This window comes from Haemaphysalis longicornis, unplaced genomic scaffold, assembly GCF_048455015.1.
Source record: "Haemaphysalis longicornis isolate Haplotype H1 unplaced genomic scaffold, Haemaphysalis longicornis Haplotype H1 scaffold_1, whole genome shotgun sequence".
Taxonomy (NCBI): Eukaryota; Metazoa; Arthropoda; class Arachnida; order Ixodida; family Ixodidae; genus Haemaphysalis; species Haemaphysalis longicornis.
In genome coordinates, this window is record NW_027526203.1 from 477,761,548 (window position 1) to 477,905,726 (window position 144,179).

The 144,179-nt window shown below is 49.9% G+C and overlaps 1 protein-coding gene across 4 annotated transcripts; it reads left to right on the top strand.

Annotated features, from left to right (window-relative positions):
• The first annotated feature begins 3,877 nt into the window (after positions 1-3,877).
• Positions 3,878-92,157, top strand: LOC144156303 (N-acetylneuraminate (7)9-O-acetyltransferase). Of its 4 annotated transcripts, XM_077688270.1 has the most exons (9): positions 3,881-4,190; positions 4,251-4,347; positions 11,934-12,129; positions 47,584-48,018; positions 51,201-52,028; positions 75,205-75,450; positions 91,585-91,662; positions 91,724-91,816; positions 91,875-92,157. In XM_077688270.1, exons 1-9 carry the CDS (start codon positions 4,055-4,057, stop codon positions 92,124-92,126), a joined length of 2,361 nt encoding a protein of 786 aa, XP_077544396.1. In that variant the 5' UTR covers positions 3,881-4,054; the 3' UTR covers positions 92,127-92,157. The 4 variants fall into 4 exon arrangements, with proteins under 4 accessions (XP_077544397.1, XP_077544396.1, XP_077544398.1 ...); XM_077688271.1 differs by lacking the exon at positions 75,205-75,450 and having other exon boundaries at positions 3,878-4,190; XM_077688272.1 differs by lacking the exon at positions 47,584-48,018.
• Positions 92,158-144,179: the final 52,022 nt, after the last annotated feature.

Here is a 144,179-nt window from a genome sequence, read left to right on the forward strand (position 1 = left end):
GGAATTAAGTCAACTTAATGCATATAGATGAGACTAAATCTTTGTCACTTGAAAAATCTTGCATATTCTTCACATTTGGCCTCATGTTAGCTCCTTCTGCACAGGCAGGCTTAGTGAAACTATGTATGAATTCACTGCACATTGGCTCCAGAGTACCATTTTCGATCGAATAGCCTGCTGAAAAATACCGAACACTTTCCAATATCAACTTCAGGTTAGTTGTAGTGCAGTGGGAAAGTTTGTCGTGCACTCAGAAGCCATAATGTTTTTCATGGCTAAAGCTATGGCTACGTGATAAATCCAACATGTGTAACGTGAGTTGTTAGACCAGCGACCGTCCTTATGTTTCTTCCCCTCTCTTCATTTCTGTTGCACCAATTCCATCCAAAAAACACCGTCTAAATGTCTGCACAGTTTCACCTAAAAACTAGACCATAAGCTACAGTTGAGGCTAACATCAACCACCCGGAGTTATCGTTTGTGGGTGAAAAGGTGAGGAGCATGATCCAGAAAAAAAATGAAAACAATATGATGCTGTTTGGGCAAAAGCTTTATTGTACTCAATTTCTTTCGGAAAAAAGTTACTAGCGAGTGAAAGGGGATTTCAGATTAGTTTATCTTCAGCATTTCTTTCAGTAAAGTTTTACTAAGGCTGCTCTCATTTCAGAAGCTGACATCACAAGCACGGTGAGTTAGGCAACAGCACTGCCTCGACATTAAAATTGTATCATGTAAGGTGTTTCCACTGTGGTGATTCCGGCACTCAATAAAATGCAACAATGTGTTTAACAATCCCGCATATGACTCCACATTACTACCCCTCCCTTTGCATAATACCACCAGAAGCTACTGCATTTTACCTGCACTTGACATGAATGAAAACAATTTCCGGGCACCTTTTTCTGGCACTGGTGTCACCTATTTCCCTTTTCATTACAAAATTATGAACAAGGTAATGGTCCTTTTATAGCAACCTGAAACGAAATTTTGTTTACTTTTTCCTTTGTGTTGAGTGAAGAGTGGTGTTACTAAGGCACCTATGCCGAAAGCAGCCCTGTTCTCATCTCCCTTGCCCCTGTGAAGAATAAAGGCGATTTAAAGGACTACTGACATGAAATTTTCAATTTGAGCAACTATGCAAATAGCTTCTTGTGTATGTAATCTTTCAGAAGTATAAAACAATTTCAAGCTTCGCACGTATTCAAAAGGCAAAACGGTCTGAAGAAAGGCAGAACACCAACCCAAGAAAAAGGAATTGATAAACACCTCAACACGAGCGAGTACATATCTTGAAACACTTGCACTGCCTATGGTCTAAAACGATTTGCCCAGTTCAGTCTCATAGGAAGAACTGAACATGAGTAACTACTCTTTTAATATGTGTGCCGCCTCATGCACTCATAATACAAAAGATTAACGGATACATCCTCTCTGGAAAGAACTTTCAAAGGCACACAGTGTGATGACTGTGATATAATTCCCCTTTTCAAGAGTGAATGTATACACTGGTGGCACAGGTTGGAATTATCAGCTTTTGAAGTGTTTGCTTTTGGCTCTAGCTCCTCTATTACCATATAGAGTATATTGAACAGAAAAATTTTGACCGACACATGATGTACGCACACAGAATTTTTGGCTAGGGGTCAACACATATCGCATCATGTGATAAAATATACAACAGTGGCAGTGTGTTGGTTCTGCACAACAGGAAAAAACAGCATGGCTGGAACAATGACAAAGGAAAGACGCGACACATCCAGAACTCGTGTGATGAAATGCTTGCCAGTGCCCTCTTTGGCATCATAGCAGACCTTGAGTTGTGTACAGTTTTGCTGAGAAGCTTTGTATATCCAAGCCCACATATTGCACATGTGCTAGAACCAGTAGGCAGTCTTTCCTGGTCCCCCACCTCACCCTGTCTCGTGAAGCTGCATCTATGGTCCGAAATGCACAAACCCCTTCCCTTCTTGCCCAGCCTCGTGTCCACTATACAAATGGAATCCTCCTGCCCCACTTGCCCGACAACCAACTGCCCTTCACACCCCACCAGTACTACCCCTCTGCTGGGGGTGCCATCCACTATACCTGCCGCCACATGCTTCCTGGGAAGACTGGCTGAGCGCGGATTATGGTGTGGACGTGAAGTCGATGCAAGAACTTCTGGTGGTCATGGCATTCGGGCTAGTGAGGAACTCTGGGAGATTTGCAGACTAGCCGTCTTCTAATGAAGATTAGGAGACGGCCAGGCAACCTGGACTATGGCTGCCTATATAATACAATAGTACAGATTTCTCTCTCTCTCTCTCTCTCGAGGCATGAATACCACATTTATAATGCTTTAACGCGCTCATAATAGCAGTGCATACAATGTGCCGCTACCTAGCAAGAATGTGGCAGTGATGTGTGTTTTTAAATGCATCAGACTCGCTTCCCACAACAGCAGTTTCCACGAAAGCGAGTACTTTAAAATGGAGCGCTTGTAATTTTGAACTCTATTTTTATAGGCAAGAAGTCGACTGATGTTTCTTACGCAGCGTTTTCAAAGGGTCTTTGACGCCTCATCACATCTAGCACAGCTAGGACATGAGGGGGCCAGCTAGTGGGTAAACCATAATGCTCACAATAAAAAAAAACGGGCAGATTAAAGGACAGCAAACAGCGCCAGTTTTTTTTCCCATTAGTTGTTTTTATTTTGTGCTGTGAGCGTTATTGTACGTACCCTCGTGTTGTTTTCAAAACCAATGCATGCACACTTGATTCAGTATCGCTTTGGCACTGTGCCTGTTCCCCTAGCCCGAAAACTAATACGAGCAGTAGCAAGCAAGCACCCGCAGAACAATACTAAGAACCCAAGGTCCGCACAGAATATACCACACACGCATGCTCAGTGTATCAGTTCCGTGCAATAATCGCGTTTTTTTTCCTTCAATGTTACGCGGGTAGCAGCTACGTTAAAAGAAAGAACCTCGGGCGCTAAACAAACGCCAAGGCGACCGTAGCTGACTACTGCAACCGCGCATTGCTAGCAACGGCTGCCTGCAACAATCGCTGCCCGTGCAAGCATCGCACTCAGCCGCCGAATGCGCCGACATGAAGGGCGATAGCGCAGAAAACACACCCTGCACTCGGCCCCACCTCATTCGCGCATTTACCATGTGCTACGCCGTCACCGCAATCACAAGCCGAATGTGGTAGTACGTCGAGCTCTACGCCCCGATGCACACAATCATCTTCACCTCACAGTATTCGCCACATCGCAGCACGGCATTTGTTCATGTGGTGATCTCTGGCACATTGTTGCAACGTGGCTTGTAGGATAGGAAGTGCAGAACTAGCGATGGCAAACTTCGTCCTCGATTCTTCAGGAGATGGGTCGGTGTCGTCGTGGTCGCCGTTTCTCCGAAGAGGGCTTAGCACGCCGGCCCGCCGGCTTCACCCGTGAGCTGGCTGGCTCAGGACAGCACACAACGCGAAGCCGAGCGTTAGCAGACCGACGCTACACTTGGTTTAAGTAAGGAAATCATCGTACTAGCGAACGCTAAAGTAACCAGCCACGACAACGTAAACGCGGATAGCATCCAAGTTGAGAGCGGAGGAATCTGGTACGTCCATAATAACACCCGGAAAAAGAAACTCGGCACACGGCGCTGCATCGGCTGCATTCGGGCTCGAGGCGTGCGGACTATTTTAAAAGTTATCCGCGCGAGGCGTGCGGACAGTTTTAAAACTTATCCGCCCGAGGCGTGCGGACAGTTTTGAAAGTTATCCGCGCGAGGCGTGCGGACAGTTTTAAAAATTATCCGCGCGAGGCGTGCGGATAGGGACAGCCAACTCTACCGTGGACACGACAGCAGCGCCGCCACCGTGCGCCGCTTTTGCGCGCCAGCAGCGGCTTCACGCCGACCCGACCGAGCATTGAGCAACTGATTCACTGAGCACACTGAAACACCGCCGTAGAAAGAGCTGCACCTCGCCCATGTGTTTTGTTTGCATGGGCGTGCGCCTCGCATGAGGCTGCTCTCGCAGCCTCAGTCGGTTGAAGTGTGTTCTCGATATGGTCGAAGAAGCCCGGCACATCAACGCCAGCTCAGAATTCATTCACCATATCAACGCGAAGAACTGTAAAATAGTTGCGTGTTTCGTAGTCGCCGGTTTTGTCGCCTACCACGGCGTTGTTCACCTCACCTACGGTAAGGATGGCCGAACGTTGTCGTGCTCGTGTGTTCACTTGCAGTTTTTCTTTTCGACAGGAATTGACACTTGCAAGTGGCTGCTGAGTGATGGACGGTTCCAAGGTTATCACGTGTGGCAGCCGTACGGCTGCATGCTGCACACCTACACCAATGCGTAAGCCACCATTCCGCTGCCTTTGCGAGGGGCCCACTGGCGAGCGCGATTAGGCAGTCCGGAAGCGCACGTTTTCATTTACAGACGTTTGAGGCGCATTGTTTGGGCCTGGCAACCGCCGCTTTTCTCGCCAAGGTGCTGCCTGCGACCCCTGCGTGGTGCCTGCGGGTGTCTCGGCCTGGGAGAACAGAATGTGAACCACTTCCGAACGAACACAGTAGCTGTGCCGTGCAGGGGCCCTTCGCGCTCGGAGAGAGAGGAAACTTTATTTGAGCCGCGCTCACTGCGGCGGCTGGGCGAAGGCCAACCACGACTTCGGTAGCTCTGTGTACCAGGACCTCCTGAACTGGAGCTGGAGCTACCCAATGCCTCTCCCAATGGCTCGCTGCTGGAGATTGGAGGGAAGGGGTGCTAAGGGCAAGCCCTCGTGGAGTGTTCCAGAGGGGCACGTTGGCCGCATCGGGGCAGCTGGGAGACTGCAATGAGCAGACGAGCTCTGTTTAGGAAAGAGTCCGTTTGTAATGGGTTCCGTGAGGTGTGAGGGAAGAATGGGCGGGGGGGGGGCGGCAGTGCTCCACGAGGCCGTTGAACATGACTAGGCGAGGGGCACGTGTTGGCTGGGGCACGCACCAGCCCAAAGTGCGAGATCGCGGGCAATGGCACGGGCAAGTTCGTTTCCTGGCAGGCCAGTGCGAGCGGGGGCCCACACCATCTTTCAAGGTGGGTTACTCCGGATGGTACAGTGGGCTTCAGACGGGATGGACCCCCGTGCAGTATGCATCAGGGCCTGCTTGGAATCGGTGATGATCTTGGGCGGGGGCCAGTGCAATGGCCACTGGTAGGGAAGATGGTGAGCATGCTAGTGGAGTTGCACGTGGGCATTGTGAGGGTGGTGTTTGGCCACATCGCAGTGCACTGCACCTGGCCGTTTTGCCAGTTTCCAGTCCAAGTAGACGGGGTGCATGTGTCAGGGGAGGGGTCTTGTGACGATGTTTTCCCCAGTTTCAAGGGGAACAGGTATGGCATAGACTTGCCTGCTACCGTTAGCTCTAGGTATTTCTCTGTGATGGTGAATGCGCTCTAACTAATTTGGGGTGGTGTTGAAGACTCTGAGCGGGAGCAGACGATGCGCTAAAGAGAAGCCACAGGGCTGCGCGGTAGACCTGGCAGACGTGGCCATCGATCTTGTTCAATATGACACTTGTATATATGGCACGGCATGGAGGAGGCGGCTGACGAAAACTTGCTGGGTAAGAGGAAAACCCCCTACTGTTGACCGTGCGCTGCCCTTTCCCTGCTTATTTTACATAATCTTAATCAGCCTGTCTATGCAGGGTAAATGCCTCTCCCATAGATCTACAACTCCTTGATCTCATCTCGCACCCAACTTCTCCTGCCCCGCTTGCCTTCTCTAGGGAGGCACTCTGCTGTGCATGCTGTATTTTCCATGTGGCAGGGCAAATGAAAAAACATGATTGGCCCCTGAGAAGGGACTCGTTTCCTCTACTCCCAGCTGTTGGCTTTCCTAAGTTGAACAATTACTCTTGTTCTCCTGTGATTCAATCTCTTGACACAGCACACCCGCTGCCCCGCTATCGGTATTTCTGATTTGAGACTTACTGGAAGGCATTATTGGGAGTTGCCTGATGAAAAGAAAGATCTCCTCGGGGTCCGGTTATGTGCTTTGAAGGCGAAAACCTAGATGACCACTTGTTTTGGCGCTGCATTGTAAATGCTTCCCTTTCGTTCCTTTGTCTTTTCGTGTGAATTACTTTGATGAGCTTCTTTCCTGCAGTACCATGTACACATCTTTTTCTTCGGTTTCCTTGTCTTCCGGCGCGCATTACATCGGCAAGTGGGCGGGAACATGCCCCAGCTTCCCTCTAATCGGGGCTGCGCGGCTGGTGTTCTGCTCGCGGGCCGTCGTGCTCAGGGGTCGTGGGGCATGCACTTTTCTACACCTTTCACGTTTCCCATTCGTAGTTTTGTTGTGAAGTGGGCACATCTCTGAGCCAGACTGGCCAAAAGAAATGAATGCCGACCTTCCTGAAGGCCTGAGCGATGAGGGCACCGCTCGCAGAGGCAATAAGGAAATGTCATCCTGACTGTCGACTGCTCCACATTCCCAGACTACATAAGTGCAGGCTTGATCCAATGTTACATCTGACCTTGCATCCCAAACCCACAGTGCTGCTTAGCGGTTCAGGCACAGCACCAGCTCTTGTCATGGCCAACTACGTGTGCAAAATGCGCCCCACAGTGTCGTCAACGAGAAGTTCGCCATTCATCAGCACCAGGGATGCCCCGTGCCAAGTTTCGTCTGGAGATCCCTCCCGGAGGCCTTCCCCTAGCGTCACTAAATAGAGGCTTTTAGAGTATCGGCACTCTTTTCTCTCATTGTTATGTGCCGCCAGTATTTTCATTGGTCGGTCGGCACCACCTGATATTTGCTTATGCATGGGCGCAGCCATTTTATTTCTGGGCACCTCTCCTCTCTCTCTCTCTGCTGCGCGGACACTGGAGCGGTCGGTCACACTTTGCCCGTCACAACCAGCGGCAGTTTCGTTGGGAGAGATGGCAACACTGCAAGTTAGAAACAAAATGGCCCCCAGACGCTTCCGGGTGCACAAAGTGGCGGTACTCTTCAGTGTAGCTTATTTAGTGACGCTACCTTCCCCGGGGGAGAGGCACGGGGGCCGTCCTGTGGCGCTCCAGGCAGGGTGTGACGACACTTCAAGGGGGGGGGGGGGGGAAGTGTCCCTGAAATCGACACAAATATTGTATGACTAGTGACTGTGGTTTTTATCAGAAAAAGTGATCGCAAATGTCTGTTTGTGCAGCTGACTGCTGTGCTAGTTCACCCTGCGCAAAAAGTGCTTCCCACACCTTGATTTTATGATTTACAATAACAGTTTCAGTTGATTTTAATTCCTTTCTAAGCTTCGCTGACTCTTCTCCTGCCTTTAATAGGCCCTAGATATTCTACTAGCGTACCAGTCGCACAGGCATATGCAGCTTACAGATTTGGGGAAGCACGTGCACTTGTGGGGAGCTACTTTGACTTCGCAGACTTTACTAAGCTTGATGCAGTCTACAAACTAACAAACCAAAGCCACATTCTTCTGGCCACAAATCTTGTTGGGGCGTAGTTTTCACTGACAAACAAATTGCGATGACCCGCTGGCTGCTGGCGAGGCGCGCAGTCAGGCCAAGCCTGCTTGAGTAAGCGTCGCACGAAACGTCATAGGCGGTCGGCAAGGAGGATGCAGCGAGGAGGACAGCACTTTCGAATTGATTTTTCTACTAAATAAAGTCTCGTAAACATGGCGTAGGGACTCCATACTTCAGTTTACGCGAGGGATCTCACAATGTTTACAAATCACTTCAGTGTCCCTTTAACGTGGGGCTTCGTAAAAAATCTAGATGTGTATGATTGATAAATTTGTGTGCAACTAGCTTTGTGTGCTGTGGGGTACCAATCAAACAGGTTTTGTGTGTCTCCTGGAAACAAGCAAACTTCAGTTTGTTACTTGGCGTTCAGAAAGGGCAGGGATGGGTGCACGTGCTCTTCGGGTCGCCTGGCGGTGGTTGCACAAAGTTTGTTAGCATGCCACCTCGTCAGCCTAAACACTGTCCTTGAAGCTGTTGCAATTTTTACGATAATTTTTAATAGGTTAATAATAGTATGCTCCAGCTATATATTCCACCTGGTTATTGGCTATCGAGCTCTGATTGCAAGGATCTCGTAGATCAATTGCCTGAACCTTTTGTTTTAGTAGACGACCTGAGGGCACATAATTCACTCCGGGGCTCCTCCTACACCAGTGCCTGGGTGTGCCTTATTTAAAGGTTCTTCACATCACTGGGAGCGTGTCTGTTTGAAACACTATTTGCATACCATGGTGTGGGACACAGCGACTGGCTCTACAGTTCTCACTATCTTTTGAGAGGGATATTAGAAGGTGGTCTCGTAGCCCAACCCAGCGTCCGGGCTAATTGTGGTACTAGCGCCATATTCCCCCCTGGTGAGCCTGGGGAAACATTACTGCGTTGTTATTGCCCTAGCAACGCCGTTGCCATGTTGGCCTTGAAGGCGTTATAATTGTCATGGCAACAATGCGAGGGGGTGCAGCTTGCATGGGGGAGAGGTGATGCTCTCTCCTCTCATACGAGGTGGATTCTGCCACCCCCCTTCCCCGCTCCCCGATTGCCACCCGGCAACCGCCGCTTCGCTGCCTCCGCCGGGCCAGCTTTGCTGCGACCGGCGCGCGGCCAGCGCAACTACGCTGCCCGGCGTACGCCACTTGGGTGGCTTGGGCAGTGACGATGCCAGCTCGAATGTCACCTGGGCACTTTATTCGCGTTACGTGCGCGAACGCAACGTGCGGCGAGAAACACTGATGCCCAATACAGCACAGACCAGGTTGTCTGTCATCAAGCATAGCACTCGCACGACACGAGGGCTATCCTTAAGCTCAGCTTCGCGTACGGCATACGAACGAGATTCTCACCTTTTGCTAACAGCACTCAGAGAGACCTCGCATTACGATTCATCCTGGTGTTCGTGGCGTCCCTTTTGCAGCAACGCAATGTCCGAGGGAGCACACACGAGAAATCGCCCACCATATGAGACGCGCGTCGGCCTCGCCGCTTCACCGTGCGGAAGCAGCGGCTGCGGTGACTGCTTTCGCGCATGCGCCCCCAGCCGCACCGGAGAGAAGCTGAAAGAAAAAAAATGAGAGGAGTGTTTCCCCAGCGACACTAGCTCTAGGTGAGCTATAATGGAACCGAAACTAGAAAAAGTAACATCGGCCTGGGGATAGACACAAAGCTGTACGGTAGTGGCCATTTCCTTACCACATTAGCATATATGGCGAAAGGTCCAACCAAAATACTCTTGCAGAAGTATCTAAACTTCCCTACGCGTTCACGACAAATCAGTGCATGGGGGAGGCAGTCCAACTCTTCATGACCCACATCCTCGACACTGCAAAGGCCTCCGGAGCCGCGAAAGGCGGAACGAGGGCTGTACGGGGCCCGGAACAAGGCTGGGGGTCGCCTCCGCCGATAGCCCACACAGGCAACCTCGTATCCTTGAGGAGGCCAAGAGGGAGGCAAAAAGAGGGACTTGGCGCGCCTCTCTGATGCCGGTAAATTTGTACACGGACACTCGCAAGGTATTGGGGCACGAACATGGGAGCTGAAAAGGACAACAGACACATGGCCTGCTGCTGGTCAGCACAGCAGGGGACACACTTGAAGACCAGGCTAACGCGCTGGCGCAACATTTTGATTACTTAGCCAGTTTTTCACACTACGTGCACACATTCGTGCAATACAAAAGGTCTACCGGAAAGAATCGTTATGCGACAGCAAGTCAACCACATCTGGTAACTCTGAATGTTCATTTCATGAGCTGAGGGATGCCTTCAGCCCCTGTACAGTGCAGACAACATTGCATGCACTGCTATACAACGTTTGCACGCGGACACTCTTGAGACACTCCGTCATTTGTACACTAAAATACGGTTTTCCTTCCAAGGCCTCGGAACCCGTCTGTGCTAACTTCTCGAGAGGATGATCAATCAGCGACTTGCGTAACATTTAGAGTACAATGGTCTTCTTGGGAGCTGCCAGGTGGGCTTCAGGATCCGCAAGTTATCAACGTGCGGCTTTTGAAACGTACGTAAAGGACGCCACAAACAGGGTGGCCTGGCAATACCTCGAAAAGGCCCCTGACCTGGCTCGGCGCTACAGCATCCTTAGCGGCCTGAAGTCTTTCGGGCAACATGCCAAACACGCTGGGCAGTTGCCTGCCTGAAAGAACCTTTCGTATGGGTTCATGCGCAGGAGGGGGGGCGAGCCTCAAGGCAGGGTGTTGGGCTGCGCATTGTATATAGTTGGTATGGACTTGGTTGATCCTCCATCAGTCTCTTTCTTCATGTACGTGGGCGACGTCCAAGGGTCTTCTAAATTGTGTAGCCTGTCAATTTGTGAATGTCAAGCCCAGCTGCCCAAACTTGCTGGCTGGGCAGACAAAAACTTCTCCAGGAGGCACGAGATCTGGCCAGAGCCTGACACTGCTCTTAAGGGCGCATCATGCCTGCAAGAAAGGAGCACAATTTTTTGGGTGTGGTGTTGGACAGAAAAGCGGAAAACTTGTATTCATTCCACACATTAAGCAACGCAAGTGTTTAAATACCGTGAACATTCTGAAGGTCACGTCACACCGGTCCTGCGGTGGAGATCACTCCTCCTGCGTGTCTTTGCGATCAGTGCAAACATTGCACACAGCTCCGCTGCATTCATTGGTCGTGGGAGGGGCAGGAGCGGCAGAAGGCTTGTCACCTTCCCGAGACGTCCAGCAGAGGGACCACCTGTCGGCTACGCGAATCCCGACACCAGTGATGTTGGTCTGTACAAGTCGGTACTGGCGTTGTTGCCTTTTCCTTTACAGAACAACAATATCTTGAGCGCTGCAAAGGCTATACACACCGCCAGTGTGAGTGTGTCAATCTATGTTGACAAGAACTGACCTAAGTTCATGTGTGTATGCTGAGCTTTAAAAAGCCTAATTCCAGCAAAGTGGCGTGAAACAGAATGTGCTGGATTCGATTTTGAATTGATGTGAATGGCTTTGGCTGGTTTATTGACTTGCATGCTCGGCACTTTGTTAAATACTGCATCGTGCATTGGGTTTCGCACCATGTTGAGTGGTGCCAGGTCGCCATATACAGTCGACGGCCGATAATTCGGACTTCGCAGGGAAGGTAACTAAGTCCAAACTATGGAATGTCCGGTAAAACCGATGAACGAAAAAATTGTATTTACGCCTTTGGGTCCTGGGGATGAAAGAAGTTGTCGATGCATTTCTGTGTGCTGATGGAAGAACCGCATAGGCCTAAGTTAGATCTGCATGTGATGGCTCCAGAGCACATGGCGCACGGTCATCTTAGTCTGAGTCGCGGTTTAGTGGTTGCAAAACCTGCTCTATTATGTCCTCGTCCAATTTGGCGCACGACGACACCGCACTGTCAATGTCTGTGAAGTCTTCAAACGGGACTGTTTCCAAGCATTGCAGTTGAGATCGGTGTTTGCAGTTGTAAACCTCTGAGGTCTCGCAAAACCAGGCCTCGTAAATCACCAAATACCTTTTTTTTTTCTTCTGAGGCTGAACCTCGTATCGTCAAGGTGCCAGAGAATAATGGCAGCCGAGGGAGGAATGGGGTCTGGATTATCGAATGTAGAGCTGGTGGCTGTCCGAAATATCGGTCATCTTTATACATTACCTCTATGGGGCTATCGGCGGCGCCACGGAGCAGTCTGATTTTTATCGATCGAGCCTGTCCGATTTATCGATCGTCGACTGTACAATGTCCCAAGTGATTGCAGCACGCACCGAGGTGCTAGCCGTTTGCGTTTGCAGCTGGAAAATGGTAATGCAACAGCTAAAATGCCTTTCTGAAACTCTCTAATGGCCTTAGCGGAACGATGGTTGTAGCCCTGGGGCCCGTGGCCGTCTGTAGCAGAGCGCTGAAGGGCCAAAGCCGGGTGCATTGTCCAGAGTGTGTGCCTGTCCGTTGCAGGGAGTCCCGCATGTGCCTGCGGTACATTGCCTACTGGGGCGGCCAGAACCACATTGTGTTCATGGGCGACTCGCGCATCCGCCAGCTGTACTGGGCCCTTGTGCACCAGGTGCAGCAGCCCGGAGGGGCCGCCGCAGAGGGGCAGCAGGCCCACCGGGACCTGCGCTTCGAGGAGAAGGACCTGCGCCTCACGGTGGTCAGTGCCTCTGCCTCCTTCGGCCTGGTGGGTGGGGTGCAGGGACGGGGGGCCGTTTGAGGACGCACTGGAGACGACGAGCAGGTTGATTTCAAACAAGAGCCATTTTAGCGTTGATAATCGGTGCTGAAATGGTTATGCGAAGATTGCTTATCTGCACAACATTCCCATGGAAACAACTTACCGCGTGCAGGGGGCTATCTTTTGAGGTGCCTCAAGCTGCAGCCCCTGGCCTCAAGCAAGGGTAGTTGTGGTTGTCGTGTGGGTACAAACGGAAGGCGCTAACTAAAGGGTGCCTGCTTTTTTTACTGTGTGTGATAAAGTTAGAGAGAAGAGCAAGGAGCGTGCTGCATCCGATGGCTGATTCCGTATTTTAAATGCAGAGCATTTCTTTAACTCACGATGTCACCCGTTCTTGGCGTCCGTAGTTGTCCGCATCGCTCGCTTCGACATGCCCGGCTCAGACGTTTCGCTATCAGCGCGATCAACATTCTATAGCGTGCCCAGGCACGTTTCAAGGACACTCTCTCCCCTCTCTCGGACTCAACGTGCGCCGAGGCTGCCAATTTTACTGCTGACGAGCGCTCTCTCGTCAGCAGTTGCCACAAGTGCAACAACATTAACGTAACGCAAACTACTTAACGTCGTGCGCCCCTGGAAATGCTCTGCATTTGATCGTGCCCCTCGCGAGGGGGATGTTTCACTGCGTCGCCATGCGAACAGTTTGCCACGCTTTAGTTTCAGTTCCGTATCTCCCCGCCGCGGCCGTGGAGAGAAGGCGGCCGGCCGCGACTCTCGCCACCGCGGCGCTGCGGTTGCGAGTTGCGCTAGGAAAGCGAGCGTCGTCTGCTAGCGGGGAGCGGAACACGTTCCGCTCGGCATCTCCGGTCTTCGCCACTTCTGGCTGCGCACTGCAAAAGTTTCACCCACCGCTCATTGCCCTCCTCGTTTCGGGGAACGACCACCTGAAATCGACGCCTATCTCGCGGCGAGGCAAGAGCAGTCTGTGAGACAGCGACCACGCTTGCCCTCTCCTGCTCGCTTGAACACTTCGTTCAATCGTCGAAGCTCTCAGGATGCGTCAAGGGGGAGGTCTCTAAGTCCCCACCGGGGAAACTAGAACCGGCAACCTCTGGAGGCAAAGTTGCTGCCGATGGAAGCTGCGAAGTCCCTCCCATGTCGCCGGCGGTCGTTCGGCGTACGACGGAAGAATGCGCCGATGAAGTGGTGAGCGCCGATCTTTCTTTTTTTTTTCTCTTTCTCACGCCCGTAAAACGATGCCCCAGCTGCGCCAGTCGATCAGTGAGCCCGCCAGAAAACTGCACTGTAAGCGGTACTGTGCTCCTGGCTACCGCGTATTCAGCAGCATGACTTCAGTTCTGTGGGAGGGAGGCCGACCAGTGGCCAGGCAGACGCGCGTTATGTCGGGTCCCACCCTATGGATGAATGAATGAATTTATTGTTAAGATGGAAAGGAAGGACCGCCAGCAGGCATAGTTTGTCTCGCGTGAGGATGGACACCGGACCGCCTGCTGGTGTGGGGGATGGGGAACACAGGCGGACAGGAGAGGGAGGAGAGGATAAATATGTACATATATACAACAAGACTAATAAGTGCATGTATGTACAGGTACCGTCAGAAGTTATTCAACACAGTCTTGTAGGTTTACAGTAATTGCTTCGTATGGAAACTCCCTGGCTGCATTGGTGTGTGTTTAGAGGAGTCCTCCCTAATAGAAAAAAGCTTCCTGTAAAGTGATAATGGCTGTCATAAAGCCAGTAAGACAAATATTTCACCAATCCTTGTTCCAATTAGTTGGGCACCTGTACAATATACACAAGACTGATGACAGTAAAAGCTTGTTAATTCGAACTCCAAGGGGACCATAAAATTGTTCAAATTAAGCAGAGTTCGAATTAGCGGGCGGCCAGCACTAGAATGAAGGGACATTGCGCCACACGGCGTGGGCAGAAAACAAAGAAGCCACCTCTGGATTTGTTATCGCAAATTAGGCACTTTTTTTGCTTCGCCGAGTATTTTTCCCAACACGCCATTACTGGCACAGTCAATGAGGCATCACTGACTGAGTGCCGAGGCAACGAATGAGATGACGAAAGAAACTGGCTATTCGCCGCAGCACAAACAAAAGCAGGACTACGACGGCTAACGCACGCCACGCAGGCTATGGCTGAGCTTGATGGGCACGCCACATGATCGCAAGTCCAGATCAGCCAGTAAATTTAGTTTGGTTTGGATTTGCAACACATTGTAATCACTCTGGACTGACTTCTGCGAGGAGCAATGGCAACCAGGGGATCCCACTTCGAAATAATCGTTTTGGATATCAAAGCATTCGAATTATCGGGAGTTCGCCCCCCATTGAAATGTACAGGGCTGTGCCAGGACCAGGGTCTCAGTTCGAATTAACCGAGTTCGAATTAACGAGCTCTTACTGTATATACAAGACTAAAGACTGAGAACACTAAGAAGAAGAAAATGCACACACACACAAAGAAAAACCACGGCCACAGTTTGGTTTAAGGGGGCACACTGGTCTTTTTTTTTTTTGCTTTACAACCGATTTTTATGAAACTTTATGGGCTTGTTCAGTTTTTTAGCTGAGGTCAGATATCTAATTTATTTTTATGTGAGGTAATTAGTTTCCAAGTTAATTAAAAATCTTCCTTGATTGTTCTTGAGAACAATAGGAGAAAACTATTAAAAAAATTACGAGCAAGGCATGAATAGATACCAGAAGTTCTGGACAATGAAATGTGGGTAGCAGTTTCTTTGTTTTGCAATCGCAAACAAGTTTACATTTATTCTAACTTCTAGGCTTGAAGTACACCTGCTAACCAATTAAAAATAATGCTAATTGAAAAACAAAATGCAAAACTTGCTTCCCTTATTGCATGGTTTAAACACTCAGCTTCACAGTGCAAAAGAAATGATCTTCCTAGCTGCACTGCATGCTGGGATGTGCCTCTCGAGAATTTCCCATCACTGCGATGCCCCTCGTGGCGAAGAAGTGGAGAATTGTAGGAAAAATGTGATTTTTTTTTTTGTTGTTGTTGAAATGAGGCCTCTATGGCTTTTATAAGTACCTGATACTGTCACAGCCAAGTACAAAATTTTCAGAGGAAAAACTGCGCACATCAAGAAAGAAGTGCTACCTTAAAAAATGCTTTTTTTGTGCAATTTTCCGGTCCCTTAACTGGGGAGAAAGCGGAGCAGCGGGAGGAGTCCCGAGGCATCCAGGCACTCCGCCCCGCACTGGCCGGCAGCCATGGGATTTCTTTGAGTGGCCCCGGGGGGCGGCCAACAGGGCAGCCCTCCCTGCCGCAAATGTCTGGTGAGGTACGAGCGAGCCAGTTTCAAGCAGAAAAAGAACAAGATGGTTTATTCCGTGGCAGTGTTTAAAGATGTGAAGGGACAGGGTAAACAGACGAGATGTTCACAGAGCATGCCCGATGATAAGTTCAGACATCGCACATGTCGGGATCGGTCAAGATTAGGCTGCCGATCCTTTATTTGCGGGAATAACGCAACACTCAGTTCGACAATGCACGGCATGAACAAAGTTGTTGCCGTAGGTTAGCTGCTCTTCTGTTGCGGGTCGACCTCCCCAACCCTTGGATGGAGGTAGTCGTACCACGGCTAGGTCAGCTGGTATACCCGCCAGGTAACCGATAATTGCGCCACTAGCACCAATTTGTCCCCTGGTGCTTGGTAGGCCAAACGGTCAAACAAAAAAAACAACAAAAAAAAATCCCTGATGCTTCTATGGCAACGCTTTCGTTGATGCGTGAGGAGGAAACGCCGTGCCGCTTGTCGCTTGCTATGGGCTGAACGAGCGCGACTGTCTTTGTGTGCCGCAAGCTTGAACAAACACCGCTTGAATTTTGCTTTTCAGGTTGTGTTGCTGCTGTACGTTTTGTTTCCGACAGCCTTCGTTTGCTGATTTGCTCGGACTCTCAGCACGTGCACAAAACATTTGTTTGGATATCCTTCTTAGCTGAATACGCGCGAGCCAGCATGCCCTGAAGCGTGCCAATTTTGTTTGGGGCAGAAAAAGTAGTAGGCGGGAAATGTGGTTTATTCACTGATTTTATTAGCAACGTATCGCAAGCGAAGTTCAATGCATGCCACAAAAGCACAGAGCTGTGTATCTCGTATAGTAAGTAGAAATGTCTGCATTCTGTGTCGGTTACACAAACATAAGAGACATCTTCGTACAATTTATCGTATACAGAAAATTGCTGCAGAGGTCACCACGTTCATTTGCTGTACACGATACAATTCTACAGAAACGATGTTTCGTAAAAACACGCGTTTGTGAATAATAAAATGAGTACGAAGTGAGATGACCAGCTCATTCCGCCACCATTAACAACCGTTCCATATTCTTATTCTCGTAAACTTGCTAGCCCAAAAACCTTTTATAGCTAGCGAATTTTCGGCGTAATTTTGCCATACGTCACACCTAGTAAATTGAAGAAATGCCACCATAAATATCAATAAACAACACGTAAAAGCCAAACAAATGTTGACAGTGCAAACAAGGTACAAAAAATATTTCCTAGCACAGGTTGAAAAGCGAAGAGCAGCTCGGTCGTCGCGCAGGTAACTCGAACTTCTTGTAACACGGAATGCAAGCGGTCAGCTGCCACGTAAATAATTTTGGGGGCTTTTTTCGTGTTAATAAGCATTCAAACGTGGTAAGGTCACTATAAGAAACTGATCGTCAGAACGCCCTAAAGCCTAACCAGTTCGTCGAAGAAGCATTTAAGCACACTAGGCGAACATAATTTCCAAGCTTTTCTCTGGTGGAAAGAAAATGAAGAGCAACCGTTCACCAAACCGATACCAAAGCGAAATTTCCGTCTGCGTGTCCACTGGCATCAATCGGTTCATGAGAAACTGTCGACAAGCAGCTTCAGAAGCTTACGACATTACTGACAAAGGCGTTGTACCACACAAAAAGAAATTCACTGTAAAGCAACAGCAGAAGATTTTTCCGTTCACCCTGCAGCTTTTTTGATACGGATAGTGCTTGCTTCTTCACGACTTTGACTGAATAAAAAGTGTGCTGACCTGCCGTCCGCTGGGAAGCGGAAAAATTTCGCTGTGCTATTCCTTCCCGAGTTGTCGCACCCCACAGCGTCGAAGCACGTGTTGTGTCCTTTTCCCAGTTTGTCTGACATTTTGAGCCCTTTCGCACTCGCAGACACCAAAAGTTTCACCTTCAAGACATACTACAAAACTTCCACACGTGCACACAGTGAAAGCGGCAGGAGCAGACGGACAGGATGGCAGCAGAAGCGATGAGAGCGAAAGCGCCGCCCGTCGGCGCAACGAATGAAAGGACTAAATAAAGAAATATGGTGCCAAAAAAGGAAACAGCCAAGAACACATTTTACTTCTACACATAATGGAATCACTTTTCTTTATTGCTGCGTATGTTGAAAAGATAAAGCCACATATGCAAAAGGTGCGGACTTTTCGCTTGGCTACCAGCGTCATGGCGGCACTTTATTTTGCGATACCGAAACTAGCCGAAGTGTCCGACCCCTGGTTGTACTGCTTGTGGGTGGTTGACCTTGAACTTCTGCCGCACCATCCGATTCTTCGTCTGACACGCCGTCTTCAGGGCTGTTGAAGGATTTTCTGGTGGCAAGCAGGCGTTGGCGGTTACGTCGTACAACTTTGCCCTTTTCTGTGGCAACCAAGTATGACCTGGGCCACATCCTGTGGCCTTCATTGCCCACGTGTCCCCTTGAATGTCCTTCATGCCAGGGCGGAAGTTGTCTTGTTGGCAAACTGGCGTGCCGTTTCGTTCCAGTTTGCCGTTGGAGTCCGCAGTCGTCGCCCTTGGAGCAGCTCGCGGGTGACTGGCCCTCTTCCAGAGGGCTAGCTCTGTAAATGAGCAAGCCGAGCCAAAAATTATGCTTTCCTTTCGGCGTTTTTTTTAGGATCCTTTCAACGACTTGTACACCTTTTTCTGCCAACCCGTTCGAGCGGGGAAATCCAGGGCTGGAAATCGTGTGCTTGAAGTCATAATTTTTTGCAAAGTTCGCAAATTCTCGGCTGCTGAATTGGGGCCCCTCCATCTGTACACACCTCGATGGGAATGCCATAGCTCGCGAACATCGCGCTTATTTCTCCTTCTGGGAAATTGGACAACACGTCGTGTGCGCAAAGGTACGAGCTGCCGGCACACTCAAACGTGTCAACCCCGAGTCTGTACCATGCGTGCTCGAGAACAGATCGCATCCGGACGGGCTCACTTGGTTGTTTGTAGGCATACTTTCTGCAAACTGCGCACTTGTTCACAAGAGCATCAATGTCTGCGTTCATTCCTGGCCAAAAGAGGACCAGTCGAGCTCGTGATTTGCACTTGTTAAGCCCCATGTGCCCAACATGTATTCTCCGCAGTATCTCCAGCCGCATAGTTGTTGGTATGATGACCTTGCAACCTTGGGACACTACTTCGTTTATCTCAATCAGTTCATCTGAGAAGGGCTTAAGCAGTCCTTCTAACGGCCTGTTATTCCTCAGGGCTTCGATGACAAACTTGAGACTGCTCGTTTCCTGCGTCAACTGCGCCAGATTTGCCTCGCTGACGAGTGGGGCAACGACTCTTATGGCATGGGCTTTGACGTCCTCGTTGTCTTCGTCCTTGTGAGGTCTGCTGACTGGAGCCTGTGACAGCATACCCGCCAGCACCAGCTGTTTTCCTGGGATAAACTGGAGGTGAAAATCGTATTTCAACAGCCGAAGGAAGAAACGGTGCAGCCTGGGCGGACAATGGCTTTTTTGCGATATTGCTATCAGTGGTCGGTGATCGGTTTCCAGGATAATCTTGCACCCGTACGCAAAATGATGGAACTTTTCGCAACCAAATACTACCGCCATCGCTTCCTTTTCAATCTGAGAGTACCTTTTCTGGGCATCCGTTAGTGCTCGCGAGACATAGGCAACCGGTTTCCCCGTACCGCTGCAGGAGAGCCGACCTTATGCCGTTTTGGGAAGCGTCCGATGCAATCTTAGTCTTTTTTCTGGGATTGAAAATGGCTAACACAGGCTGCCTGCTTAGATTCTGGCGCAGATCATCCCATTGCCTTGCATGATTCTCACTCCATTCGATCGACGCGTCCTTCTTGATCAGCTGCCGCATCAGTTGCGTTTTCTCGGCCAGCCCTGGCAAAAACTTCCCGAAGGAATGAGCGACGCCCAACATTCGCTGAACCCCGAGTTTGTCTGTGGTTGATGGAATGTCAAGTACAGAGCGCACAGCAGCAGGGCTTGGCTGTATGCCCTGGTCCGAGATTACGTCGCCTAAAAAGGATATCTCTGTCACTCCTATTTCGCACTTCGCTGCGTTGAACATGAGTCCCGCATCGCGTGCTGCCCTCAGGACAGCTCTCAGCCTCTCATCATGTTCTGCTCTTGTGGTGCCTATATGAGAATATCATCTACATACACGTACTCCAGGTATCGTGTCTTGGCAGAAGCGTCGAGGATGTCAAAATCTTCCTCACTGCCTTTGATTTCTGCAACTTGCGTGTTGCTGTTGCAGCGAATCGCGAAATGATTTCTACCACCTACCACTGCATCACCGGCAGGTGCGTCCAAAAGCTGGGCAGCTCCGTGCTGCATGCCTCCGCCCACACCTACGACACTTGAACCGTCTGAACGCCTCAGAGCCTCTTGACGTCGCGACGTCGACGTGGCTTTCTTGCATTTCGTCATGTGTCACGCCAGGTTCAGAATTGGTGTCATTTTCACTGTGCTGACTTGACGTTCTCGTTCCCAGAGCTCGTTTTGGGCGCCCGACAGCCCAGCTGCCTTGCGCACATGTTCCGCTTTCACCAGAGTCACGTTATTATCGCGTAGAAGCTTTTCCCGAACTTTTCCGCTGTTTGTTCAGAAAACAATTTGCTCACATGTCAGCGAGTCCATCAATGTGCTAAAATTGCATGAATTTGCGAGCTTCCGTAAATCCCTTATGAATTGTTCCGATGGCTCACCTGGTGCCTGCGCTCGTTGGCGAAACAGGTAGCGCTCGTGCACCTCGTTCGGCTGAGATCCCAGTACTCATTGAATTTCTTGATGACGGTGTCATAATCCTGCCGGTCTTCACCTGCGTTGAAGACAAAATTGTTGTAGACTTCTAGGCCGTCATCACCGGCCACGCTTAGCAGCAGAGCGGTCTTCGTGTGTCCTGGGAGCAACTTCTCTTGTGGCGCTGGTGGGAGTAGAAACAGTTCGAACTTGCGTTTGAAGAGGCGCCAGTTTTTTCCAATGTTGCCGGCCAGCTGCAAGTGCTCCGGAGGCTTCAGGAATTCCATGCCGATTCTTCTGATGCGTAGGCTGTCGGTATGGTATAACATGAGCACTCCTGATACCATGTTTTGTTGCTGTCTGGCGAGATACGAGCGAGCCAGTTTCAAGCAGAAAAAGAACAAGATGTTTTATTCCGAGGCAGTACTTTAAAGATATGAAGGGAAAGGGCAAACAGATGAGATGCTCATAGAGCATGCGCGATGATAAGTTCAGGCATCGCATGTGTCGGGATCGGTCCAGATTAGGCTGCCGACACAGGGGCAGGGAGGGCCCAATGCGGCACGGTCGGGACGGCCGCCCGGCAGTGTTCACTCGGCCGTCCACCCGCAGCCCACGCAGGGGTGCAGGACGGCCGGGCGTTGCTGTCGGGGCAGCCGAGTGGCCCACACGGGTGCCACTGGATCAGCGGGCATCCGCAGCCGCCTGGGGCCAGCCGGCCCGCCCCATTCAGCCAGCTGTGCCACCTTGTCTCGCACGGGAGCGTGGGTCGCCCTCCTGTATCCGCACCAGGGCCACCTGGGAAGCGCTCAGGGGGACACTGTACGAGGTCTACGCTGTATTCAGTTGCTTCTGTACCGCAGTGCGCCGCTGCTGGTGGTATTGCGATGGAATCACTGCGAGGGAAATGAGGAAGCCAAGTGCGTTGTTTGAGTAGCAGTTTCTCCCCCGCAGGGGCACCTTGCGTTTCAAGGTGGCGGTAGTGGCGACACCCCGAGCCCACGTGGGCTGGACCCACCCGGGGAAAAGGGCGTCCTGGTGGCTGAGCCGAAGCCGGGTCTGACCCGCCCGGGGGGAGCCAGCCAGTCGCCTTTTCCTGCCTCCCTCTCAGCTCTTTCACCTTCTTTGCTACCCCTGTCCGGTCTTTTCCTCATTTCCACACATTTCCAGGCGGCGAGGGTTAGCCCTGGGCAAGGAATCAACCTTGAGGACTTAAACAGGGTTATAGCAGCTATGCATGGCTAGCGCGCATCTAGCGCGTTCCCAGGTTGGGCTCAGTGGTGAGCGGCCAGCGTAGCTGCTCAACTGATTTCACTTGTTATGGCAACAAGATTTTCTGCATCCCATGATCATCCTCCAAAACGGGGGCGCAGCAAAGCAGTACAGCAGTTTTTCACTCCGAAAAAGTCAGAAAATTTCCTAAAGTTCCACGTCATGCACTGTGAAAAAGAAGACATGTCAATGAGACGTCTGTCACCATTCTTGGTAGCCAAAGTTCTAATGAATGAGCTAGGCGGCGGCTATAAAGTAAGCAAGTTGGGAAGCGGTGACCTTCTCTTAGAAGTACAAGACGCAGCTCAGTGTGCCAAGTTGACGAAGTAACCACTGTTGGTGACAATCCTGTGAGCATCACTCCCCACCGATCCATGAACACTACCAGAGGTTTTATCTCTGATGAAGAACTTGTCTGAGCAAGAACTCCTGGAAGGGTTCGAGGGCCAGAATGTTGTGAATGTTCAACGAATCAAAATACGTAGAGATGGGAAGGAAATTTCGACCAAGCATGTAATCCTCACATTCTCGACCAGTGTACTGCCCGAGTCTGTCGAGGCAGGCTACGTTAAAGGAGCCACAAGGACAGAATACAAGTTTGTTGTATTCGAAAGATTTTGCGTTTTATAGCGCCCCCAGCGCTTGCCCGGCAGCAAATGATGCCATATCAGCACGCAATGACCATCGATACAAGGTTGGCGTTCCCTTCTGCCGTACGAACCAGCACTTCAACTCTTTCATCCCTAAAACATGTACTGACTGGAACCACCTTCCCGCATCGATCGTTTCAATCACAGACGCCAACGCGTTCAAATCAATCATTTCTGAGAGTGCATTGTAATTTGTTCTAATCCTGCTGTTTTGTTTTACTTTGTTTGGTATTTGTTGTCACACTCCTCTCTGTAATGCCCAGTGCCTTGAGAGTAAATAAATGAAATTCACTGAGAAATTGATCAATTTAGGTTAAAATTTTGATTCTCCCGCCAAATCGTAGGTTTTCATAGTCACAAATGACGTCAGAAGCGCGTGTATTCAGGCGAACTTCCACTGCGTCATTCGGGTTTGCGGCCTTGCTGTCCGTCAGCCCTCCCAGATGGCGCTGCTATAGTCATCCACGGACCGTTGTCCGCCGTTGCTTTGTTTTTGAGCGTATTTGCACCTGGCTTGTTTTTGTTACTGTAAAAAGTGATCGTCTCATGAAACCTGGGGTATCCTCGACAAACAGGGTCACGTAAGACAACGCCGCTTACGCCAATTGGCTAGTGTCCTGTAAACCAACTTCAAAGCGGCAGACTGCTGTGCAGCTAAAACAAGCATAGTGCGCCCAGTACCAACAGCAGTGCGCATCGGTACTTCTACGCTTACGTGCGTTTTTGTAACTTTCATTGTTTACCGCACCATTCTTACTGCTGTAAAATGAATATGCATTACACTTTAGCGCAAATAGTTCGTTCGGAAAGCCTATAAGCCGTGCCTAATTTGCGTTTACTTTTTCCGTCCTCAGCCAATCGCACAGCTGAGCTCATGTGACATCATAGGTTCTGTTGCGGGAAATGAGCTAGTGGGTCGCATGGCCATTCCGTTTTTTCCTAGTTATGTAGCTTATTTGAGTGAAGTGTGCGTTAACGGTGCTATCAGTATGATTCTATCGAGGCAATCTTTTGAATGAACCGAACTTGTGTTTCGTCCTCATGCCTCCTTTAATATCCCTGTCCGTTGGTATATTCCAAACCCCCGACGGTGCTATAAATGCCAAAGATTTGGCCATGGTTCATTGAGCTGCCGAGCCAAGGCAGCATGTCCAAAGTGTAGCCTTCCCGATGACTCGTCTGACACCTCTGAAGCTCCACTTCACTGTGTAAACTGCAAGGGAGAGCATGCCGCGTACTCGCGCTTGTGCCCGCAATGGAAAAAAGAAAAAAAGAAATAATTGCTCTGAAGTATAAGAAAAACATTACCTTTAGGGAAGCACGGCAGAGACTGTTCCTGACACACACTAGCTTTGCCGATGTGGTGCGACGGGGGGCGGCGCTACACTCGGTTCGAGTTCCCCTTGGAACCCTCCCAGCGAGGCCCCAAGGGACACCCCAAGCCCCCTCAGTGCCGGTGGCCAAGGCCACTGCACATGCCACAAAGGAAGCGTCAAGGGCTGCCCCAGCACCTCTTGATGCCAACGCTAGGCCCCTTGCTGGCACTGCAGTGCCAGTCCCCGCTGAGATGCAGGCTGCCGCAACCAGCCAGCCTACCCCTGCTGTCGAGGCTTCGCAAGAAGCCATGGACACAACGCCGACCTCTCCGTTGCGCGGTACGCCAAGAGGGCGCGGCACGTCGCTTGACCGTTCAGAGCAAAAGCCACCTAGGGTCATGGCTCCTGGGAAGGTGTCTTGAGCCTGGGAGGGTGACAGCATGGCACTCCCTAATTCTTGTTCAGCATAAGCTGATAATGTAGTCCAATGGAACTGCAGAGGCCTCCTGAAAAACTTGGACGATATCTATGAATTGCTGTCACAACACACAAATAAGTATTATGTGTCTACAGGAGACACACTTGAGGACGAACCAAACAAACTTCTTAAAGAACTACTCTGTATTTAGGAAAGACAGGGATGGCTGCATGCACCCCTCTGGAGGAGTTGCGATTATCGTGCAAAAATCGGTGCAATGCCAGCAGTTCTTACCGCTACAGACCAGTTTAGAGGCTGTAGCCATACAAGCCATTATCTTTAATAAACTGGTAACAGTATGCTCATTGTACATACCTCCAGACCACGGGCTCTCCAGTATGGAGTTTGAAACATTATTGACCAGCTGCCAGAGCCGTATCTGCTAGTTGGGGATTGTAATGCTCACCACCCACTCTGAGGTTCTGCATGCACTGATGTTAGAGGATGCCTCTTTGAAAAGTTTCCTGCTATCATCTGGAGTGTGCATACTTAACAAGAAAGACCCAACATATTATAACACAACACATGCCACGTACTCCTGCATAGATCTTGCCATAGCCTCTCCGGTTCTGTTTCCAGCACTCCAGTGGAATGTCATTAATAACCTGTTACCCCTTCAGCTCTGGCAGAAAGAATGGGACGGAGAAGTAAACAACAAGCTTCACTTGGTACAACCTATAATTGGCCGATCAGCTGCCAGGGAAAAAAGCAGGGCCTTTGAGGTCTGGCGATGCAGACTACGAATAGGACACACACATGGCACGCATTCCTACCTCTTGACTGGTGACCAGCCGCCAAACTGTGCCAGATGTGGCGAGGGTCTTTCAGTCCTCCATGTTTTGGTTGAGTGCTCGGCCATGGAACCAGAAAGCAGACGCTATTTCCCGGAAATGTATTGTAAGAATATGCCACGGCACATTGCAATGTTTTTATCAGACTGTCCTGTGTTCGAGTTCAGCAGAGTTTTGAAATACCTTGATGCTATCGGTTTTTTAAAGCAGGTTTGTTTTAGAAAGTAGCATTCTCGTCCATCTTGTTCATCCGTAGGGTTCTATTTACCATGGCCCTATACACCGTTAGCTCATTCCATACCTCATCACACTCCTCACTCATCTTTTGGATCAGGCCCTTTACACCGAAGTAATTTTATGCACTATTTGCACTCATTTCATCAGCACATTTTTACCTCGTCATAGAAATGGCGCTCTTGGCCTTAGATGCCCTTGCGCCAAAAAACCCAACCAAAGAAGAAGACATTAATAACCTGTACGGAAGTGACCAGTTTCCACTGTTTCCAGTAAGCCTCAAGCTTTTAGACAATAAACACGACAACACTCCATGCCCACAAAAGTTCAAGGAGGAGGCCGCAGACTGGAAAAAATTCAAAGAGCTCTCTGAGTGTCACTATACACTTATAGACAACCTTGGTATTGATGAAGCTGCTGAGGCTCTGGCCACCCATACTATTGAAGCTGCGCTGAAGTCCATCCCCCAGACTTCTAGTAGGGTTACTAAGCCAAAACCTTGGTGGAATGATGATTGCAGGCAGGCCCATAAGGAACAGAATAAGGCATGGGGTGTCTTGCGTAGGTGCCCGACGACTGAAAACTTGGTACTTTTCAAGCGGGCTAAGGCCAATGGCAGATGGATACGAAAGAGAAAGAGAAAGCTGGAATCGTTTTGTGTCATCAATCACATCATATACTGACACGCGGAAAGTATGGAGGAGAATCAAAGCACTCCGAGGAAGTAACACTCTTAAGCACCCTTTGGTCAGCACAAGGGGAGACACTTTACAAGACCAAGCGAATGCCCTAGGCAAGCATTTTGAGTATGTATCAAGCTCAGCTCACTATTCAAATAACTTCCTGAAACACAAGAATGCAGAGGAACGGAAGATCGTATGTGACAAATGGCAGTCTGAGGTAGAGTATAATTGCCCCTTCACTATGCAGGAGCTTAAAGTTGCACTCACCACTTGTGGTAAATCATCACCAGGTCGAGACCGAATAACATATACCATGATTAAGCACCTGCACGAGGACATGCTAGAAGCGCTCTTACTGTTGTTTAACTAGATATGGCGTGCAGGGCAGTTTCCAAAAGTGTGGAAAGAAGCTATTGTGGTGCCAATTCCAAAGGAGGGGAAAGATCCATCACTTGCAACTAGTTTTAGACCGGTCGCTCTAACCAGTTGCTTATGCAAGGTCTTAGAAAAAATGATTAACCGTCGCCTTATCTATTTTCTTGAGTACCATGGTATTATAGACAATCGCCAGGTGGGTTTTCGCTCTGGTAGATCCACAGCAGACCACCTAGTGGGTATTGAATCCTACATCAGGGATGTATTTGTTCATAAGCAGCATTGTTTATCAGTTTTCTTTGACCTCCAGAAAGCTTACGACACAGCCTGGCGTTGCGGTATTCTTTGTGATCTGCGCCGCCTTGGAGTTTGTGGAAACATGCTGAACAGTTTGAAAGATTGCCTTTCAGAGCGCACCTTTCAGGTTAGGGCGGGGAATGTCCTCTCGAAGATGTTCATCCAAGAAAATGGAGTGCCGCAGGGTGGTGTGCTTAGCTGCACCCTTTTTATTGTTAAGGTGAATTCTTTAGGAACTGCACTGCCTCGCTCCATTTCCTACTCACTATATGTTGATGTGCACATTGCCTTTAAATCATGTAATATGTCCATTTGTGAGAGGCAAATCCAACTAGCTGCAAACAAACTTACAAAATGGGCAGATGAGAATGGCTTCTGTTTTAACCCAGAAAAAAGCACGTGTGTGGTCTTCTCTAGGCAGCGTGGTATCCGCCCGGATCCCGTTATTAAACTCAATGAAACACCCATAGCAGTAAAAAAGGAGCACAAGTTCCTTGGGGCTGTGCTTGATGACAAACTTTCGTTCATTGCACACCTCAAACGTTAAATGTTTGGATACAGTCAGGATCCTGAAAGTCCTCCCACACCAGTCGTGGGGTACTGACACAAAGTGCCTATTGGCCTTATTCAATAGCCTTGTGAGGTCCCGCATCGACTACGGGTGTCTTGTTTATCAATCTGCCGTGAGAACAGCACTAAAGGTGTTAGACCCTGTCTACCATCTTGGCCTTCGTCTGGCTACAGGCGCTTTCCGAACAAGCCCTGTTTTAAGCCTGTATGTGGAAGCCAATCAGTGGTCTCTTGAGACACAGCGGAAGTACACTGGGTTGAATTGTGCTCTAAAAGTGACACCCTTGACTGGCCACCCGAACAGCGTTCTAGGTAACCAGGCTAACAAGCTTTTTGAAAAGCGACCTGCCATGGCTGAGCCATTTCTTCTGTCGGTGAGGGCACTGGCCACAGGCCTGGGAATATCCTTCACTGACGCTCAGAAAACCAGCTTTGCTGACTTTGTCCTCCATGGGATCTCTGCCCTATCTCTTGTGATCTTTTTTATGAAGATTGACCAAAGAACCGCTCCAAAGGAATTAATTATGCAGCATTTTTTGCTTTTGCAGAACAAGTACAGAGCATCTGAGTTTTACACAGATGCTTCCAAGTCAGCTGGTGCAGTATCATGTGCTGCACGTGGTCCAAACTTTTCCACGTCAAAGACTATGCCTAAAGCCACATCCATATTCACTGCTGAAACACACTGCCTTGTAATGGCTGTAGAATATATTATTGAGAACAATGTCCAAAAGTCAGTGATATTCACTGATTCCCAAAGTGCTGTGCAGGCTTTAGCGTCAGGAAAGTTGTAAAAAAATCCAGTCTTTAATCAATTGCTAAATCTGCTGTGCTCAGCCCACAAACAAAAACTTGAAATCACAGTCTGCTGGGTCCCAGGTCACTGCAGCATAGCCGGAAATGAGCAAGCAAACAGGAATGCTGTAACTGCCGCTCTTCGGAGTGACCTAGATATTCAAAGCGTCCCGTATGAGGATCTTAAAGCGTAGTACGTACGAAACAGTCTGTGCGAGCAATGGCAGGAAGATTGGAATGGGAAAACGTGGTAAAACCCAAGTTAGGTAGATCGATCCCTGAGAAACGGGACAGGATCACAGAGGTTAATCTCTGTAGACTGCGCATAGGCCATACCCATGCTACACATGCGTACCTATTGAAAGGAACAGAACAGCCACGCTGCTCGAGGTGTGGAGGGTCGCTATCGGTAACTCACGTACTAGTAGAATGCAAGCTACTTGAACCGCAAAGAAAGCTTCATTTCTCAGAACTGTACACACGCATGATCCCTCAACACCCACTGCTGCTTTTATCAGACGAGCCATTGTTCTCTATTCACCGTGTTTTTAAGTACCTCTGAGACGTTGATTTTTTAAGGTATGTGTCACGTCGCCCGTGAACCAAGCCACCATTGCACGCTAGAACCCGGCGGGGCCTCTCACTGCTACCGCAAAGACGGTGGCAAGGGGTACGCGTAGAAAATTCCTGTCGTGGTGACAGCTGTTTTTACTTGGCCCTCTACACCAATTCTTTTTTTAACAGAAATTTGAAATACCATTTATAATATATTCCGTACTTCATATTCCCACTTGAATAATCCTCACCACAGTACTGGCGCTCATTGGCCTTGACGCCCTTGCGCCAAGAAAACCTAACAGCATCATCATTAGCAATTTCTCGGCAAGTAAGGCATTTTGCAGCACCGAATTCGGTGCCGAAAAATGTCTTAATGAAAAAAAAAGAAAAAGACGTTCCTGCATTTTTGCAGCTGCCCCATTCCATAGGGGCGATTTCCTGTACAAGCCAGGTGAACTTCCCAAGCGTTGTCCTCCCACACAAGGGCCGAGCGCCAGGCCAGGGAGTTGCTCGTACCTGTTTTACCGGCACCTAGGCGCCACAAAGGCACACAAATGCACAAGGCGACTTTTATAGCCAACTCGGTAATCACCTGTGGCAGGACATGCTGCCAGACTCTCTCACCCTCGGCTATGTGGCAACACGGCATTAAGGCCAGGCGCCCTGCCCCATGGACAAGGGTCAGGGGCCCCTTGCAAGGATAAAGGCAGCTTTCCAGGCGTGGGTCTGCACCTGACCAGGGACACCTGTACCCATTAAAGAAACCGGTGGGTGCCTGGCGGTACTCACAGATTTGAACCCGGTACCTCCCGCATACTAGGCGAGTGCTGTACCTCTCAGCCGTCACTGGTCACTGCGGTAAAGGTTTCTCTTTCTTCTAAATGCAGAGCATTTAACTCACGATGTCACCCGCGTTGACGTCCGTCGTAGTCCGCACCGTCGTAGTCCGCACCCCTCCCCCTACACTATATAAAAAAAAATACTATCCGGCGCCTGGTTTCGATCCCTCGACCCTGCGGGCGGAACGCAATGTACATGGTGCTCTACCCACTGCGCCACTAAGCCGACACAGAATGGGAGGCTACGAACGCGCCTTATATCCTTGACTTCTTCAAACTACGTCAAGAAGCTGCTGATACAACACATTCACTACCACCAACTCCCCAAACACTAAACGTTAACGCAATACACCCACCCCCTATGCGACGCATTGATTCGAGTCCCCCTCGCTGGGAGATGGGCCCAATTTTCTTTTTTCTTTTTTCCCCCGGCACCGAATTCAGTGCCGAAAAATGTTTTACTTGCCGAGAAATGGCTAATGAAACAGCGTTCTTCCCTTCCGCATTTCCCTCACAGCGATTTCACGAGGCAAACACTGTCGCGATAAACCAGAAGCAAGCGAGGCAGCAGTGGTGTATTGCGACAGAGAAGCAACCGAATACAATGTAGACTGCTTATAGTGTGGGACTGGACATAACGCAGGTTTTCCTGGCCACTGGTAGGCCTCCCACAGAACTGAATTCATGCTGCTTAATATGCGGTTGCCAGAAGAACAGTACCGTTTATAGTGCAGTTTTCTGGCGGGCCTGCTGATCGACTGGCGCAGCGGGGGCATCGTTTTACGGTCGCGAGAAGGAGAGAAAAAATGGCAGCATCTCCACTCCGTGGATGATGGCGAGGGTGCGGAGTACGGGGACTCGAAATGACATTCACGTTGCGCTCCGAGTGACATCAGATTTCTGCCCCGACCGGCATTCGATTTGAGCCGTGAGTTGCACCTTGATTATTCCCTAAATGAAACTACAACTCACGGCTCAAATCGAATTTCGCTTGATGGTGGTGTGCGCACGGATGGACGCGGATGGACACTGGGAGGTCCTAAGGTATTCCGCACCGTTACAGGCGAGGGAGTGAGCCGTTTGACTCTCGGGTACTAACTCACGGTCGTAGCCCAATGGGTAAGACAACTGACACTAACTCTGTCTGGTCTGCCAGACACAGGCTCGAATCCTGCCGGTGCCTGTGTGATTTTTTGTGACTGTAAATGCTATGCGCACAGACGCGGACGGACAAATAATGAGATAAAACGCGCTAACAAGACGAGGACGAAGAGAGAATACACAAGCACAAGCGCTTGTGCTTGTGTATTCTCTCTTCGTCCTCGTCTTGTTAGCGCGTTTTATCTCATTATGTGTCACCAACAGGCCCAAACCTCGTCCCTCGCGGACGGACATTGTAAGGTTCTAAGGTGCTCTGCACCAAAAAAAAAAAAAAAAAGCGGAATCAGCCATCTGATGCAGCATGCTCCTTGCTCTTCTCTCTAACTTTATCACACACAGTAAAAAAAGCAGGCACCCTTTAGTTCGCGCCTTCCGTTTGTACCCACACGACAACCACTACTACCCTTGCTTGAGGGCAGTGGACGAGAGCAGTGTGGAGGGGCTGCAGCTGGAGGCACCTTGAAAGATAGCCCCCTGCACGCCGTAAGTTGTTTCCATGGGAACGTTGTGCAGATAAGCAATCGCCTTTTCCCTTTTGGAGCATCAGGAGATAGTGAGCGGCCACGCGGGAGGTTTCCAGTGCCTGTACGATGTGCTGATGAGCAGCCGCCTTTGGCATCGCAAGCACGAGGTAGGGTACAAAAAAAAAGATCCGCTTGCGTTCTTATCACGTTGTTCTTTGGCATTCGCATCCAGACCGTTCATAGATGCTAAGAAAATCAGTTGTGGTCCTTCAGAACACAAACACAAAGGAAGTTAAAGCTGCGCTCGCGGTTTGTACGGCCTTTGCAGCAGCTTGTAAGACCCTGCAGTAGCGGCTGATGTAGAAAAAAAAAAAGATGAATTAAAAGGCCGGGACTCTGTTTTCAAGAGGCCTTTGTTTGAGTGAGGATAAACAAGGAATGATTGAAAAGTACGTTGGGATGTGATGGGATTCGTACGTGTTTTTATTAGTGTGGTATAGCCCCTGTGGCATACGTTATAAGCGGTCTACACGGTACCACACCAGCCAGCTGTTCTGCATTAATTGCGCTCTTCCCAACCGGAGTGCCGAGTGAGACGTCTCTTCGTGGGGCCCGTGACCGGTACGGGTGGTTTGTGGACGAGCAGCAGGGTGTCCCTTCCTGCCGCGGTGGCTCAGTTGCTGAGGCATCGTGTGGCTGAGCCCCAGGAGGCGTAGCGCCATCCCGGCCGCAGTGGCTGCTTTTCTGGTGGAGGCGGCAAGGAGTGAGAGCAAGACCCCCTGGTTGTCCAAGTTGGTCCAGAGCCCTCCGCTGTGGTGCGCCTCGTAGCCCAGGTGCAACTGCAGGCGTTGAACGCCACAGTCCGGCCGGGGGAAGGTTGGCGACCGCTCGCACACAACCCCTTCTCACACGGCGTTGCCCACACACACTGGGACGAGTAGTGCCATCCAGCAGCAGCAGCCAGGGAAGGTGTGCCAGGCGGTGAATAGGCGTCCCAGTGTTTCTCTTCCCTTGTTTTGCACAGCAGAAGCACGCAGAAGGTCATAATAAAAGTGGCTGTGCATACAGTACTGTGCAAAAGGGTCGCACAATTCTCTGGCTGAGTATTGTACCAGGTATTGCACCGAAACTGCAATGAACTTGCTGGCGTTTGAGGTCTCTCTCATCGAGGCTCCCATCGTATTGTCTCCAGCTCTCTATTTGTTCTTCCACACTCAAGCATGGCACTGCAGAAACTTCCAGTTAAGTTCTTATAAACCTGTGCAGACTTGTTGTTAACCCTTTGCAGTTCTGAACTTCTACCGACTTTCTGACCATTCCAGTCCGCCACTATTTTCCCAGTCTTAGGAGCACCCAACAAGCGGGCAAGTTTGTATGGAGACATGCTAAATAAAAGCGCAGAAAAACGTGGGACAAAGAGAACTCATCCTGTGCTCTTCCTGTGTAGTTCTTCTCTTTGTCCCGCGTTTTTCTGCACTTTTATTTAGCATATTTTTCCACTTTCTGGCGCCACAAAGAAAAACACAAACTATGCAAGAAAAACAAGCAGGATATTTATTTTTTTCTCTTGCATGCTGCTTGCAATTCCTTGACCGATATTTGAACACGGTGCTGTCTCCACTGCCATCACTCACTGATGGAGGCGTGCAATTCTCTTCCTCACTGAAGTCATCATCACTTTCGCTAAGTGCACCACCGTAAAACGCACACGACGAGGAAGTGGCCACGCTTCTCGGTGAACAGTGTGCATGTGCAAACGCCCCGGAATCCAGAAGCCCCGTGCTGGACACTGTGCTGCACCCTGGTGCAAAAAGAAGCTCGCCCATCCCTTGTTAAGAGGGGGTGCATCATGTACGCAAAGGATGCGGGCACATCGCAGTGAGGAAAACCACGCAAGTCGGGCCTGCCCCAACAGCGGACTGCTACGGCCAGGTTGCGTTCTCGGGCAGGGCCCAACAACGGACCGCGAAGGGTGAAAATATTTGCCACACAATTTTGACCCCTTCCGGTGTAAGTCGCTTTGGTTGGTTCTCGTTTAGACTACGGCAGTGTGGTATATGGGTCGGTGACTAAAACAGCGTTGCGAATGCTTGACCCAGTGCTGCACTTGGGGCTAGGGCTTGCGTCGGGTGCTTTTCGCACTAGCCCTGTCGAGAGTCTGTATGTCGAATGTAATAAGTGGAGCCTTGAGAACCAACGGACGTACATAGACTTACTTTATGCTTTTAAGATTTCATCGCTGAATAAACATCCTTTTTATCCTGTCTTTAACAACACATCCACATCTGTGCTGTTTGTAAATCTGCCCTTTTCACCTCGAGTGAGAGAGCGAGCCTCGGATCTCAGCGCTTTGTTTTTAGATGTGTACGGGTCACCCTTTTTAAACATTTTACCCTCTTGGCAAGTTCGCCCTGTGTCCTGTGACCTTTCTTTTATAAAACTTGACAAAAATCGGGTACCACGAGCTGCAATACTGCAGCACTTTCTGTCTTTGCAGTTTAAATACACATGTGCAGAATTTTATAGTGACGCTTCTAAAACCTCCACTATGGTGTCGTGCGCTGCTCATGGTCCAAATTTCAATGCAGCCAGAACCATGAGTGTGCACACAATTTTTTCAGCAGAAGTGTATGGAATTTTACTGATTGTACGACACATACTTGAAAATCAAATTCGGAAGTCTATCATCTACACAGATTCCTTGAGTGTTGTTCGCGCACTGTCATCGCATAAGCCCCCCAAAAACCACATTGTTAATCTTGTATTCAACACCATCATGTCTGTGTATGCGCAAAAGCATCAGCTGCTCCTCTGCTGGGTCCCAGGACACGCAGGGATCGCTGGGAACGAGTTGGCAGACGAGAGGGCCGCTGCTGCTGCACTCAGGAACACTGTAGACATAACAACCGTACCATATACAGACCTCAAGCCACACATAAGACAAAACTTCGCAGAACATGGCAAACACACTGGGATGAACAGACAGACAACAAACTACATGTAATAAAGCCACACTTGGGACGGTACACAGCTGACTCGCGCAACAGACACATGGAAGTCGCCTTGGGTAGGCTGCGGATAGGGCACACCCATGCAACGCACTCGTATCTGCTGACGGGATCTTCTAGACCAGTGGTTCTCAACCATTACTGCCCCGGGGACCCCTCTGGGGCTTGCGAAAGTGACGGGGGACCCCACGATGGAGCATATGTTGATCGGTGCCGTAATGTCAAACAATTTGTACTTGCAGCTTACGTCGCCCACTTATCCGATTCCCGCCTTTTCTGCTTGACGTTAATGACGATGCGCGTCATAATGCTGAACAATTTGCTCTTGAATCTAAAAGTCTGCCTTTTCTGTGTCTGTTTCTTTTCTTCTCATAGCTGGCGTGCTGTGCAAAAAGCAGATGTTAAAGTATTTGCTACGCGGAGAAACTAAGCGTACACGTAATGTGGCGGAGCCACCTTTTTGCATTGCAAGAAAGTGCTAGTTAGCAAAATCGAGAAAAATATGGCGGGAGGGGGGGGGGGGGGGGGTGTAGCTTTGAGCGAGGCTTGGCGGACCCCTCAAATGTTCTCGCGGACCCCCTGGAGTCCGCGAACCCCCATTTGAGAACCACAGTTCTAGACCCCAGTGCAGCAGGTGCGGAGAGGCCCTATCCGTAGTGCACATACTAATCACATGCAAGGCACTTCACACAACACGATACAAACACTTCAGAGAACTCTACAGACAACATATTCCCCTACATCCATCGCTGTTTCTGGGTCACGATGCCATGGTTTCCGCGAAACGTGTGTTTGAGTATTTGTCAGAGGTCAAGTTTTCAACCTCATTTCCTATCATGCATAATCAAATCTGGCCCTATACACCAGCCATCACCATGATCTTTAATTGATTTTACTATGTTCGTTTTACACGTTTTTCAGGGTGTCTAGCGACCGGGAAAACCGGGAAAAGTCAGGGAATTTTTAGCCACCGGGAAAAGTCAGGAAATTGTCAGGGAATTTTTGAATCAAGTAGTACCAGTCAGGGAAAACCACTTTGGGGCCTGCCCACACAGTTTTAGAATAGGGGAAACCAGTCGAACGCAACGCGAACGCAAACCGAACGCAACACGTTCGCGCGCGACGAAAGCGTGAACCGCATGAAACGTTTTCTGGTTTTTCTGCAAGGGAAAACGTGGCGCGTACGCCCGAGGCGCGCTGACGCCGCCGCGGAAACCACCCGCACGGTGCGTGCCGAGCGGTAGGCGGCAGCACCGGCCGCGGAATAGTGCGGTAGCCATGGAGGAAGAAAACTTTTTTTCCTCCATGGCGGTAGCTCCAACGGCCGCTTCTAGCCGCTCTTTAAAATGCTACTCAAGGCACAAACGCACTTGCTTGTGCAGGAAAGGAGCCACCGCAGGCACGAAATTGTCGACGCGGCCGTGAAAATACCGCGCACTAATCGCGTGCAGAAACTCGCCGTGCGGTTCACGCACCTTGCTTAGGTTGCTGGGTGCATTTGCGGCAGAGGGACGACTAGGTGGTGCCCAAATCGCACGCAAAATGGGCCTTTTTTTTTCAGCGAATTTTAAAAGGCAGCGTTTTTTGGGGGCTAATCTTGAAATAACTTCCTTATGACATCAGGAGCCAGAATTACATCATCAAAAAGGAACATGGTTTAGCGCGAACCCAGCATTCCTCCATGGAACCCAGTGAACCGCATGGGGTGTTTTCTGCTCGCGAAAACGCGCCGCCCACGTCATAGGCGCGCTGGCGCTGCCGCGGAACTACCCGCACGCTGCGCGTGGTTGGCGTGGTGCTGCCGGCGGAGGCAACATGGCGGTGGCTTCGACCGCGAAGTGGTGACGGGAGCTCGAGCGACCGCTTCTAAGCGCTCTCTAAAATGCCGCACAAGGCACGCTGGAAGTTGCTTGTGAAGTAAACGAGCTTATGATGTGGGCGAAAACGGTACAATAAAACATCATCCGCGCCGCTACTGAAAGGGCCCATGCAATACCTGCCGGGGTGGAGCCAGCCGGCTGCCTCGGGAGCTTCGAAACTGCCGCCATGAGGCGCGCGGCTCCCCATTGGCGCAAGTCGTCAGGCTCCTCCCACTGCAGCGCGCGACGCGCGTCATTTTCTGAGCGAGACAGAAGCTGTCGCGCGCGCGAATCGTGGACGCGGGCGTCAAAAAATCGCACGCGCAACGCGCACGCGCAACGCACCATGCGGTTCACGTTGCATGTCAAACCAGGACAATCAAGAAAAAAAGCAAAAGGTGCTTGCTGAAGCGCAACTTGAAGTTCTATCCCACAAGACGAAATAAACTCTGAAGCCGTAACTGAAGGCAAGCAAACCTCAAACTGAACAAACTGAAACTAATCAAAGTGCATTTTGAGAATTAGGGCACTTGGAAAAATGTGTTTTTGATAGAATGTCTTTTCTCTACGCTTTTTATATGCTTCACGGACCGTTTCCACAAAATGGCGCGTGTTGTACTGGTCAGGGAATTTCAACTAAAATGGTCATGGAAAACCTGGAAAAGTCAGGGAAATTGAATTAGGCAATTTGTTAGACACCCTGTTTTTTATAACTATCCTTGTGTGGTAATCACTTCTCTTCATTAAATAACCTCTTCTCTGGCGCTCTTTGCCCTCGTTGGCCTTGCGCCATTAAACACTAACAACTATCATCATCATCAGTTGTCAGTCTACGAGCTGTTCGTTAGTGTCGCACTTTGTTGCTTATGCGTTTTAGTCGTTCACCTCAGGTGGGCTTGGCTTGTCCTCCCTGCAGCTCTGCGGCTGCATGCGACTTGTTCCGGGTGCGAATCCAAGATGCCGTTTTTCTGCATCTTCGGCAGTTTGTTTATGAATGTCAAAGTTAGCGGTGAGGGCGCCGTCTGGAGACACTGGTGAACACCAAAATGGCCGCCATTGCTCACTTTTTTTTTTTTAATTGCGCCATTTTGCCACAGGGCATAGATAACAGGAAAACAATAGACAAAACAGGACAGGGGAACGACAATGAAGGAAAGCAAAAAAAAAAAGGAAAGAAAGAAAGACACAGTGTGAGGCGGGCGCACTACAGGAAACTATAGAGTCCAGTTTCGGAAATAAATTCCAACAGTTTCTTGTAAAGTGGGCCGTGCGCCCACCGATGAATATCTGGAGGTCGCCCTGGGCGATGTCCTGTGGGCCCCATGTGTCGAGCTCGGGTTGATTGAAACCCTGGACACGTCCCTAGCAAATGTTCCAATGTCGCTTCAGCAACAGGGGCAGGGCAGTAGGGGCAGGTCGGGGAGGGATCTGCAAGACTAGAAGTCCACGTTGCTCGCACAGCAGGCGTCAGTGCGACGCCCAGGCGGATTCTTCGAAGCACGACCTCTTCACGACGGGTTGAGCCGCCAGGAAGGTCAGACCCACGCGGAGGGAGAAGGGCACGCGTGGAGCGCCGAAGAATATCTTTCTTGATGAGTAGGGCGTCTTCCAGTGAGAGCTGTAGAAACGGGAGTGGGTACACCACTTTCTGCGGGTGAGCGGCTGAGTCGGCGAGGGCGTGCGTGGTCGTGCTCCGGCGGGTCCAGAGGACGCGAACAGGGCACGGGAATGATTGGAGTATCTGGTGCACCTCTCATGTAATGCCCAGTGTACTGTTGACGCGCCGGAGCTCTCGAGCAGCCTGAGTGGAATCGGTGTATAACACCAAGCGCGGTGGTGGGGCAGCGCCGAGCTCAGAAGCTAAAGCACACAGGCCATCTCGAATGGCAACCAGCTCCGCCAACAGAGAACTAAGTGGCGCCTCTGTGAAATACGAGCATGTCTGGTTGATGGATGGCATAGTGGGGCAGACAAGGCTTGTGTGGAGGATGCCGTCGGCTACCCCTGCGTCCACATGCTCTTTAAGGCCCTCTGGCGAGTCAAAAGGGAGCGGTGGGCTGGCCTGCTTCTCTTGGGGGTGAATGCTTTTTATGCACCCTAGAGGCCGGTTGTCCGTAGCTTGAGGTCGCTGCCATGGAGGGGGCTCCGCTAAGCGAGGTAGCAGAGGCGAAGCACGATCGTAGTAGTTTGCAAGTGCTGCCGCGGTGGGAATCGATTGAATTTTTAAACGACGAGCCGATCGACGCTGATGTACGATTTCATCCAGCGTGTTCAGTTGCGCTTCGGCTTGAAGTGTCGGTATAGAGGTCATGCGAGGGAGTCCGGTGATAACTCGCATTGCTTCTCTATTTGCAGTTTCTAAGCGATCCCAGTCGCGCAAGGTGAGGTGTTGGAACTGGGCTTGGTAAACTAGTCGAGGCTGGAAGATAGCACGCACTAGCGTACGCATGATTCGAGAGCAGGCACCCCCTGACTTCTGGCCGATTCGGCGGAACAAATGTAACATTCTGGTGGCCTTTTGTCGGGTGGAGCGGACCCATGAGGCTGCCGACCCAGCTGCACTGATGTCCAGTCCCAGTATACGCATATGATCAGTGGCGGCAAGGGGTTCACCATTCAAGAACAGGGATATCGGTGTCTGCAACAGCCGTTCTCGACCACTACGATTTGTGACAGACATGTAAGTGGTTTTTTGCGGAGACAGCTTCAGGCCAATAAGCGAACACCACTGTGACGTAATGTCCACGGCAGCCTGTGGACCTGCTTCTTGACGAGACAACATGTCGTGCACCGACCACACAGTGATATCGTCCGCATAGACGAGAAAAAACGTGTCCGGTATGCTATCCAGCTGCCACGCCAAGGGTAATAGGGCCACGTTGAACAGCACAGGAGACAATACGGAGCCCTGAGGCACGCTTCGCTCCGACACAAAGTGTTCCACGTGTTCCTTGCCTATGCGGATAGAGAACGAGCGGTTGTGAAGGAAGGACTTGACAAAATGGCATACTGCTGGTGGAAGGTGGAGTCTCTGCAGAACACTGATTATAGCTGAGTGGCTCACGTTGTCATACGCCTTTTCAACGTCCATGGCCAAGATCGTACGGATCTTCGTGACCTGCCACCTAAGAGCACCATAGATGACATATGGTCCAGGCCATCTTCTGTTCCCAGGTGAGGACGAAACCCAATCTGAGCTGGGTGATACCATCCGTATCGTTCCAGCCACCAGGAAAGGCGCGTGGCGAGCATCCGTTCCAGTAGCTTGCACAGGGTGGATGTCAGTGCGATAGGACGGAGGTTACTCAACTGGTTTGGGGGCTTCCCAGGTTTCGGGATAGGTACCACTTCGGCATGTTTCAAGGTAAGTGGAATGTCGCCGGACGCCCAGACACTGTTGAGCCAGTCCAGTAACCACTGCAGACCGAGACCGTCCATGTTCTTAAACACTTCATATGTTACACCATCTGGGCCCGGCGCTGTGCGCAGTTTAGCCTTATCAATAGCTGCAAGGAACTCAGCCATGGTAAATGGAGCCTGTATCCCGTCAAGATCTTCCTGGCTTGGGAGCGACCCAGCCTCCGGTGGAAGAGTCGGTAGGCTGACAAATGCTGGTGGAGCTTGGTCGTACTTCGGGAAGAACTGCTTGGCCATATCTGGAGCAAATTGGCTCGGAGTGCGCCCAGAGGCAAGGCAGGCCGTGGCTGCCGGGTCTTGGGGGCGGCCACCACGCTCCATACTACGAAAAGTGCGCCATACAGACGCGCTGGTAGAAGATGGGCCTAGTGAGGCACACCAGTCCAACCACCGTTGACGGGATAGCGATTTTTCATGACGGCGCGCGGCTGCAGTGAGGCGGTGCAACGAATTCCGTAATTCCGGATTTGTGGGCTGTTTATTGGCCGCTAGTTCTGCTCTGCGTCGAGCTGCCCACAGGTTTAGGAGATGGAGGTCTGGTGCAGGCTTGTTCTCCTCTACCCAGGATGTGCGCGTGGCATCCCGAAGGGCACTACATAGCACACGCAGCGGATCCGAGGTTTCTTCACAGACGGACGTGTTCAGGCCCTTCCGAAACAAGTCCCAGTCTGTGACAAAGCACTGGCGTCTGTTTGAGCGCTTTATATCCGGAGCTGAACCGAGGCGAATGGGATAGTGGTCACTTCCCCAGCAGTCCGGTTCCCGGTCCCAAGACACTGCCCGCGCTCCAAGCCACCACGAAAGGTCGGGGGAGTATGGAGGGCTCCGCGGATGCTCCTGTCCACAGGATTGAGGAGAGCGAAATGCGCATCCGTGAACGCGTCCAACGCTATCGCTCCTCGGGCACTAGAGTACGGATGTCCCCACGTGGGATGCGGTGCATTGAAGTCTCCGCCGACCAGCACGGTGCACCCTGGGTGCGCGCGGAGGAGACGCTGAGTCCACCCTAGTGTGCGGGCGCACGTAGCAGGACACTGGCGTTGCCTTTGTGTGAGGAAGGCTCACTAACACGGCCACTACTTCCTGCCAGTCATTGCACCACGGTTCTAGGTTAACCTGAGTCTGCGGGTAACAGTTGGCGACATAGACTGCGGCTTTGCCGGCTGGGTCAGACACAGCACTGCACCGACGATCCAAAATACTCGGTGAAGCATAGGCGTTCAATCCAGGCAAATTAGGAAGTGAATTAGTTTCTTGTAGGAGCAAGGCCCAGGCCGGGAGTCTTCCGATAAGTGTACGGTAGCGAAGCTCCCCCACCTTGCTTGCCAGTCCTCTGCAGTTCCACTGCATCACAAACTTGTAGTCCCTCGGAATCATTGCATCGATGGAAGGTGTGCCAGCAAAACCGATGACAGATGTTGCAGTTGCTGCGCCACGAAATTGAGGAGTTCCATCGGAGATAGCTTGGCAGATGGCGGTGGCGCATGTGAGGCAGGCGTAGCAGCAGCAAAAGAGCGATTATCAGCGGTCGCTGACCGTTCAGACAAGCGGGTGAGCAAAGTTCTCCGCTGGCGAAGACGTCGTACTTCCTCCTGAAGCGTACTGAGACGCTTTTCGACTTCTGCCAGCTCCCCAGAAGCTTGCATTGCTGGCTCATGCAGGTGTTCCTTACGATTCCGGCGTGTCTTGCCCCGCTTGAGTGCTTCCTTATACGTAAGGGTGTCCTCGGGCTCAGTCTCCAGGCTTAACGGAGGGAACGTCTCCTCATCGGTGGGTGTCAAAACCGCGTATCGGTTAGACGTCGCAACCCCACCATCGGACGCGTCTTGCTATCTCGATTTGCGGTCGCGAGTATTCTGGTGACGAGCAGCTTCATTAGCCTTGCGCTTAACGGGGCACTCCTTGCAGGCCCCAGTGGCGGCACTGGGAGCATTTATCTAGTGACTCTATTCGCAAGCACTCGAGTGGTGTGATCAAAGAAAACTAGAGGCCTCACTATAATCGCCCAGTCGCGTTTCTTGAATGTATAATTGTATAGAAATTGCCAGAAAGTGGCTGGTGAGCGGCCGCTGCTTCATGTTCACTTGAATAGTATCTGTCGTGATGAGGCTGGCCACCTTTCCCCGGAGGAAACAAAAACAAAAACACAACGGCCCTTCGGGGGCACGTGGTGTTGTTGACGCCGTGTCTTTTGACGTGCAATTACATTTATTGTGGCATTTTCCTAAATATAAAATAGAAATGAACATAACGTTTGTACTACAAGGGACCGGTTTTGGTTCATTTCTCCGAATGTGCTGTACCGAAAGTACACATCAAAAGGAAAAAAAATAATCGCGGCACGATGGCCAAAAAACCGGACAATAATGGTCAGCTTTAAGTACGGACCGGGCAACCGGCCCGCTGTTGAAAAAAAGCAAACCAGTCAGGCCACTTGAAGACCGGGCAGGTGGCAACTCTAATCTCGATTATTTGTGCAAGTTGGCAGTGGCATCGTTGCTATTGGGACGAGGCGGCCACTTCAATGGCCCAAACTTTATTTTGCCTTCGTGGCCCCTCTGTGGGCAGGGCGTGTCCCACGACTTGCAGGATTTTTTTCTCGCTCCCGCACTGGCAACTTTCCATGGACAAACAACTGTCTTTTGTGGGGTCTCTGGCGCATGTGAAAGGCAGCCCTGCTATTACGAGCAGATTGGCAGAAATTTTTTCAACTGGGCCCCAAACTTTGTGAAAGGTGGCACCACGTGGTGTCTCAACGTGGCACTGCCGTTCATTCACCAACAACTTTCAATCTGCGATCAAAAACACGCAGGGGAAGAGGAAAGACTGCGTCTTGTCATTGTTTCAGCTGAGGGCAGGTTTTTGGTGGGCTCTCTTTGTCGCACGTGCGGGGGTGCAAAGCGCTGCAGGTGTGCTGCCGAACGGCTCGCTGTCCAGGTTGCGCCAGCGCAGGCACGGCTGGCGGGTCTACAAATTCCGCTTCCAGGGCGCTGCCAGGAAAGCCGTTTTTGTGCAGGGTGTTTCAGGCGAGGCCCTTTCATTTGGGACAGGGAGTGCACAGTGCACTGTCCCTCTGGGTGCGACTCTGAGAAAGGTGAGCCCCGGCAGTCTTTTGAAACGCCTTCGGTCTCCCTGGATCGTTGCGCAACACCAGGGGCCTTCTCTTTGCACTACCGCTGGAGCCTGGGGGAGAGCAGGTGCACAGGTGCACAGGTGCAGTCAAAAGTAACCTGGCCGGAGAATTACTTGGCGCACATACGCAGTTTACGCTGACATCCACAGAGGAGGCTGAATTCACGGGCCCATACACCGTTTACTTTTGGCTGCGCCCACACATTACTTATCTGGGCCTTTTTTCGCCTACCTCAAAAATTGAATGCCAATGCAAACACAGGGTTTAGTCACCAACACAGCACAATTGTTCAAGAACCTGTTGCTTTCATCGTTCAATGGGAAAATTGGCGAGGAGTGTTTTGCCGCATTTGCAAGGGGGCGTATTAATTTGCCTTCATGGTTTCGTAACTGAGCATTGTTAGACAGGCTTTGTAAGCGGCACTTTCTGCAGCTTCACACAAATCTCGCTGCTCCAGGCACCTGCAAGATTGGACAAGGAAGCCAAATAACAGCACAGCCGTAACGGAAAATTTGCCCAGAGTAAGGTGACCCTCCAAGGAGCTTGGGTTTCAGCATTGTAGCCCCACTCAAGCTGGGCGGGAGGTGTTAGGTGCGTTAATAATTCAGTTCGCAGCCTCGCATACCATGGAAGCCCTGAATAAGTGATACAGGGGCGGTATGCACCGAACCTGCCCTCCTCAGTGTCGCTAAAATGTCACTTAACTATGGCTGCCTGTAAGAGAATGCTGTTTGAAGAATTGCATTTATATCTGTATGCTCATGGGTCAGTCCATGCCAAACGTCCCAGCTGCTAAGTGGACCATACGTATTTTTTCAGTTAAAATTGTGACTCATCTTTGCATGGCCCACATTGCTCCCTCAAAATGTTCTTGTCTGAAAGCATTTTTCTCTTTTTGTAGATGCCCTTTTATCTAGAGGGTTTAAAGGCGAACTGCACTCAAAATTTTGACCGCGCGAAATCACTGTTCCTGCATAGTATGACTAAAAAGTCCGCGATGTACGAAGTATGACGCCTAAAATGTGGATAATTATGCCACAAGCGACCAGCCAAAATAGACTATTTTGAAAACGAAACTGGGCAAAATGCGGCCATTACGGGCAGGCGGAAGGGGCGTTCAGTCGTCGGCGCGAGCGGCCAGACGGCCTGGCCTGACGGCTGACGGCGCGAGCTGTGCAGACCGGCCGACGCGGCCGGCTCGGCCAGCCAGGAGGAGAGTGTGAGCGCGTGCGTGTGGGGGTGTGGGAGGCTTGTCCCGCAAGCACGACACTATTCGTGCGCTCCGACAGCAGCACACCGCGTAAGCATGATGGCGCGACGACAATCGAAATGGAGAGAAGCGTACGGTTAACGAAGCCTATTCAGAGCCATGAAGGCCAGGCGTACCTGCAGCTCGAAATACGAGTTTTCTGGATTCTCCCGCTGCGAGGCGCGAGGCAGGCCGATCGGCCTTGACGGCTGGCATGTCACTTCCGCTATAGTGAACTAGAATACTACTTCCGCTAAATGGCTGTTTGCGCAACACGCCGGCAGGTGCTTTGTCGTCTGCAAGGGCGTTATTTTGAGTGCCTGAAACTGAATAACCACGCATTGCACAGAGCTACCGGTCGCGTCGCAGTAGTTCTCATGGTACCTACTACACATTTCGAAGGCATTTAGCCAGGGTGAAATTTGAGTGCAGTTGGCCTTTAAAAGCGAAGTTAAGTACGAAAAAAAATCGTAAAAAAATCACTTTTTTTTTTTAAATCTCACCATTTTTCGATGACATCATGTTGAGACCCTGGACTGCCCTATAACGGGTTTTAAAAAGATCTTTTACTTTTTTTTGCTCTCGTTGCGCCATTCAGAACGTACACGCTTTGCACATTTTCGAACATTTTTAGCAAATACAAGCACACTCTCTCGGACGGTGAAACATTTTTTTCTGAATTTCACGAGTTCGGACAATTCATGAAAAATATATTGACACTGAAAAAAGGAGAAATGTACGAGAGAACACCTGTCACATTTGGAAAAATGTCCTTTCGGCCCATTTTCACCCCTGACGGCGCATCGTTGTGCTGGTAGTAAAAACATCAAGTACAAGGCATTCACTAGTGCAAGTGATCGCAGTTTATTTCAGAAAGTTTAATCGGAACAGTTTTTGTTTTAGCAGAGAAAACATTTTTGAATTTGTACATGGACGCTTCACCACGTTGTTCCACAAAGTGTCTCCTCTGCACAGCATGCACCGGCTTTCATTAAATATGTGTGAGCCAGCAGCTTTGCGCTGCAAGATTACCTTTCCCGGCAATGGTGTGTCGTGGCGTCAGTAGTGCGGAAAAAAGGGGCAGTTCGCGTGCTGGTGGGAAAAATACGTGGAGCTAGCGGTGGTGCGCCCTTTCTGCGAGCATGTGTAGACTCCAGGGCTGGCTGGACATCGGAGGTGCATTAAAGCATTGATATATCTGATTCCCGCTAATGCATGGAAATAAATCCGTTAAGCTCGATGACTCAACCGCAGTTCGCTTCCTAATGTTCGGCATACATAAGGGATGCCACACACAACGTGCACTGATGCTTTAAATGCACGTCAAGTGCCCAGCCAGCCGTAGAGTCTACACGTACTCGTAGAATGGGCACAGCACCGCTAGCTCCGCGTTGTATTTTCCCCATCAACACGAGACTATCCTTTTTCCACCCTGAAGAAGAAAGTGTGTGACAGCTGCATCTTACGGATACTCGCCTACGGGGCAGAAACTTGGAGGCTCTCTAAGAGGGTTCACCCTAAATGGAGGGCGACTCAGCGGGCAGTGGATCGGAAGATGATGGGTGTAACATTAAGGGACAAGAAGAGAGCACAGTGGGTCAGGGAACAAACGCGTGTTAAGGACATCTTAGTAGAAATTAAGAAGAAATGGACGTGGGCAGGGCATGTAATGCGAAGGCAAGATAACCTAAGAGAGTGGATCCCTAGAGAAGGCAAGCATGGCAGGAGGCGGCGGAAAGTTAGATGGGAAGATGAGATCAAGAAGTTTGCGGGGATAAATTGGTCGCAGTTAGCACGCAACCGGGATAATTCGACATTAATGGGAAAGACCTTTACCCTTGCTGTGGGCGTAGATAATCTAGGCTGATGATAATGATGATGAGGATGTTACACAAAAAGCGACTAAAACTGATTTCATCAATGGTATTTACAGTCTACGCTCGTTACAGCGGATCCGGCAACAACAGACTTTCGGTTACAACAGACCATTTCTGTTGGTTTGTCTGGTCCCCATGCATTTTAAATGGAGTCCACTCCGCTCATAACGGACCCGGCTAGAGCAGAATATCGGCTACAACAGACTAAATTTTGGGCGAAAATTGTTTCAACTGAATGTTTATAGCAGACTTCCACAGGGCCGGCACCCGATGTGCTTTTTCTTTGTTTATTTCGGAAAGAAAACTGCCAACATTGCTGACAGCCGGGTCATTAGCGCAGCCAAGCCAGTGCCAGTGGCCTCTTTTTTTTTTTTTTTTTTTTTTTTTTTGTTGCGATTAGTGGTATGGTTGGTATGGTGGCTAGCCATACCAGCGGCATGAGCGGCAGGGTAGCTGATTTCACTGTCGGATAAATTAAGCGTAATTAACACTGTTGAACATGGGGAAAAACAGACCGACATCGCCAGAAGTACAGGCCTGTCTAAGCAGACGGTCCGCTCTACCGTCAAGAACAAGGCCGCTGCTGATAAACGCGACTCAGGTGAGATTGAAAACAGAGCTATCGAATACTCGAAGTGGTGCACTCGGAGGCGAGTCTGCCCTCGTCAGTTTTTTTATGTAAGAAAAAACTCGGGTTCAGTGAAGTTCGGCTTTTATTATTCCCACGCATGCATCGTTCCCGTTCTGTTCACTGAAAAAGGTAAAAAATGCCTCAAGTAGGGGAGTGTTCCTCATCCATTGTGTGCAATCTGCCGGTAACCGTGCGCAGTCCAACTGGTCTAACTTTCGATTTTACAGCTGTCCGTCATCAGATTATTTCAATACAGCTGTTTTTATGACCAGACTAAATTCGCTAAAAATGTGGAAGTTGCCTTGAGGGACGTCAGGCAGGGATCCGATTTGTTTGACGTACGGTTTCGGGAAAACCTGCCTCGTGGTGAGGGGATTTAAAAGAGCCTAGCTAATGCTGATGATCGCGACTGATGTTTTATAGCTGGTTATTAATAATTGCACCTAGTTATATTCTTGCTTTATTTGCTCAGCTTATCATGTGTCTTTACACGCTTGACCGCATGCACTAGGCCTTTTCCAAGTGCCGGTGCTATGCAATGTCGGTCAAAGTACCCACTTTGGGGCTCATACTCCCCCCCCCCCCCCCCCCTGTCGGATACTGCATACTTCGGCTACAGCGGACGTTTTTTCCGGATTCAGAGGGTCCATTGTAACGGGCGTAGACTGTATTGGTATAGGGGCTTCTTAATTCTCGGTGTGTCTTCACTTCTTGAAGTTGTCCTTGGGAAAGTGCTTGCTGCAAACCACGAATTCCCATGTTGTTATTTCGGCCGTTCAGTGATTCCTGGTGGGTTGCTGCTTGTCAGCCTTAGGAGTAACGTTCAGAGGCAGGAAATGAGCTTGTTTGAGTGGAAGATTTCAGAGTCCAAATTGAGAAATGGCCATGTTGGGTGAGCCGTGTTGTGAAATGACCGCCGGGGCAACAGAGTGGCAGCCGAGAGACGTGTCTGGGAGGAAGGGAGGGCTCGGTGGAGAGGCAAAATCAATACCAGGGGCCTTCGTCCTGGTCTGGACTTAAAGGGGCTGACGATGATGATGATGAGTGCAAGCTTATTGCTGCTTGTGTGACTACAGCATGCCACTCTTGTCTGCGCACCTGCCACGGGGGCTCAGCAGCTAAGGTGCTGTGCTGCTGAGCCCAAGGACATTTTGGCTTTGATCCCGATGGCAGTGAGAAAGTGAGAACGCCTGTGCGTCAAGGTTTTGGTGCTCGTTCTAAATTGATCGGGAGCCTTCCACTACGGCGCACCTCGTGCCCGGATTAAAATCTAGAATCAATAAATCAATCAGTCAGTCTTGTCGATGCGTGCGCATACGATGCAAAATAAATGTGACGTACGCGGACAGCATGCATTCACACGCTCCTGCTCAGTGGAGCATCCACACTAATGGCGTGATGCTGTCACTACCTACAGGTCGATCTCGTGACAAATAGCCTTATGATTGGTTGTACTAGAGTCGTAGAATTTCTCCATAGAGTGGAAGGCACCGTCAGAACTTTGAGTCACCAATCATCCAGACAACATCCCACACGCTAAACAGTGACGATGGCAGTTGGGATCCCATCTATGCAAAGTCCCAGGGACGTCCAGCCGGTTGCTTCGGTTGTGAACAAGGGAGCTGTGGCACTTCCGAGGCGCCACTGGTGGCCAGTGAATGGCTTGAGGGGGAAAGCACCGTCGGGCCTTGTGGCGCAGTCCGTAGTGGTGACCCCGAGGCTGTACCTGCAGGAGTTCCTGTGGCGGCCCCTGGTGGAGGACGGCTCGATGCGGGTGGCCGCGGCCCGGTGGCTGGGAGCCGGCGGCCCCCGCCTGCTGGTGGTGGGCGGGGGCACCTGGGCCATGAGGCGCAGCAATGGCAGCCGGGCGGCCCTGGCCGAGTACGGGGCGGGCGTGAGCCGGCTGGCGCCCCTGCTGGAGCGGCTGGCGGCCAATGGCTCCACCGTGCTCTGGGCGCTGCAGGGCCCCGTGCAGCCCCAGCGGCTGCGACCCGGCCGCCAGGCGCTCACCAACGAGCTGGTGGACGCCTACAACCGGGCGGCCGCCCGGGCCCTGCGCCACAGCCCGGGGGTCCAGCTGTGGCGCTCGGCCCGCCTCGTGGCCCAGGGCGCGCCCGAGGCCGATTCACCCGACGGCCTGCATGCGGGGCCCTTCGTCCTGGGATACGTGAGTGGCATGTGCTCCGCTCAAGGCTCTCTTCGGCACTGAAAGGGGAAGGGGCGTGGGCCACTGCTGCCCCCCCCAGGGACACAGGACTGGCCGGCCTTTGATCGCACGGCACACGCTTGACTCGACGAATGCAGTGGAACCCCCATAACACAACTGTAAAGGGACCGTGCAAAAGCATCATCTGATTGGGGTACGGGTAAATACCGGCCTAGTAGACAGTCTCGCGCAACAGGGTGGGCTAAGAACCTATTTAGACCACTATATTTAGCGCATTCTCGCATAATTTGCGGACCCCTAGCTTAAATCCCGAGTCTCTGAAAGAGAAGCTATTTTGCGCCCCCCTCCCCTCCGCCAGCCCTGTGCCTCATGCGCACGAGACAAGCTGGGAAAGCGGACGCAGCAGAGTGAATCGAGAGGGGAGGAGGCGGGAGTGCGAAGCTGCCCAGGCCAGGTGAAGGCGGCGATGGGAAATGGCGGGGTAGAAAGGAACGGAGAAGCAGAGACCGGGGGTCAATGTGGAGGTGGGAACAGCAACGAGCAGGGGCGAGGAAAGCAGGTGTTCCCGTGCGGTTGTGGCATCTGTGTCTTCACGTTCGTTGGCTCGATGGGAGCTTCCGCCAGCCACCGGGACTTTGACCTCTGGCGGTTAGCGTGTTGGCATTGTGCTGCCGCGGGGGGCCGTCACAGGTTATCTCCCGCCCGCCAGTGCCCGCTTGCTTGCTTGCTTGCATCTCTTCAGCAAGTAGTTGGGCCCACCTGCGGACCTTTGCGCATCAAGCAGCGTCAAAGGGGGGTTAAGAATAAAGAAAGGTCGTGACGAGGCGGCGGGACCCCGTAAAAGGTGGAAAAAACTGGTTTATCCCTGCCAGCGTCCGTCGTAGTGTTGCATAAGCGAAGTTTTTAATGCATTGTTTCTGTGGGGAGATAGCCGGGACCACGGTGATCCTCCCTAAGAAGCGGGTCATCTTAAAGCCAGGCGACGTATGATTGGGGTTCCACTGTAACTCTACAAAGCACTAAGAACAGAATAGCCAGTGTAACCCTAGCTTACTGCAAAATCTGGAGTCCCTTCACGGGGCTGGCCCTCCTGGTGAAAAAATGTCCCCAGGGGTCCAAACGCAGGGGGCACTTGGCAGGTTCATTCGGCCACCTGCGGGACCCCTCCACTCCCAGTGGCAGTTCTGGAAGCGGCCTCTCCCGGCCGGTCCACTGCTGTGTCCCGGGGGGCCTCGCCAGTGGCTGAGCTAAATGCCGCTGCACGGCACACTGCTCTTTCTGCCCTTTCGCTCTCTTTCTCTCCACATTTTGCTTGTGCCAATGGCCCAGTGCGTCCCGTGCTGGATTATGTCGGCATTGCAGTACCAGTACGGTGAAACCTCAGTGTAGCGAACTTCAGTGCAGTTTAACCCCTTGATAGGGGACACATACGAGGAAGCAGTTTCAGTCTCTTATATGAGAGGTCTCTTATAAACAGGGTGCCATGTTTTCACCTACTGGTCAACCCCTAGTTTAATGTGGGCACCGTATGACTAAAATAAGCTCAAAGGAGCGCTACAGCATGTTGCAAAAGGTTTATTCTAATTTGTTTGGCCCCCAGAATTTATAAAAAAGTTTTCAATCTTTGCTTGCTTCATGACTGTATTCACAGTTTTTTACAACAGCTTCTACAAGTTTTCTCTTCTTCCACTGTCTGCGGAAGACGAAGAATCGTGGATGTCGAGTTTGCAAGCCTGATGAATAGCCAGAGCGCACAGCTTCTCCCGCTGTGTGCTCTGGCTGTCCATCAGGCTTGCAGGCCTCGGCATCTGCGATGCTTCTTAATTGGGAGCTACGCGAGTGGGAGAGCCCACTGCGCACTACTGGTATTCTTAGCTGGCGCAGATGCCCGCATGCACGGTCACGCTCGTACGTATGGCCGTAAGCTTCTGTACGCTGTATTTCCATTGGCAGGGCTTCTTGTTGTCGTTTCATGGCTGACTGAACCACTGTGTGTTTGCTGAAGTTATGATAAATAGCGACTGCAGGTGTCTATCGCCCCCTTTGATTCCACGGCAGATGCACTGCACTGGTGGCACTGCATGTAAAGTTAAAATGTTTTACAAGCGAGCTTGTTGACCAATATTCAAGCATAACATGTCCTTTATAGCCGACTGTCTTCTACATCCGATGTCTGTTATAAGAGAGGCCAATTTAATGGTAAAGGTAGGGCGGCCATCCATGTGGGTGAATAGTGTCTCTTACACCCGATTGTCTCTTGCATGCATGCCTGTTATAACGGGGCTGAACTGTATAATGAGCTTTCCAATGTAAGGGTGCTACACAGAATAAGTAACTTGATGCCCATTGGAAACCATGGGTTTACATTTAATCTCAGTGTACTATAACTGTTGCTGTGATTTCAGTACCTTTTGGTGTGAAGAACATTGACCCAGGACAGTTCCTCTGACTGCGGTGGTCGAGGTGAAAGTGGCGACTCGGGACCCACTGGAATGCAGCTTTCTTTTCTCGCTGCACTCTCGTACTGAAGGGAATGCTGCCGCTCCTCTTCCCGACCGCGATGAGAGGAGGCAAAGGGTTTTTTCCTGCACAAAGCCAGAGAGACTGGTGCTAAGCCTAGAGTTCTTTCTGCGGGCTGGCCAGGCAGGCGCTGGCTTATCTGAAGGCTGTGAACCCCTGTGGGGCCCATTGAGGCTGTTGAAGCGAGCTCGCCTGCAGAAGGGCTCTGCCCATGGCCAGGAGGACGATGGGGCCGCCTGTGAAGAAGCACGGACTCGCACGACGGGCTCCTTCCTGGCACTTCGGCTGTACGCTGACTGTTGCGCCATTGCGACTGAGTTTGGGAACTCACCAGGGGACCCAGGCAATGACACTGGCACCCTGAGCAGCCTCAAAATGCTCGCTGCGCGAGATGGACTGGGCCACAAGACGAGCCTATGAACGCAGCGTGAGGCCATCTTCATTGACGAAACGTGTGCAAAGTAAGGGCAAACGTTACTTTCATACAAAACCAATGGTCGACAGGATAAGTCCTTCCAACATTGGCCATGTTTCTGCTTGCTAGGTGCACAATTTTAAGGCCAGTAATTTCAGCGTATGGTAGCGCATGAACTGCCGTTTTTCACAATGCTGTCACAGTTGCCCAATGGGGGGAGGTAGTGAGCGCGGCTGGGGCCTTGCAGGCTGTCCAGATCCTGACCAACGCATACTGCAACGACCACATGAATTACAACGACGGTACGTGCTGCAGCAGCCCCGAGCCCGTCACGTGGCTGCAGGCGGCGACCTTTGCGGCCTTTGGGGTGGCCTGGGCTCTGTGCGCGGTGCGCTGGCTGCGCCGGCGGTGGCTGGCGGGCGGCGGCGGCGGCAGCGCGGCGGGCCCCGCGGGGCCCTCGGCACTGGCGCTGGTGTCCCGGCTGGGGCTGGTGATGGGCTACTTCTTTGTGTGCGACCGCACGACCTTCTTCCTGAAGGAGAACAAGAGCTACACGCACCTGAGCTTCTTCCTGCCCGTGGGCTACCTGTTCGCCCTGGGTCTGTTCTTCACGGAGGAGGCGGGGGGCGCGGGGGTGCTGCGGCGCGAGCAGACGGACGAGTGGAAGGGCTGGATGCAGCTGGTGCTGCTGGCGTACCACGTGACGGGCGCCAGCCAGGTGCTGCCCGTGTACGTGCACGTGCGGGCGCTCGTGTCGGCCTACCTGTTCCTGGCGGGCTACGGCCACTTCTGCTACTTCTGGCGCGAGGCCGACTGGGGCCTGCTGCGGCTGGCGCGCGTGCTCTTCCGCACCAACCTGCTCGTAGTGCTGCTGTGCCTGTGCATGAACCGGCCGTACCAGTTCTACTACTTCGTGCCCCTCGTCTCCTTCTGGTTCCTGGTGCTGGCCGCCACGCTGGCCAGCCCGCCCCGAGTCGCCCAGGCCTCGGCCGAGGCCAACCCGCTGCACCACCTCTACCTGGTCGCGAAGCTGGTGGCCCTCTTCGCCCTCCTCACCGTGCTCTACTTGTCCGAGGTGGGCCCCGCTCTTTCCGTGCCAAGGTCTGTGGGACCACGGGCCCCTGCGGTCCCCCAGATTGCATGCTGCACAAGATTCCGCGACCGTCTGTGCTGGAGTGGCGCGGCAACAAAGGCGCAGGGGAACCGGGTCGTTCTTTCTGTTCTCGTGCTGTGGTTCTTTCCGGGTGGGCCCTCTGTCGGGGCCAGGATGGGCTTGGTCGGGTGTTGTTTGCTACCACAGTGACCAGAGAGTCGGTAGGAATCTCTGGCAAGCTGGCATGGCCCTTGGGTCCACACAGGTGCTGTGTTGTTTTCTCCTCGAACCAGTTGGAATAAATCCGACATTCCAGGTTTGTTCGACAGAAACCGGGCCGTGTATTTCTTGCACGAGTTGGGCGGATAAAGAGCGCTTTTGACTCTTTCAGATTCAGAACATGGGTGACACCTGTCTGTTCTTGCCATCAAAGAGGACAACAGCCTGTTTTTCTCTGTTGTCGTGGACAGGCAGGTTGTTGGCACTTCCACGCTGACTCCTTTGTTTTTTGCTTGCACGCTACATGTCCAAAAAGAACCTGTCCAGGAAAACGGTGTGCCTCAGGGCGGTGTTCTGAGCTGCACATTATTTATAGCCAAGACGAGCTCACTTGGAGACACATTTCCACCATCAATGTCTTATTAAATTTACTTCTACGGCATTCAAACGTATTGTAAGTCTTGTAACCTGTCAGTTTGTGAATGCCAAATCCACCTAATTACCTCTGCCTCATGGTTGGGATCTGGTATCACTACTTGGCCTAAGTTGATATATTCGCTTACCACTTCCGCTGCCTCGCCACCTGTCTCAAACTGCCAAGCTTTAGTTTTCTGCATATTCATTTTTGGCAGCCCACGGTTCTACTGTTTGTCCAGTGCGGTAAGCATGCTTTGCAATTCGTCCCCCGAGTTACTTAGCCAGGCAACGTCATCAGCAAATATGAGGTTGCTGCGGTATTCTCCATTAACCCTTACTCCCACCTGCTCCCAATCCAACGTTCTGAATACTTCTTGTAAACATGCTGTGAATAACATTGGAGAGATTGTATCTCCTTGTCTGACGCCCTTCCTTATAGGGATTTTACTGCTCTCCTTGTGTAGAATGATGGCAGCTCTGGACCCATCGTAGATATCCTCTAGTATTTTTACATAATGCTCGTCTACACCCAGATTCCGCAATTCCTGCATGACTCATGAGATTTAGGCAGAGTCAAATGCTTTCTCATTATCTATGAAGGCTATATGGGTTGAGTATACTCCGTGCATTTCTCTATCACCTGATTGATCGTGTGAATATGGTCCATTGTTGAATAGCCTGTCAAAACCCTGCTTGTTCCTTAGGTTGACTGAAATCTAAGGTGGCAGAAATTCTTTTAGCCAGTGATTCTCAAATGGGGGTCCGCGGACCCCTGGGGGTCCGCGAGAGCATTTGAGGGGTCCGCGAAGCCTAAGTCAAAGCTTTTACTCCCGCCATTCTTTTCTCGATTTTGCCAGCACTTTCTTGCAATGCAAAAAATGTAGCTTTGTCGCATTACATGTACGTTTAGTTTCTCCGCGTAGCCCTATTTTAACATCTGCTTTTTGCACGACACCCCAGCTATGAGAAGGAAAAAAGCAGACACAGAAGAGGCAACATATAGGTGTTTAGAAGAATTTTAGATTCAAACCAGATTGTTTAACATGGTGCGCATCGTCATTAGCATCAACCATAAAAGGCGGTCATCGAATAAGTGTGTGGGCTACGTAAGCTGCAAATAGAAATTGTTTGGCATTATGACACCAAACAACATATGCTCCATCGTGGGGTCCCCCATCACTTTCGCAAGCCCAAAAGGGGTCCCCGGGGCAGTCACGGCTGAGAACCACTGCTTTTAGCGATTACCTTGGTAAGTGCCTTGTAGATGACTGACAGTAAGCTGATCGGCCTGCAATTTTTAAAGTACTTGATATCGCCTTTCTTATGAATAGGATGATTATTCGCATTCGTCCAAGATTCTGGCACTCTCGCAGCCATTGGGCATTGCGCATTCAGGTTTGCTAGTTTTTCTAGTACAATTTGCCCGCCATCCTTTAAGAGAGCTGCTGTTATTTGATCCTTACCAGGTGCTTAGAAGGATTAGAATGGAATGTAGTGCATTCGGCAGGCATTCTCAACTAATGAATGGCAGCCTACCATTGTCCCTGAAGAGGAAAGTGTATAACAGCTGCTTCTTACCAGTACTCACCAACGGGGCAGAAACTTGGAGGCTCACTAAAAGGGTTCAACTTAAATTGTGGACGACTCAGCGAGCAATGGAACGCAAGATGATAGGTGTAACATAGGACAGTTGCAAGTTGGGCGAGTTGGTAGGTGTTCATGACTAATCACAGCGCGAAAGATGGGACAGACGGAAGAATAACCACAGGACAGGTGCCGACTCTCAACCGAATTTATTGAAAACCTGCCACGAACATTTATACCGAAGGTAAACAACGCCACATGTGTCAAAGTTGCATACAAAAACAGAAAGAACAGAAAAAAATGGGTGGAGAATGGCTTATTTGTCGTTATCCATGAACTGAACCTCTTTATCAGTGAGCACCACTGAAGGGTGGCTCCTGCACGTTTCGCCCCTCTCTCTGATGTGATAGGCTTCGCCATCTCTCGGTGCGACTGCTTCGGGGGCTGGTAACAGTATCAGTTTGCTCAAACAGCGGGTGGCAGCTGCACAACTCCAGAGCACTCCTTGAGGGTAACCTGCCGACTCTAGCCTCTTTAACTGGCCTTGGAAGCTCTCATCCTCGGTATGGTTGCAGGAGTGGGTTGAGGCTGAACGCAGCACAGAAAAACACGCTCCAATCTTCACTAATTGAGAATGCCCTGAGCCAAAACTTAAGAGGGGTTTCTCAGAGCGGGGCGAGTACATCCAAAAGACAGGGCCTGCCTCAAATCTTAAACGGAGGTCCAGGAACTGCAGCTCTTGTTTGTTTTTTTGGGGTGGGGGGGGGGGGGGGCTCGATCGTAAACTTCAAAGCGAAACCACTTTCACGGAACACTTTCAGAAGATCAATGGCCTTGTGGGGTAATTTATCATAGTTCACAAAGGCTAGGTAATCATCCACATATCTAGAAATGCTACTTGCCAGACCCAAATGCTACTTGTCAAATGTTACTGGTTTTTTTCCGCCCCACGTAAACTGGAGGGAATGTGCACTGCCGTACAAAAGAGTTGGAGGGAAGGGCAGCAAAATCGGGGTGTGGCAAGAAAGCACGAGCACGGATGTGTGGACTGCCAAACCGGTGTCGTGTACCAAGTCCCTCTTTCGTGTGGTGCGTCATACAGAGGGCAGACTGGCAGGTGTGCGAATGTTAGGTTGCGAGAGCATGCGCTGTCCTTCGACAAATGTCCGCGACTGCATCTGCCCTCACACTGCCACACGTGTGGCTGCCTCGCTGTGTTTGAGGAAACTGATATTGTTACCAAGCACCCAAAGCAGTTGCACCGAGAGCAGGGGTGAGACAGCTGCGCATATTGCGCAGTTTTGATACAAATTTGTTTTCCTGCGCCAGGCTGCTCCAAAAGCATGAAAATCGCAAAAATTGCGCCAAACTGCTCCAAAACAGTCTGAGAGCCAAGGATTTTAACGCTCCCGTCAGTCTCAGTGGGGAAAAATGCTTACTGACGGCATAATTTTTCAGCACCCCCAAGGTGATGCTGTTTGTAAAGGTTTGGTTGATTGATCATTCAATAAAACACCGCATGAAACTGCCTCAGAGATAGTTTTTTTTTTTTTTTTTTTTTTTCGAAAGTCGCGTCAGGTTGCACATGTTACATTCTGCGAGTTTTAAAGTTTCCCTATCGAAAACCATTCCAAAGTCCTGTAGAAAAAATGCTTATGCGTACTGAGGCGACAAACTACTTGTGCAAGTTGACGAAAAAACGGCAATTTTGGGAGCGCCTTATCTCCGGAACGGCATCAGCGTTCAGCGGGCGCCGCCATCTTGGTGTTGTGAAGACTGGAAAACATGGCCGCCGGGCGAAGCAGTTGCTCAGGCTGAGTGCTCTTCGCCGATTTGTACCGTGGTTTTGGTTATGGGGGTGGCTGGGTTCACATTTAGTCGTTTGATCTGTTGCGGGAAGCTGCGCGACTCGAAAGACGGGAGGTCATCAAAAACAACGTGGTGCCGGCGAATCCGCCGTGTTTCGGCGTTGAGTGTGAGGCGCGGTGCGTGCTTGAAGTGAAATTTCGCACTCGTTGCGGTGTTATAAAACGCTGATTTATTGCTGCCTCTGACAACAAGCTTGCGAGCGGCGGGAATGGGACGATAGACGATGCAGAAGTGGCGGCGCAGGCTACATCGCCGCAAAATATTCAAGCAGTGTCTGAGGACGGGCTATTATTGCACGCTAGTAATAATGGTTCATCTATCTGAAGTGAAATTTGGAGCCAAGGGGTAGGTGGCTGAACATACCAAAGTTATTCGAATTACGATCGTAGTGAACGTGTACCTTGGGGATTGAAATGGGGAGGGGGGAGGGGGGGTGCGACGACTGTCACCTCGCTTTGCGCAACTTTTGCCGTGGCTCTACACTTGTGCGTAAAGGCTCCGGACAGCGAAGTTTGCCGCGCGAGCGCAGCGCCAGGCGCGACAGACACGTGCAACTCTGGGTCGGTCCCGCCGCGCCGACCGCCTTCAGCGCCAGTGAACGCAACTTTGAAAAAAACGTTTGTTATAACGTTATTTGCGCGTATATATACTACATAGTGCAACAAAGTCGTGCAAAATGTTATATAGTCGCGGGAAGCCTCCCAATAAAACGGGGCACTGATAAAATGCTGTCGCCTCGCTGCCGAGCCGCAGGCTAGCACAACTGGGAAGCATGCGTTCAAGGCTTTGCATTCTCCCGCGGATTCTTCTTCTCTGTTTTTTTTTTTTTCTCGCAGATACCGAGCATGGTTACTGAATCTTGAAAGGCCCGCATTAAGCGAGCGGATTACATGCTGCCGTGGAGTACGATCAGCTTGTTAGTAGGCTGGTTAGCAGGTGGTCAATACACTTAAGTGCACTCTAAATTTGGTAACAAAGAGGGCCCCCAAGCACAGTTATAGGATCGTAGTTTTATCACCCAGTGGTTCTACTCTGCTTCATCTAATATTCCACATACTTATACCGCAGAATTATATACATATAACCACATATGGGGCGCGGACACTTATAGGCGTTAATGTTCCCAAATGTATCGCGACCTTTTGGATAGCATAAAATAACCGCCTGTTCGTGCAAAAGAAACAATGAAATTGTTGTCTAAGCCACTGAAAAGCAAAGAAAAATAGAGCTAAGATGTGCCGAAATAAAAGTTGGAACAGTATGTACACAGGAAAAAAAATTTCACCTTCGGGAAGGAGGAGGAGGAGGACAAGCTTTATTTATCCCATCCGTCGTTATTGCAGTCACTCTGGACCAGTGAGGGGTGTACTCAGGGAACTAAATTTTTCTCCCGTGACTTTTGTTGTAAAGGTGTTGACGGAAAAAAAGCGCTACTATTCCTTCCTAACGGAGGTCTCCTGCCGAACCCGTTGGCGTGGAGAGAAAAAAATACCCAAATATGAATATTCCGCAATTTATTCCGATACGCCTATTAGATGTTCTGCTTACATCTCCCCCTTCCCATCCCTGCCCAAAGGAATTTCTTGTGATAGCCTTCTCGTGAAGAATTTCTTTTTTGTGGGCGTGTTTACATGTATGCAACTAGCGTACTGAACTGGAAGCCCAAAAGTTTCTCGGCGAAGCGGGCACTTATTAACGCCCGCAGTTTCGCTATACCCCAACAAACGTGAATTTCATACTGTTACATGTATGGAGCATCACATTCGGATCAAAGACCTATAACTCCCATAGTTCTGCAGTCGCATGCAAGTGCACTCACATGGATGGAATACCCCGCGCGAAAACATCGCGCAGCGTCTAATATATTTGCAGACAAAGCCTCCTCTTTTGTGAATTAAACAATATAAATTACGTTTACTTTCGAAGCGAAACATGCTGATCTTTAGAAAGGTTTGCCCCGCAGGCAGGCTGTACAAGCGTTTCTCTTCTGGGCATCACTCCTATGCGGCCTTTATATGCCTTCCTATACGCGAGTTCAACCGAATAAATCCTTCTCCATTCACATGCAGTATGTGGCAGGATTACTTTACAATCTCTTACTTCGTTTTAAGCCCAAAAGGGGCGACTAATATGCTAAATTCGCGCTGCAAAAAGAAGAGCGCCCCCGAGCTAGCAGCGTACCGGCTTGCGGGGACCGACCCAGTGTTGCGCATATCTGCCGAAGGGGGCGCTGGGTGTCGCGGGTTCCTTGTCGCCCTCTGGGCGCTGTCCGGAGCCTAAAGCCGGGTCTGGGATTGCAAAAATAATAATTTAGGCATTCACATGATAATAAAAATGCCTTGGAGTTGCCTAGTTTTTCAATTCGATATTCTCAACGGCGCTCCACGCTATCTATGCATAGAGCCTAGAAATTTAAAAATGGTTTGTAAAAATGTCATACCAATTGTGATACTCTGATAGAAAACTTTATTGATAGCTGTTTCAGAGTTATGTACGTTCAAAACCAATTAAAAAGTGCACTTCCCTCCCCCCCCCTACCCTGATTTGCCAGAAATTTGTTTTTTTAGGCTCCTAAGGTGACATAATAAATGTCGTTCTTCTGCTCCAAATCAAGGTTCTCCTGCTCCAAAATCGAGATTTTGCTGCTCCGAAAACTGCTCCCAAATCTGGTTCAGCTGTCTCACCCCTGCGAGAGATAGTGAAGCCTATCACATCAGCAAGAGGGGTGAAACGTGCGAGAGCCACCCTTCAGCGGTGCTTACTGATAAAGAGGTTCAGTTCATGGATAACGACAAATAAGCCATTCTCCACCCATTTTTTTAGATGCGACGCTCAGAGCATCTCTTGTTGGCGGCCCTGTCCTTCCTGCGTGCGTCCGTTGTTGTCCGCAGCCACTCTCCCCATCTCCTCTCCGATAGCGAACACTCTCTCGCGAGGGGCATTGGATTGGATTTTTTGTATGCAACTTTGACACGTGTGGCATTGTTTACCTTCGGTATAAATGCTTGTGGCGGGTTTTCAATAAAGTCAGTTGAGAGTCGGCGCCTGTCCTGTGGTTATTCTTCTGTCTGTCCCGTCTTTCGCGCTGTGATTAGTCATGGATAGGTGTAACATTAAGGGACAAAAAGAGAGTGGAGTGGGTCAGGGAACAAATGCGTGTTAAGGACATATTAGTTGACATTAAGAAGTAAATGGGCGTGGGCAGGGCATGTAATGCGAAGGCAAGGTAACCGTTGCTCATTAAGGGTAACAGAGTGGGTCCTTAGAGAAGACAAGTGTGGCAGGGGGTGGCAGAAAGGTAGGTGGGCAGATGAGATCAAGAAGTTTGCGAGGAAAAATGGGTCGCAGTTAGCACAGGACTGGGATAATTGGAGAATAATGGGAGAGGCCTTTGCCCTGCAGTGGGTGTAGACAGACTGGTGATGATCCATGACGCAAGGCAAGAATTCAAGCTCTTTGAACTGCATATGGGAAATGGCCTGACGTTAGGTACGCAGGCGCATCACTATACACCAGTGGATCAGCCCACGCCATCAGCATAGTGAATAATCAGGGACTGGAGCTGGCTTCAGCTTCTATACCTACCAAGGACATCAACACCGCCGAAGAAGCAGCCATTGCCCTGGACGCTACCACTGGCAAAGAACATGTCGCTATCATATCAGACTCCCAGACAGCGTGTCAAAACTTCCAAATTGGACATACTTCATCAAGAGGTCGCGGGTTCGATTCCCGGCTGCGGCGGTCGCTTTTCTGATGGAGGCGAAAAGCAAAAATGTCCGTGTGTTCGAGATTTCGGCGCACGTTAAAGATCCCCAGGGGGTCAAAATTAATCCGGAGCCCTCCACTACGGCACGCCTCATCGCCTGCGTTGCGTCAGCGCGTTAAACCCTACAATCAATCAAGATCAAGAGATAATTACAATCTGCCTAGACGCGCATAGCTATTGCGTCTAGACACGTTGGTGCGTCTAACAGTGCCATACCAACATAATATAAATAGCGATGTGCAAGTTCATATGGATGCACAATAAACATTTAAACGCTCTCATGAAGGCACATTTCACTTTTGTGTTTTACTGATTTCTATGAAAGAGGCATCAACCACTTTTTTTTTTCTTGTTGTATAATTGTCATCATGCTGTCTTTATGTTCTCACGGTTATACTTTTCCCTGATCCTGTGTATGTTCTTGTTCTTCCTTCAATCATGTACAGTTCTTTTTCTTGTTTATTGTTCTTTGCTTGTTTAATGTGTTATTGTGCGGGATCCACACCCTGTCCAAGACCCCCTTATGTAATGCCCTCGGGCCTTTAATGGTCAGTAAATGAAATGAAATGAAAAATAGCATTAAAAACGCGCAACCCAGTGCTGCACTTAGGGCTTGACCTTGCGCATAACGCTTTATGTACTAGACCGGTCCAAAACCTCTGTCGAATGTGACAATTGAACCTAGAGCACCAGCGAACGTATGTTTACCTGTTATACACTTTTAAAATTTCAGCAAGGCTGGTTATCATCATCAACAGCCTGCTTAGGTCCAGTGCTGAACGAAGGCCTCTCCCATTGACATCCAACTGCCCCTGTCCTGCGCTGCCCGAGTCTCTTCTTTTCCTCTGAATTTTCTGATTTCATCTCCATCGAGCTACTAGGCTTCCCCTTCTTGTTGACCTGTCTTTCAGTATCCCTGGCAGTCCACCGGTTGCCATTTCATCTCGCCACATGGCCACACCAAGTCCATTTCGTTTTCTTTATTTGAACTATAACATCGTCTACTCGATTTTGTTCCGTGAACTAGGATTTAATTTCCTGACTGTAAGTGCTGCTCCTATCATTCTTCATTCCATGGCTCGTGAACTCTTTCGTGACGATGGAAAAACGGCCGATTTTGAGTGCTGCCAGAAAATGTTTTTTTTTTTTTTTTGAGCTACTGGACACACGTAGCATTGCTATGCATAAAATTGTAGTGTATAGATTTCTCTTTCAAACACATAACTGCAGTTTTGTAAAAGGTGTAATTTTTGGCAGTTTATTGGGCAACGAAGCAAAAAAAAAAATGCAGAGAAAAAGTATACACAAAACACAAATAGGCAATTTTACTGAGACTAAAAATTATTTTCGAAATTCTAAGGTACACAAAATGTTTCTGCGTTCCCATCCCAAGCTATGATTCAATCTGTGCATGAATGCTGTACACCAGGTTCTGGATTTTTGCGGGCCCACCGAACCTAGTGGCCCTGGCAGTTGCGCCACTCCGCAAAGCCACTCGAGAGTAGGTCAGTCTCTCTAAAATATGCATCCAAGCAGACCTGTTTGTGTTCTGACACCAAATAATTATCACTTCAGTGGTAAAAAGCAAGAAAAAAAAAAGCGCTGTTGAGGAGCAGCTTGCGTCGCTCCGGAGTGTTAATTTTGCACCAGCACCAGGCTGTCTTGAGGGTGATAACGCAATAGGGCGCACTGCATTTGGCAAAATATCCCCACCGCACGTTGTCCAGATGCTACACATGAAAGTAATACCACAGTCGTCAGATATTAAGCACGTTTTGTTTGTAAATACAGCACGAAGTCAAAAACGAACATTTCCTGGCAGCACCTGTCGAAGTGTGAGGCTGTTGAATGCGGAGTCTTCATCAGAACTAAAATCTTAAGAATCCACATCGTTGCTGGAGTCATCGCTGCGGCTGGGGTAAAAAGAATCGGCAGCAGCAGTGGCCAAAGTCCCTCAAACCGCTGTCTGCCTTTGCCGAGCGCGCAGTAAAACAGGACGCCATTTTCACCCAGCTCACCACTACCTTGGGTTCCAATTTCATTGTTGACGTCGTCTACCTACGTGAAATGTAAACAAACTGCAATGTAACTGAAGAAGGGGTTCGCAATGAACACGCTAGATGGTGTGAATTGTCTGAATAGCGCGGTTTTTACTTTTTGTGGGAGGTTTGAAAATCGTTGTTCACTCGTGAACGATGGCCTATGGCAGGGTCACGAAAGAGCTAAGCCGACACCAGTTTTCTTTCGAGTTGTTTAGTCAGGCGCCAAGTTTCTGCTCCATGTGTCATCACCAGCAGGATGCACTGGTTGTGTATCCTCCTTTTGGGGGGACAGAAGTGGCCGACTTTTCACTATTTGGGAGTGCTTGCCGACGGCACCCCAGCCCGTGTCTACTCTGTGCTGTATTTCTCTGTCGTGGTTGGGGTCCGCACTGTGTAGTCCTCTGCTTATTCTAGCGTTTTGTTACATGTGCTGAAGGGGGCGCTTTCGGCATTTCTTTTTCATCATCACTTTAGATTTATTTGTGTTTATCTTTAGTACCACTGCTTCAAGAAAAAGAGCACTACAAACCACGACAGAAAAAAAAAAAAAACAAAGGAGGACGAGACGATGCGCTACTAACGACTGATTTATTGCAAGGAAAGACAGGGGTATAAGTAGCTTGTCTACAAACACACATACGCACACACACACACACACACCAAAAAAATAAAATCTAAAAAGATACGATAAAAACAAAGTAGCAACTGCTGAAGACAACAATCACATCTTTTTATTACATGTTGTCAAGGGTCCGGTACTCGTTTGAAAACAGTGCAAGCGACGCTTCACTGACACAGCCTGCGCTGTTTTTTCGGGACAGAATGCGCCTGACGCAGCTCTCGTGCCATGGTGTCACGACTCTTTCCGATAATTATTGTCTCGGTCGGTCGCAGATTGCCTCCATTGCCACACTCATGGCAGTGATGGGGCAAATGCGACCCGGTGCCATTCTTCATGGAAAGATCACGTTCCCTGAGGTGGTCATTTACGAATCAGCCGGTTTGTCCAATTTACACCTTAGCGCAAGTGAGCGGAATTTGGTAAATGACGCCAACTTGGCAGTCCACGTACTGCGCACCGTGCTTCTTTTCGCAACATGTCTTCCTTTCCCTGCAAGTTGGCGAGCCTGTGTAAGCCCATCAACGGGCATGAGATTTCGGCGCATGTTACAGATCCCCAGGTGGTCCAAAAAAAACCGGAGCCCTCCACTATGGCGCGCCTCATCACCTGTGTTGCGTCGCTGTGTTAAATTCTGCAATCAATCAATCGGTTTTTTTTGTAGAAAAGTGTGGTGAAAAATTAACAGAGAACCAAAGGGCACATTTTCCAAAGATGACTGATTAATTCTCTGTGATGGCGATATCAATGTTCCAGAGTCAATTGAAACGAGAAATGAGATAAATAAGTGTAACGTCTGTCATGGTCACTTGTAGCTTGAGCATGCATAATAAGGTACATTTGCCTGCGTGTAAACAGCTGCCACATCTCAGTATGCATGTACTTGGGGCGACAAACAATTGGAATCGAACATGAAAATGAGCTAATGCCCACAGAGAAAATGCTGCTTACCGAAAAATATGCAAATGTTCAAACGCTGTAAGCAAAGCGTTATGCTTTCTATTGTGTGGGAATTGTGGAAACCGGCGATCCCAGCTCGGTACGCGGTTAACAGGCGCCTTCGGCGCTTTGAGACAGCCGTGTGGCTGTTGGCCGCACAGGCCTTCGACAGCAGCAGCGGTGACGGCAGTGCTTGCTTGCGTCCCGTGGTATGGCGCCACAGCTTCGGCGTGCCTGGGAGCGGGGAGCGAGGACATCACTGGTGTGTGGTGGCGTGGCAGCCCGGCTCCTTCCCTTCCAGCCTGGAGTGGCCATTGTCCACTGGTAGTGCCGGAAGTGAACGACTCCTGCCGCTCAAGCCATGCGGGACGTGGCGACAATGCAGAAGACTGGAGTGCCAGGGTGGTTTTCGGAACAGACACCCTGGGAGGTTGACGTCGGTTGGCTTTGCGTCTTGCCTGCCTCCCACGCCAGCGCCGTGGCAGCCGCGTGGGGAGGATCGTCCGAGTCAGACCCGCACCACGTTTTGCACCCCTAACGTGGAACCTGAACTGCAAGATACAAAGCAACGCCAACGAGTGGAGCGACTGGAGGAGACTGGAGGCACGTAGGCCTACTTTCAACGTGGCAGCGAGTCATCTCCCTCACCCCGCTGGCGGCCCAGGCCTCCCAGGCACCGTCCTGAGGTGCGGTGGACTCTGCCTACATGGATGCAGCGGTGGGGAGTAGTACGCAAACACACACACAAAAGCCGTCACTCGAGGCGCAGCGGTGGCTGGGGCAACGTCGTCGAAGGACGTTGAAGGTGGCGCGATGAGTGACAAAATCGTCTCCACGCTAGTGGGTGCGTGCGTGCGTGCATCTTGTTGTCGGAAGCATGGGAAAGGTTCTGCGCGAGGTTGCATTTAAGCACTAAGAGCTTAGTGCGGCTCGGAAGGGGGCTCGTTTTGTCGTGAGGTGACTGCCAGTCTTTGTAAGGGCCGGACCTCGGGCAACTATCACAGGAGAGCTGCGGCCGTATGCCACTGGTAACGGGGTGGACGCTGGGTTTACTGCCGCCTGTATTGCTGCGACCAGGGATGTGTGTATGGGTGAGCGTGACTGGGAGTGTGCATGCACGTGCCGGCTAGCTGCTCCGATTGCAGCGGGCCCTGGGTCGGTGTTTCAGAGTGGGCGCATGTTGCTCACAGGGTGCATGTTATGCGTTGCGTCGGCGCAATCAATGTAATCAAGGATTGTGGGATCCCGACTTGGCACGCGATTAGCAGGCGAGGTGGCTCGGGCACTTCGAGACAGCGGCGCAACTCTTGGCCGCGCATGCCTGGGACAGCGCTTGCGTCTCGTGAGATGGCACCACCGCCTCAAGGGATGTGCTGGCGGGGAGCAGGGACTTGGGCGGCGGCGCTCGGTGCAGAGCGAGCGGTGCTTGTGCCCAGCGAGGACATCACTGGCGTGCGGCAGCGTGGCAACCTGGCTCCTTCCCTTCCCGCCGGGACAACGTAGAAGGCAGGAGTGCCAGGTGAAGAGTGAAGCGAGGTCTCCTCCGAGGACTGCTTGCAAGAGAAGGGGACTACTGGCAACCTCAGCACCTGTCCGATGCACTTTGTCCGTCGCCATTGGGGAAAATTTTGTGTAGAAATTGATCACCAACAAACTCGCCCAACTCTCCTAAATCATAGGGGAGAGGAGGGCACAAAAAACATTTTTCCAACAGCTCCAGGATTAATTGAGTACAACTTTGCAGCACCTGCGGCTTCCCGTGTCAAGACAAAATGCTTTCGGAATATACTGACTTGTATCTTGAACCTGCATGATCAATTGCTATGTTTGCTGCTGGGAGGCAAGGATAGAGACAGACTATCTGCTACTTGCACATATGGGATAGATTAATGTAGTCGCAGTATTGTATATGTAATAGGTAGAGTTCTTTTTTTTTAAGAACTTTTGTTTTGTGCCAGGGCTAGCTTATAGCCCATGCTACGGTCCAGTGGTGTTCTGATCCCGACTAGAATTGCAGTGGCATCAACAGAGACTACAGGATTGTACGGCACAAAAGACAAGGACAGAAGGAAAGCTGCAAGGCACGTGCCGACGACTTCAACTGCAGTTCATTGACGAAATCGCCTGAAATATATACATGCAACACAGATAGTTTGCACAATATCGCTCTTTTCTCTTCTTGACACTCCGGTTCTCCTTTTGCTCTTTCAGTGATGTGCACTGGCAATCCTGTCGATGTATGTGTCACCAAATGGTCACCAAATACATCACCAACTGTATCACCAAATGGTGTAGGCAGCGTGTGTAGACAGCGCAGTCTGAGAGTAGGGGCAAGGGGGGGCTGCAGGGAAAGCAGGGCCAAACCTGCCAACGCATCTTCCCGAGAGCAACGGCGACAGAAGTTGCCTTTGCCATGGTTCAGGCAGCCACCAAAAAAGCGCCCTCGGGCATCGCAGGAGGAAGGGAAGGGACCCGGCACTGTTCGCTTGCAAAACCCGTGTTGGTCGCTTTCTGAATCAGTGGCGAGGAGAAATCTGAAGATGGCGGCCGGGGAGCACGGGAACTCTGGCCCGTCGGTCTGTGTGTGCCTGTCCCTCGATTCAGGGGCCGAGGCACAGCTGCGAGAGTTGCGGAACATGGGAAGAACATTTCGAGACTGGTAGTAAATCTGGTAGCAGTGTTCATGCTTGTGAACATTGTTGTGCAGAAAGAAGACATTGGGCATATTTGAGGCAAAACATCAATACATAAGTGGCATTTGCAGTGTCCTTTAACTCTTGCGGCGGAAAAACGGCCAATTTTGAGTGCTTCCACAAAACTATTTTTTTCTCTTGAGCTAGGGGACACATTTAGCATTGCTATCCATGTAATTGTAGCCTATAGATTGCTCTTGCAAACACATACCAGCAGTTTTGTGAAAAGTACAATTACTTAGAGTTTATTAGTCAAATAATCAGAAAAAAAAATGCACAAAAAAGTATACACGCAATGTATATAGTCGATTGTAATGAGCCTAAAAATTATTTTAGGAATTCTAAGATATACAAACTGTTCCTACATTTCTCGGCTATGATTCAATATATATATCAATGCTGTACACCAAGTTTTGTATTTTTGTGGGCCCGTCAACCTAGCGGAACTGACGGCTGTGCCACTCCTCGAAGCCACTCGAGTGTTTCGTGCATCCAAGCACACTTTTTTGTTTTCTGACACAAAATACTTTTCACTTTAGTGGTAAAAAACCAGAAAAAAAATCCAGCACTCTTGAGAAGTGTTGCGCATCGCTCTGTAGCGATAATCTGACACGAGTGCCAGGCTATCGTAAAGGTGATAACGCGATATGACACGGCGCATTTGGCGAAATATCCCTACCATACGTTGTCCAGACCCTACACATCAATGTGTAAAGCTGTAGTCGTCAGATCAGAAGCCTGTTTTGTTTATAAATACAGCCCAAATACAGCAGACGCCGTTTTCACACAACTCGCCACTACCACGGGTTCAAATTTCACTCTTGGCGCGGTCTCTGCACGCAAAATATCAACAAAACATAATCAAATCGAGAAATGAGTTGTCAATAAATACGCCAGACGGTGTTAGTTGTCCGACAGGCGCCGTTTTTAGCTTTCGCGGGACTTCTGAAATCATCGGAACTCCGTGTACGTTGGAAGCCATTTTCACACAACTCGCCACTATCGCGGGTTCAAATTTCACTCTTGGCGCGTTCTCTGCACGTGAAATATCAACAAAACATAATAAAATCGAAAAATGAGTTGTCAATAAATAAGCCAGATGGCGTTAGTTGTCCACCAGCCGCGCAAAAAAAAAAAATAATAAAGCTTTTGCGGGACGTTTGAAATCATCGGACACCGGCTTCCGATGGCCTATGGCACCGTACTGAAAGAGTTAATTAGAAAGGTTTGATCAAACGAAGAAATATGCCCCCCCCAAAGAGTGGTCGCCCGCATTGCTCTCCCGGTGGTGTTCAGCAACAAAAGGCTTTGGTAGACGGCTCGTAGAGCAGTGCAGTGGGGTATATTTGAATGGCATTTTGTGGGAGGACCGAGATGGGAGCGGAAGAGCACGAGAGGTGAGCAGTAAAAAGCAGGGAGACGTTTATATGGCAGGGGCGGCAGACAGCATTTCCAACAAGGTGAGCAGATTTGTGGCCAATTTTTTTAGCTTTGATTCACCTGAAAACTTGAAAGGTTATTTGAATATAGGATTTTTGTTTCTTCTGGGAAAACCACTGATTTTCATTTCTTGACTTCATTAAAACAGGACCAAAAAAGCATTGAAAATGCAAAAAGTGGAAGAGGAATTTAAGATCACTTCTTTATAACTGCCACTTCACAATAAGTGGTATCTTCAGGGAAGAGGCATTTCGTGCAGTGAAAGCTCAATAATGCAGACTGCAAGGGAAAGCCGTCGCGATTCGAACTAATGAAAGTAAAGAATAACAGAACACTGCAATTCGGAGCAGCAGGGCATGTCAACACATTGGTCCTTGAAAAAATCCCCGATTGCAGACTGCCTTTAGCCTTTAAAGGGACACTGAACTGATTTTTTATTGTTGTGAGGTTGCTTGTGCAGGTTGGTCTGGAGTCTGGCTTCGTAGCGAATAATAAAAGGCGCCGGGACACTCGTGTATGCCTCGTGCTTCAAAAACACAACTTGTACAGCAAAGCTGTATGCCTCTACCCCCTAATGGTTTCATCTCCGTTGGCGAAACCGCCCAGGCGTCCTCATGCTTGGCCCCTCCCCGGGTTTCACGTCAGTGGAGATGGCCCAGGATTTTTGACTCGGAGTAGTAGACAGAGTGAAAAAACGACAAGCGCGAAAATTTCCTTTGGGTATCCAGATTAGGCAGAGCAGATACACTTATACCAGAAGAATAGGAGCGCAGGATAAGTCTTGCAGCTTTGTTCTGCGTGGCTTCGAGGGAGTTAATAAAGGTCGTTTGGTGTGGCTGCCAGGTAACAGGCATATTCTAATGTGGATCTAATTAAGGAAATGTACGCATGCAGTTTGGTATTGCTGTTAGCTTGAAAAAGGTGGCATTTAAAAAATCCAACTTTTTTGAGGGCCTTGTTAGTGATGCTTTCAATGTGAGTGCTCCAGCTCAGATTGGAAGTAAAAAAATATACCCAGATGTTTAAATGAAGAGGCTGTTTCAATTCGACCGTTGGCAACAAAATACTGATTGGACGGAGCAGCTAAGAAGGTAGGAAAAGTCACGTGTTTGGTATTTCATGCGCTAACCTCCATTGCCACCATTCTATTTTGGACAAGTCATCCTGTAGGTTAATGACGTCATCAATGTTAGTTATCTGCTTATAAAGAACACAGTCATCCGCAAAGAGGTGCAAAGGTGAGTTAATACCAGATGCTATATCATTAATATAGATTAGACAAGACATTACGCAAATATAGGCAGAAAATCAATACATAAGTGATATTTGCAGTGTTCCTTTATTAAAAAAAACTGACTGACTGACTGACTGACTGACTGACTGACTGACTGCAACGGCTTACTTGCACGACTGCTTTGCTCTGTGGACAGCCAATGCACTCGCCATTTGTACAAGTGCGGAACGCGCACACACAGCTGGCTGGCGCCGCATCTTTTCAAAGTGCTACGAGTTGTGCCGCGCCTCTGCCAGATGGCGCCACGGGTCCCGCGACCGAGAGAAGACGCTGTGAAACATCCCCCTCGCGAGGGGCACGATCAAATGCAGATCATTTCCGGGGGCGCACGACGTTAAGTAGTTTGTGTTACGTTAATGTTGTTGCACTTGTGGCAACTGCTGACAAGAGAGCGCTCGTCAGCAGTAATTTGAATGAGTCAACGATATAAGGCGCGTTCGTAGCGTCCCATTCTGTGTCGGCTTTGTGGCGCAGTGGGTAGAGTACCATGTACATTGCGTTCCGCCCACAGGGTAGGGGGATCGAAACCGGGCACCGGATAGTATTTTTTTTATATATAGTAGGGACAACGACGGTGCGGACTACGGACGTCAATGCGGGTGACATCGTGAGTTACTGAAATGCTCTGCATTAAAACAAAAGGGTACCCAAAACTGAGCCCTGTGGGACTCCTGACTTAACACAGCAGCTGCTGGATATGCACTGATTAATGTTTACAGATTGGGATTGATTTGTCAAGAATTCTTTTATCCATCGAGTAGTTTTGTCGTTGAGTTGTAACTGCTGAACTTTAAGCATTAGTCGATTGTGGGGCACGCGATCAAACGCTTTGGAAAAATCTATAAATATTGCATTTGTGTGAAGGTCAGTTACCAATTCAAACAGTTGGGTTTGGCGTGATCGCTTATATCTGAATCCATGTTGATTTTCTAATAGTAAATTATTTGCATTTAAATGCACCATGACTTGGATGAATATAATATGTTCAGAGATCCCCGAACTACACCACGCCTTTTTTGCCGATGATCTTGCAATCTGGACGAACACTGGATCAGCTGGAGAACAGCAGGACAGACTTCAACAGGCCATAGACTGCGTGATGAAGTACTTGGAAAGACGGGGCCTTGCGTGCGCCCCTACCAAGTCAGCTTTACTGGTCCTTCGGGCACGCACACGAGGTAGACCACCCAACCCAATGCCCGACCCAACCGTCAGCATCGCATCCAGCACGGTACCTCAAGTCTCATCACTTTCGGAGTACCATTTCATGCAGATGGCTCAAGTACCGACTTGCTACCACAACTAAACACCAGGGTCATGCAGTTGATGCACTTGATCCGACAGATCTGCACCCAGCAGAGCGGTCTTAAAGAACAGGACACCTGCTGCATCGTTCAGGCACTTCTGACCAGCCGCATCGCCTATGGCACCCCATACGTCCAACTACGCCCCAAGGAACACTCTAAAATAGATGCCCTAATTCGGAAATCGTATAAGCTGGCCCTGGGACTTCCCGCTTTTACGCCTACAGACAACCTTCTCGAGCTTGGACTCCATAACACCTTGAGCGAAATTCTCGAAGCACAACAAGCAAGCCAACTAAATCGACTAGCTCTAACTCCAACGGGCCGCGGGGTTCTGGACAAACTGGGCTACCCCATCCCTGCACCATCAACGCGCCTACCCGGATCCCATCAAACATGCGTGCCAAAATCAAAGCAGCCCCCATTCCAAGACACATGCACTCGGAATACAACAAAGGGAGAAGACAGGCAAGAACAAGATACTGAAGCAAGAAATTCACCAACAACCCGGATGTATATTATACGGACGTCGCAAGAAATCCCCACCGCCAGGTCCACGTTGCAGCGGTCGGGGGTTCCGAAGCAACAGCAATCTCAGCTGCAACAGTCCGAATAACCGACACTGATGTCGCAGAAGAGACAGGCATTGCCCTAGCGGCCACTTCCACAAAAAACAAATTATAGCAGTCATCACTGACTCGCAACAGGCATGCCAGCATTACCTATCAGGATGAATATCTCCGCATGCGCTCACACTTCTAAAACATGCCAAAACTCTACCGACCATTCACATTGTTTGGATGCCTGGTCGAGCCTCCCTCCCCGGGAATGAGGCGGCTCACGCAGCTGCCCGCGACATTTTACACCAGGCATTCCCAAGGGAGGCCGACGACACACCTCCAATTGCCGCGGCCAGCCACTCAGTTCCAAAAACATACACTGACATCTTCTGCCATTATTGCCGGGAGCACCTCCTTTACCCTCCTCCTCGCCCATCACTCAATACACAAGACTCTCGAATCTGGCGCCGAATCCAAACACAGGCTTACTACAGCATGGCAATTTTACATCACATTTCACCAGCTATTTTTCCCTACAACTGCACAACATGCAATACACCAAACACCACCTTTCACCTCGTTGGGGAGTGCGTCAAACATCTCAACCCAATTCCATCACCCACACTGGCCGCGGATCCCGGCAGAGAGGGAGCAGCTGGACCCCAGTGGTGCCAAGCCGTTTTGGATGGCACTGTAGAGCGAAGACCATGAAAGTATGTGCAATAGCAATCGTCGCCATATCTTTTGTGGTCCTTTTCCGATTGCACAGCCACGTAGGGCAAATCCTCTTGTAGCACGTCCTCAACTCGGTAGACCTCCACATCTTCGTCAGCTGGTCCGCTGGCCGTCTCCACATGAAGGGATGGCTTGACAGATTCGTCATCTTCGGTGCAGCGGACCCATGGCGAGCTGTTTGCTACGTGGCGAGGAGGTCATGGGGCGTAAGCCCACACACAAGCCTGGATGACACCGGACGGTCAAAGTGGGGCACGTGCTCTCGTGTGCTCTCTCCCTCCCCCTCCCTCTATCAAGCCACTGCGCAAAGGTCGGACGCCGTGAGGCATGCTGTCGTGTGTGCTCTGGGTTTTCTGTCGCAGCTGGGCGGATTTGTGTTGTCTTAAACAGCTCTACTGTTGAAAATGAACATAACAGGTTAAAAAAAGAAAAAAAAAGATAAACTCCAGTAAACCAGGGACTCGGGGACTACATCAATGCTCGGAGGGTGTTGATTAGGGCAGCTTGATCACGACCATGTTATGTGGAGACGACAGGAAGTCTTTCTTTCTCAAATGCATCTGTTTCAGCATCATGATAACGTTGTCGTGCACCAGCTGTTATAGCCGACAACCTATAGATAAAGCCGAGCTGCGCACTGACCGAGTCCCAATGTGTCTGCTTTTCTGAAGTTGATCTTTTCTTAACCTGTAATGAACCTTTTGATTTTATTATGGGCGATAAGAAAAGCAATGCACTTGTAGCTGCAGCGGCAACGCTGGATTGAGCGCAGCCCCTCGCTCGCCAGCCTGAGCGCCGTGGTGGGATAAGTGGCGCGCGAGAGCACGAGACTAGGGGTCGCGCTGAGTGCTGCCAAATCTGCTTTGTCTTGCTGGCAAACGGTCATCCTGTATGAGGTGCCCTTCTTTCCCCTTGACATCGCGTCCTGCAAACTGGCCCAGAGACGGTGCTTTCCTGCTAGAAAGTCGTCCACACGGTGGTGCGAGCGAAGCACGAGTGCCCACCCACCTGGCACATTTGTGCCATCAGTGGTTTGCATGGTGGTCTCTGCTCTGTCTCATCACTGTGGGTCCTGAAAGGCGTTTTGAGTGCACTGAATGAACTAGCGCAATCGTTCGATTGGGTGGTCAACGTCATCTGTGCAAAGTATAGCATGTTAGTACTTGTATAACAAACTGTTTCACCCTCCCCCCCGCCGTGGTGGTGGTGGTGGTGAGACATTTATTCGAGTGCAAGAGCTTCGCGCTTGAGAGCGGGAGGAGCCATCAGTCCAGGGCCCCAGCGGCGGCTGCGGATCAGCGTGCCCAGTCCACCAACTGTCGCTGCTCCTCGGGGTCCGAACTGCACAGCGCGGCCTCCCACTGCTCGAGGGTGGGGGCGCGAATAAGGGGGGCTGCTGGTGTGTTCTGGCAAGCCCACGTGGTGTGGTACAGTGTGGCATGTTCGCTGCAGTGTGGGCATGTTGTTGGATATATTGTGGGGTGTGTGATGTACAGGAAGCTGAGGTGGCGGTATGTGTTGGTCTGTAGTTGCGGCCAGGCCACAGCCTTTTGTCGGGTGAGCTTCTGGTGCGGTGGTGGGTAGGCACATTTGGCAAGGCGGTGGTGTTGCACAAGTGCACGGTGCTGGTGCGGTGCCCGGAGGGTGCATGCTTGGGCTGTAGCGTGTGCGTGCTTGTTTCCGTCGAGCCCTGCGTGACCTGTCGTCCATATTGGTACAGTAGGATTCAGGGTATCCTTGTGCTTTCTTACTAATCGGAGGGCAAATATTGAGATGCGACCGTTGCCGTAGTTTCTGCATGCCTGTTGGCAGTCTGTAATTATGTGAAGTGGCTTCTTCCAAGTTGGAGACGTCATTGCCAGTGCCGTGGCCGTTTCTTTGGCTTCAACGATGTTTTTGGTTTGTACGGTTGCAGTGCAAACGACATCGCCTGAGCCGGCGATGACGCTTGCTGCTGTGGCTGGGTGGGCCGCGTCTGTGAATCGCACAGGGGGGCGGTGAAGGGTGCAGACGAGGGTTGCACTGTCCTCAGGGTCTCCTTCCTTGTACTGACATGAACATTCAAGACTCTGCTGTTTGTGTTTTGTTGTTGTTGTTGTTGTTGTTTACGAGAAATGTGTTCATCTCAGCTTGTCAGAATGTATATGCTGTCATTGCACTAATACTGGAACTGGCCACCGCATGCGATAAAATTGACCCCGCATGAAATCTAGAATCTTAGATAAAGCTAAACACTGCAAGGTAGTTTCTGTATGTTTGTTTTGTGCCCAGGGTTTGAACAAGACAAGAGGGTAACTTTGCCTCCTGGGGTGGCGAGATTAAATCGGCAGCGCTAGCGGCATTTCTCGCAAGAGAAGAAATGGCGGCGATCGGCACGTCACTGCGCAGCCCCAAAGTGAATTGGGGCCACCATCGTTTCGTCCATCAGGGGCTGTCGCAGCTGCGGAGCTGTGCAGTCGGCATTGGTTTTCGTTGCGACACAATCCGGTCGCTTGCCCGCGCTTGCCACAGTGGGCTGTTTCACCACCCGTAGATATTCTTGCTCCGTGGTTTTATGCCATGGAAAAATTTTGTGAACTCTTTTAAACAAGCCGTTTATTTTTCTTCAGGCCATAGTTAGTGAAGGATGCTTGAGAAATCACACATTTCAGTTTTCTTATTAGAGGTAATTCAATATTTGCTTTGATGAAAAATATTCGCTTTGATTTGCAGCTATTCAAACAAAACCATTGTTTACTGTGAAACCAAAAATCACTGTTCTCGCATACCTACTTGGAAGGCGTAAACTCTCCTACACTGACCATAAAAATGGTATGGAACAGGATACACAAATTGCAAGGACAGCAAACTTGCCTTGAGTTGGTAATGCCAATGACACCCTGCAAGATCAGGTGTACTTCGAGTCTATTAAGTGCAACAGGCTACACAAGTTTCTGAAGTTCAAGCACAGGGAAGAAGTGCAGCTTCATCGAAAATTGCCTCGGTTTGAGCCATGTGACAAACACTGATTTTATTACTGTTGCTCATTTCTAGGCTTCGCTGAGCACTCTCAGAAGGGCAGCAGTATGAAATGACCAGGAACTTCCGACGAGAAACGCAAATGGCATGGCCATCCCTACGTGATGGAAAGAGGCCGTTGTTGTTTCAATCTTGAAGGATGGAAGAGGTCCAGGTGTTGCCTCGAGCTGCACACTGGTGGTGCTGACTAGCTGTGTGTGCAAGTTGTTTGAAGAGACGTGGATTGATGTAATTCTTAGGGGACAAACAGGCTGCTAGATTTATTCCAGTGTGGCTTCTGGGAACGAAAACCCCCACTTGACCGACTTGTGCTCTTGGAGTCCCAGATGAGACATGCGTTTGCACACAAGCAGTACTTTGTGTCAATATTCTTTCACCTCGCAAAGGTGCATGATAACGCATGGTCGTTTGGCATGCTGAGAGACCTTTGTGCCCTTGGAATGGACGAAGAATGCTAGAGAGTGTCGAAAGTCGCCTCTTTGATCGGGCATTCTGTGTGGGAGAGCTTCTTGTGCCCTGTCCTGTTCGGTGCCCATCGGCTTGGGGCCCCGCGAATCTTCCCGGCAGGGCGCAGCGTAGCCAGGCGTGGCCAGCTTCTAGAAGAGCGGGCTTCCCGCAGGGCACGGGGCTCACGGGGTGCCGCTGCTGTTGTGCAGGTGTTCTTTGAGCGCATCTTTGTGACGCGCCCCTGGAAGGCGCTCTTTGTGACCACCGACGACTCGATCAAGGAGTGGTGGTTCCGGTGGAAGATCGACCGGTACAGTGTGGCCACGGGCATGCTGTTTGGCTTTGGCCACTACCTGCTGCGCCAGTACCGGGTGCTGGGGGACACCCACCACGGGAACCTGTTCTCGCGGGGCCTCTCGCTCAGCCTGGCGCTTGGGGCCCTGCTCGGCCTGGGGGTGAGTGGCGTGCACCGGCTGCTGGGCGGCACTCCCTCGGCCAGCGGCTGGCTTTGTTTGTGCCACTGCCGCTTGTCTTGTCGTCAGGGGCAGCTGTTGAATTTGTCCCTTGTTCGGTGCTTCCTTCACGCGTTGGCACTGAGGGATTTTGTGGACTGCACAAATATTGAGGCTTCTGGTACCAATAAGTCTTGGCTATGCCAGGGAAGCAAATTACAAAAGTTCCAATATAGCAAGAAGCAGCACAGCTAATGCAGCCAGCACATTGGTAGAGACTGTTTTTTTTCATCCCCCCGTGCTTCCACCTATGCTTGTGATTTTGTGTGCGACAGAGACAGAGAATATGACAGAGAAAACTTTGACCAATATTGCATATACATAGCACATACACTTTGTTCTTTCTACACACCTGCAGCACCTCTGCACAGTGTTTGCGCGAGGGCAAGAAATCTCGTTAACACCGTTTCCAAAGCTTAGCACTGGCACTTGGAAAAGGCCTAGAGCAAACGATCAAGCGTGTAAACACACATGATAAGCTGAGCAAATAAAGCAAGAATGTAACTAGGGGAAATTATTAACCAGCTATAAAACGTCAGTCGTGAGTATCAGAATTAGCTAGGCCCTTCACGACGAGGCAGGTTTTCCCGAAACCGTTCGTCGAACAAATCGGATCGCTACCTTACGTTCCCCCAAGGCAGCTTCCACATTTTTAACGATTTTAGTCTGGTTATTGAAACAACTGTTATGAAATAATCTCATGACAGACAGCTGTGAAATCGAAAGTTAGACCAGTTGGACTGCGCACGGTTACCGGCACATTGCACGCAATGGATGGGAACCACTTGAAGCATTTCTTACCTTTTTCATCGAACTGAACGGGAACGATGCATGCGTGGGAATAATAGACCGAACTCCACTGGACCCGAGTTTTTTATTATATAAAAAAAACTGACGAGGGCAGACTCACCTCCGCTCCGGGTGCACGCACCACTTCGCGTATTCAATCTCACTGGAGTCGCGTTTATCGGCAGCGGCCTTGTTCTTGACGGTAGAGTGGACCGTTTGCTTAGACAGGCCTGTACTTCTGGCGATGTCGGCCTGTTTTCCCCATGTTCGGCAGCGTTAATTACGCTTAATTTATCCGACAGTGAAATCAGCTACCCTGCTGCTCAAGCTGCTGTTCGCACATAAAAAAAAAAAGCCACTGGCACTTGCTTGGCTTGGCTGCGCCAATGACCCGGCTGCCAGCAATGTTGCTGGACATAAGTTTTCTTGCCAAACTAAACAAAGAAGAAGCATATCGGGTGCCGGCCCCGCGGAAGTCCGCTGTAAACATTCAGTCGAAACAATTTTCGCCTAAAATTTAGTCTGTTGTAGCCAATAGTCTGCTCTAGCCGGGTCCATTATGAGCGGAGTGGACTCCATTTAAAATGCATGGGGACCAGACAAACGAACAGAAATGGTCTTTTGCACGGAGCAAGATAAAGAGGAACGCCGACTGTGGCCCAGAAAAATCATTTGCGAGGGACGATGACGTCCCCGCGCCACCGGGCGCCCAGCTTTCACTTTGCTCTCCTCCTCTTTCGTGCCCCTCTCTTCGTTGTGCCTTTGTACGTTGCTCTCCCCTTGCTCGCTCTTCGCAGCGGCTTGTTTCCCTTCGCCGCGACACCTGTCTTCTAACGTGTCAAACTCTGTGCGGAATCACGAGACGCGTGCGGAATCTAAATAGCCGTGCGCGGCCGCAATGAGCAGCGGGGTAACCGCACACCGCAATTTATGTGACCACTGCTTATACTCTAACAGGAAACGTTTAGTCTGGAATAATAAAGGCGGACTGAAAAATATCGATATAACGCAGGAGAACTAAGGTGAAATCGTACGACGACGATTTTGAAAGAACCACACAAGAAATGAGCCAGAGTAATATCGCACACTGCAACATGCAATCTAGCCTGATTCGGCTAACTGTAAAGTGATACATCGCAAAAATTGCTCTTTCTTGGTCGCCCTCTATCTTGCCGCGCGCTTAACGATTTATGCTTCTTCTGCACTTAACTCTTTCGTTACGGCGGAAAAACGGCCGATGTTAGGTGCTTCCACAAAAACGTTTTTTTTTCTCTTGAGCTACTGGACACACGTAGCCTTGCTATGCATGAAATTGTAGCTTATAGATTGCTCTTCCAAACACAAAGCAGCAGTTTTGTTAAAGGTACAATTACTTACAGTTTATTCGTCAAGTAATCAGAAAAAAGCCCCCAAGAAAAGTACAGTTAAACCTCGATATAACGAAGTCGTACTTGGGGCCGCAAATTTCGTTAAATCGAGAATTTCGTAAAATCGAGGTTTCGATTTTACAGTTCATTTAACCAGTTATTGGGGTTTTAACACTTTGGCCCTCGCCAGGCAACAACTGCTATGTAGTTACCTCTCCAATTAAAGCGAAATTTGTACTAAAACTGGCCGCGAAAATTGTGTGAATTAAGAGTTTCAACACTTGGGCAATGGAATTCGGATAGCCGACGGTAGTTCATGTGTCATCGTAAAACCGGTGCTTTTTCCGCAACGCCTCATTAAATATGATAGCAGACTAGGTTTCCACTTTTTGTTTTTTTTTTTTTTTCATTTCGGTCACTACTAAATGCCGCTGTTATAGTCAATTGAACCCGCGCCCGCGTCCATGTCCCGTGAACTTCACCCCGCCGAGGTGCTCGTTCGAAGTTACGCCTCTTTTCGTCTATTCAGTGGTAGGCTTAGGGGCCTAGGCGCGGCGGGCCAACAGCGGAAGGCTGCTATGAAACTTTCGAAAGACTTTTTTCATGTACAAAGGCTCTGCAGTATAGGCGCGTGATGCAACCACAACACTCGAGATAAAGCCATGATTGCGAGTTCAGCGGAGTACACGCGGACCGCTTCACTGTGTGGAGCAGCGCTTACGTGCTCCGGAAAGCGGAAAGCTTACATTAAATAAAATTCTTCCGGCCAAATTCGATTAAGCAATTACTTTTATGCCCACTGAGCCCTTACGAAACTGATTTCTCCGCACCGCAGCTGTCTAATGAACGCTGGTGAAACGAAGATGACCACGTTCAAAGAGAGCAATTTATTGCCACCAGCACTCGATGTTCAAGCCGTAGTGAAGAAGTCCGTAAGCAGTGCTTGGCGTTTCTTGACCAGGGCGGGCTTTACGTGACGGTCGTATGCTGACAGCGCTAACAAGGTCTTAACATTCGTGTGCACCTGCGTGCCTCCGCAGAACATCGATGGCATCCATCACACTTCGGTGGCTGTCAGTTTCACCGAACTTCCTCAGGCTCTTGTTCGGAACACTTTTCTTTCTCTTGGAGTGCTCATGCTGGTTACAAAACTCACCTAACGATGCACGAACAAAATATTAATTTGGTTATCAGCGAGCACAACCTAGAGCAGCAGCACCGTGAGCAATGACGCGTTGAAAAAAAAAGCTTGAAATAGGCTTCGGTAGCCTAAGCATAGAGGGCGCTGGCGTAGGCAACGATGGAGACGTCAAAATAGTGGCCGCACTATTAAACCGTCTATGACCGCTAGCGGTTTGTGCAGCTTCGTTTTTCGCTTTTAATTGTTATTAACAGTAGATTTCACCGCTTTTCTTTCATTTGAGCCTTCAAGAGTCAATTTGAGCACTGAATTTTTTCAATGTAGGGCCTGAGAGGCAAAATAAAACGTGCCTCGACCGGAATTTCGTTCTTCCTTTCTTGCCGTGACTTCGTTAAATCGAAAGCGCCGCACAAAATTACTTCGTAAAATCGAGACAAAAATGCATGCATTTAGCAAAATTTTGTTAGAAAACTTGAAAAAATTCGTTATATCGCGAATTTCGTTAAATCGAGGTTCGTTATATCGAGGTTCAACTGTATACGAAAAACACAAATCGGCACTTTTACCGAGACTAAAAATTATTTCAGGTATTTTACGATATACAAATTGTTCCTACGTTTCTTGGCTATGATTCAATATATAAATCAACAGAGTGTACACCAAGTTTTGGATTTTTGAGGGCCCGTCAACCTAGCGCAACTGACGGCTGTGCCACGCCGCGAGGGCACTCAAGGGTGAGTGAGTCTGTAAAATGTGCATCCAAGTACATACTTACCCGATTCTAACGCGCACTTTTTTGCATGCGCGTTAGAATCGGATGCGAAACCAAAACCGAAACAGCGGAAATTTCGTCCCACCCATCGCCATCACCATGTCAAGATGGCGCTAAAGCTTTTAGCAACGATTTTTCGGACACAGGAAGCATAGGCGCCTAGGCTTTTCTATCGGCGTTCACACAAATCGTCAAATCGTTCCACTTGCGCGCTTGATAACAGCAATGGCAGCAGCGGCTCTCATGCGTTCAAAACGAGCGGTCGGCTGAAGTGTGCGCCTCTGGAGAAGCCCGCGGGATGGGCGTGTGAGCCGTGGGCCACGATCCCATCGACCATGGTTGAACGTTAGTTCAGAAGTGTGCATCGCCAACGTGCTTGACGGCACCGAGGACGAGATGTTGTAGTCAGCGCAGAGCGACGAGGAGTGAGATGAGTGAGATTACTTCGGGAAATACATCACCCGTTTCTCTCGCATTCGTTTTTCTTGCTCACACAGTTCCGTGCGTGTTACAATCGGAGGTGCAAGTTTTTTCGGTTTTTTGTCAGGAAAATCGGGTGCGCGCTAGAATTGGGGGCGCGTTAGAATCGGGTAATTACGGTATACTCTTTTGTGTCCTCGCACAAAATCCTCATCAGTTCGGTGGTAAAAAACAAGAAAAAAAAATCGACCGCTCTCGACAAGCGTCGCACCTGAACGCTGCAGCGCAAATCTGACACGAGCGCCAGGTTATCTTGAAGGTGATAGCGCGATATGGCGCGGTGCATTTGGCAATATATCCTGGCCGTACGTTGTAGAGGCCCTAAACACAAAATCAAAACCGCAGTCGTCAGATAAGAAGCACTTTTGGTTTATAAATACAGCGCGGAGTTACAACGAAATTACCTGCCAGCGCTTGTTGAAGTGCGAGGCACCTGAACCGGACCTTCGTCGTCGTAACTAAAATCTGAAGATCCCACATCATTGCTTGACCCCTCACTGCTGCTGGAATCAGAAAAATCGACAGCAGGAGCTGCCAAAGTGCTTGCTACAGCAGCCCGACTGTGCGGAGCGCGGCGCTAACCCGACGCCATTTTTCCTCCTCCTCCCCTCCCCCTTCGGTTCAAATTTCTCTTGCTACGCCGCCACCACACGAGACACATAAACAAACAAAACCGAAATTGAAAGAGAAGTTGCCAATGAACACACCAGGTGGCGATAGTTGTCTGTGGAGCGCGAGTTTCAGATTTTGCGGGAGATTTAAAATCATCGGACGCCGGCTTCCGATTGCCTATGGCGCCGTCGTGAAAGAGTTAAACAAAGTTTACGTCAGCAGTCGACATAGGCGTGCGGCAATGATGCACACAGTTCCACACACGAGATTTACGGCTGCCGCCTGGCCATGAATATGGAAAGGCGCTGTCAGCGTCATTACGCGAGGAAAGAATTTCGAACGCTATCTTTGCTTCAACCCGAGTGAAAACTTAGGGCCCGATGTTCACTGTCACTGTGCGGTCATGTAATCTTGTCGATGCCACCAGCGGATGCCGCCGGACACATTGCTGGCCAACATGTTCTGAAAATAAAGTACTTCTAGGATAAAGAGCGAAGCCTGATAATTACCTATATTGCGTCATAAGTAGAGACCGGAAGTTTAGGCACTAAAAAAACGGGTTTTAGGCCCCTTTTGTAGGCGCTCAAAATCGTAATTTAGGCATATATAGGCGCTAAGTACTACCTTATAGGCATATATAGGCTCGAATAATATTTACTCAGGCGGCGTATTTCAGTGCAATTTTTCGGCTTTGAGTAGACACAGGATACAATCATCGGGATTTCGAAAATGCAATTTTATTTTCTTCATGAAACACTCAAGGGCCGCGCTTTCAAAATATCTAGGGTGACGCAACACTGTGCGAAAGGCTGTGGAAGCAGTGGCAAACAAGCACCATCTCCAGGTTTTCGGGCTTGAAGTTGTGCCTTTTGTCAGTCAATATCTGCTTGTTCGGAGAAAAAGAACGCTCCACATCCACTGAAGTTAGCGGAGCGTGCTTTTACTTCGGCACGTTGGATGTTTTGATTCCATCTGGAATCGCGGTATGTCCGCCGCTCAAAACCTCAGACAGTTCCTTCAGCGTAGAAAATCCGGGGTTTCTGTCCAAGACCAACTTAAGCTTCTCTATAGCTCTGTCAGCAACAGGTCCCCTGGGAGCACTAGCGAACCTTTCCTGGGCGTCCAAAATCAGCTGAATATTTTGAGTCAGCGTGGTGCCCGAACTTTCAAGTTTCAGTATTGTTGTTGCCAAGAACGTGAAATGGGCACACAAATAGGCAGAGTCACATGGAAGTGTACCATCATGTAGAACCTTCTGGGCCCTTCTCACGGCGACACTCTCGTCTTCTGCAAAGCTGCTAACAGCAGCCTTAGCACCGTTTAAGTGTTGGTTGTAGTGTTCCACTGCCTTCAGCCAAGCTCCCCAGCGGGTAACAACAGGCTCCGGTGGAAGAGGTACACCCGGAAACGCCGGAAGGAGCCTTGAGGAATACTGCCTTCCCTGCAGCTATCAGTTCGTTGACCGAACTGAACGACTTTTGCAGCTCTTCACACACCCGATGAATCCCGTGAGCAAGACAAGTGACGTGCAGTAATTCTGGACAAACAACCTTGAGAAGTGCACCAGCCTCTTGCGTATAAGCTGCTGCATCTGTGTAGAGCAGCAGTACTCGGTCGTCGTGGGCTCCGGAGGGGTACAGAAGCCTCAAGGACGAGTTCACGAAGTGGGCGATGGTCTCGCCGCTAGTTTTTTCTAGCTCTTTTGAGCAGACCACTAAAGGTGTTGTTTTCTCTTCTGCGTCAAGCTTTCCGACTACAAAGTGACCGAGTACTCGTCCGGTCGCATCTGTCGTCTCGTCCACAGAAATCCATATGTAGAATTCGCCGATTTCTCTTCTAATTTATTGTAGCGTCTTCTCGTACAGTGGTCGCAGGTACTCCTTGTGAAGAGTCGACTCTGATGGTACATTTTGTTTGCAGTACTTTTGCAAGAAATTTTTGAAAGTGTTGTTTTCGATCTTCGCCCAAGGGATGTTAGCAGCAACTAATGCTTCGCATAGGTCGACGCTGGATTAGCAATATTAGCAATGTTAGCAAGCCTCAAGTTGGCAATGGAGAGGGACAAGATGCTCATGCATTCCCATCGGTCCAACAATAGATCTCCCATTTTTCCATCGAGATATACGACTGATTGAGGCAAAATCTGAACCCAACAGCACAAAAAAGGCTTTTATAGGCGCTTAAAAGCTGGTATAGGCACGTATAGGCACAATCAACTATTGCTTAAAATGCTCCCCTTCCCTTAGTTCATGCTTATATGTTAAATAGGCTTGATACGGACTCAAATAAAAAATAGGCATTTTGCCTAAAGTTCCGGTCTCTAGTCATAAGAAGTGCTTGCGTGTTTTCTAAAACTACATTTATTTTAATAAATTAAATTAAATTTGCAACATGTGATAAATTATACCTGTCTTATTATCTAATCTTGTTAATGGCGGCATCGACGGAAGTCAGCCCCTACATGTCGTATCTGCGTGTTGTAATTAACAGCTGCACAACCAGTTGAGGCGTCGCAATTACTCAGAAATTGGAGAGAGAGGGGGAGGAGGAGGAGGCAAGTGGGGTGTCGGAAAAGCGTGGAAAAAACATATTCTCGAAGCGTGCCCCTGGCGTGGTTGTTTTGGCACAACTCGCCGCTAGCCAGAATTGATGAAAGAAGCAGCTGTTCATGCCATTCAAATCGTTTAGTTGATTGATTTGAAACTCAGTGTTGCCTTCAAAAGCACCTAGCCCCAATCATTTTTCACGTAACACTCCGTGTTTTACATGCGCTCTGCACCATGGAGCAAGCTGCTTTCGACTGTGTGGGTGTAGTTCTCTGGAGCGCCGTGCGCTATGCAGTAGCGTGGTATACAGTACTACCAGTACGCATAATGCAATGCGTGCTGTCGTATGCAGTTCCAAAAGGGCAGAAAAAAAGCTCGGGGCTACACCCCCGCGTGACACGAGCAGAGATACTGAGACAATTCGGCATTTGAGCTCACTGTTTAGCATTCATACCGATTTTGAGCCAGCCGGCTTTTCCAATACATGTAGCACACAACAGAATTCCCATTCGCCAATTTACGGAACGTAGTGCCATTCGGGGCGCGAAGTGAGGAAAAGGAAGCGTTTCTCTAGCGGCCAGATGTGTGAATGTGGTCGCTACATTTCATATTCCCGTTCTGCAAACAAATCCTTCACGTATCTTCACCGTACGACAACTTAATTCCATTGGGTACCAATTACCCAGGAGGTGCCGTCGAACCAGTTAATCAGGCCCGCAACGGACGCGAAGCTACGCCAAACGAACCGCCTCGAAGGAGACGACAAATTCAGCCGGAATGCGACTCGCCATCGCGCCCTGCGAACTGAGCAGCTCCGGAGCACGGGGATCGCTGCGCCATTCGTAGCGCCATCTACATTGTGCTCCGCGAGTGAGGGACATTAAGGGCCCGTTGGAGAGAGCAAAGTCGGTGCTCTGTTCATCTTGCTCCCTGGTCTGTTGTAACCGAAAGTCCGTTGTTGCCGGATCCTCAGTAACGAGCGCAGACTGTATCCGTCAGGCCGCGCAGGTCTGTTCGTAACAGCGGAAATTTTTCCCATTGCAAACAATGAAATTTTGCCGGGACTTCTCAGAAATTCGTATCTTCCCGAAATTTGTATCACCCAGAATTGTATCATCGAGATTCCACTGTATTTCCATGCAAGCAAGGTCGTACTACTTCTTATTTGCAGAACGTAATCCATAGTCACTAACCCTTTGAGGGGCGAATTTTTTGTTGAGGCGACCCCCTCGGATGCGACCCCCCAGGGTCGATTTTTTATTGCTGATTTAAATTCTTCGGATGAATCTATTTCGAGAAAAAATTATCGTAATTTTTTTGGGGTGACCATAAAGTGACAAAAAAATCGTTTGCGTTGTTACATACATGTGTTTTATTCACGAGTAACACAAGAAAACAAGCCGGAACCTTTTGAGTGAATCGAAATCAGATAGACATCAGTTTCGCCCGGAGGACGATACCAAAACCAGCCGCTGTGCCCGCGTGCGCGGCTGGATGCACGAGTGATAGACGGCACACCGCTCCTACAAAATACAAAAAAAGGAAAAAAGAGCCTCATCAGTTTCGCAGGCGCCCTTGGTCTGTGGCAGGCGCAAGAAGCGGGAGGCACCAGGTGGGCGTAAGGGGCTTTCGGTGGGCGATATCCAGCGCGCCCCCTCGTTACCGGATGCGCAAGAGATAGCCGGTGCGCCGCTGAAGTAAATCGTAAAAAAAATAAACAGAAGACCCATCAGCGCAAGAAAATAATTTGACGTATTTTCCCGCAGTGTGGCAGCACCTGCCAACCAAGAGAAGTTGGGGAAAAAGGCGCACTTTTTAAACATTCAAGCGATGACGTACATGTACGTTATTGACCATTTTGAAGCTGTTTGCAGAGGACGTACATGTACATCCGTGACCCTGAAAGGGCTAAGAAAGCCGCCCACTTTCATACTCAATAAGCGTTTTTCAGTCAAAATGCATAATCCGTAGTCGGTCAGCTTTGTTTGCTGCACACGAAGCTGGCGCACATCTTTTTCAAGAGCATCTGTAGGTGCTTCACCCAGGATGTCGAACCGGAATTTTTTCGGGTTCGGTTTGGGTTCGGGTTTAAGCGCGAGACACATGGACGACTGGTGCACGCAATTCGCATGCGATTGATCGTTACGACTGATCGTTAGGACCGGTTTTGGTGTCATTCGCTGGTCGGAGGAGGTTCACGATGTGCGACTGGCAAGTCAGATGCAGTCGTGCCATCGTTGCGATCGTCGTGAGGCCGCAGCCAATGAGAGAGCCCGCTGAGAAAGTTTCTTTCAAAGCCCCGAGGAGGCACCAGCGGCAGTTCCGAGTATTTTGTGGGGAGCAGCTCGGCGCCGCCGCTGACCCGTGCGCTCTCCACCTGGCGGACACAGGCTTCCAGCGGTACCTGCAGCATGGACGAGCGGATTCATGGGTGCTAAATGTTTCCACACCGCTGTACTGAACATATAAAAATGCAGTGTGTAACGTAATAGCACTATTCATTATCACTTCAACTTGATAAATGTTTTCTTTTCCTGCTCAGCTTTCTCTTGCACATATCTAAATCTGCCTGAGTGCGCCTAAACAGGGAGACAACCGTGGAGCAAAAACGCTGGGCGGAGTGCCACCGCCGACGCATCGCATGCGTGCATTGGGCCATGTGTCTCAAATTCACGCGTACGACTAGTCGTGGCGACAGTCGTAACGATCAGTCGCATGCGATTGGCATGCACCAATCGTCCGTGCGTCTCGTGCTTTAAGCCTTTCAGGTTCCTTTCCGGGTGCAGTTTCGGAGCACCTTGTCGTTCCAGTTAAAACCGGTTTAAACGAGTTCTAACGGGTTCGGAGGAAAAAAAAAACGAGTTTTTTTCTTTAAATTTTTTTTCATGCTGCATTTTCGTTCCTCTGTCAAGTTTCTATAAACAAATTCTTGATGCAGGTTTCTTTGCACAAATGTCTTGACTTGGCTAACTTGAATGTTTTCCATGTGAGGTCAACAATTGATTACAAGACTAGCTGAACCAAAATAACAGGTTCGCAGGGACACTTAAGGCTGCTTATGTCTGTTACTGTTTACTATGTGTGTTAAGCGTTACTCTTTGTTCCCGCCAGTTTATTTTCTAATAATTTAGTTAAGTTCATTTACACAGTTGAATTTAATTTTATTCTGGCCCATAAACCCGCAGTTTCATACCCTACAGTTGTTTCTTTGAGGAAGCTAAAAAATGGCTGACGATTACTATAGTACTCCGTAATGCGAAATTTGTGCACAGCGTGAACTGCAGTCTTCTCAGTGACGGTGCGTAGCTGGTGCGTTTCTGGTGCGTCATCAGCGAACGAGCGGCGGCACACGCTGTTCTCTGGTGTTACATCGTAGCGCGTCGTGGTGCTGCCTCCCAGGTGGCTAGTTAGCCAAGCGCCGGCGATGGCTTCCGCTTGGCGCACCTCCGGTGGGCACTTCCGCAAACGTGGGGGCTGGGCGCGATCAGCTGACCGCAGGAGCCGCCACTAAATAAGCTGTACGGGCGGCTGGGTGCTGTTTTGGCCTAAACAGCTGGGCTCTCGTTCCCCCAGGGTACCGGCTGGCCCGGCCGGCTCACAGCGGGCCTGGCGTGGTGGCGTCGTGGTGGGAGGGTCACTGGGACCCTGGGCGTGTGGGCCTGAACCCTCGGGAGACGGTGGCCCAACCCGGTCAGTGGACTCGCCGATTGCGGGTGTTGTAGCTGTTACAATGTTAGCTCATGTGCAAGCCTGGCACAGCGGCGAGTGGCCGGTTTGGGAAAAAAAAACACAGTTCATTCTGGGCAAACGGCTCGGCATGTTCTCATGTCTTTCGCGGGCCTGATGGCCTACTCCTACCGCTCGTCCATCCGTACTTCTACACATCTAACAGTAGCGGTGCGTGGGGAGACTTCCCTCCGCACCTCCCTCGAGGTTGGAGCATCGGCAGTATCTTCCCCCTGAAAGTACTGCTTCAGCTGTCCACGGGAACAGGGCTGCTGTTTCGACCCGACCTCGGGTCTCTCAGCTTGTAGTTTAGCCGCGAGATCCTCTCAGCGACCGCGAACGGTTCGACCCACCTGGGTGCGAGACCGGCCGCGAACCCCGTGCGTTGTTCCGTTTCAAGACAGGGGCGCCCACCCGGTACGCCACGTCTCGATGAGCTCGGTCACAGGCCGCCTTCTAGTTGGCCCTGGCCTTGCCGCGACTGCGGTTCGGCACCTTGGTGGCTTCCGCCAACCACTCGCGCAAGCGCCGTGCGTAAGCCGCGTCTGCTGCTTTCGCAGGGACTGCGTTCGACTGCCTGGCCAGAACCGTGTCTGTCGGCGTGTTCAGCTCCCTGTCGAACATCAGGAACGCTGGCGTAATGCCAGTGCACCGATTCACGCTTGTGCGCAGAGCGAAGAAGATTGAGCTCAAGTGCTCGTCCTAGTCTTGTTGCCGCCGGGCATAAGCTCCGAGCAGTGGCTTCACGTCACAAATGTGGCGCAAATGGATATCGAGGTCCGAGTCCCACGGCTTAAGCGAGCAAACGAAGCCTCTGTCTCCCTGCTAGCGATAGTCGTGTTGTCTGGTATATGCCCTGTATCTGCCAGGCAATAAAGCCCCACTCTGGATTGCCGGAGCCTGCCTACCGCATGCGAGTACCGGAACCCGTGCGTGAGTCTTCGGATTCCGCAGGAGCTAGTGTACGGCGCGAAGCACTTTCTCTAGTGAAGCTAGCCCTGGTCCTCTGCTATCCTGTAAGTTGGCCCACAGTAGATAGCAAGAAGTGGAAGCTGGGAGAAGCACATCGAAGTGGGGGTGTGCGAATATTCGAAAGTTTCGAATATCTAATGGAATAATGTAAAGTTAGATTCGGCTTCGAATCGTATAGCACTATATCAAAAAATTTCAAGTAAATTTTTTATGTATTGCGAAGTTCGAAAACGTGCACCAGCATTCTCCGCTCACGATGAGAGGCTTTCTCGCACTGCTGCAGTGATGCGAGGCCAAACAGCAAGAGGAAGCCGCTTTTGGGGCTATCTTCTTGGCATTGAGCCAACTCTGCCCTCTTGCTTCTCTTGTACAGGAAAAAATATGTCCCGTAAGGAAGGAAAAACTGGCGCAGCTTGCACCAGTGGTGCAAGGCCGGAGAAGCAGCAGAGCTGGGGGCCGGCTGAGCTCCTCCCCACACTGGCAGCTGGACCCCGGGGGTGCCAAGCCGTTTTGGATGGCACTGTAGAGCGAAGACCATGAAAGTATGTGCAGTAGCAATCGTCGCCATATCTTTTGTGGCGGTCTTCCGATTGCACAGCCACATAGGGCAAATCCTCTTGTCGCACGCTCTTGTCTTGCTAGATCTCCACATCTTCATCAGCTGGTCCGCTGGGCGTGTCCATGTGTGGATTGTGAAGGGATAGCTTTACAGATTCGTCATTTTCAGCGCGGCGGGCCTGTGGCGAGCTGTTCGCTACACGACGAGGTTGGCGAAGGAGGGAGCTCTTCACGGGGCCCATGCACAAGCCTGGACGATGCCAAGCGGTCACTGTGAGGCACACGCTGTCGTGTGCTCGGTTTTCTTCGTGCCCTTATTGTTCCTCGTTCTCTCTCTCTCTTCTCCACTGTGCAAAGGTCGCACGCCAAGCGGTCGAGGAGCTGTGCACAGAGATGGCCATCATTCCAGGTGGACTCACTTCGGTGCTTCAGCCCCTTGACGGGGGCATGAACAAGCCGTTCAAAAACAGTGCGTGCCGCTTGTGCACGGGCCCAGGGGGGGCACGCCTTCTTCACACCGACCGGTTGCGTTATTGAGGGGCCGTCCGTTGAGCTCGCGTGCTGATTTGGTCTCCAAGAGCTTCAACAAGACCAGAATCTCAAATGCACTGCACCGCAGCGAGAGTGGCCACTTGGAGGAGCGCAGCGACTGGACGACGGGGGAAGCTTTGAGAAACGAAGACGGGCGTAGGGCAATAAAAACTCTGTCGGTTTGCCAATAGCGTATGCGTGTCGCGTATATTTACTGCAAAAGATAGGTTATCTTAATTAAGCTTTTTTTTCTTCTTCGCTTTTTTTTTTTTTTGCATTGTGACTTTCTTTGATCATCATGGTAAAGTTTTAGAAAAATTGCGCTGTGTAATATAAATGCACCCCCAGCTTCACTTCAGTTTTATGGGAAAAAAAAGTGCGTTCATTTACAGTTAAATTCCGTAAAACACTCTGCGTGTTTTACTGAATTTAATTGTAAATGAACGCAAGTCTTGAACGTTGTAATTCAGCAGCTTGTAACTTCAGTACATACAGAATAATGCAATGTGTTTTTCAGCAGTATTGTCCTTCTTGAGTTTGTTTCTCCAGTTGAGAAGAAAATACTGTTTTTTTTATTACTATTATTGATTTTTGAAGTTACTCATTTTTAGAAAAAGCACAGCAGTCCACCTTTATATTTTCTCTAGACAGGCGATGTTTTGCAGATGCATTTAGAAATATCTGGACAACATTACCGATCACTTTCAAATTCATCACTGTCGCAGATATGGAGATAGGGGGTGTCAAATGGAGCAATATTCTGGCCTCTGGTCCGGTTTCGCGATTTTTTTCTAAATTTTTTTGTTCACTGCCGAATGCAAAGTTTGCTTATAACTGTATATAGTTTCTGGTTCAGTTTAGGATTTCGTATAAATTTTAAATTGAACTCTTGCACCGTGCCGTGCACGAAGCACCAGGGTTGGGAAAAACTGTGGCTGCGAGAGCATTTTTGCTCTCGCAAAGTATGCACATTAGGAAAAAACAGACTGCACTTTTGGGCTTGTGCATAACTCCAAAATAAGAGAGAAAGAAAAAGTGCCCGTGTGCACTCATGTTCGATCTCTCGTGGCCGCTAACAGTTCGTGCCCACCACAAACTCGGACTGGAATCGCCTTACCGCTTCCATCGCATCAATCACTGACCCGGCCAACTTCAAGAGTGCCGTAAACGCATACACTTTTTAAAGATGCTCCATTTGTTTGTACAGATTGTTATTTGTTTTTCCACCACTCCTCTCTGTAACGCCTTGTGCACTGAGAGTAACTAAATGAAATGAAATGAAACATCCCCGACACCTCCGGACTGGTAGTATACATAAGCCTTCATATATTCAAATGGCTAAAAAAATCTACTGCCCTCCCTAGCTCCAATACTACAGAAGCATTGGGAAGCTGCACTAATAGTACATCGAAGCATTGGGGTTAGAGGCAGGGCTCGTGTGTAAAGAATGCCTGTTGTCCCTGAGAAGTCGACGTACAGCCGAGTGAGCACTTTCAAGGTAGCCCTAAAGAACATTACTGAGGCTGCGATTTTCTGTGCGCATCACTGGAGCACCATCTAAGGAGCATTGCTCCGGCTTGATAGGGCCAATTATTAGCCGATTTACCGCTCCCTAAAAAGTACCACTTTTAAGACCTGGGGCTTTTGTTGTTTTCTCGCGCCTCAGAGCAGTGTGGGTGCTACGAGGCCAGCAGCTGGGAGCAGGACCGCCTAGAGATACCTGCTGAGGCCCTTCTTGCTTCAGCATACATGCAGGCCTGGGTTCCGCTCGACAGTACATTGCGCTTTTTGTTTGTAAAGCAGCCGATGCACATGGTTTGCCTGCATTAGTTTTCGAACATATGGAGGCCTCCCCTATTGGTTATTGGTCGTGTCGTTGCCTATTGGTGATGTGCGTGCTAGCTTCCTCACCACCCAAGTGTGGGCCCTCGCTGCCAGCTCTCGTGGAGAAGCGCCCCCCGGGTCCACGGGCCGGGGGTTGGACCGGGGCCAATCCCAGTTGTGGCCCACTTGAGCGAGCCAGGTCTGCCGTGAGCAACGGTCCACTGTGCATCTGACCAGGCCATAGGGCCTCAGCTTTGTTGTTGGAGTCGTGCACGAGTCGTGCGCTGCCCTGCTGGTCCCAGCCTTGAAGGGCCCAGGCGCGATGCCACACCTCTTGGCCACGAGAGTGGCTGTTCGTCCCTGGGCGCCTGTCTTGGGGAGCAGAGTGGCGAGCGACTGATCATGTGGGTGGGTTTCTTTCGGGAATGGAGTTCAGGGCTCCTTAGTGCCATGGAGTGCCTTCCATGGAACGTGCACGAACACCTTGGGAAGTCTCGAGCATTAACGGGGGTGTTCGTACCCACCGGCAGTCCAGTGCACATGGACGGTTGTTGCCAACCAAATGGTAGGCCCCCCGTCTCGGAGAGCTGCTTTGTTGGGATTCCCCGGTCTGGACGAGGTCTCCTGGCGCAGGCTTTGCGGGGGGGTCCCGTGTCCTCTGTTAGGGAGCGTGTGCCACGTGCAAAGGTTGAGCCGTAACGTGTGTGCTTTGTGAGCTTTCTTGCCTGCTAGCGTGACGAGCGTGGCCTGGCTGTGCAGTTCTACACGACGTTTGCCTTCGTGTGCCGCTCGAAGCCCGACTGCAACGAGGTGCACGCCTACATCTTCTTTGTGCCGGTGAGCAGCGGGGGAAGGGCGGGTGTGGCGGCGGGTGCTCAGGCCCATTCCGCTGGTGCAGATCCTGTCGTACATCATTCTGCGCAACATGAGCGGCCTGCTGCGGGCGCGCTACAGCACCTTCTTTGCCTGGTTCGGCAAGATCTCGCTGGAGGTGAGTGCGGGAGGGGGGCACCGCCGGGGGCCATGAGGGAGGGCTGTCTGGCGCGCAGCTGTTCATTGCGCAGTACCACATCTGGCTGGCGGCGGACACACACGGCGTGCTGGTGCTGGTGCCCGGCTACCCGGTGCTCAACGTGATGGTCACCTCACTGGTGATGGTGTGCGTGGCACACGAGGTGCACGCGCTCACCGCCCGGCTCACCCCCCTGGCGGTGCCGGCCGACTGGAAGTACCTGGTGCGCAACCTGGCCCTCTTTGGGCTGCTGCTGGTGCCCATCGGGGTGCACGACGGCATGTTCTGAGTTCTGCGAATAAAGCTGCCCAGGAAGCCTGGTGGCTGCGTGGCTCCACGGGCAGGGTTACGGGGGTCGTGGGCGGCCAGCATGGCTGCTGCTGAACACGCACATGCTGTATGGCAACTCCTGCCCTCTTCTGCTGGTTGCACATGGGGGGATAAACACTGACGGGGATGTGGCCGGCCTCCCATGACCGCCAGGCCTTCTTGAAGCTGCAGGGCCAACGTGGTCAGCAGACTCCCATGGTTTGTTAGGGAGGTTGAGGGTGTGTGGGCAGGTGGAGATGAGAAGGTTCGTCGTAGGGGGCGACTTTCAGTATGGCAGTCGGGCGAGATTTTGGGGGGATTGTGTGATTTTGAAAGGCTTCCATTGGCCGTCTTCGGAGCATGTGTGCTTGGTGATTGAATAGTGAGGGGTGTGGAGGAGGATACGTTCTGACGTGTGTCTGTTTGGGGGGTTCAAAATGCCCGAGCTACGCCTGGGCTACGAGGCGCACCATTGATTCTGACGTGCGCCCAAATCTCGACCGGCACTTTCACCTTAGGCCTCCATCCGAAAAGCGGCCACGGTACCCAGGATCGAACCCGCCATGTCCTTGGGCTGGGCAGCACAACGCCATTGCCACTGAGCCACCACGGCAGGTTGTTTGTGGTGTCAGAGTAATGAAGTTGTGTGTGAGGTGAGCGTATGTCCTCCTTATATGCGGGCAGCCGCTTCATTCCAGAGGGGCTGGCCAGACAGTGGGGATGTCTGGGGGGATCTTACGGAGGGTGGCTCCTCTGAAAGATCCAGCTGGGTGCAGGCAATTGAGAGCCTGTTGCTGTGGCGAGATATGGCTGGTTTCAACAAGTCGTGGTGGCATGGGCCTCGACAGCGGTGATGTCTTCTTTTTGGGTGGACCCCACAAGAGCTTGCGCTGGCGTTTTCTGACTATGCCGCGTTGGTGTGTTGGTCATCTGCGTATTTTCCGGTGAGGTGTTGAACCCTCGCGTCATCCTTTGTTGAGTGCGCATGCATTGGAGCAGGAGCGTGTGCTTGGGGGCTACGGATTTATTTTATTGGATCTTCTTGCGATGTCCTGGGGCACCTTTCTGCTGGTGGGCACTAGAATGAGCCAGAAAGAAGCGAGAAGTGTTTTTACGTTTTCACGTAATGATAATGAGAACATCATGATTGGGTGATTGTTATTTTTTATGGCCCTAGATTTCTGTCAAGCTCGATCATGGCTAGCTACAAGGCACAACAATTCCCTAATGGCAGCCTTTTAATTCATGTCAAGGACGAGGCACAGTGCAACAAGCTGCTGAAACTTGAAAGAATTGGTGATTCCTCGGCAAATGCAAGTCCTCACTGCTCTATGAACACAGTTCATGGATTCATCTTATGCCTTCCTGAAAATGCGCTGTTTTCAACATTTTGTTTGTGAAAATCTGCAAAGTACGGTGAATAATCATTCGCTGCAAACGCAGAGATACCAGCAAAGCACATAGTTTTCACCTTTGGCAGAACGGCTCTTCCAGACACTATAGATGCTGGCTACGTAAAAGTACAAGTCGGACCGTACATCCCCGGCCTACACTGGTGCTGCACCGGTCAGTCCTCGGAGGGAAGCAGGTGTGTGCGCAGTGCAGCAAGGCTACCCATGCTTCGGAGACTCGTTCAGCACTTCCCCACTGCATCAACTGCAGCCACTGCCATGCCTCGTACTGACGTTTGTGCCAGGAACGAAGAAAAGGGAAGGAAACTGTTGCACTGAAAGTGAGGGCAAACATTACTTGTAGGCTTGTGCGAATATTCGGGCGCTTTGAATATTCGAACGAATATTACAGTATTCGTATTCGCTTCGACTCGAATTTAAAATTTCTGATATTTCGAAGTATTCGGGGTGAACGAATATCAAAACTTCGTTCAAGTTTCGGTTACGGTAGGCAAGCCGCAGTGCCATTGACATAAGTATTATATCTTGACTACATGCGGAGCCACGACAAGCTAAGCCACATTCAGAGCGTTTAGTCAGAGTCCGTCAATGCTTTTCTGGTCGTGAAACTTCGCCGTCACGCTATGGGAGAGCTTCGTACGCTGCTCAGGGAGGCCGCGCCGCGGAGCTGGCGTTGATCGGAGGGCAGCCGGCGAAGCGGTCGGAGGGGAGTGCGGCGCGTAGCAGACGCTCCTTGCGGTGTTAGCAGAGCTCGTGGGGACCTCTAAAAAATCAAGCACAGATAGCAGTCGGCAGTTTTGAGCGTGCGTTCCGCCGCATACGGCTTCTCTGCAAGGGCTGCAATCCTGACGGCTTCGTTTTGTCGCCCCATTGAAGGCACAACTACCAACATTCCGTTTCTATCCAGAAAAGTGCCGCCAAACACGTACGCAAGTTCTGCCGCGCACGGCTGAACGCGCGCTGCAGCAGCGGCGGCGGCCCGATGCCCTCCGTAGGTAACCTCGAAACAGCCCGCTGTACAGGGTGGAGACACCCTTTGAACGATCCCGTGCCGCCCCTATTGAGTCGAAGTGCTCAACGCGCTGTTCTTTTCGTTTTTCCCACAAGACGCAGCAACGCGATACAGATACGATGGTTCAAACTTAACAAGTAAACCGCGTTGTGGAGATAATTACGGTGCGGTTTTGTTACAATAACTTGCTGCGGCGGCGAGCGAGCGAGCGAACCAAAATGGCGGCGCAACGCATACGTGTCTCCACTCTGTACGGCGGACGCGCGTCAATGTAGGTATTCTAGCCCTCCGATCTGCGGCGGCGCCTCTCGCGGGAGCCTTTGTCCTCAAACAAAACTCGGCCGGGAGTTTCATGACCAGAAAAGCATTGACGGACTCTGGTTTAGTCGTAGAATCCTCCCTGTTCTGTGGTCGTAGCTAGAGCCACTAAATAAGCTACGCTTCATCTAGTGGCTCTAGTTACGCGTGCATGTTCGGTAGGGTAGTCCGGGCTCCTGTTTCATTGTTTTATACACAAAAATTGTTCATTGTTTGCAATGGGAAAATTTCAGCTCGCGAACAGGCCTGCGCGGCCCGGCGGATGATACGAACGAGCCGGCGAGGCGCCCGACTGCTGAACAAGCGAGAGACGGCGACGTACAGGCTCGAATTCCCATGAAATATCTGCCGGGGTGCTAAGCCTAAGCATCTCGGTGGACATCCTCCATGCCGGTGGAGCGCGCCAGTTATCTCGAGTGCTTCGAAACTGCCGCCCTGAGGCGCACGTCTTCCCATTGGCGCAAATAGTCGGGCTCCTCCCACTGCCACACGAGTCATTTTCTGACCGAGGCACAGGCGACCGCCGGCGCGGAATCGCCGAGGCGGGCGTGAAAATCGCGTGCGCAACGCCGACGCGCACGAATCACGTGCAAAAACGCTCCTGTAGTGAGCTTGGGCTCCGCTAGTGAGGAGATGAAATTCCAGAAATTACCGCTCGGCGACATGGAGGTTAAAAAAAAGCAGAAAAACGTAACGGATTTCTCCACGCGAAAGTAAGAAAAGAAATAAATGAAAACTTTTTTCAGTGCTCAATTTTTTGTTCAGTGTTGGGTCATACGAATTTCGGATGATACGAATATGTTTCGTGGTCCCGCGAGATTCGTATCATCGAGATTTTACTGTAGAGCATTTTTATGAAGCTCCCGCCAGGACCGAAACGTCTCATAGCGTCCTCGATAAACACGCACCGGTGTTGCCCCCAAAACCGGCGCGGTGCACAGTGCCCCACGACGGTGCGTACCGGCACGGAGCGTTGATCGAGGACAAACGGGGCGGTTCTACCCAGGCGCCATCTCTTAATCTAAGAAATCAACTCATAAAAACGTTCACAAGTAACAATACAGCACTGTAATGAGACACAGCGCTATTTGAAAGTGGTATTTATTGAAGGCCAATGATTATATGTACGCACAACTTAAATCCGTCACACATGCGGAACAACGTACCGCCACCGCTTCCACTAAACAGCTACATACAAGCTGCTTCTAATCTTCGTTTGAGCCATAATGCGAGTGCCTGTTTTGTTCCGCCCTTCCGTTACAGCAAAACAAATAGGTCTTCATCGTCTAGGCACTCCGGTAACAGTTCATGATAATTCGATCGAACGAAACGAATGTCAATCCCCAACTTTCTGGCAATGCATGCAGCCGCCTTTGAAGTACACAAAGTTCGCGTCCTCATTTACAATCACTGGCCGTTGTTACCGCCCGTTAGGAGACTGTCGCATCGTTGCCCGATGAATTCACAAGCACGCCATCCTTGTCAGCAACAATACACAGCTCCGTCCGCCTTGACACGAGTGCGGCGATGGCGCCGTCGCTGCAGCAGACGGCGGGAAAGCTCCTTCGCCGGCATCGTCCGCGATGCATCTCGGGACTGCACGCCGGCGCACCGTCGACTCTCTCGGTGCGCGGCGGTGCAACCGAAAATTGCCCCGCGACGGTGCACCCCGGTTTATCGAGGACGGACGGTGCACACCTGTGCGGTTTATCGAGGATGAAAAGGCGCACCGGTGTGCCCCGGTGTGCACCGGTGCGGTTAATCGAGGATGCTATCAGTGACACCTGACATCTATTCGAATTCGCTTCGAAAGTATTCGACCCCTTGGACTATTCGCTTCGAACTAAAATATCACTATTCGCACAAGCCTAATTACTTACCCCGAAGCTCGAAGGCTTCCAGCTAACACGCATCCAAGGGCAGTGCCACGTACTGCGACTGTCTCATTGGGGACCTGAAGGCAGCTGTGGCCCCCCAGGTGCCAGCAGTGTCAGCCGCTGCACTCGAACCAAACGGCGGCCGCCCACAAGGTGTCAGCTGCAGCCTTGCGGTCTGCACAGCCGGCTGACGGGATTGTGTTCCCTCACAGGAGAAAAGCCCGAGATCCAGACCGTCTGCAGAAACGCCTTCCGCCTCGACGAGGACAGCGACCACACCGATTGGTATAGCTGGGACTGGAGTGGTTGTCCAGTGAAACCCCCTTCTTTCCTACATGTAGTGCACGCAGGTGCGGAACACGGTGCAGTCACCGGCTCCGGCAACTGGAGCCTGGCCAGCGGCCGTGCGTGGGTAGGTCGCCTTGAGCGGATGCGTTGAAGTGCGCATCAAGCACGCCACATAATCGCAGCTGCACACTTTAGGATCTTGCAGGATCAACTGAAGGTGAATGCCGGTGCAAGAGGATCTGGTGGCTAAGAAGTCTGTTCTGGTCTCAGTAACAAGCTCATTAATTCTAGCAATTGATCTTTGGGAGGTACTGCAGCAGAACTGCAGTGGGCTACTAAAAAACTTAGGTGGCATTATTAAGGAGCTCCTGTGGGGTCATGCACCATGCGATGTGCCTCCAAGAAACCCACTTAGCAGCAAGCATGACCTACTGAAACATGACCTACTGAAAAAAAAGCAAAGCACTCGCTGCAGCCATCACGTGGCAAGGCTATATGTTACCCAGGTCAGCCAGAGCTAAAGAAATCAACTGTTTGTGTGTTCGTCATCTGCGTATTTCCCAGTGAGGTGTTGAACCTTCGCGTTATCTTTTGTTGAATGCACGCGCATAGGAACAGTAGCGCGTATTTGGGGGGGTACGGGATTAATTTACAGAACACTGCAGACAATTAAAGAAGCGTGAAAAAATACAAGTTTGCAGAATACAACTCAGTAAAAAAATGTCTTCCTAGTAGCACAGAATGTTGCCTGAACATTTATGCAACGTTGCCCCTTAAAGGGACCCAAAAAAGCTTTGTGAAGGTAGCAATCAAATGCATTCGGGTGGTATAACACACAACGGGGGATTTTTGAGCCAAGTGTGAGCCCCATACGTTGTACGGATAATTTGTAAACAATTTTTGAAGATCGCCTTTCTCAGCCGATGAGCGCGCCGCCGCAGCGAGCCGACCGCGGCTGACGCAACGGCGAGGCGCCCCTCTGATTCGGCCGATCGTCGGCCGCCAGCAACGTCACTGCCATTGGCTTCCGGTTGCTCTTCCTCCTCCCTGCGCGATCCCGAATCAAAGGCGGGTCTGCAGCGATTGACGCGTGCCTAGGCGCAGGAATGTAGCTAGAGTGTACTAGAAGTTTTAGAGTGGGCCGACCGGCCGCCCGGAGAGGTGCTCGTTTCGCGCAGAAAATAGCGGCGGCGCTGTAGTCAACGACAACTGAAAGCGAAAGCGGCGGCCGCGCGCGGGCGAGGAAACGCGGCTTTACGCGCGGAGCGCTCGAAATTTGTTCTGCGGGTAGTCCAAATGCTTAAATATACTGTAGGTGCAGTGGACTGTGGGTAACGAAATGAAAAATCAACGCTGCAGCTCATTTTGCGTTAGTTTTGCCTTTACCGCTCGACAACAAGGAAAATTACGGATTTTCCTTTGCAGCATTCGTAGCGGATTGTAAATAAAGTAATTGCAGCGACATTTTCGCTATTACAATTTCCCATAAAAAAGTATTTTGCGTGAAATTGCCTGGTATGAACCAGTTCATGATTGCTTTATGATTGTGTCCTTATTGTGCTGCTTGATGGACATAGTTGGTCGACGCAAATGACATGAAAAAATTTATGAGGACTGGGATGATAGCTTCTCAGAAGAATTTTTTCTTTATTGTCTTGCAATTTACGCTCGGACTGCAGTTATGTGGGTTAATATCATAAGTTGCGTTTGTTTTTTATTGCGTGAGTTGTTATTATAGCAGTATTTAAGTAGTGGCCCGCTTGGGATAATTACGGGTCACCGTGGTGGCCGAACACAGAATGACACCCGCAAGCGAGATATCTTTTTAACTAAAAAGGAGTTAACCCAGCGGTTAGCTTAGTTGTCCCAATGACCGTCTTTCATAGAACTGAATTCCCGCAACGTTCTATTAATCGCACCACCTTTCACCTGATTCTGTCAAGAAAGGAGTTTAATCAAATTAACACAAATTTAATTCACAAGTATGCTGATGGTACAATTACACGCACATAAAACAAATGCAAAACATAGATCAGAAAATATATTGACCGCGACAAAAATGAAATATACCACGTCTACTATAGAGGTAAAGGTTCAAGAACGCTAGCATGGAGGTTCAAATAAACGGAACTGGAAGAAAATACATTTTGTTTTCATTTTCAATAGCCCAGAAAATGTAATGTAGCAAGGGAAATCACGCACAAAGTCTACACCGGTAAAGGTTTAGGAATAACGCTAACATGGAGGTTTAAATTGACATTTTTGGCCAACGCATTTTCATAACTCGCCCTCGATCATTAGCGACGGCTAAGTTTAGGGTGTTGCTCCCACCTTCACATGTAATCACGGAACTTGATTAAACCTTTTATATAGAAATAAATATAGAAACAATGTATACATAACCGAACCACATTTGCTCTCAAGGTCTCCCGTGCTGGTCGCAACCAACGCCGTTAAGGTGTTTGCTGTGAATAAGGGCTACGGCACATCCATAACGCTGTCATGGTGGAGCTCCTTGTCGCTGAAGCAACTGGTAAAAACGTCCTAGAGATCGCTAATAAACTTTCAAAAATGCACGGAAGGATTCAGAAGCCCCTCCCCCCCCCCCCCCCCCCCCCCCCGCAAAAAAAAAAAAAAATAAGAGGTAGTAAACACAGCGGCACTTCCCCTGGCATGCAGGATTGGTCATGCAGACTTGGCACTTCATTTTCAGTACACAGTTCCTTACTAAGTGCCTGCAATATGCGACATAGCAGGTTAATAAAATAAGAAAGCCCACTAACGACAGTACAAGCATCAACGGCTGGGGTAGCCCAGAAGAAGGCTCTTGGTATTTTCGTTCTAAATAGGAACGTAAAAAAATTCCCCGCATTTCCCCGAGGGGAAGAATGTGAATGTGCGAATGCACGAGTTGAATTTGCGCGGTTCGGTAATGTTCGCGAAAGAGAGATCACACACACACACACACACACAACTACAAAGAAAGAAAGATGCATTTATTCACAGACACCTATTTGTGTTGTCGTTGTACTTGATTGCTAGAGCGGATCTCAGCTTTGAAATTTCGTGTCAGTACTCCTTTAAGCGGGTGCATTAGCCCTTCTCACGCCCGATTCCTGGCCAATCCCCCACGTGGGTATGTGCCATGTCAGCGGCCAGGCAGCGCGCGCCCATCTCCCCCCGTTGCCAAGGAAGACGAGGAGATTCCTTCCTGGCCAATCCCCCACGTGGGTATGCTATGCGGACATCGCCGGTGGACGCAGGTTCAGGGTCGCTTAAGAAGTGCATCGCACTTAAAAAACTGAACTTTTTGCAGCCTATATAGAATGTGCGCCCGCCGCTTTTGCTTCATGCCCAGAATCAAGAAGGGGAACGGAAAAACATTCCTGGTGCCTGTCCGTCAAATTAATTCCGCGTTAACTCGAATTCTGCTATCTCAAAATATCTTCTCGAAACTTTTTCTCACCGTGTGCCCATAGGCGCTACGCATTTGCCCGCTTTATCTCGAAACTTTTTTTCGGGGGACCACGGATGTCTCGAAATCCTGGCAGAGAGGACACAAGGCAAAGTCCGCTGCTGGCAGCTGATAAGGTCCCCGTTCGAATGATTACTCCCGCCGAACGCGGTTGTGAAGTGCAAGTTTACGCGGACTGCGCGTCCCCGTTACTGGAATGCTGTCTGGCGCGTACATCTTGCTGTGGACGACGCAGCTGATCATGCGGACGAGGAGGAGCCTCCAGAAGTGCGTGCGTACAACGGCAGAAACAACATACATGCTGCGTCTGCTTTGTAACAAGGTAAAATGTAGCGATGGCGACCACCAATCCATGAGATGCATTGAGAAGCTCGGGTACGCTTTTCTGGGGTGCAGATGCGAACGCGAAACAGCCGAGCGCAACACAGTTCTTTCTTCTGCAATAATAAAAGTTTCTTTTTCCTGCGAATTATTTTACCTTTATTACAAATCTCCCCTGTGCAATAGTGCTTTTGTTAGCACCACTAGCTGTTATTTCAGGTACCTGGCTACAAATTTTCTGCATTTGACTTAACTCAAAACTCTGCGCTTATCTCAAAATTTCCAGCTAATTTTACGACTTTGAGTTAACGAGAGGTTACTGTATATCAACAATTAACGTTTTCAGAAAACGTCATAAAAAATGAGAAAGTATCGTTGGGGGGGGGTCAATAATTTTATGTCCGGTCGTACTAGTTTAAAGTTTGCTCAATCGGATCAATCAGAGTCATAACGTTTCTGCGGCTACTTTCTAAATCAGCTAGAAAGGCGCAGGTTCCATTCCCGGCCGCTTTTGTGATGGAGGATAAAAGCGAAAAACGCCCGTGTCATCGAGATTTCGGTGCACGTTAAAGATCTCCAGGTGGTTAAAATTAATCCGGAGCCCCCCATTACCACTTGCCTCATCGCCTGTGTAGCGCGGGCGCGATAAACTTCATAATCCAAAATAAATCAGCTTCGCAAGCGCAAAACAGCGCCGCGAGCAACGCAAATATTAGGTGTCTTCGATTTTACTGCACTCGCTGCACTCATTCAGGTAGTGCAGCACTCGTCTCTTCGATTTTCGAGTGCAGCGCGCGGCGCCTGCACTTTTCTCTTCGATTTACCGACGGTGCAGAAAGTGCAGGATGAGTTCACGCTTTCCCTGCACCTCCCAGGGAGGAGGTGCAGAAACAGACGACAAAAGTGCAGGACCGGTTCTGCAGTGGCGGCGCCTGCGCTGAACTGGCTGAACTCATCCTGAACTCATGCAGAAAGTGCAGGCCAAATCGAAGAGACCTATTGCCGCGCGCAGGCTGGGAGCTGGTGCCGGGGAGCGCCGGCTGTTCAGTTGTCGACGACAGCAGCGCCGCTTTACCGGTTTTATTTTCTGCGCGAAAGTCGACCCGGCGGAGCAATGGGAGAGGCCGCCGCTCGGGCCACTCTAAAACTTCTAGTACACTCTACTGTAGTACAGTGCCTAGAATATTCTAGGCACTATAACTGTAGCTAGCGGAGAACGGAAGTCGAGCGTCGCGATGTCACATGGCTATTCCCAGTGTTTCCAGCTGCTTTGAAAGAAGCAGAGAGGGAGGAGGAATCGATCGGCAAGGGGGGAGAGGTGCACTTAATTAATTGCTTCTGGCGCAGCTAATACTGAATGTAGATCAATAATTCCAACGGCATTGCATCGCTATATTGGTACTACGCGACAACAAAGGCCTTTTGTAACTTTTACAAAAGGCTTTTCTGGGTCCCTTTAATGTTGTCATAACTTGGCTAATTTCCGCTTTATTTCAACATTAGGGCAACGTATCTCGGGAACATTGTGTCAGCATGGGGGGGGGGGGGGGGGGCAGTTGACGTTTGAAGGGTGTTCGAGCATTTGAGCAACGTTCCCCATTCTTGGTGCAGCGTTCCTGCCATTTGAACAATCCGCCTCTTTCACAACCCTACTGTGCATGCGCATGGCACTGGCAGAGGAGGCCAGAAACAGTCTGGCAGCGGTCGGCCGGTCTGCTCCGCGGTGACCCGACTGCTGTCTGCTGCTGTAACTGAGCCTGTGTAGTGAAAGCATGCGGCCGGGTTCGGCCCCCATTGAGAAAACAAAATGCAGTACGTTTTGCAAATGCAACTGTCAGCCAAACCATAACATGAAGGGTGGAATTTTTGTTTCTATCGATACACGCCAACCCCGAAACGAAAGTGAACTCCGCCACGGCACCATGCGTGAGCGCCCCTTCTGCGTCCCGTCGCAGTCACACCAGGCATTCACACCGCCGGTGACGATAACCTCTTGGCACGCCAAATCCAAGATCGCCTTGTCATATTACTCCGACGACGGTACGAACACACCGGCCGACCGAAAGTTGCCATAGTACGACAGGCTCATTGACCAAGGCGACCAGTAGGCCCGATTAGATTCGAGCCATGACGAATGTGCCTCTATTTCGTTAGTTCGTAGAGCGTAATAAACTTCGTAAGGTCAACGAAGCGACCGTACCTTCACACTATGTATGCGAACCGTATGTCGTGGCTAGCGACGCTTCGCTGACTTCGCTTAACCGAAGCTCCATATGCGTGCACGTCTGGCACACTTGTAGAAAATCTAAGACGTGTTAAGTCCAGAAAAAGGGTTACTCAAATTCATCTAGAAAACGGAGAATTGAAATCAACCAATGTTTCTGTCGTTAAGCGCGAAACAGAAGTACAAAGGCCACTTTTTTTTTCGGCTGGTGGACTCTCGACCTGCGTGCGAGCTAAAATTTGCTATCGTATTTCCTGGCTTAATAAGTAACGTAGAGTAAGCGACGCTTAGTGGACAAGTGCTATTCAAAGAATGATGATCAGTTTATGGGCCAGCAATACTATAAAAGAAACTTTTTCAGAGAGGTGCAGAAATAAACCTCAGCTTTGTGTCCGCGGCATTTGAGAACGGTCACTTGCCATATTTTAGCAGTCAGCTCTGTATCCTAGAGTGGAACAGTGATTTTATGTCTTGGTGTAATGGGTTTGTTTTGTTGTGTATTATGTTAGTGACAGCGGTGTTTGTCAGGAAATAAAGAAAAAAAAAGCGCCGTGGCCGACTGGTCTCAAGCATCAGAACAGAAACACCGCCGGTCTGCTCGAACGTGGTGGTTCGAATCCTCTTGGGGATCTTTCTTTTTTTTTTTTTTTTTTGGCATGCTTGCTGAAAGTGATGTATTTTTTCTCGTTGTAATCTGCATACAGCCCTCCACTGCTGAGAAATGACGAGGAGCTTGCGGTTTCAGTAAAAATTTAGTTCCGTGCACCACTATGTTCGCCCGTGATATTGCCGCTGTTTAAAAGGAATGAACCAATACCAACTTTTCAAACTGACGGTTCTTCTAAAGAAGAAAATGTAATCGTGCGACTACGACGAACAAGTGCGCTTACGAATAAAAATGCACCTCAAAAAGCGATTTTCTGAGATACGTTGGGACTTCGGTTGATTTGTACTACGCTTTCTTCGGTCAAAACGCTTACAAAAGTAATCTACACATGCATTTATGCTTGTTATGATAAGAAACAGAAAAAAACGGCGGGATTGAACAAATCTGCAGCCGCGTATAATATTTTGCATCGCTGATGTCCACATACCAGCTTCAAGCAATGATTTGTATGAAGGCCACATTAAGGGCCTGCATTTATGCTGCTGTTTTACAGATGCCCATGTCCCCCTCCCATCTCTTTTAAGCGCTAGAAAGAAAAAAAAAAGGCCGTGAGGACATCGCTTCCACAGCCTCAGATAGCCACCCTCCGGTACTGACACTTGCGGAACTGCTGCAAAAGGAAACGAGTCTCGCACGCGTATACCCCTGCTGCACGTCATTTGAACCAAATGTCATTTGACTCAAATGCCAAGTTGTGCTGCTACACTAGGTTTTCAAATGCCATTTGGCTCAAATGACATTTGAGCCAAATGAGCACCGAGAGAGACATTTAAGATTTCAAATGCCATTTCCAGCACTCTCGGACGCAGCGTCTTCGATCGGCAATAAAAAATATAATACTTCCGTACGTAAAACAAACAAAATACTGTTTTTTTTGTGGAACTTTGTTCACTGTTTATTTACTTAAAATACGAAATCAACGTATTTAATTTTCATACTCTCAAAACCAGTGGGTCAGTTGCAAAAAAAAAAAAAAAACAACGCAAACAGCCACCGCGTTAGAGTCAAAACTGCTGTCTCTTCTAATTTGATATCATTTTACTGCCTGAGACTGCTCCTAAGTTTGATTGTTGTATTAGTGTACGAAAACGGAACGGAGCAACAACAGCGCCACTACAGCACAGCGAACAGTTGTGAAAGCTTTTAAATGCTATGTAGTGTAGCACGGCGGATTCTGAATGGCATTCGAAGCAACCCATTCGAGTCAAATGACATTTGGTTCAAATGACATTTGGACCCTAGTGTAGCAGGGGTATAATTTCCACGGTGAAAACGTACGTCCCAGACAACACAAACACATCCTGAGCACATCCCGAGGACGTTCTATTGAGGACATCATGATGTCCTCAGTATGTCCTCTTCTGATACTCAATTGGTACTGAAAAGGTCCTATTGTCCGGCCTCAGCACATCCTCAGAACATCCTCAAGATGCAGCCAAGGATGATTACAGTACATTCGCAGGACTACTGTACGACGTCAGGACATTTTGAGGACTACTTTCTAGCCATGCTTTTTTTGCTAGGTGTTATGCACAGGGTGTTCGAGAAAGGAGGGGCCTGGGCTTGATACTGCCATCCCCGAGGTATTTGTGCAATTGACTCTTTGCCAAGGTATGTCACTTTGTGTACCCCTGGAATCTCCACTGGGTACAGCCTTTATGTGTAGCATTAATCTAAAACCAGTACTGCCCAAGCCTCCTTGTTATGACACAAGTATGCAAAATATGCTGGAGATAATGATTTATTGCACAAGCAAATGCATCGTAGTGCAATGTGAGGCGACACATGCTGTGAATCGTCACCAGAGTCCACTGGAGAGCCTAGTAGTCACTGGAGTCCAACTGCCCCAACGAGCCTAGAAAAATGACACAAGCAGAACAAATTAGCAAAGCATATACACAAGAATTTTCTCTGAACTGGACCCCACCATTTTGTAATTAATGATGATCCAGCTTCTGGGCATTTCTTGGGGACTACAGGGCGAGCAGACGATAGCGCAATCACGCTGTTGCGCTGTGGCGTCCTTGGTTATCAGACATCCCAGCGGCATCGAAACTCGGTGTCACTTATTCGGTATGTCAACAGCGTGAACTTCAACAGTGCTTAAGGGGAACGTTTAAAGCGACGGGGAGCAGCCAGCTTTGCCCATCAATTCCGTTCTCAACCCGCTAAGGCGGCAAGCGTGCACCCTACATGTGCTGTCGTGATGGGGGTTGCCTGTGAGGATATGTTTTGCTGTGCCAGCAGGACGAATGCCCAACGTTTTATCACCAATTGACGTTTACTTTCTTCATTGTGGGCAGGTTTCCGTCATTGACTTAACTTGGCAATGCACAGCAGCCACCCGTCCGGGCGTCATTACGCCGTTGTTCGCTGAACCAACTATCGGCATAAGCGCAAAGTGCTCACACAAGAAACGTGTTAAGTGCACCACGACAAAAGAAGTGTCTGCATGTGTGGAGTCTATTCACTTCACAAATTTCCTGCATCCCCCGAGAGCCGCCGTGAATGGGTCGTCGTGCTGAATCGGAAAGTGTTCGAACCTAGCAAATTTGTGAGAGAAGGTACGGTCCTACGCTGCTTTGTAAGCACTGTTTATTTACTGTCATGCTAAATCCTTATCGCATGTGTCTGTGCTCTGGAGGTATTCTCTGTTCATTTCATCGACGGGAAAGTGGTAAAAATCAACCCTACACCTTTGCTGCAGCTAGGGTACGCGAAAACGGCGAGCTGAAAGCGAAATAGGAGTGTCGCGGTGGCGAAGCATGCCCGGTCGTTTCGGTAAATCGCTAAAATGCAAAACCTCTTTAAACGTGCAATAAGTGTTTAGCATGAGGGTGAATAAACAGTGCTCCCAAAGTAGAGTACAACGGTATTTACTCTCACAAATTTGCTACTTTTGAAGTCTTTCCGCTTCAGCACAACGACCCATTCGCGGCGGGACTCGAGGGGTGCAGGAAATTTTTGCAGCAAATAGACTCCCCACATGCCGACACTTTCTTTGCTGTGGTGCAATTCACACGTTTCTTGTATGAGCACTTTGCGCTTACGCGGATTGTTGGTGCAGCCAACAATGGCATAATGACGCTCAGACGGATAGCTTCTGTACATTTCCAAGTAAAGGCAATGACTGCAACCTGCCCTGAATGAAGAAAAAATAAATATCAATTGGTGATAAAAGGTCGGGTGTACGACCTGCTGGTGCGGCGAAATGTAGCCTCACAGGCAACCCCCATCAGGACAAAGCGCGCGTAGGGGGGCACGCTAGCTTAGTGGGTTGAGAACCTAATTAATGGGCAAAGCTGATAGCTGTCCAACGCTTCAAACGTCCCCCTTTAGGCACTGTTAAACTTCACGCTGCTAACATACCGAATAAGTGACACTTACCAATTTTCCATGCTGCTGGGACGTCTGATAACCACGCACGGTACGGCCCAACAGTGTGTGTGACTGCAGCGTCGTCTGTTGGCCCCGCAGTCCCCAAGAAATGCTCGCCAGGTGGTGCATCGGTCGCCAGAAAATGGCCAACCCGGCAAAATTCTTGTCTATAAAAAATGAGTGCATTGCAACTTCGTTGCATTATTACAGACTTTGACAACCTGACTAAAATGCTAAAAAATTTGCTCACCCAGCTGCACGGCTATATTTTCAAAGTTCTAAAGCGGAAGTATTGCCGGTCATGGTGCAGTGCTTTCTATTTTCAAAGTTCTAAAGGGGAAGTATTGCCGGTCATGGTGCAGTGCTTTCCAAGGTGTGCTGAATGAGTAGTAGCCATTATTTAACTACCTTTACCCAATTAGCTTAGAATGCAGAATGCCTAGACCACCCTCCAAATGTTTCTCTAAAATTTTAAGCTATTTCCTTCCCAAGGCATTGACAGTGCCCTTTCCCTCACACCATCCTCCATGCCAATTAGATCTATCAACATACTCGCAATTCACAGGTGGGCTAAATTTAAATTTAAGTGGATTGCTATTCCTGAGCATGTTAAGCAAAAAGTCGATACTGACCGTGAAGTGTATTACAATAACATTTTAGAAGCTTCAGGTACCATGAAAACACATTGAAAACCGGTAGCATGAAAACCCATCACTGAGCAGGCAGCAGCTGTTCCTTGCAACAACTCCAAGAACCACAATTCCGGGACCCATCACTTTCTTAAACTGTGGGTCCTGATAGGTAGCAACAAGTGGTCCAGAATCATGTGCAATGGACAAACAAGGGCACCTTGTAGGCTTTTGAGGTTTTTCAGATTTATATCCTTTTCCGCCAACCTACAGCACAGTTGCACTAGGAGATACTGGGGCTTACGCACTACCCTCTTTAGTGTCGACATGGTTCTCCAATGGAAACGCACTCCATGCGTCCAAGGGGCCCAAATGCTCAACATCAGATGCCAAATTGCACAATCCATGTACACTGTGCGTGACATTGTGCTCACCATAGGCAGCAGCAAAGCCCTTAACAAAATACCCCAAAAGTCTATTTGCATACAGCACATCGCATTCCGGCGTACAAGATGTTGTAAGGATTAGGATAGCCACATGGAAAGTGAGAAAGTTCTGGTATAAGTTTTCAGGTAATGCTGTGGAAAGGACTACAGGCCCTTCGTACAGCAAACAAAGCGTAGTTCAGCAGCTTTCGAGTGATCCAGTTCTGGAAGACTTCGTAGCCTCCTATTGAAGTCACACGGAACAAATTCGGCTAATTCAAAGTTTCCTTCTGAAACCTCATTGGTTACAAGTGTCCACAGGTTTTGTCGTGGCTCCCGAGACCACAGAGCAAGTAGTTTGCGCATAACACCAAGACAAACATGTTGCATGTAATCAAGGGGAACGTTCTCAATAAGGTCTATAGGTATACCCACGTGCTGTTCTTCCTGTGCCTTGTCACGAAAGCTCTGATCTGTGCGTAACTCCTGTCTGATATCTCGGTAACACACCCTGTTCTCATGTTTGCCTTTCACAATGCACTTTGAGCAGCAGAAGAAGTCTGGATGGCCTTTTGTGCACAAAACAAACGCTTTAGCAGGAGCATCACATACTAATGCATGCAGCATCATAAAAAGGGGTTTGTTATCTAACAGTTATGCCATCACCAAACAACACTTTCATTTCATCAACAAAACCTGACAGCGAATCATTCGCGTCACTGGGCTTGCTACGGCCGAAGAAGCACTCACATCAAATAGCTCCTTCTCAACATTGTTCACATGGCCAAGAGTGACCCAAAAGGTAGTTCTCGTGCTTTTACGTATTTCTAGGCCGTCTATATTGAAGGAAAGGCTGAGTTCTGCAGGGAGCTCTGGACAATCCTGAAGTATTTTGCACAGTCCTGCTTTTACACTGAAGTGCTGGTACAGTTGAAAGCTTTATTACAGTAAACACGGAAGCGAATGCCGCTCAATACATGCACAGCGCTCTGGTGAGAGGATGGCATGCTCTCACAGTTTGCGCGATTGGCGGATGCAGTCCCTGAAACGCCTTATCGCATGCCTGCCTGCTGCATCAGTTAGTCACGGAGGATGACATTTTTTTATCACCCAATTAGGAAGCGAAAAGAAAACGTTTTAATCAATTCGCGCCGTTTCGCGCGTGATAAAAAGCCCTTCATCGGCACATGTATTCTCTGGAATCATGCCCAGGTATCTAACGTAGCTACTGCAGCAGCGCAATCAACCGTTGCCAGGGGGTGGATCCGCCAAATGTACGAGCTGCGACAGTTCGCCATCCCATCACTAGACCTCTCTGCATGTACTGAGCGACACACGCTCCCATGTTTACTGTACAGGGTGTTGCGACGATAATTGGAACACTAAAAAATTTTCCTGAGGTAACCACCGCTCTGTTCGCACTGGAACTTGCCACGAAGGTCGCATTTTGTGGTCTATTTTGTTTTATACCGGGAACAACGACGGTACTTACCTTTGTATTCTGAAAATAAATAAAAACAATTTTAGCCTACGGCAAACTGGCGGCTGATTTGGACGTGCGAACCAGCGCAAGTTGATGTTGGAACGACGGAACCACCGGGGGCATGCAGAGCGAAACGCACGTTTGGGATTCAAGGTAGGAAGGAGCCAAATGGAGCAGCAGACGATCAGAAAACCCTGTTTTCGGGCTCGCACGTCCAAATCAGCGCCATTTTTTCACAGGTGAAAATCGTTTTTATTTATTTTCAGGATAAACAGGTAAGTACCGTCGTTGTTCACGGTGTCAAACAAAACAGACCACAAAACGCGACCTTCGTGTGAAGTTCGAGAGCGAACCGAGTGGCGGTTCGCTCAAGAAAAATTTTTAAAGTGTTCCAATTATCGTTGCAACACCCGGTATAAAGCTTTCGAGTGTACTTTCCCCCTGAACGTTGCGAAGTACCATTAGACCTTGGTGTGTGCAGCAGGGCTCTTCCAGACGACGGCAGTGATGAAAAATACGTTTGGCTGCGCAACACACCAAGCAGTGATGTAACTGCGGCAAGGGTCGATTTAGAGTTTACCGCCCTCTCCTGCAGTTTGTGCCGAAACGCCAACGTGGTGTCTCCATCGTCTTCGTTAACAAAACTGTGGTCTGACAACGCGTGATCTCCGCTGGACAGGGGCCACGCAACGCGACTCTCGATGTGGCGGCGGTTTATTACAGACACAGCAGTATGTCACGAACTTTGCTGCTGATGGTTGCTCGGACTGGGATTACGCCTACAACTCGAGCGTGTGCTAGCATCTAATTAAGTTGCTTCTAAACAAAGCCCACGTTGTTGCGATGTCGACGGCTTGGGCACAAAGTCGATTTGCGCGCTGCCAACTAACGCGGAAAATGCATCGACGTAGCGCTTCCGTTCCCGCCTGAGCTGCCGCTCGCTGCTTTCTGACATTTGGAATCCAGTAAAATTATACAGAGAGCTCACGTTTGTTATTTGCACCCACGACAGGTACTTACCTCCGTGCGTGGCGGTCATCTTTCTCAAGGCCGACTGGCTCGTCTTCAAACTTTCAACTTGGCTTGACTAGAATAAGTACTTGCGCATGGTGGCCAGCAACAAAATAGAAGTGCAAATAGAAGTGCTGAAAAATTGTTTCACACAGAACGCATGCACGTACTGAACATTTTCTCTTTTGCATCATTTTTAATTTTAAAATTTGCAGAAGATGTTTGTATTCATCTGAATGTTGAAAAGGTACCCAGCCAGTAAATTAGAAGCGCTATTTTTTTACCTGTATTACAAACAAACAATGTGGACGAGAACGCTAATCACTATCTGTGTGAAATACCTGCGCGTGAAAACTATATTAGCGAGCGTTCCCATTGTCTTCTAGTGACCAAAATTAGCACATCCTGAGAAAGTCCTCAAATAAACGTTTATAGGACACCAAGCGCACTGACGTACTGAGGATCTCCTGAGGACATAGCAAAATCAGTGAGGACGTTTGGACCTTTTGAGGACGTCCTGAGGACCTTGTGTGTTGTCTGGGGTCTTCCAGCATAGTTACTCTTTTTGCAGCTTTAGGCTGGCAATACAATTCACGTGAAACAAACACCAGCAACGCAGCCCTGATTCCCCTTCCGCTGCAGTGGCAGCCCACTTGCACCCCTGCCGTATCGCTTCTCGGCGGCGCCACCAGAGGCCGCCACAGCGCAATTAATAAGGCGGATTGTCATGTGTTTCATATGAAGTTACAGCAACGTTTCACTTACATTTTCGCAACGTGCATACCACATTTAAAACATCCCTGTTCCAACGTTCAAACAACGTTTTCTCTGATGTTGTGGTAACATTGCTATAATTTTGCAGCAACTTTCCATGTACACTTTTTAATGCAGTTAGCATAAAAACAGTTGTTGATTCGACGTTCAAGCAATGCTTTTTATGACGTTGCAATAACATTGCGAAAATATTGGCAACTTGCTGGCTATATTTTTTCAATGCACGTGTGAGCGATAAATTTAATGTTCAAGCAATGTTTTCTGCAAAGTCGCAGCAACTTTCCAGATACTGTTTTTTACCATGAACGCAGCAAACGCGCATTGTTGATATAATGTTAAAGCAATGTTTCCTGCGTTGCAATATTACAGCAATGTACACGCAACTTCACAGTTACATATGTACAGGGCCGTCCACTTCAGTTGCGAACACGGCGCAGCGTGGCCGCGCTCCGCGGAGCGCCAGCGCACAGGCCGCGGCCGCGCATCGAAGCTAAGCGGCGCAGGCACGTAGGGGTTTGTAGACGGGGTTTCGTGTCGTCTGCTAGCGCGCGGGAGCCCGTCGTGCTTGCTTTGCTGTGAAGCAGTCGGATGCGCGGTCGCGGACGGTTTCTAGTCGGATGATGTCACCTAGCCCGGAAGGGCAGTTGCTTTTCAGGGCGCGAAACTCTCACCAAAGAATGAATGAACATAGATGAAGAATGGGGCCACCATAGAGAATATATATATATATATATATATATATATATATATATATATATATATATATATATATATATATATCTTGAGAGAGAAGGGCTAGGAAAGGCGTTCGAGCCGCAAGCACCGCAGAACACACGATGATAATGATGATCATGTCCGAGGAAGATGATGGAACAGTGCCGCATGGCTGGTGCTGATGAGTATGTACAGATGAAGACGAGGTGCGGGAATTGTCCTCTGGAGTTCTCCACCGCCGGGAGTGTGGTCGCGAATGCTCACAATATATATATATATATATATATATATATATATATATATATATATATATATATATAGGGCCTTTGTTCTGGCAGTCTTGGTGCCATGGGAGCTTAAGAGGGTTCAACGCTGGTTGACCACTCTCGACATGTCGTAGACACTCGAGTCACGGCGCGGGGATTAAAAAGAAGGTCCCCTTCACCCCGAGAAGTCAGAGTGGCGCTGGCTACCACCCCCAAGCACAGGAAAAAATTGCATTGACATAAATACCCCAGAAAGCGGGGGGGGGGGGGGGAAATCGCCCCGCCGGTAGCGTAGTGGTTGTCGCACCAGACCGGTATTCTGGAGGTCGTGGTTCGGATCCCACCTGGGCATTTTTTCTCCGCTTTCTTTCTTTCTTTCCAAATTCTTTATCTGTTGCAATGACCTACCACAACCTCCCCTTTGCTTTCCGAGGTTTTCTTGACTGCCAACCCTTATCTCTGTGTTATTTCTACGAGCCCCTCATTTCCTATTCTGATTCGCTATATATATATATATATATATATATATATATATATATATATATATATATATCAAGGTTGCAGTCGTCATTGCCAGTGCTATTCGGCTTTTTTCGAAATATATAATAGGGCCGAATGACGTGTGCTTGTCACGTTTCTTTGATTCATTGATAAATAAGCGAAAATATAAGTCGAGAAAAAATCCGCCGTTTTCCGGGAGCGGGACTCGAACCCACATCTCCGCATAACCGGTGCGGTGCGTTAACCAATTACGCTATCCCCACAGCGGCTTCTCTCTCGACTTTAAAGCGGGGGTTTATATTTACAAGAGCTCTGAGGCCGGTCAACTAGCGCCGCCCCTCGACTACCGCGGGAGACGTAGAACGTCTTCTTTCCCAGCGGCCGCCACGTAGAACGTGGTCGGAGGTCGGGGTTAGCAATTGGCATATCCGAACTGCTGGAGCCAGATATAGATGCCCGGCGGGCATTTTTTCACCACTTTCTTTTCGACTCAAAAAATCCTTCATCTCTTCCACCACAACCTCGATCCCCTTTGCTTTCCGAGGTTTTCTTGACTGCCAACACTTATTTTCCGTCTTATTTCACGGAGCCCCTCATTTCCCATTTTCTGATTCGCTATATATATATATATATATATATATATATATATATATATATATATATATATATATATATATATATATATATATATATATATATATAAATTGTAAAGGAGATACTCGACGTTCCCGTAGAAGGATCGGCTCGTTTATTCGTGGACGAGGCGTCAACGCAGGAGGAGCGAGCCGAAACGACCAGCTCTACGCGAGGCTGAGCATGAACGAGAGCGTCCTCTTCCTCGTCGCCACCCGGCGCATACCCACATACGGAGAATTGCTCACTATGACTTATGCTGATCACAATTGCTCGTACATTTGCGCTACATACATACTTGCTACAATACCCCCGGCGAAAAGGGGAGGCCATCCTGGCGACCTAAGGGGTACACGACATGAGCGGGTCATAGTAGGGCTTGAGCCGCGCGACATGAACTGTCTCACGCCCCCGACGGCGGCGATCTGAAGTGGGCGTTACAGGCTCAACAACATAATTCACCGGCGATGTTCGCTCCACAACCCGGTAGGGGCCGTGGTATTGCGACACAAATTTCGGCGACAGTCCGGGCGTCGGGCACGGTATGTAGAGCAAGACGAGGGATCCGTTCGGGAAAGCTGGAGCTGAGACCGAAACGTCGTGACGTGCCTTCTGGCGCTGCTGGTCTTCCGATGTAAAGCGACGAGCAAGCTGGCGACATTCCTCGGCGCATCGAGCGACGTCTGAAACTGGCATGAATTCGGAGGCGTCAGGTCGGTACGGAAGTATACTGTCCAGCATGCATGAAGGCTCACGACCGTAGAGCAAAAAGAACGGCGAAAATCCTGTGGTCGTCTGTTTAGCGGTGTTGTAAGCATACGTCACGAAAGGAAGAACGAGGTCCCAATTGGAATGGTCCGAGGAAATGTACATTGCGATCATATCCCCCAGTGTGCGGTTAAACCGCTCTGTCAGTCCATTGGTCTGTGGGTATGATGTGGTTTTGCGGTGAACAACGTTGCATTCAGCTAGAAGGGTCTCCACGACCTCGTATAAAAACACGCGACCTCGATCACTGAGTAGCTCGCGAGGAGCGCCGTGGCGGAGAATGAACCGCTGAAGGAGGAAGGACGCTACTTCTCGAGCCGTGGCCGCCGGTAGCAAGTCTCCACGTTGGGCACCTCCAACTAGAAGAACGGAAGCTGGGAAGTACCGGCGCACCGCAAGGAGCCGTTATTTCCCCTTTCTTATTTAACCTCGTGATGATGCCGGTGGCCAAGCGACTATCCCGCCTTCCACACGTCCGACACACGATCTATGCGGACGATATAACGCTATGGATGGCGGGGGGCACCACTGGTCACATAGAAGCGTCGCTACAGGAAGCGATACAACAAATCGAAGAAGGCCTGCGGGGGACGGGACTTCGATGCTCGCCACAAAAATCTGAGCTTCTGATCCTCCCACCTCTCGGATACTGGCGTAAACCGTCCGCTGCAGATGCAGTCAATGTAACGCTGCAAACAGAGGACGGCTCTCATATCCCCCACGTCAAGAGCACCAGAGTGCTAGGCATGCACATTGATGCGAGCAACGACAACCACACCGCCCTAGATCGACTGTTGACGAAGACGGGAATCGCCACCCGCCTGATCAAGCAGGTCTCTACGAGGAAACATGGAATGAGAGAGGCCAACCTCCTCCGTCTCGTACAGTCATTTGTGGTAAGCCACATATCCTATGTAGGCGCTTTTCACAAGTGGAGACGACATGAAAGGGACAGGATAAACGCGGCGATCAGAAAAGCATACAAGGCGGCACTAGGTCTACTCGGCAGCACTAGTAACGACGCACTTGCACGACTGGGAGTACATAACACGCTGGAAGAGATAAGCGAAGCACAGCGAACGGCGCAACTCAACCGGCTAGCTACCACCAATGCTGGCAGGGAGATCCTCCGAAAGATCGGTCTACGACCGCCACAAGCCGAATCCTACGGACTAGAAACTCCCGCGCACGAACGAATCAACAAAGAGGTAGTACGTAAGCTGGTCATACTACCGCTACCACGCAACGTACACCCAGAACGCAACGAGGAACGCAGACGGGCCAGGGCCAAGGTCCTGATCGAAACTCACGCAGACGACTCGCAAGCAGTCTATGTCGACGCAGCCAAACACCACTGCAAACCGGATATATTTGTCCTGGCAATTATCCGGGCAACGGACGGCCAGACGATCAACGCGTGCAGCATACGTGCCACGTCGGCGGAGCAGGCGGAGGAAGCCGCCATCGCCTTGGCTCTCAGATGCCGACCGGAAGTAACCACGATACTCAGCGATTCTCGCTCAGCCATCACCCACTACAGCAGAGGGTACACTGGAGCCCCGGCTGCCAAGATACTACCCAATGTCAAAACCACCACCACACACCTAAGATGGTTTCCAGCCCACACGGGGACCGTCTCTGGACGCTTCGCCAACCGTAACGAGGAAGCGGACGCCGTCGCGCGTGAGCTCGCGTGCCGCACGACGCCCCCCCGCCCCTCGGAAGCGGAAGAAACGACCACAGCTAACTTCGAACCACTCATGGAATTCGGAGAGATACTCGGCTGGTACCGGGAGACCCGCCGACAACTACCCACGCCTCATCCAGGTTTAAGCAGAAGAGAAGGTGTCCTTCTACGACAACTACAAACCAGGACTGTCCTCACACCGGCACTCGCTCGACATGTGAACCCCGGATTGTTTGCGAGTGTAATGTGCAGTGCGTGCGGGGACGGACCGGCTACCTTAGCCCACTTGATGTGGGGCTGTGGTGTTCCCCCAGGCAAAAATTTGAAGTGGGACCACTTTAAAGTGGGATATCGAACAGGGACCACTTGGCAAGTGGGACCACTTGGGCAAGTGGTCCCACTTGCCAAGTGGTCCCTGTTCGATATCCCACTTGGCAAGCGGTCCCACTTGCCAAGTGGTCCCTGTTCGATATCCCACTTTAAAGTGGTCCCACTTGGTAAGTGGGACCACTTGTAAGTGGGACCACTTGGGAAGTGGGACCACTTGATAGTGGCATGCTGGAGGCCTTCGGTGCGAAGAAAATCACAGTTTTGCTTACACGTTTGCACGATTTATTTTAGGCACCCAATCAGAAATTACAACTGGTACTTCTTGCCTTCTCGCAGGTCCTGAATTTTCTGTTACACAAGATCAAAGCAATCTAGAGGGTTAGTTGGTCTCGCATGATTAGGAGGAATGCACTAACAACAGGACAAACCGAAAGAAATGGCACACCAGACATTGCAGTTCGTCCCGCTGTTAATGCATTTCCTTCTAATCATCGTAAAAATTGTATCATAATGTCCCATGAATGCTCTGCTTCTCGCTGCTCAGTGGGTCGCTGTTCCTAAAAAGAAAGAAAAAGGAAAGCATAATCAGGCACATGTTTGCATGAAAAAAAATGCTGCTGCTTACCAATGCTTGTAGCCACTCTTTCAGGGCTAAGCTGCTTTTTAGTTTTGTAAAAGGTAACAAGTTTAAAGCAAGTGCATTTAATGCCTCACAGGTGTAAATAGTACACCAATCTGTCTGTACACAGATGAAAATAATCCCATTTCTAGCTTGATTATAGAACCAGAAAGTTCATTTGTCTAGAAGTATCTCAACTAGAATTTTTCTAGCTGAAGTAGTAGCTGCATCCTAGGTAGAACAATTTGCAACACAAGCTGGATTGCTGGAATTTTTAGCTGCACATCAAGCTACAAAATTGGTCTTTTCTTGCAGGACAAACATGATTACAAGCAGGAATTATTTAATTTCGTACTGACAAATTCTACTTTCCAGTGTTATTTTCACCTAGACATTGTCTAGCTAAAATTACCACAATATCTCGCTGGAATTCCATCCTTTCTGGGATGCAATGGATGTTGGCCTATCGCATCTATTGGGTCACGTTACAATAAATCAGAGAGTTTCCAAGACGACGTGGTCACATGGCCACTCAAAAACCGCAGAAATATGAATGCTCGTTGATCAGTTTTATAAAACAGAACAAAAGTATTCCACGGGGCTATCGAATTTCTCGCGCACTCCTTACCTTCAGAGTTTCAGAGTCCCAGAGGTTGCATAACCATCAAATTATTAATAATTAGTAGCAATACAAATGCAACAAACAACACAAAGCCCAGTAAGCGTTGTGAAATCTACACCCCCCCCCTTCCGCCCCCCCCCCGTGACTATGTTAATTCCCCGCGAGGCCACATGAGCGCATTTCTCCTTCAATTTCCACGTTTGTGAACTCTATGCCTCTGTGAACTCTAAGACATGCGTCGCGGTATGCGTGCCGTAATCGTGAAGCTCGCCAACAAAGTCAGGCGTCGTTAAATTGCCATACTCGCTCGCCGGCGCACGGCGCGAACTCTTTCTCCTGCCCTCGCATATTAATTTATCGCCCTTCCACTTTGTAAATTCCCATCTATTTAACTACACCTCCTACGTCCTGATCTCTTGACTACTTTTCTTCCCGCACAACTCCACCAGCACCCTGTCGACGCGCACGCTGCCGGGGCGCGTTGGCGAGCGAGTATGGCAGTTTCACGGCGCTTGACTTGGCCCTTGGGTGCCGAGTTTCACGAGGACGGCACGCATATACGACGCCTGCCTTCGGGCCGCAAGGCGGAAGATCACGACGGCAGCAGCCAGTCTCGCGAGCACAATACCTGCGAGGCGCACTGCACGGAATTCGGTCTCGGGTGGGGGGGGGAGATTTCACAAAGACTACGAGGCGCCAGCAAACACCGGCTACCGCACGCACGTGCTTCATTCACTTGAACCACGAAACGTGGCTTACACTAATAAAAGCGCAGCTCGTTGACCTCATTTTTAAAATCTACAATGTTAAAAAGCGTCGGACAGCATCCGGCACCAGACGTCACAGTTTCATAGGGAAAAGAAAGGTACCTACCTCTTATAGCGTCCTCGATAAACACGCACCGGTGTTGCCCCCAAAACCGGCGCGGTGCACAGTGCCCCACGACGGTGCGTACCGGCACGGAGCGTTGATCGAGGACAAACGGGGCGGTTCTACCCAGGCGCCATCTCTTAATCTAAGAAATCAACTCATAAAAACGTTCACAAGTAACAATACAGCACTGTAATGAGACACAGCGCTATTTGAAAGTGGTATTTATTGAAGGCCAATGATTATATGTACGCACAACTTAAATCCGTCACACATGCGGAACAACGTACCGCCACCGCTTCCACTAAACAGCTACATACAAGCTGCTTCTAATCTTCGTTTGAGCCATAATACGAGTGCCTGTTTTGTTCCGCCCTTCCGTTACAGCAAAACAAGTAGGTCTTCATCGTCTAGGCACTCCGGTAACAGTTCATGATAATTCGATCGAACGAAACGAATGTCAATCCCCAACTTTCTGGCAATGCATGCAGCCGTCTTTGAAGTACACAAAGTTCGCGTCCTCATTTACAATCACTGGCCGTTGTTACCGCCCGTTAGGAGACTGTCGCATCGTTGCCCGATGAATTCACAAGCACGCCATCCTTGTCAGCAACAATACACAACTCCGTCCGCCTTGACACGAGTGCGGCGATGCGCCGTCGCTGCAGCAGACAGCGGAGGAAGCTCCTTCGCCGGCATCGTCCGCGATGCATCTCGGGACTGCACGCCGGCGCACCGTCGACTCTCTCGGTGCGCGGCGGTGCAACCAAAAATTGCCCCGCGACGGTGCACCCAGGTTTATCGAGGACGGACGGTGCACACCGGTGCGGTTTATCGAGGATGCTATTAGTACGACCAGTCAAACCCGCACACTTGTCACTTCGCCTTGTGCGCAGATATGAAAGCTTGGAACATATGCCGGCGCAGAAGTTCTTGCGTTTCCCGCAGGTGACGCACTTGCTAATAAACACGATGCGCGGCATCGCAAAGAAACAAAACACGGCGGTTGCACGCTAATATAACTGAAAAGGCGAACGCGCTCACCAGTCTCATCCCCAACATACGCCATTTTGTGACGTTTTTGCATGTGTACGAAACTGCCGCCGGGGTTCATGAATCGCGTTAAAAAGGCTAATAAGAGTTTTATATGGCATATGCCTTGCAATAAAATTATAAAACAAATTTTTGACGTCGTTTAATTATGTTTAGCCCTCATTTTAAGCTTTACAGCTGCAACTTTATCACATAATCTAAATACGACACCAACCGTAACAACTGCCGCAGAAAACACTCCCGCTCATTTTGCAAATCAAGAGCACTGTAGAGATGGGCAAAACGGCTCACTTCAGTGAGCGGCTCAGAACGGCTCAGTTCACTGAAGTGAACCGGTTCATTTGAACGGTTCAGCGGTTCATTTAGGTTTGTAACCTGTGTTAAGCATCCATAATCTAAATTATTACTCAATTGTTATTTAGTCATTTATTTTGTAACAACATCCGCTGTATTTGTGCTGAAAAGAATTGGCCTCACCATCATTACAAAGGTTTTTATGTGTCAGTGGTATTTCAGAATCACTCTCGGTCGATATATATAGAAGAAAATGCAACTTTTTGTCAACTTTATAACCTCACAAATATGATCTCTACTAGTGAGCTGTGACGCCAGAAAAAATGATTCTGGACATAATACAAGGAACTAATTTTAATATTGTGGTGGTGAACAACACTTTGTTCAGTTTATTCGAAGCGAGGTCGACGGGTCCGCTTTCTGGCAGCGATAATAGATGACGCGAAAGTTGCACACAAGACCCAGCTGGGTCGGCCGATACGCCTCTAATTACTCTACCGGAACGTGCCGACACGACTCCTTCAGAGCCATGCTCAGCACGATTCTCTAATCGAGCGAGCAGCCGCTGAACGTCGGTTCTTAGGAGAGCCGCTCTGCCAAAGAACCGCCGGGAGCCGATAATCGCCGCGGAACTGAGCGGTTAAGAAGATGCGGCTCGTTCCTGATTCGGACAACAGCTACACGCACAAATGTAACTGTAGTGATTCTAGTGAATTATATGGTCACAGGAGTTTATTTTCCTATTACTTTGAAAATACAGACGCAGTTCGTTCACTGCTGCCATTGCGGCCTCCCGATCTGTCATTCACCGCCGCCGCCATCGCGGTTCCCAAATGGCGCCTCAGAAGATCCGCTTCGCGAGGAGCGGCTCTCGAAAAGAGCGGGAGCCGTTCTTCGGTTCAGTAACTGAGCGGAAAGAGCCGGAAGAGCCGATGAACGGGTCAAAACTGCATCCGGTTCTCCTGGCTCGAATTGTCTGCTCCCACGACAGGAGGCGCGCTGGAGGAGTTTGAAAAATTAGCCCCAGCCGGCCCGGCAGTACAGTTGCTTTCCCGCGCCGATAACAGATGGCGCAGAGCGACGGCTCCTTTGACCCGGGTCTTCGGTTCTTTCGCTCAGTAACTGATAGCATCCTCGATTAACCGCACCGGTGCACACCGGGGCACACCGGTGCGCCTTTTCATCCTCGATAAACCGCACCGGTGTGCACCGTCCGTCCTCGATAAACCGGGGTGCACCGTCGCGGGGCAATTTTTGGTTGCACCGCCGCGCACCGAGAGAGTCGACGGTGCGCCAGCGTGCAGTCCCGAGATGCATCGCGGACGATGCCGGCGAAGGAGCTTCCTCCGCCGTCTGCTGCAGCGACGGCGCATCGCCGCACTCGTGTCAAGGCGGACGGAGCTGTGTATTGTTGCTGACAAGAATGGCGTGCTTGTGAATTCATCGGGCAACGATGCGACAGTCTCCTAACGGGCGGTAACAACGGCCAGTGATTGTAAATGAGGACGCGAACTTTGTGTACTTCAAAGACGGCTGCATGCATTGCCAGAAAGTTGGGGATTGGCATTCGTTTCGTTCGATCGAATTATCATGAACTGTTACCGGAGTGCCCAGACGATGAAGACCTACTTGTTTTGCTGTAACGGAAGGGCGGAACAAAACAGGCACTCGCATTATGGCTCAAACGAAGATTAGAAGCAGCTTGTATGTAGCTGTTTAGTGGAAGCGGTGGCGGTACGTTGTTCCGCATGTGTGACGGATTTAAGTTGTGCGTACATATAATCATTGGCCTTCAATAAATACCACTTTCAAATAGCGCTGTGTCTCATTACAGTGCTGTATTGTTACTTGTGAACGTTTTATGAGTTGATTTCTTAGATTAAGAGATGGCGCCTGTGTAGAACCGCCCCGTTTGTCCTCGATCAACGCTCCGTGCCGGTACGCACCGTCGTGGGGCACTGTGCACCGCGCCGGTTTTGGGGGCAACACCGGTGCGTGTTTATCGAGGACGCTATGAGCGGATCCGCTCACCGGAAGAGCCGATGAACGGGTCAAAACTGCATCCGGTTCTCCTGGCTCGAATTGTCTGCTCCCACGACAGGGGGCGCGCTGGAGGAATTTGAAAAATTAGCCCCAGCCGGCCCGGCAGTCCAGTTGCTTTTCCGCGCCGATAACAGATGGCGCAGAGCGACGGCTCATTTGACCCGGGTCTTCGGTTCTTTCGCTCAGTAACTGAGCGGATCCGCTCACCGGAAGAGCCGATGAACGGGTCAAAACTGGATCCTGTTCTCCTGGCTCGAATTGTCTGCTCCCACGACAGGGGGCGCTGGAGAAATTTGGAAAATTAGCCCCAGCTGGCCCGGCAGTGGAGTTGCTTTCTCGCGCCGGCAATAGCTGGCGCGAGAGAGCGTTGACCCAGCTTTTAGGCTCCGTTGGCTCTTTCTCCATGGTTTGCAGTGCTGTGGCTCGCCCCGTTCGACACTGATCACTGAGGGGGCGAGAAGGGTCTCCCTCTCTCCAAAAGAACCGCCGCTCACTTTTACTGAGCCACGGCTCACTCGTTCTTCAAAAAGAGCGGCTCAAAAGAACCGGATCACTCCTGAGCGACGCATCTCTAGAGCACTGATTGTAGGCCATGTAATTTGGGAGCAGCCGCTCGCGATAGCACTAGCTATTCAATCATTTATACCTCAAGTAGGTGTGCAAAGACAGTCCTCAACTACTGCCGATTACATGGGCTGAGACGAGCGGTGCTATCGCGAGATGTGTCGATGGTTGCAACTCTCTTCTCGGTTCATTTTGCTCAATGTACTACACCTGCGCACCTGCGCTACGGCAGCAACGTTACGACCGCCTGAAAAAAATTGTTTCTGCCATACTAGATAGCAAGTAAGATGTCTTCGAGTGGAGTGTGTGGTATGAGATTAAAAAAAAAACGAACTAAATATAATACGGATTTTTTTCTGTGAATATTTTCGAAAGCTATTTCCACAGTATGGAAGAAAACAATCTGAAATTGTTATTCGATCGACATTCACATTGGCTACTTCGGGATAAGAGGGTAGTGGGGGAAAAGCTACTTCGGGATAAGGGGGTAGTGGGGGGAAAGAGGGGTTATGACCCAAAACCAGTGTTGTAGAAGCAGGAGAAGTGCTGCACTTATACTATTTCACCTCAAGTGGGACCTGTTCGGGCACCACTTTGAAGCAAGTGGTATCTGTTCGCGGACCACTTGCAGCAAGTGGGACCAGTTCAGCTCCCACTTTGAACCAAGTGGTACCTGTTGGGGGACCACTTGCAAGTGGCACCACTTGCAAGTGGTCCCACTTGCGTCAAAGTGGCACCATTTCAGGTCCCACTTGGTGGCAAGTGGGACCACTTTGGATCCCACTTGCAGGCAAGTGGGACCACTTTGAATGAAGTGGGACCATTTCGAAAACCACTTCAAATTTTTGCCTGAGCCCGTGCAGGGGAATACCTGGGACTCGTTTCCACTGGACATTGAACAGTGCGTCACGTCGCCCCATCAGGCGATGCAACTCCAAGCTATCCAGCGGCTCGATGCTGCGTTGGCCCGGCAGAGGCGAACGGAGACTACTCCTAGTAGCCAATGATGAGTCAGGCAACATAGAGGTCTAGCGAGACAGAGGGGTGGCGAAGCCCTGCGCGGCATGACCCACTCCCTCACACGCCGGATAGTGATAATAAAGTCTTGTTCTCTCTCTCTCTCTCGGCGTAACGCGTTAGATGATCAACGGCGACGATGATCCAGCGGTTACCGGCAGCTGTGCTGGGAAGTGGGCCGTAGAGATCAATGCCCACTCGGTCGAAGGGTCTCGCTGGACAGGGCTACGGCTGAAGTGGAGCGCTGCTGTGCTGCGGAGGAGTCTTGCGCCGTTGACAGTCTGGGCAGGATTTAACAAACTTTTTCACAAAGGTATACATCCCACGCCAGTAGTAGCGAAGTCGAATGCGCTCGTACGTTTTCAGGACACCAGCGTGAGCACACTGCGCGTCATCGTGAAAGGAAGAGCAAATTTCCTTGCGTAGGTGGCGAGGAATCACTAGCAGCCATCTTCGACCGTCGTTGTGGTAGTTGCGGCGGTATAGGAGTTCGTCGCGAACGGTGCAGTGGGCAGCTTGTCGGCGCAGTGATCTTGGAGCAGCGTTTCCCGGCGGGCATGAGAGATATTCGAGAATCGAGGTGATCCACGGGTCCTTACGCTGCTCAGCGGCCATGTCCGCTATGGCGAGAGGCGCTAGGGTGTTATCTGCCGTCGACAAACTCGCGACGTCCGATGGAAGCGGAGAGCGAGAAAGGGCGTCAGCGTCGTTATGCTTGCGTCCTGACCTGTACACAACACAGATATCATACTCTTGAAGGCGGAGGGCCCAGCGGGCGAGGCGACCGGAGGGATCCTTTAGTGAAGACAACCAACAAAGAGCATGATGATCCGTCACGACGTCGAACGGTCGTCCGTACAGGTAGGGGCGAAACTTGCTGATGGCCCAAATGATCGCCAAACATTCCTTCTCTGTTACAGAGTAGTTCGCTTCCGCCTTCGTCAATGTACGACTCGCATAACTGACTACGTATTCCTCATAGCCGTCCTGTCGTTGGGCGAGGACTGCACCCAATCCCACACCGCTGGCATCGGTGTGGAGTTCGGTTGGTGCGCGCGGATCGAAATGTCGGAGTATGGGTGGCGACGTGAGGACACGGCGTAGCCTCAGAAAAGCGTTTTCACAGTCAGCGGACCAGTCAGAAATTTCCCCACGTCCACCGAGAAGTTGCGTAAGGGGAGCAATGATGGAGGCAAAGTTCCGTACAAAGCGCCTGAAATAGGAGCAGAGGCCGATAAAGCTTCGCAGGTCCTTCATAGTAGTCGGCTTTGGGAACTCAGCCACGGCACGGGGTTTCGCTGGATCGGGGAGGACGCCATCTTTCGAAACAACATGGCCCAAAATGGTGAGTTTCCGAGAAGCGAAGCGGCACTTTTTAATGTTCAGCTGCAAACCGGCGGAAGTCAGGCATTTCAATACTTGTTCCAGGCGCGTTAGGTGGGTCGTAAAATCTGGCGAAAACACGACGATGTCATCTAAGTAGCAAAGGCATGTTTTCCATTTCAGACCGCGCAATACGTTGTCCATCATTCGTTCGAATGTCGCGGGCGCATTGCACAGTCCGAATGGCATGACATTGAACTCGTAAAGTCCATCTGATGTTACAAATGCCGTTTTAGAGCGATCGGCGTCGGCCATGGGCACTTGCCAGTAGCCGGACCTCAAATCCAATGATGAAAAGTACTCGGCCCATTGCAAGCTGTCAAGAGCGTCATCGATGCGGGGCAGCGGGTAAACGTCCTTGCGAGTTATTTTGTTGAGACGTCTATAATCCACGCAGAACCGGATGGATCCATCTTTTTTCTTGACAAGGACCACAGGAGAAGCCCAAGGACTCATCGATGGTCGAATGACATCGCGTTTTAGCATGTCCTCCACGTGCTCCTCAATGACACGACGCTCGGTGGAGGACACACGATACGGTCGCTGTCGCAATGGTGCGTGGGTGCCAGTGTCAATCTGATGCGAAACAGTTGACGTGCGGCCCAAAGGAGTGTGATGACAGTCGAATGATGTATTGAAGCGTCGTAGAACAGTCAATAGTTGGTCACGTTGGGTCGAAGTAAGGGCGTCGTCAATGGCGTTGAGCAACATAGTCGCATCAGGCGAGATATCACGTAGGCAACCGGAGCTAAGCGCGGTAATATCGACGGGAGAAACGGCTACGTCGATAAGGACGAAAGGGTCAACTTCTTCTATAAGGCCAACGCATTCACGGCGAAAGGGTTTGATGGGGCACGGATTAGGGTTTGAGACAGGCACAGAACAAGAACCGGATTTGATGTCGAGGACAGCGAACGGCAGTGGAAAGGATTTGCGAAGCGAAAAGAGACCAGAAGGAGCGAATATGACTGTGGCGTCCGAAACACTGCTGCACGACAACGGCACAAGCACAGATGAATCCGGTGGAATTTCCGTGTCGTCAGCAACAAGCAACTTTGCGGCGCCTTTTGCGCAATCGTTTTCAAGTGCCGGAAAGAGCTCTACTTCAGCGCGCGCGCAGTCAATGATGGCGTGATGGCGTGACAAAAAGTCCCATCCGATAATGAGATTGTGAGAGCACGAAGGCAGGACGATGAGCTCGATGATATAGACGACCCCTTGAATTGTAATCCGAGCGGTGCATGCGGCCAGCGGTTCCAGGGGTTGCGCATTAGCGGTGCGCAGAGTAACACCATATATAGGTGTCGTCACCTTTCGTAACGATCGGCAAAAGTTGTCGTCAATAACAGAAACCGCAGCTCCAGTATCAATGAGCGCCAGGGTAGAAACACCATCAACATACAATTTGATTAAATTAGGCGGCGAAGAAGGAGGACTTTGGCATTTCGACGGTGACGCAGTTTTTGCCTCCGAAACTGCGGCGTCTAGTTTTCCGCCTGACTAGTCGTAGGGCGACGGCGCGCGTATTCCGGTTTCGGCGATGCATCACCCACGAAAGGGAGAAAAGGAGGAGTGCGAGAGGGAAAGGCAAAGGGTTGCGGCACACACACTCTCCGCTCTTGGCCCGGCGGCCGGCCGGCAGTGAATACCCATTTCTTTCCTCCATGTAAAGCGGCAAGTGTTTCATTCGCGCGTTGGATTTCGCCTTCTGGGACGGCTGCGCTGTTATGCAACCACACTCCTAGTTCTGTATATTTTAACGAAGTTAAAAGTGCTTCAACTGTGTCTGTGTTGGATTTCGCGTCCGCTTGTGATACCCAACGCTGTGCGTTTCGAAGTGCTTCAACCGGGTCGTTTGATTAAGTTTTACGCTGCAACAGTGTTCTTGGTAACATTACCTAAATACTTTGTAATCCGTGCTGTTTTGCAATCGCAGTGTAGCATTCGCAAATCGTCGCGTGAACGGTTGCTACGCAAGCGTGCATCCACAGTTCACCCTGTGATCGGCCGCCGCTGTGAAAGTCGTCAACCTTTATTATGAATGAATTCCTGGAGTGTGACAAATAGAAATTTAGCCTAATGCCCCATAAAGTTGGGCCTAAGTCACGCTGGGAATACGCGATAAGTATAATCACTTGTAGCCCACCTTGAACATTTTGGTACTCAGATTTTCTGACGATTGCTTTCAACCTTGTCACGATGGTTGCACTTTCTGCCCTGCTGCTTCTTATGCGGTCGCACAAACAACCGGGGTGCTTGTTTTGTTTTTTTCTTTATCGTATCTAGCGCTCCGCCCAGACGAAACGGCAGTTGGCACTAAAGTTTTGCCCAGGCAGAATTAGAACTGTCAAATACTCCTGCTCTGATCTTCGCCTCTTAGATTTAGACACGCAGGACTACCTTTGCACCGCCTCCTCTTCGCGATCGTGTGTTCATGGGTCTTTTTCTTTTTTGCTTGCAAGCCCCAATAATGCTAGCACCCACATTTATTTGCGAGTTGGACTATGAAGCCTCCACTGATGACTTACGTTTGTCCACACACACTGACCAAAACAAGCTACAAGGGGCATTGGTATCCAGTATTCTTACGCTGGAGCATGCTTCAAGGCATGTGATCACAAAAGCACTTAAGTTTACAGCAAATACAGGTTCTCAAATTGACTGAAAAACTGAAACATAACATTAAGCCTTATAAATATTTACCTAGTATGTGTGCTAGTTCTGCATCAATTGCTAAAAAAAGAAAAAACCCGCAACACATGCTAATGAGCTCATCATGAAAAAGTGACGTATCTGTCTGCTGAAAACAATTTTTTAATAAAACTACAGATTTGAATATAGATTACATGTTGCAATGTATGGGCATATGAAACAGCAGAAACCAAGTCCCAAAGCTCGAAAATTCTTTATTAAATGCTTTATAACCTCAAATATACATACAATATTTTACGTGCCCATCACGGTTTAGGCCAGGAACATCTTGGCTCAAAACTTTCCACAATTTCTCAGTCAGCACCTGCAACACCAAAAGAAACAAATAAACGCTTCCTTTTACAACCACACCGCAAACTTCAAGTGAATCTAAATTCACAATTGATGGTGTATTTTGTCCCATATATGGCTACATTAATATGTACACAAAAGTTAGTTTAGCCTGCTTTTGAACTATTCTAACTGCTTATTCTGAATTTTTTTTCTACGTGACACCAGAGATCCTTTGCTGATGCAGTCTTGTCTAAAACCTGCTTTAGTCCCTTCACACCAAATGGTATTTTTGACTTTTTTGAGAATTTGTACAAGGCCAAATCATGGCTTACACTAGTGGGATTAAAGTTCTGAGCTAGACTGCTTTGATCTCTGATCTCGTTAACAAACTGCACTGGCTTTCCCAATAGCTAAGCAGGTGCTTACAGTGTATCTGACAGAACAACTGTCACACAATGGCCATACAGGACAACTGGGTCGGTTTATCAGTCAGGAATTATATGAGGGGGCACTAGGCTGAGCCCAACTCATCGCACCACTGCTGCAAAAACAAAGTGGAAAAAGATTCTATTTCGGGGGTTGTAGTTGCCGAGGCCACTCTTGGGCTATGAAGCGTGACACAGTGCTAGGTTCGATTCACGTTAATCCTGACATTTGGGTATCTTAGCTCGCACTGAAATCTCCACACACGGGCGTTTTCGATTTTTTTCTTTTTGCCTTCACTAAAAAAAAAAGGAAAAGAAAAAAGTCCTTGGGCTCAGCTGCACAATGCTTTAGGAACTGCGGCTGCTGCTCAGGCACAAGTTGGAGACATTACTTGACTAGGCACAAATCCTCAAAAGTTGAAAACTGATTTCAGCGCAAAGCGGCAAAACAGCACTTTATTAAAAACAAGAGAAGTGGGAAAGACCTTAACAACACGCGCTAAAGAACGACCTTTTTGAATAAACACAGTGTCACTTTGTAAATCGTCAATGCCTGGATAGCATATCCTTCATGCACAAGTATACTTAGTTGCTCCTTTAGACCGACAACGATGGCCAGAAGAAGTCAGGCTGCTGCCTTGCACGCCTTGTACTTGCTGCTTCGCCTTAATATTACCATAAGTTAGGAGCCAAGTATCTGAAATACCCATCTGTTCGATGCTTTGAACGTGCCGTGTAGGTGTTGTCGTGCAGTAATCCTCATTGGACGACGAGAACGAATGCAAATTAACTGACTCGCGAGCGAAAAATGACGTTACCAAAGTTGATCAGTTCACAACTCTTGCACCGCTTTACCATTGAGCCAATGCTGTGGACTTGTTTGTAAACAACCTGTAATTTCTCCGCGCCACGTAACATCATTGATAGGGGTTGCGGACTGAAGTAGCGTAGAAAACCGGGCTAGTTGGTGTAGATTCATCTTCGCAGCGCACAAATAACGGGACAAAAAGGAGGATAACACTGGACAACCACTGAACCAAAACCGAATTTTTATTGAAGAGACAAATATAAAGCCATCGAAGGTATAAAACAGATAAAAACATGACACATGAACCCACTATAAGCAACTGTACAGACAAACGCTCTCAAGTACTGCTCTCTTCAAGATACGCCAATTCTGCATCTAAAAGTGCTAAAGACGAGCGCTAACACACGAGTCAGACATTTTTCGAATTTTATGTGCTTCCACTATACTTCCCTCACCTTTTGTCCATCGTGCGAGAACAGTACCGTTGTATCATGAAGGAAAAGCGTACAACCACAATCTTTGCAATGGGTGGGAAGAGGGCCAGAAGGCATGAACTGGCCAACATCAAAGCGACCACAATTGAAAGGAATGCAATAAACCACGTTTAATCTATAAGGAACAACCTGTTTCTCATGTTTGACACCGCAGCTGTTTGCTCGGCCCTTATTACTAATATTCTTTTCGATGGCGGGACAGCAGCAGTTTAACTTAATTTTGGCTGAAAACACCACATTGATGTTATATCTGCACCCCACTTCTTTCAAGCGGTGAGATACATCGTGCAGGTACGAGATTACTACTATCTTTTCCTTCACAACATCACAAGCAGGAGACAAGTTTTCTTCACCAAATCCAACAACTGAAGACAGGCCGACCCAATGACTCCGTCACCGTAGCCAGCATTTTTGGGTCCAACTAACTGTTCACCAAAGCTAGACTCAATTAGGTGAAAACAAGACTGAAAACAAAACAAGATGGCTGACCTGAGGCAGTTGACAACAATCCCATATTTTGCAATCCTAGAATGTGCTGATGAAGAGTTCAGTAAAGGCTTCTTCGATCGCGGGCTATAGAGCCAACATACATGATTCTGCTCGAATTTTAACAACAGGTCCAAAAACTGGATTGTTCTTTCGTTTAGCGCCTTGGACATAAAGGTGAGCCTAAATGCGTGACGTTTGAATGCTTTTAAAATGTCTACCACTTTTCTTGTAGGGTCATAGTTTCCACACAGTACTAGGTAATCGTCAACATACATGAAAATTTTAATTGCCAAACCCTCCAAGTCACGTTCCAATACACGGTCAACATGAGCCAAGAAAATGTCACTAACAAGGTGAGGAACTTTAGAACGTCTACAGATTCCAGATCTCTGCACAAAGACACTGTCACACCATCCTACAATAGTTGATGCTAAGTAGAAACGCAGAAGCTCCAAAAAGGATTCCACGGAAATCCCGCAACTTTGCATAAACTTAACCTCGCCGTTGTAGACGGTGATACACTCTTTCACAGAGACCAAAACTTGTTCATGCAGAAGGGAGTAGAAAAGGTTTTCAGCGTCAATGCTGAAAGCAGAGCACCAGCCTGGATTACTGCGCGCACAGTAACCTCATTTGCGCGCTGTGAAGATGAAGAGGATTGCGCAGCGTGCCCTATCCTGGTCCTCTTGCACTGCAACATTTGCTACCTCAAACACGGAGCTGCGCAGTGGACGCCAGGTCGGCACAGAAATTTTGGCACTCGATGGAGCCCTCTGGCCGACTATGCCACTTATGGTCGTCTCCCATCCCTGCGACCGCAGCACCTTCTGCGGCACTGACGTTGATGACTGGACAAGCACCTACGAGAGTGCGAGCGCTCATAACAGATGGGACGCAGCCTTGGGGCTGGCCAACGTAATATTTTACCTCAAGGGCCCAGCCAGACTATTGTTGGTTTGAGACACACGAAGCAGACCTGACAAGCTAGGAAACCTGCAAAAGGGACAGACAACCGATTTTTGTCAAGTATATGCTCTCTATCATAAATGAAAGAGCATCCCTTAAAACACTTTATAGCGCGAAATGGTTTTGCTGATAACGCCCTAGAACTTTTAGATGCAAAGCACGACCAACTTTACTTCGGACCTGCCCAGCCAGCGGCGCTCTACGGGAGCGCTTGCGCCGAGTCTCGTTTCGCGCCCGGCTGCTAGGGGCGCTTTTACGCACTGTTATGTGCGTACGTGCAGACACTGCACGCGGGTGGGCCAGGCTGGTTGGGGCCCAGGTACAACAGCAGGAACAGGAAAGCTGGAGAAAGGCGATGGATAAAAAAGACACTCTCCAGCTGTACCGACGATGCAAACCGGACATAAAAGTTGAACGGCTGTACGACAACAGTACGGGCAGCGCCCTCCTCATCGAGGCGCGGGCCGGCGCGCTGCGTACACTGGAATATCGGAGCCGGTTCGACGCATCAGTGACGAGCACGCTCTGCCGGGCCTGCGGGGAGGAGGCTGAGACCAGGGGCGGATCTAGGTTTTTTCTGAGGGGGGGGTCAGCTTCTCACAGTGATGATGATGATTATAATTATATTATTATTATTGTTGTTGTTATTATTATTATTATTATTATTATTATTATTATTATTATTATTATTATTATTATTATTATTATTAATATCAAAAATAGCTCCGACAACATCTTAGACCTCTGCTTTTCAAACATTCAGAATGCACGAGTATCGAGGTCTGGTATTTCTCTTGTTAAACCCGACAAGTTTCATCCTCCGTTTTTAGTTTCTTCTCCAATCTCTTTTCAACGCCGTACTGTCTCGTCGAAGAATAACGAATTATCTTGCTACTGTTATGCTCGTGGGGACTACATTGGCTTGTATGACTTCTTTTGTACATTTGATTGGTCTGAAATTCAAGATCTTCCTGATTGTGATGCGCAGGTCGAGCGGTTCACTGAGGTTGTCAAAAGCGGTATGGACAAGTTTATCCCCAAGTTCAAGCCCAGCCGCTCAAAGTACCCCTATTGGTTCTCCGCAGAACTTCGTACAGCGCTTAAATTAAAGGACCGCGCCCACAGAAAGCCAAAGAGCACTGGACTTGCTAAATGGAAGGAGGAAGGAGGAAACGGCCGTGATTCAAGCCTCAATGCACAAGCGATGTGGGGTGTACGCGCTGGCGTCTGTACCGGAAATTTTTCGAAATAGAATTGTCCATGCAATGGAATGTTGCACCCGCGCTTGTAGTCGTTTTCGGTTAGCGATTCAATTAAAATCTCTCTCTCGCGGCGAACAGGCGCACATGCGTGACTGCTCTCGGACATGCTCGTTTGTGCAATAAACATTCACATTGAAATTAAGTCATTGTGAAAATTAACAGGATTACAACATACTAAACAGCGAGTCCATCTCATTAAGCAATATACGCAGGTGGCTGACGCGAGATTCAACAAGTCTAATGATTGGACTTACCAGCTGAGGTGTCATCTGCTCGTTGGCGCTTGGAAGATCCATTGGTAACGTCTGCCTTTCCCCAAAATTCGGAGAGTCTTTTCTGCTTCTGAGACATTCTTGAGCTTACGCCATGCGATAGGGCTAGCTAGTAAAGTTTCGGTTCTTTGATTCAACTCTTCTCGGCGTCCTATAGTTCATCTCACAACCTACATGCAGCACTGTGGAGGCTACATTGTTGTCCCCCTCAGGCCCCCTAACTCACCGCGAAGGAAGCGACAAAAGGCGCCGGGGCCGTGCGGTGCCACTTGCCGAGAGGGGAGAAGGGAGTGTCCTTTCAGGACCCCCTTCACGGCGGATTAGGCGCCCTCAGTGGGCGCACTATTGATAACAATGTAGCCTCCACAGTGCTGCATGTAGCTTATGAGATGAACTATAGACGCGCAGCCCCACAGCCGGACTCAACACTCCCCGCGCTTCTTACGGCCTTCTCAATGTACAGGAGCGGCGAATACAGGCCAGCACCACCGCACGTTCGCAAGGGTAGTGCGGACAGCGTTGTGACTCTGGGGTCCGGTAAAGGCGAACCCGAGTAGGGATGAGAGGGATGAGAGAGAAGTAGACGGACTGAACAGTTTGTTTACGTTGCAAATGGAGAGAAAAAGAGCTCAAGCAAAGGGGCACGTTCTTACGTTCACTTCAGGCCCTTGAGGGAGTCGTTATCCTTAAAATCACTCACACAAACAAACACGCACACACAAGCATACAAACACAGTTCGTAGAAACGGAGAAGTTCGGTGTGGAAGCGTGCGGCCAGCAGTCTGGCGGGACACAAGGAAGCCGGGGTAACCCAACCCGTGTCGGCACATTACGCTCCACGCCGCGCAGTCTTCGGCAAGCCGTAAGCGGCCATAGCGTCTTCGGAGTAGGCGTCTGGCCGGCTACGGGTGCGGCCTCAATAAATAACCTCCCCTCTTCAAGCGGCAGTTTTGCGACTGAGTTGACAACACGCCGCTAGTAAACACCACACCAGCATGTGCGCATCCGCGGTGTTCCCCGGTAGCGGAAGACGTCCGGCGGAAAAGCGCGCGGCCTGCAGCCAGCGGGTCACAGCTTAGGGAAACCGCACTAACCCAACACGTGTCGGCACCGCCACTGTTTTGCAGACGCCGCAGGCATCGGCAACTCGAAGAAAGAGCCCGCTTTTTCGAAACAAGTGGTTGGCCGGCCCGGCCGGCCCCGGTTGGAGCCTCGATAAATAACCTCCCCCTTCTTGCGGTAGTTCTGCGGCGGACGTGACAACCACGCGGGGAATGCCGGAGTGTGCGCGTCTACAGTGTAACCCGGTTGCGCACAAATCACTTAGCGACTGCGTGGTTTTCGGCGCCACTTAGGTGGTGTCAGAGCTGGCTTGCGCTCGCATTTCCGGTGTTCGCAGCAAATGCTAAAGCGACGAGGCGCACAGTGTGCACCTCGTACAGATAAGATGCTAAAAAAAGAAAGAGAACCGGAAGACCTTTTTTTTTTTGTGGTGGTGGTGGTTGTTGGGAGGGGGGGGGGGCGTCGTTCGCCTCCTTCGCCGCCCCCACACCCTTGGGACCGCCACTGGGTCTTAGTACGGAGGCAGCTGTTCGTGGATGCCTGTGGTGGTTGTTTCTGCGGAAAACGTGGCTTTTACTGCGTAGCATTGCTTGCCACGTACCACCCACACCCAGGACAGTGTAACGCCCTGCCTTTGCACAAAAATGCGTAATTGGCGTAACACAATTAATCATCATAATGGCGGAAATAATTTTACAGACAAGATTTCAGAAAACCAAATATACAAGCAATGAAAAAGAATCATCAGCTAGGCCTCTTCTACAACCTGAGGGGTCATCTTCTTGGGGGTATAAATTCAAAAATTAAGGGGGGGGGTCAGGACATCCGGACCCCCCCTCTGGATCCGCCAATGGCTGAGACCACAGAACACGTCGTGCGTTGCTGCCGAAACCTGTTCACCCCGCTGGCAGAGGGCGCTACGCTCCCGCAGCTCCTAGGATTTGAGCCACTGGAGAACAGCCCCTCTCACGGCGGCTCGGAACAGCAAACCACGGGGGCCTTGGTGACGGTGGCCAAGAAACGCCTGAGCAAGTGGTGGACCATAGTGCGCCGGTAATTGAGCTGAACCTGCAGCAACCGCTCCGCAAGGGCAGCCTGAACTCAACGACAGTGTGTGTGTGCACGTGAGTCATAGTGCGTGATGGACCGTCACCGTACGCACCGGCTCCCCGGAGAACGAAACTGAGCTCTCCGAAATTGTCCTTTCGTGTGTTTTTGTGTGCTGTTTTTTTAAGGTTTGGGTGTGAACAGTTTATACGGTCTGGGCACCAATGTTGGAGCCCGCCCGATACAAAGGGTACGACCACAGATCATCATCATCATCATCATCATCATCAGCGTAAGGTCCCTAAAATGACTAAGGTAGCGCCATCTTTAGATCTCGCCGCCTTTCGCCCTCGCCCGCGCTCCTTTCCTCCTTCGTTTTTTACCATTTTCTTTTTCGCCGGCGAACGCCGCGTGCCATTGGGCAACAGAAAAGTCACGTGGTTTTTTTTTTTGCTCCGCCGCGGGTCGTCTCGCCGATGCCTCGCCGCCTGGGACATTGCGCAACGCCGCCGCTGCGACGCCATTGCTGGCTTCCGAGCCACGGAGCTTCAGTACCGGCTTTATCGTAGGCGCCAGCTAATAGCAAAGTAAGAATTAGCTGCTCGTTCCGAAAAAAATGTCGCACCGGTGTCGCTTTATGTTTCTTCTCGGTGCCGATGTGTTGTGCCTCAGGAAGTGCGAATATCGTCAGGGAGGGCAAAAACTTCGTTATTCCCTCCGGGAAACGCGACGCAGAAAGGAGAAAAGTTTGGTTGCATAAATTTGAACGGGCATACTTCAGGCCGACGCTGCCATCACTCTTTTTCGAGGTAAGTTTCTGAATGCTTGTTCTTGCTCTTTAAGAGCGGTCACTTACGAAGAAATGCGTATTCACTCCGCGACCGTCGTCCACCCTTTGTTCTGAGTAGGCATTGCGCGCAGCGCCGAGTTCGACCCGTCGTAAGCTTTGCTTCGGATAAGAGGCCGTGTATTTGTCATGTGCGCGCTTAACTTCCAGCATCATTATCAGCGGCGTAGCATGTTCAGTCGGTTGTCGTAAGGTTTTCGTGACGCGAGAATTGTTCACCTGAATTCGTGCTTGTTTTGGCCGACGGCAGCTTGCGTCTGACCATGTAGCGTGTGCGTTCCGAGTGCGTGTACGCTCTTTTTGGCGTGAAGTCATGTTTTTTGTGTTAGCGACCCGGGTGGTATTATAATCCAGTTATGACATTGGAGGGATTTGCTGCGTAATATGGGCTTGGTCGGTGCGGCGCAAATTGAGGCTGTTGCGAGAAAAAAAAAAATTGCGGCTAGGTAAAACAATTTAAGGCCAGCTAATATAGTGACCGCGCCGTTGACGTACGTTTGATTCGCAATTTCTCTTATCGCTTTGTTAAATTCGCGCACGTTTGAATGGGCACTTCAAATGCATATTTGCACCGTACCGGCAGTACGCCCTTTCTTCCGTGTATGCACAGAGGAACGTTAATTACATCTTACGTTTGCATTACACGTGATGCCGTACATTTGCAGAGCGCGCGCTTACTTCATCTTCGTAGTCAACGGCGCAGCGTATCCCGTCATTGCGATTTCAACCAAAACACACTGGGCGACTATATTATTTTCAGCAGACCTATTTTTGTCCAGCTAAAAGGGTTGCTAAACGCTTGCTAAACGGGTTTAGTGCAGGGAGTTGAGCGGACGCGGCACTGAGCAGATGCGCGAACACGAATTTGACCATGCCACGGTAGAACGCTCACTAACTCTCTTCTGGAATGCATTATTGCCTATATTTGCGGAGTGTTTGTGGCGCATCTCAAACTCGGTGGCGACATTTTTTCCCCTTCTCAATAGGATGATTTCACGGATCAATTTGAGCAACAGATATTGGAGAAGCTTGGCATTTAAAAAAAACTAAACCCAAATGCCACTCCCAACATTCTTTCTCACAGGAAGCCACGTCAGCAGCACAAGCCACCTGCACGACGTCATTACGGAAGTTTGTTCCAATAAAATATCTATTTGGTAGCACCAATTCATTTTTGTGATTTATTGTTTTCTCTTGATAATCATCGTGACATTGGTCCTCTTTCGAATTTCTTTCGGGTGTATTCCTGTGTTAGTGCAATGTACAAATATGCCAGAATATATCCCAGCACAAAACAATTCTGTCCAGGCGCCTCCATTAATAACGGCTGTAAACGACCGCGCCCGGTGAAAAAAATTCCCTCGCACTTCCCCGAGGGGGAGAGTGTGTAAGTGCGAATGCACGGTTGTTGATTGCGCGATTACGGTGGATATCGTGATCTTGGAGTGGAGAGGAGGCGCCCAACACCCGCAGTCACTGAGCGGAGAGAGGAGGAGGAGAGTAGCTCCCGCCGTTACGGCGAGGGCTAGACGAGCGCCCTCACGCGTCGGAATGCGGAGCGCCCGCTACGCGAGCGAGAGCTCTCCCGCCCGAAGTGGAGAGGAGGCGCCCAATACCCGCAGTCACTGAGCGGAGAGAGGAGGAGAGTAGCGCGCGCCCATCTCCCCCCGTTGCTAGGGAAGACGAGGAGGAAGACGAGGAGCGCGCGCAGCTGTTGCTATGCGGACTACGGCGGCGGACGATTCAGGCTCGCTTAAGAAGTGCATTCGCACTTAAAAACGTATTGCATGATTAATTAACTGCAGTAACTAGTTACATAATTTGTACCTAGAGGGTCTCGTTCTCTGGTTCGTATGAGAAATAAGAAGCCACAAATCTGTAATTTCAGTTTACCCGGTCGATTGGTTGCAGTCTTCTCTGGCGCGTATTCCCAGAATTACAAGCCTGCGTTTTTCACTCGGTTCGCACATGAACGTACGGCCGCGAGTGCAGTTTAGTGTATCCGGCTGCGAAGTCGAAGAAGCAGAGACTTTTCACCTCGCTGTACGTGCACACACGCACAACAGCATGTGTACGTTGTTAATCTATTCACAGCAGCCTATAACGACATGAAGGTGAAGAAAACATTTCTACAAAAACGGCAAAGCACTCTAAACTGCGCGGAATGAAGGTAGGAGGTAGGTCGTTAGTAAAAGCGGGCGCAGAGTGAACGCCGCTGAGGATTCACAACCATCGCAAGAAAGGCGAGGGCAAGGACGCCAGCGCAGCGCTCAAACGACGGCATTTGCGAATGAAGCGCTCTGTATACTGCCGCGAACCGTGCGCAAGACCTCTGTGCAGTGATTGCACGACCACAGTCACGCGAATGCAAGAACTACCGTAACAGAGCAGTTTGAAATGTCCACGCCCGATCCTTTCGCATGCATGAGCTATCCTGAGATGTTACAGAATGCCGCACACGTAAACAAAAACCGCGCTGTACGTATGCGCCAGCGGCATCCGCCCCGCAAATATCCCCTTGTAGACAAAAATGTAAAACAAAACACTATCACTCAGTGCGTGTTGGTAAAACGGGGCTCTAGAAATCCTATAAATGCTACCAAAGAGCGATTTCGGCGCGAAAACAAGAGCAAACTGCACGAAAAACTGCAGCGAGCGCCCCGAAGCGTTGCGAGGGCGTCTGCTCTCAAGTGGCCAACAAAGATGGCGGCACCGCCGCGGACATGGAGGAAAAAACAGGCCGCGGAGTTAAAGGGACCGCGGCGCCGCGGGTGAGGGGAAAGAAAAAAGAGGAGGGCAGCGGAGAAGGAGGGAGCAGTTGGCGCTACCTTAGTAATTTTAGGGACCTTACTGTTGCGTAAGGTCCCGGCGGGCGGCGGCTACGCTCTGTGCGTGCTCTAGCGCTACTAACAGCCGCCTGGCCCGGGAAATCGTGTTTAATCACACTTCAGCACGGCCGGACTGGAGGAGCGGCGAACGCGCACTTTCATGCGCGCCCGCCGCTCCTCCAGCCCGGCCGTGACTTCAGTTAATTGATTTCGGTAACTCCGAATGAATAAGTAGCAGTTTTTACCGTGACCATCCCTGAATGAATGTTTTTAAATGCAGAGCATTTCTTTAACTCACGACGTCACCCGGCGTTGGCGTGCCTCGGCGTCCGCAACAGCCGTTCCAGGTGCGCCCTCTCCCCCACTCCTCCTCGCCTGCTCTCCGCTGCTCCTCGCGTGTTCTCTGCGTGCTCGGATCGCGTTCAGCAACAGGTGGGGCGCGCATGCGTCGTAGTTTGGCGCGGGAGCAACAGCAGTTGTGGCGTGATCGTGACGTAGTCGTGACGTGGTCGTGGCGCGGTCGTGCCGTGATGGGGCGGTTCTCGGCGTTCGCTCTCGCTGTCAATTTCTTTCGAACCAGATGAAATCGGGTATGTGCGCCCCCCGAAAATGCTCTGCATTTGACCGTGCCCCTCGCGAGGGGGATGTTGCAGACCTACTTCGACGGGCATCCCGCGCGAAGGAAAACCGTTTGTAGGGGAGGAAAGGCAACGGAAATAAAAAGTGTCTGGCGAGGTTGGAAACATGGTTGGCGCGAGTAGCGACGCGGGTGCCGTTGTCGACTGCGAGTAAAATCTTTTTTTTTCTGATTAAGCGTGTTAAGGCGGGGCGGGGCCTCTTGACTGGCGCTCCTGTTGTGAGATGCGTTGCGGTGCACGCGACGCATTTAGTTTTGTGGTCTCATATAAAGCGATGACGAAAAGTAATAATATTATCTCACGTGCCGACAACGCAACTAGCTAGATACTCGCTGGGGAGGTTATTCCGGAATTTGATGTACATTGGGAAGTTCATAGCATAAACCAAACTTTAGTTAATAAAAGCTTCCCAGGAACTCTTTTTTTCATAGGACATACAACAAAATTGAAGCTTTCTGTTAAAATTCCTTATGAAGTGTAGCAGTTTTTTCTTGCTATAAGGCTGCGGAGGAATTTTCCATGCTCGGAAAACAAAATGCCAATGCAAGCACCGAAGATGCCAGTTACGGTATTACACGCACTAATAAGCGACGATGATTTGTCCCCGTCTTTGCGAATAAATTGGAAATTCCTTATTGTGAGTGCATGTGAAGTGCTACAATGACCTCCTACAGTACCAACTCAACAACGCTGTCATTTTAAGCTTATTTACATGCGAATTTTATTTACATGCACAATGCCACGCTTTAGGCACACAATGCCACACTGCAGTCAGGTTTTCAGAGCATAATGAACGCTGGTATTGCACACTCTTTGTCACTTTGGCATTTTTTTCAAGAGTTCATTTTCGTTCACAACCGTAAACTTCACTTGAGCAATGGAGCACAGCAGTCACACTTTCAGCACTTTTCTGGAGTCTGGCTTTTCCGCAATCCTTTTCCCTTTGCCATGCTTGGCCGTTTTCTCCGCAGCAAAATTTGCGAAAAAAGGTCGGCTGAACTTCTCCAACAAGAGCTCAACCACTGCCCTCGTATGACTATCCGTTGAACCGTCATGGCTGAAAAGCTTGTTTTCCAGTGCAGCTGGTATCGTCTTCACAAACAGTGTCATCGGTTTTTTGTAGGATATCTCAAGTTCTGCGAATTCTTGCGCCGCTATTTCCAGTGCACAGACAAATTCCAGGAACTGAAGCCTCGGATAAGACAGCCCACCAGGGGTTTCCCCAGGCATCGAATCAAGGGGGGGGTGTCTCAATGGCTCTGGGGGGGGGGGGGGGTTCATAAACTAGAAAAAGCTGTTTTTTTTGTCCCACTAGGTAAATAATAGACGTCTGTTAACCAAACGCTCATCCCCGTGACGTACGTTTTTCATTTTCTATATATATACATATATATATACACCTGAGAGGCGGTGCTTTCTATTCAATCTAAGAAAAAAACAAATTTAGAGAAATTCATTTTTTACCATGAAAGGTCCGTATTCAGTTTTTTTTTTTTAATTTCTCGCCATTTTTCAACGTATAAGGACATTTTCGAACTTGTTACCAGGGCCAGTGACGAAATTTGAGTTCTTGAAACAATGTTTAGGTAGTACACGAATTATGCAGCACTTATAAATCAGGCACCGATTGTACGCTCCCGATTTATTAAAACGCCAGGATTAGCTTCCGTAGCGCTTTTCGCTACTCCCTGGCTGGTAGCAATGTGCTCACAGCGTGGTCAGCCTCAAACCACTTTGCCCCTTTCCTTTGAAAGCCTTTTTTGTGTGCACATACGAACTTGCCACGAGCTGTCGAAAAAAAGGAAATAAATACGTGCAACGCTAACAGCAAGCTCGGGGGGCGCACTTTTGTTTATTTTGCCCGAGGCTGCTGCCAATAATAGCAGACGGGCAGCCCGCGCATGCGCAGATCGATACTGAAACACGTCCATACAAGGACTGACAAGAGTGAAATTTGGGGATTCAAGGGGGGGTGTCCAGAAAATCTAGGGGGGGTCTACACACCCCCTAGGGGGGGTGTAGGGAAATCACTGCCTGAGCCCACCACGGTCTAAATTGAAGATCACCGCAGTGGCAGATCCAGATGAGCGAGGTGCCTTAAGCCGCTCCACGCAGAGTGAGCACTTAATGTGTTCCTCGACGGTTCTCACAAGGAAGCCTGCAATGAGGCCCAGCCCAGTGTGCTGGCCTTGATGCCTGGAACTGGATAACCTAAAAAAAGCACCAATAAATTCTGTGTGAACGTGAGAAGTTCGCTGCGCTCTAAAGGCAACGCACCGCGACATGTATATATTTGCAGTCTCGAGGAGACAGTTACTCACGTTTTGTCACCTTCAAGCTAGCAAGATGTGGCCACATGACGTGCTCTAAGCTCGTGACCGAAACTTCTGAATTCTCAGCACTTTGGTCCTCCTCGATCAGTGTCGATCGCCACGGCCTCCTCTTGTGCCTGCAGTGCTGGCAATGGCTTGTGCGAGCCAAGGGGGCCAACAATCTGTTCCGTGTTCCCACTGGCTGATGAGTGCACAATCCCCATAACCAAAATCTTTTGGAGGGCAGAAAGTGCAGCACGGGCGTCTGTTTGGTCGTTAGACCCATTCAGTTGGCGCACGGTCGAAAACAAGGCCTCAAAAGGATCGCTCGAGAACTTTGCCGTGAGCACGTATACAGATCCGCTAGTCAGAAGAAATTTTGTGCACTGCACAGTCGACAGTGTTGTGATTTGCAGGGCCTCGTACGTTTCAAGCGAGATGAATCCCAGCTTGTGCGGAGCCACTTTTTGCCAGGCAGCGAAAAAAGACAGAAAGTCATTTTCCAACCATGACAGCCTGAAATGAGAACAATTGGCTATGTTCACACTACCCCCCACGTAATAAAAGAGGCAAAAGTACCTGTCATCAAGAAGAAGAGCAGCCAATTACAAGGAACGCAGCTGACGTGTCTGTCAGCGTGGTCGCTTGCTTCTAAGCCGCTTGGTTTTTCTCTTTCCTGGTTCAGGTGATCGGCCAACCTTCAGGCAGATTAGCGGTTGTTTCCCGTCATTCTTTTGGTCTTTTGTTTTCTTCCAGGTTGCTGGTTTCCGCGCCTGGATGTCTTTTGAGTCTCCTGGCCGGGGGAGTTCCCCCTGGGCGGCCTCTATTCGTCCGCAGGACGTGCAATTGGAAGCCCTAAAGCGCAGTCGGGTGGGCAGCATCCCCGTGGCCCTAGTGCCAGTAAGTGGCGGATTCATCCGGCTGAAAAACCCGCGGGCTGTACAGGCGGCACTTCGAGCGGCTACTGAGAAGTTCGAGCACATTACGGAGGTTCGCCCGTTTGGCAAAGGTGGCGTCTTGTGCCGATCGTCAGGCGAGACTTGTGTCGCTGACCTCTTGAAATGTACAATGTTTGCCTCTGTTCAGGTGAGTGCATTTATCCCCCCTCACCTTGCTTGCGTGAAGGGCATCGTTCGAGGTGTTGATGTTCAGAGGACACCTCAGGAGGTACTAGAGCAGTTTTCGGTAGCGGGAGTCACCTCAGTTTACCGTTGCAGCCGTGCTGTAGAGAAAAACAGGGTGCCAATAGAATCTGTCATCGCTACATTTGTAGGGACCGCATGTCCATCGGAGATTAAAGTATGGCCACTCATTTACCGTGTGGAACCTCTCTCTCCTCGGCCTCTTCAGTGCCACAGCTGTTGGCGTTTTGGCCACACATTCAGGGCGTGCAAATCGTCTCCCCGGTGTCGCGCATGCGGTGAGAGCCATTCTGTCGAGCTATGCACTGCCCAAGATGCCAAATGTTGTTTGTGTGGAGCGGCACACCCAGCTGACTATTCTAATTGCCCTGCTAGAGCTCAAGAAGTCCAAGTTGTTGAGGTCATGGGTAAGCGTCGCTGCTCGCGCGGGGATGCTGTTGCCATTGTCAAAGAAAGGACACATGGTTACGCGGGAGTTACTGCCGAACAATCTCCGTCACTCGCTGACACAGCCGTAGTCAGTACCATTGTTGCCGCGGTGGAAAAAGCTGTTGCCAAGATCCAACAGCCTTCCCTCGCTGACCCAGCTTTTGCTTCCGTGGTTGCAGCGGCCGTTGAGAAGGGTGTCTCTTCAGTAATCACCCAGTTAACTTCCAGCATAATCGAGTGCGTGTCCCGCACAGTGGTGACTCAGCTGGCGCCATATTTCCAGCCCGCTCCGCTTTTGTGTACCTCTTCTCCCCAAGTGATCCAACAAGTTTCCACCGCCCCTGAAGGTCCGCTGCTCTCAGCAGCTAATCTTGCCTCGGATTCAGTTAAAGTCTCGTCTGCTCTCACTACCTCTGTGCGTGGATCGGAACATCTTACTTACGCTGAGGCTGGTACTTCGTCTGTTCGTGGTCCTACGGCCGACACAGTGTATTTGCCCCCCCTTTCGCCCTCTTCAGACTCGGACATGGAGCTTCAGGCTTGGCCCATGGAGACTGTAAATCAGTCTAGTAAGCGTTCCGGATCACCTAGTACCGAAACCCTGGAAGTGAAGCCAAAAGCAAAATCCAAGAAAGGTCAATCGGTTTCAAAGCCCAAGGATCAGATATTAGAGGCTGCAGTTGCTGCAGCCGGTCTCATAGGGGTTCTAAAAGTTATTCAGTGGAATTGTCGCTCTGTTTCGGCAGGCTTTGCAGATTTACTTTGTTTGTGCTCCCAATTTTCCCCAGACGTAATTTTGCTACAGGAAACCTGGCTTAGCAGCAACCAAGAATTTGGTCTTTATAATTACCGCACCTTTCGGCTAGACAGACCAACCCGAGGTGGCGGTCTGTTAAGTTTGATATCTACAAAGTTTGCTCACAACGCGAAGGTGTCCTTCCAACTTCAACGCCCCGACTGTGAAATTTTAGTGCTGGAATTGAAGCTACCTGGTTGCCTCCCCTTCTCATTGGCCAACGTTTACTTTCCTAGTGGCGTCGTTGATTCTGAACCACTTGATTTGGCTATTGCTTCGGCTGTACCTCCAATTATCTTTGCAGGAGACTTTAATTTCCACCACGTTACTTGGGGCTTCCGGACGGATTCTTGCGGTAATCGCTTGTTGGATTGGATTACAGATAACAACTCAACATGCATAAATTTCAGATTCTCCAACCTACCTTAAGGGACAAACGCAATCTGTTTTGGATTTAACTATATCTTCTCGAGGTGTTTCAGTGCCTTCTTGGTCGACCATTGATGGCGGGTCGAGTAGTGACCACATCCCAATAGTTTTTGACATCGGGTGTCCCATCCGTTTAATTAACCG

Coding starts and splice junctions, on each gene's coding strand:
- LOC144156303 (XM_077688270.1), top strand. CDS start 4,055: ATGGTCGAAGAAGCCCGGCACATCAACGCCAGCTCAGAATTCATTCAC. Junction 4,348..11,933: donor CTGCACACCTACACCAATGC/GTAAGCCACCAT, acceptor TGTCCGTTGCAG/GGAGTCCCGCATGTGCCTGC. Junction 75,451..91,584: donor GGGCCCTGCTCGGCCTGGGG/GTGAGTGGCGTG, acceptor CTGGCTGTGCAG/TTCTACACGACGTTTGCCTT.